Source organism: Cupressus sempervirens, chromosome 10 (genome assembly GCF_028749045.1).
Source record: "Cupressus sempervirens isolate cs-2001-9-10 chromosome 10, ASM2874904v1, whole genome shotgun sequence".
Lineage (NCBI taxonomy): Eukaryota > Viridiplantae > Streptophyta > Pinopsida > Cupressales > Cupressaceae > Cupressus > Cupressus sempervirens.
In genome coordinates this window covers 668001977-668146155 of record NC_143127.1, presented here as the reverse complement: position 1 = coordinate 668146155, position 144179 = coordinate 668001977, and positions in this window count along the sequence as shown.

Below are 144179 nucleotides of genomic sequence, written 5' to 3'. Positions count from 1 at the left end.
TAGCCATAAAACAAGATTTCTTACCTTTGTCCTTGTAACTTTTGAATTCCTTCTTTCCTTTGTATCTATTGTTTTTCTTCTCGTCCTTTTTTTCTTTGATTGGACACCTAGCAACAATGTGACCATCTTCTTCACAAGAAGAGTAGATTAGAGGAATATTTCCTTTGTACTTTCCTCTTCCTTCGAAGAATTTCTTTGCAAGTAGGGCTTCAACAATTTCAAGATCATTGTCAAAAATTTCTTTTGATTCTTCTTCACTTCCTAATTGATTCATCTTTTATTTCTTACTCTTTATCTTGAGTGAGAGTTTGGCTTCAAATGTAGACTAAAACCTTTGGAACTAGGAACATAGTTATCATAGTTATCCAATTCAAAAGATTTCAATATTCCAAATAGAGCATCCAATGTCATATTGCTATTTGGATCACATTTGATTTCTTGAATAGTAGACACTCTAATTGTATAAATAGGAAGAAGATTTCTGAATGCCTTTCTTACAATTGTTTTTTCATCAATTTCTCCTCCAGATGCTTTGATTGTGCTCAAACTTCCTTTGATTCTTTTCACATATTTTGTAAATTTTTCATCTTCTCTCATTTTCATCTGATCAAATTGACCTCTAAGAATTTCTACTTTGGATCTTCTTAGATTTTTAACTCCTCCATAGATGTCTTTCATTTTGGTCCACATTGCATGAGTTGTTTTGTAGTCTTTTACTTTATCAAATTCAACATAACTAAGAGCAGAGGCAATATCAATCATCATGATGTTATAATTCTTCTTTTCAACAATGTCTTCAACTGATATTTTTCTAGTAGGAGTCTTGCATTCAATGTCAAGATATTTACAACCTAAATCATTGATAATTGTCAGATGTAATCTCATAAATCCTTGCCATGCTGCAAAATTCTATATGTTCAACTTCAGAATCTCTCTTCTGTAAGACATCTCGATCTTTAGCTTAGGTCCTTGAAACCTTCTCTACAAGCACCAAAATCTCTAATACCAATTGTTGGAAATATAAGAGGAGTAACTAAGAGGGGAGGAGTGAATCAATTACTACAAAAATAAATCCTAGATCCCTTAGATGTTAGTACAAAATAATTCTATCAAAACTTAGTTCTATTGATGCTCATAAAATAAAGAAATATTTAACTCAATAAATATTGAATATTCTTAGTAAACATTTATCATGAAAATATTAAAATGTTGTCTATGATTATCATTACTTTAGCTTAGTTGCAAATATAAAATAAATAGCACGAACACATTTGACACCAAGATTTAATGTGGAAACCCAATTTGGGAAAAACCACCAATTCCATCTAGTTACTATTTTTCACTCTTCTAAAGTGAATTCTATTAGGATCCAACTTTGTTAAATGTTATAAAACAGACTGTTAGGTGTGACCCTATTAGAGGATTTAATCACCCTATTAGGAGAGACCTTGTTAGAGGACTTTAGACAATTCAATAGAACTGCCACCTTGTTAGAAGATTTACAAATAGTTGTTAAGCTAACTTTGTTAAGAGATTTAAATCACTACTGCAATGGTTAGATAGTAAAAATGACATGACATGATTTGGATGCAACTGAATTTCTCATTATAGATCTCAATTCTAGCTTGTATACTTGATCCTTCCTAATCGAATATATCTTTTCATCTTCTCAAGGATATTTTGCTTATCCTTCTAATTCACTTCCTTTCAACATCATTTGATCTTCAAAAATCTCCCATGCATTCACACATACTTCACCCTTTCTCATTCTCAACTTGACTTTTTATTTATATCTTTCATATAGTCAAGTCAACTTAAATAAAACTTGGAATAACTAATATTCATCTTCTTAGTCAACTAGAACCAACAGATAAATCAATTAAACTCAATATGCCAAAATAATAAAATCCTTCGTTAGTTGACCCTACTCGTAGACACTAACTTAGAAATGATCTTCCTATATTAACCAAGTGAACTTGGTTAACACTACATACTTACATAGATTCTTTGGTAATCGAGTGAGCTTGGTTAGCACTAGTTCCATCCAACATTTCTTTCATTAACCAAGTGAGCTCAATTAACACTCAACCTCTACAATCTTTTCTTTGATGGATGAGTGAACTCGGTAGACACTAGCTTAGTACCCACAGAAAATTGTCTTCAATGCCCAAGTAAGCTTGGCATGCATTGACTGATAATGATATGATATTTTGTGGAACATCAAAGATGATACATAATTAATTAATTATTCCAACATATATATATATATATATATATATATATACACACACACACACACACAATACTTATATCTATCTATACAAAATCCATGAATATATACAATAAAAATACCAAATATATATATATATATATATATATATATATATATATATATATATATTTAAAAACATTAGAAAGGGTCTAAAAAATGAATTTCATACCTAATTTGATTAAAAAATTTCCTTTATTTTAATTGAAAATCATCGGTCAAAATGAAAATTGATTGAAGTGGGGTTGGTGGTTTTCTTTTGAAACTTGACTTGCATTCTAATAGTTTTGATTGAAACAATCTTAATAGTTTTTATTGAAACTAGTGTCATTTCCTTCTTTTTATTGAAACTACTCACTCAAATAGTTTCAATAGAAACTATAAAATTTTATATCAAAATTTTTATTGTACTTTCTACCAAAAGTAAGAAAGACAAAAAATATTGGGTGTGCTTTTTTGAAGGAATTTCTTCCTCCAAAAAAGTGTAACCCATTATTGTGGGTTCACAAATGTTTCAAAACTCTTTTGTGCTCCATGTGTCCACTTGAAATACTTTTTATCCCCTCTCATAGTCTCAATCATAATATTACAAATATAACTAAAATTTCTAATGATCATCCTATAAAAGCTTTCCATTAATCCACAAAATGATCTTACCTCTCCAACGTTCTTAGGTGTAGGCCAATCAAGAATAGCTTTTCACCTTTCCAAGATCCATCATTAAACCATTAGTTGAAATGATGAAACAAAGATATACAATTTTTTATTTTATAAATGAACATTTCTTTAGGTTAATCAATAGTTTATCCTCCTTAAATCTTGCTTGTATACTTGATCCTTCTTGATCAAATATATCTTTTCATCTCCTTGAGGATTATCCTTTAGATTCACTTCCTCTTAGCATTATTAGATCTTCAATTATGTTCCACTATATTATATTTTCTAATTCTCAACTTGACCTTATATTTGTATCCTTCACATTTGTCAAGTTAGCTAGAATATAACATAGAATAATTAATATCCATCTCCTCAGTCATCTAGAATGAACAAATAATTCAATTGAACTCAATATTCCAAAACAATAAAATCCTTCGTTAGCTAACCCTACAAGGTAGACACTAACTCAAAGTGATTTTCTTGTGCATATTCACAAAGTTCGTTTGATAACTGAGTAATCTTAGTTAATAATAGTTCCACCCAACATTTTCTTCATTAACCGAGTGAGCTTAGTTAACACTCATCTTCCACAAACTTTCCTTTGTCTCTTGAGTGAACTTGGTAGACATTGTCTTCTTAACTAGGAAAACTCTAGAATGCTTGGTAGACATAGAAAATTGTCTTCAATGCCTAAGTGAGCTTGACATAGACCGATTGGCAATGATATGTCATTTTGTGTAACATTAGAGTCAATACACAATTAATCAATTGTTAACAACAATCTCCCTCTTTGGCATTGATGGAAAAACATGCCATAATGCAATGAATTTTTTAGAGAAAGAATAAAGTAAGGAACATATCCTTTGTTTCATTTTGATTCTTATCCATGAGAACTCCTTCTATCAATGCAAACTCTTTCTTTCTTCAGTTTCTCCCTCTGTCAGAAAGCTTCCATCTACAACAACTTCTTCCGAGTGCAAACTTTTTCTTTGATATCAAACCAAGTTCATTCTCCCATTTGACACCTCTTTATTTTTTTCTTTACAAAATTTCTATGACATTTGATAGCCAACTTCTCCCTCTTTGACATCTCATGCCAAAGAAAATATTTAGTGAATATCAATGTACAATACTACACCAACTAATTGATCTTCAACATGCTCTGGTTGATGCATCACTAAACTTCATTTAGTGAGCTTCAAATAGGGGAATGACCCCTAGCTTACCTCTTACATACAAAAATGCATCCTTAGGTAATGACCTGGTGAATATGTCTTCATTTTTTTCTTTTGTATTCACATATTCCAATCTTGCTTCTTTATCTTGTACCAATTCTCTCAAAAAATAATATTTTATAGCAGTGTGTTTTCTTTTGGTATGCATCACTGAATTCTTTGATATATTGATTACACTAGTGTTATCACAATATATAACCATTGGATCCTTGATCTCTATCTTCATACCTGCCAACATTTTTTTAAACCAAACAATATTAAAATAATTAACTTTTACTGCCACGTATTTTACCTTTGCACAGGATTAAGAAATACAATTTTGTTTCTTTCTTGTCCAAGACACTAGTCTTTTATCAAGAAAGAATGCTCCACCACCGGTGCTCTTTCTATCATCAATACTTACTTCCAAATCAACATCTATGAATAATTCTAATTTCAAATTTTCTCCTATTTTGTACCATAACTTCCATATTCTTTAGTAACTTTTAGATATCTCATGGTTCTTTTGATTTTCATCATGTGATTTTCTTTGGGATTTGTTGAGAATCTTGCCACCATAGTAGCTATTAATGCAATATAAAGCCTTGTATGCACTACATACTGCAATTTTCCAATCATTGATTTGTATGTGGTCTGATCTACCTCTTTGAAATCATCATTTTTGGAAAAATTATGTCCAGTAGACATAGGGGTTCCAACTAGTCTTGAGTCTTCCATTCCAAATTTCTTTTATATCTTCTTAATATATTTAGATTGAGTAAGGTAGATACCATCTTTCTTCTATTGGATCTACAATCCAACAAAGAATTTTATCTCCCCAAACATAGACTTCCCAAATTCTTTACTCATTTTTTTTGAAAATGCCTTGCACAAGTCTTCATTTCCTATGAATAAAGTGCTATCTACAAATATTTCTACCAACACAATCTTCTTGTCTGGTCCTTCTTTAATACACAGATTACTATTATTTTTATTTCTTTGAAACCCAATTTGTATCAAGTAGTTATGAAGTCTTTCATATCAAGCTTAGGAAGCTTTCTTGAGACCATCTAATGCTTTGTGTAATTCACAGACCATATCTCTTTTTGTAGGATCTACAAAACCTTTAGGTTGTTCTATGTAGACTTCCTCATTGAGAATTCCATTCATGAATGTAGATTTTACATCCATTTGATAAAATTTAAATCCTCTGTGAGCTGCATATGATAGTAAAGTTATAACACCTTCTAATATTGCAATGGGAGAAAAAATTTCACATAGTCAATACCTTCTTCTTGAGAGTAACTTTTAGATAGCAACCTTTCTTTGCTTCTGGAAATTTCTCCATCTTCATTTAGCTTATTTCTAAATACCCACTTTGTGCCAATTATATTTTAATCCTTGGGTCTAGTAAAAAGAGTCCAAGTTTTGTTCTTCTTTATATATTCTATTTCCTTATTCATTTCTTCAATCCAACTTTATTTATCCAAAGCATCTTTAATATTTCTAAGTTCAAATTTAATAAGTAAACAAGTACCTTTCATTTTGTTTCTTGTCATTGTTCTATTTAACTTGTCTCCAATGATTTGATAAGGTGCACAATTCCTTCTAAAATATCTTGCTAGCACATGTATTTTAAATTTGGATTTTGTTTCACTGATTTCTTCATGAACTTTAGTATTAAACTCAGGTCCTACTATCTTTGACTTGGGTCCATTAGACTTGGCTTTCTCTAATAGTAGCTCGTTAGCTTCTGACTATGACTCAGGTCCTTTAGACTGTGACTTGTGTTGCACTAATTATAAATCGATAGCTATTGGAGATTTTTAGGACTCAGGAGGTGAAGCCTCCTATCTTTTAAATAGATTTGGCAGGGTATCAGGTTCATAGTAAATAAATCTTTTTTAATCCTTAGGCTCTTTATTACTTTCTTCTTCACTCTTTTCTGCAAACTCGTCAATTCTCACATGTGCACTTTCTATGATTTTATGAGTAGAAAAATTCAAACATTTGTTTGTTTTACTACTATAGGAGTATCCAAGGAATATGTCATCATCACCTTTGACATCAAATTTACCTTTCCTAGATTCTTTCAATACATAACATGTGTTGCCAAATTCTTTCAAGTAACTTACATTAGGTTTGTGGCCATACCACAATTCATAAGGATTTTGATTTGAGTCTTTCTTTAGCTATACTTTGTTTAAGGTATGCATTATAGTACTGATTTCTTCCTTCGAGTATTTGATTGCAACACTCTTTTCTATAATTAAGGTTCTTGCACAATCCATGATGGATCTACTCCTCTTAGCTATACCACTCTGTTGAGGTGTACTCAAGGTTGATACCTGTCTATTAATTCCTTTTTCAATGTAGAATTATTTGGAAGTGAATTCACTACCTATGTCTAATCTCAAAAAAATTATCTTCTTTCTAGTTTCTTTTTCTACTCTTGCCAGATACCATCTAAAATTTTGAAAAGCTAAACGAATTTTTCTTTTAGATACATTACAATCATCATTCTAGAATAGTTATCAACAAAAAGAATTAAGAACTTATCTCCAATATAACTCTCTAAATATCCAATAGGTCCACATAAATCTGTATGAACAAGATCTAAGACTTCTCCAAAATGATAGGTCTAGCTTTTGAAACTAGTCTTTTGCATCTTACCAATTTGACAATTTTTGCATAGATCTATATCTGATGTCCTCAAGCTAGGAATACCTCTTAGTCTTTTATTTTTTATTATCTTAACCATGTTATCAAATTTCACATGACACGTTCTTTTGTTCCATAACCAGATTTCTTCTACTTGAGCATTAAAACATGTACTTTCACTAAGATCTAGATAGAATATATTACCTTTTGTTTGTTTGCCAGATCCAACCAAATTTCCTTTTCCATCTAGTAGTTGGCCTTCCCATTCATAAATTATACCTTGAATCTAATGTTATTCAACTATGCCACACTTAGTAGATTGTGCTTTAGTCCTTCAAACCAATAAGAATTATCACATATAAGTTCATTGGTTAATAAGATACATTCTTTTCCTTTTAAGCAACAAAGTTCATTGTTTCCAAATCTTACACTACCACCATCATAATATTCCATGTGCTCGACCTTTTTTTTGTCTCCAATCATATGATGTGAGTAGCCACTATCAATAATCCATGTATCATTTTTGCTAATATAAGAGAGAAGTGCCAATTTATCTCCTTCATCATTAGATTCATCTTTTACAACAATAAATACCATTTCATCTTCACCATTATTAGATTCATCTATAAAACAAGATTTCTTAACTTGGTCCTTGTAGTCCTTGTAGTTATTGAATTCCTTCTTTCCTTCGTACTTATTCCTTTTATTTTCATCCTTGTTTTCTTTGTTTGGGCACATTGCATTAATGTGACCAACTTCTTTACAGGACAAGTAGATTAGAGGAATCTTGCCTTTGTATTTTTCTCTACCTTTAGAATATTTTCTTGCAAGTAGGGCTTCAATAACTTCAAGATCAGTGCTATCTAAACTTTCTTCCTCTTCTTCACTTCTTAATTGATTGGCCTTTTATTTCTTACATCTTTTCTTGAGTAAAGGCTTGGGTTTAAATGTAGACTCAATCCCTTTGGAACTAGGAACATAGTTATCATAGTTATCCAAATCAAAAGTTATCAATCTTCCAACTAGAGCATCCATAGTTATATTGCTATTTGGATCACATCTCATCTCTTGAATAACAAACACTCTAATTGTATAGATAGGGAGAAGGGTTCTAAGTACCTTTCTTACAATTATTTTATCATTAATGTCTGCTCTAGATGCTTTGATTGCATTCATACTTGCTTTAATTCTCTCAATACTTTTTGCAATGTTTTCATCTTCTCTCATTTTCATTCGATCAAACTGTCCTCTAGGACTTTTGGGTTTGACTTTTCTTACATTTTCATCTCCTCCATAGATGGCTTTTAGTTTGATTCACATATCATAAGCTATACTAGAGCTTTTTACTTCATCAAATTTAACATAATTAAGAGTAGAAGAAATGTCAATCATCATGATGTTTTAGATTAAGGTAAAAATAGGTTTTGAAGGAACCCAGAACCATTAATAGAAAAATAAAAGATATTCAAATAAGCACAACCAATTTTTACAAGGACCTTAAACCTATAGTATGAAAGTAGCAAAACTAGGTTTTACAAGGGCCTAGAACCTAGCATTTAAACAAAAGGAAGAAAAACCAACTAAGAAACCCAAACCAAAGACCAGTTACCAGAATCACCACCAATAGCTATTGTCACTCCTTGATCATTTTCACCACCTCCTTGTCCACCTCCATAGTGTTGTGAATAATTTCAGCAGTACAGAACCCAGATCCCCCAGTTTCCTCAGCCGCCTTCTTCCTTGAACTCATTCTTGTTCTTTTGCTTGGCCCACCAGAAGACATGATTTCCTCATTATTTTTCTTACCCAAGTTGGCATCAGCCACACAAAGGCTTGAAGTGACCTATTCCATCTTGTTACCACTTTCTCTAATCAAAAGATGGAGCTCATGTTCATATTCCTTTAACTTTTTTTGGATATTGCCAATCTGAGCTTCTAGCTAAATGATCCTAGCCTAGTTAGTTTCCTAGTCCTACTACATCTTTCCCATTCTTTTCTTCAGAGTCATTAACTCATTGTACATCCAAGAATCACCTTGGAGGGAGGAGTATACCTTCAGCTTAGCAATGTGAAGGAAAGAAAGTGTAGCACCCTTACCAATTGGGTCATCCTTCTCCTTCCTTGTATCTTCCCCCAAATTTTCCTCCCTAGTTTTCTAGGGTTGCTCACTTTAGGTTTTATCCTCTTCTCCAATCTTTTCTCACCCTATATTTTTATCATAACTTTCCTCGGCCTCATCCTTTCTAGACTCACCTTTATTACCAGAGTAACCATCTAGGTTTGAACAAAACTCCCCCATATCCATATTCTCCTCATTTTCCATATTCATTTGATCATTTTTGTCTAAATTTTCACACAGTAATTTTCTTAGCATTTTTCTGAGGTTTTTCCTACTTTAGAATCTTCTTTTTCACACTTACCCCTTCATCTCCCTTACTCTTCCTTGAATGGGTCTCACTAATAGAACCTCTCTTTTTCTCAAAGGGTAGGGAAGATATAATGGCTTTACACTTATAGTAAGTTTCAGTTAAAAGGATTAGCCCTTCATGTAAGATTGGATGAGATTTTTTTTTCCTATGGATGTGAAGGCTTTGAAGTAAGGAGTACCTCAGTTAAAATAGAAAGGAGATCTTATCCTTGTACCAAAAATGATTCAGGAAAAAAAAAAAACAAATTTATGAACTTTTTTTGCCCTACCATCTAGAATGAAGTACTTAGAGATGCAAGAGAGGACATCCTGCCAAATAACTTTTATTTGATTCAACTCATAAAAGTCTCCAATTTTCTCCAATTTTTCTCCTTCTCTTCTGTGTTTGAAAATTTCTTGAATGTAGCATTAGAAATACTAGTTTCCTTGTTGAACTCTATGATGACTTTAGCGATGAAATCTTCAGTCAAGTGAACTGCAACACCATGCATGGAAACCTTGTCTTCAAACAAATTTTTAAAGAAGGCTTTTGTGATATGTGGTTTATAGCCATGGAGGTGCTCCAAGTAAGTAGTAACATTACCCTTCTCTAGAATCTGCCAAATAGGAGCCTTGGCCTTCCACACTTTACAGTTCTTTGGTTCCTTTTTTCTTGGTTCCCCACCCATATCCAAAAATTGGATTTCTCTATGAAATGCTAAAGTAGAGTAGACTAGGAGAAATAAATATTTGAGAAAAGTTGAGGTGCTCACAAAAAAAAATGAGGAGCTCATTAAAACACTTATATGCCAAGCACAGGTAATAATCACTTTTAGGTACTTCCTAGGGAATATAACACTATCCTTCGTAATCCCACCTCTATTTATCAGTAAATTACCGATCTTAGAAAATCTTACCTTCCATCACATGAGTTCTATCATAATTAATAAGTGCTTTCAAATCTAAACTCCTGCTTAGGTCCTCATGCCACCTCAGCTTACTTTCCCATTGGATAGCCTAGTTCATAATCTAGTCAGCTACAATGTTCCCTTCATAGTAGGAGTGAGAGAAAATGACTTTGTCAAATTTATCCATTAAGGTTTTAATTTTTGTTACACTAGCTTCAATAGACCATGTAATTGGGCTTTTACCATTTAGCATATTTATGATATTCAAGGAGTCTCCTTCCATCTAGAGGTATCAGTAACCAGTTTCCACTACTAGCCTCAATGTATAAAGAGCTACAGTAGCCTCAGCTTTATGACTAGTTAAGATACCAATAGGAATGGCAATAGCATCTATAATATTACTAGTATGATCCCTCAAAACCCCTCCATAGCCTACTTTGCCAAGATTTTCTTTAGCAGCACTGTCAAAATTTCCTTTGATCCATTCCATAGGAGGATCCTTCCATTTAATATTCAGTCTTTGATCTTCTTTCTTCATTTTAGAACCTATAGTTTGCAATGGATTTTCAATTTGTAAATCTTCATTGCACTTTCTCTAGGAATTAGAGTTTTCCTTTATAGCTCTGAAATTGTTTTGGCCAAGTACCCACTTAGGAATTTCTTTGTTTCTAAAGATTTTTTTGTTTCTTTCTTTCCATATTCCCCACCAGAGATGGGGAATAGTAATTTTCCATAGGAAACCAACATTACTATCCTTAGACAAGCAATTCTAGCTCTGAAAACAATGTTCAATGTTGTTATGATGAACCTAAGAAATATTGCAGAAGTTAAGGATAGTACTCCATACTTTTTGACTATAAGTACAATTTAAGAACAAGTGATATCTATCTTCATAACCTTCTTTACATAGGCTGCATTGATTAACCACATTGATGCCTTTCTTTTGTAGACTATCCTAAGTTAGAATTTTATTCTAAAGCAATATCCAGTAAAAGATATTTGGTTTTGGAATAAGACCTTTTATCCATGCTCTAGTCCACAAAAGGCAAGCACCTTTCTCCTCAGATTTGAACATAGATGAAACTTTGTAACAACCACTTGCATCAGCAGTCCATATCATTTTATCTTCCTTATGGGGATACAAACTAAAGGCATTCAACATAATCTAGATATTATGAAAATCCTAGTTAATATCAACAAGGCTAACCTAACATACAATTGCTTACATTTATCAATTTGGGTCGTATCCTCAAAATCCTCAATTAGTGGATGGTCCAACATCCAAGCATCTTCCTAGAATCTGACCTTCAACCCATTTCCAACTTTCTAGGAGCATCCTTTACTTAAGATGTTCTAGCTCCCTACACAGCCCCTTAGATGATTGAAGGGAAAAGAACATTAGGATATGAAAGAAAGTCAAATTATGAAGGAACATTAAAAAGGTATTTATGTTTCCATATTGTGCTCCACTCCTTATCATCATGATACACTCTCCATCCCTGCTTAGGAAGAAGAGCTTTATTCATACTTTGCACTAACCTAATTCCTAGACCACCATCCCTAATAGGCTTACAAATTTGATCTCAAGCTATTAGAGCCATTCTCCTCCTTTTCTCAGTGCCAGACCAAAGAAAATTCCTTTGGATTTTGTTAATAGTGTTTGCAAATTTTGTTGGAATTTTGAAGAGACTCAAAGCATAAGTAGGGATGCTTTGGAGGCAAGCTTTGAGGAGAGTGATTTTGCCAGCTTGGCTCAAAAAGTTACCCTTCCAGCTAGCAAGTTTCTTATCACACTTCTTAATGAGATCATCCCAAAAGCAATCTGGAGCATTAGGCCCCAAAGGGAGACCCAGATAAATACAAGGAAAAGAACCTATTGAGCACCCAAGAATTTTAGAAATTTTTTTCTATCTTAAAACTGGGGTGTTAACAAAAAATAAAGAGCTCTTATTCCAATTAATTAATTGACCTGAAGTAGAAGAGTAGAAGCTGAGGGTTTTTTTTAAGATTTCTAGCTTCCTTAACTTCATCTTTACCCATGAAAATAGTGTCATCAAAAAATTGTCCATGGGAGCAGATAAGAGGCTGAGAAGAAGGCTACAGTCCTTTAATTTCCCCTTGTAAAACCAATTTCCCAATATACCTCCAAAAGCAATCAGCCATAATAGTGAAGAGAATAGGGGATAAAGGGTCTCCCTATCTCAATCTCCTAGAGGGGCTAAAGAATTTAGAGGAGCATCCATTCACTAGAACAATAATCGAGGTTGTAGAAATCAACTATAGAATTACCCTCACTATACTATTACTAAAACCAAAGGCCACAATCATCATGATGTTATTATTTCTCTTTTCAGCAATATTGTCAATTGATAATGTTCTAGTGGGATTCTTGTATTTAGTGTCAAGATACTCACAACATGAATCACTGATAGTTCCTAGATGTAACCTCATAAGTCCTTATCATGCTGCAAATTTATCTCAGTTCAACTTGGGAACTCTCTTCTATAAGACATCTTCATCTTTAGCTTAGATCCTTAAAACCTTCTCTATAAGAACCAAAAGCTCTTATACCAATTGTTAGATATATAAGAGGAGTAACTAAGAGAGGAGAGGTGAATCGATAACCACTAAAATAATCCCAGATCCCTTAGATGTCATTACAAAACAACTCTATGAAAACTTAACTTTGTTGATGCTCGACAAACACATAGAAAAATATAGTAACTTGGTAAACACTAAAATAGCTCAAAAAATGATTCACATGAAAATATTAAGATGTTAACTATGATTAATATTACTTTAAGTTAGTTGCAAACACATAAGAGAAATGAACACATTTGACACCAAGATTTAACATGGAAACCCAATTTGGGGAAAAACACCAATTGCCACTAGTTACTGATTTTCACTCTTCTAAAGTGAGCCCTATTAGGAGCCAATCCTATTAAAGTCTATAAAACACCTATTAGGTGTGAACCTATTATAGGATTTAATCACCTTGTTAGGAGTGGCCTTGTTAGAGGTCTTTTGACAATTCAACAGAAATTCCACCTTGTTAGAGGATTTACAAATAGTTGTTAAGACAATTCTATTAAGAGATTTAGATCACTATTACAATGGTTAGAGAGTAACAATGAGATGACCTGATTTCTTATGCAACTAAATTTTTGATCATAGATCTCAATTCTAGCTTGTATACTTGATCCTTCTTGATCGAATATATCTTTTTTGCTCCTCAAGGATATTTTTCTTATCCTTCAAATTCACTTCCTCTTAGCATTATTAATCTTCAATTAGTTTCCACAATATTATCTTCTCTAATTATCAACTTGACATTATATTTAAATATCTTTCACATTTGTCAAGTTAGCTAGAATATAACTTAGAATAATTAATATTCATCTTCTCAGCCAGCTAGAACCAACAATTTTTTTTAATTAAACTCAATATGACAAAACAAGATAATCCTTCATTAGCCTACCTTGCTTAGTAGACACTAACTCAGAGTGATTCTCTTATGTTATCCAAGTGAACTCGACTATATATTCACAAAGTTCCTTTGGTAATTGAGTGAGCTCAATTAACACTATTTCTTGATCCAACATTTTCTTCATTAACTGAGTGAGCTCAATTAACACTCATCTTCTATAAACTTTCCTTTGTCTCCTAGGTGAACTCGATAGACATTATCTTTTGAACTAGGAAAACTCTAGAATGCTCAATAGACATAGGAAACTCTCTTCAATGCTTGAGTGAGCTCAACATACACTGATTGGAAATGATATGATATTTTGTGTAACATCAAAGATAATACATAATTAATCAATTGTTATCAACAATTTCATATCTCTAAAAAATTTGTTACCCTTAGCCAAAGATGCTTCTAACTGTAGTACAATAGTTATCCTCATGTTTCTTTTCCAAAAGAAAAAAAATTGTCTTTCCATCTACCCAAAAGAATATGCATACGAATAATATCACACAATACTTCATTGTGCTAATTCCTAGGTTTAAATTTAACAAGGCATTGTTCACTTACAAGTAATTTATGCTACTTCTAGATCTAAGAAACATGATAAGGGTTAGAATGTCTCAATATCTACACCTACAACTTGTTAACCAGCTCCTTGGATGCCAAATTATTATAATTTCAACTATCAATGATTACCTTGTAGCATTTTCTAGCTATCCTACATCAAGTTTTGAACAAACTTCTTCTCAAACTAGGTTCTCACCATTTTTAGGTTCATTAGGTGTTTCAACAACTTCCTCACAAGCCAAATTTCTTTGGCTATTACTTCAAATATTATTTATAGATTTAATACATTCAAAGGCTCTTTGTGCTTCTTCACCACATATGTAAAAAGTACCCTAAAACCAAGACCTATCCTCTCTTTTTCCACCATTATTATTCCTAGTGTAACCATTATGTCTAGTGTAATTATGTCTTTCACCAGTAGGTTTTTCCATTCATTCTGATTTTCATTTATCTTGTATTACATTATCAAATATGCTATACTTTATCCATATGTTTTGCCTCTACTTCTTTGAAATATGCCACCTCTTCCTTTTCATCTCTAATCATGTCTCTTTTCTAATCTTTCTCTAGCCTTCAAAGTGCACTAATATGCTTCTTCTACACTATCCATCTTAACATAGATGATATCATCTTGAATTGATGTCCTTAAACTATTTAGGTATCTAGCCACTTTCTCAACTTCATGATCAACATTTCTAGATCTAATATCCAAACTATAGAATTCCTTATACATTCCTTCACATTCATGTTCATTTGCCTCAAATTGCATATTTTCCTCAACTAAATAACTTGGTAATCTACAGGGAGAAATATCTTTTCATTATTCCAATCATCTTCATATATGTTAAGTGATCTTTTTCTTTCCCCTTTTTTGTGTCTCAGTTTGTAAATGATCTTGGAACAAAGTGAAGCATGTTGATTCAACTTTTTGACTTTTTTCCTAACCTTCTCTTTATCTAGAGTGTCTTCATACTCAAATTATTTATCCATCCCAGTGATCCAATATAATATAGTATTAGTCTCAAGTCTTCCATCATAGCAAGCAACTTCAAAAATAGGTCTTTCCTCTGTTGACATATCAGTCTTTCCTCTGTTGAAATATCAGTCAAGTTTGTTATTAGTGACACACACTCATTTAGATTGTATCTAGCTACTGAGCTCATTATATAGCTAATAGTATTTGCCAAGTATTTCAGTTGTTGTCAAGTTCTATAGTTGCTATCAATTCCTTTAAACAAATTGTAGTGGGTACCGAGCAGCTATAGTTACAATGAAGATCATCAGTGTAAATTGTTCATCTTAGTGTATGCTAAGTTTACGAATGACAACAAAATTGTGCAGTGTTCATTGAGTTGGTAGTGTATGTGATGTGAGTCTAGTGTTAACCAAGCTACTCAGTGTTAACCAAGTGACTCAGTTTATACCAAGCTTTAGGTGATAGCATTTATCGAGTCTTTCTAGTGGTAAACAAGTGATTCAATTTATATGATGAGTTTCACAATATCTACCAAGTCACTAGTGCAGGCCAAGTTCAAGAATACTTGTAAGTTGATCAGTATGGACCGAGCTTCTACATCTACCAAGTGCACGACAATGCTAAGCATTGACAATAGATGCCAAGCATCAGAACTTCACCGAGCCAGTCTTTAGAACTCAAGTGTCTTCATTTGAGATGACTTTGTAATTTGTATGTTTGGATTGGCATATATGTAATGATTTGTATCATATCCAAGTGTGCAAGGAATGAAAATCTGAATGCAATGTAAGTGAATATAATCAAAGAATAGTAAAAAGAGTGAATTACAAAGGCTACAATAGTATAAGGAGCAGCAAAGCCATATCTATCAAATCAAGGTGATTTCTACATAAAGGAATGTCATTCAGTAAGCCAAGTTGCAGATTAGAGATCATCTATTATTTCATCCTAATAGGTGGATCAATCAAATCCTTTCACAAGGTAGACCTAACAGTCTTTCATAAATCTCTTTACTAAGTGCATACTTCATTGTATGTTTGTAAATCCTTTCACAAGGTGGATCTAGCAGTCCTTATTGCTCCTAACAGGGATGATCATTAGAAGTGATCAATGTAAGCTTTAACAGGCTAACTTTATACTATAGTACTAAAGCTTGTGGGTATCATCCCCACCCCTATTTTACTTTCTATTTGGAAGGTTTTTGGGTCACCAATTCTTTGTGTCACAATGTTATTAATCCTTTCATATTTTTAGTTTCTTATGCATGCAATTATATCAGCTCTTATGTGATGGATTAAATGCTAATTGGATTGTTGGATTAAGATTTGAAATTGTAAAAGTCTTAGAAGTTACTGATTCACCCCTCCCCTCGCAATAACTTAGCATAGTCTTGAATATTTACAAAAATTGGTATCAGAGCATTGTGGTTCTTAGGAGAAAAGCTTAACAATTTGAGCAAAGATCAAGGCCATGGAGATATTCAAACTTGACATAGCTATTGATAATGAAAAGCTAGATTTGGAAATGGCCATTGCCCAACTCAAGAAATCAAAGGAGCAACTCTCTCAATCCATGAAAGTAATGAAAGAACTTGCAATTCAAATGAATGATCATCTCTACATTGAAGAAAGAATTAAAGACCTTTATTCAAGCAATTTAGATGAAACCGATGAAGCAATCAAAGAACTCCTAGAAAAGAATGGTTTCCTATAAGAAGAAGTCAAAAAACTAAGAAGAGAATAAGAGATTTAGTGAGTAAGGCTATGTGAAGTCATGGAACAAAAGAAAAAGATAAAAAAATAGATAGATGGAAGGAAAAATGAAATCCAGAATCAATCCCTTTGGTAAGCATACCTTATTTATTAGCTCTCCAATGCAAATGAGGAAATCATGAGCCTAAGATTTGAAAATGAAAGAATGGGAATGATGTAAATTCTAAAAGGAAAATCAATGAAAGATTGTGGAATGATCTAAACTCTAAGAGGAAAATTAATGAAAGAATGGTGAAAACACAAGTAGACATGAATCAATTGAATGAGCAATATCTCTATAGACAAAAGGGAAAAATAGGAATTGGATATACAAAAGAAGGAGAATCATCCAAGAAAGGGGCTAAAAAGAATCAAAGATGTACTTGCAATCACTATGGTAAGATAGGTCATACATCAAAAAAATGTTGGAGCAATGGAAAAGTAAAATTCAATGGAAAGTGCTACAATTGCAATCAACATGGTCATAAGGCCAATGAATGCAAAGAAAAACCAAGATTTGAAGGAAAATGTCACAAATGTAAGAAACATGGACACAAGTCATTAGAATGCAAAACCAAGATATTGAATCCAGTAGAGAAAATTGTGAAAGCAATATTTGGTTGGGACTACAACACTTGGTGCAATTGTCATTATTGTGGAGAATTCAGACACATTGGTATGAATTGTGTAAAGTATCATTTGAGGAAAAGAAATACTATTGAAAGATGTTTTATTTGTACAAAACTTGGTCATCTTTCCAAGAATTGCATGAATACTGGTAGAATTGAAGATGAGAAAAAGGCAAAAGTAGATAACATCTAAAAATAGATAAGGTAGCAATGGGTTCCAAAGTCTACCAGGGATACAAGTCCAAGCAACAGTGATCAAGTTACTGAAGAATTGGATGACTCAACCATTTCTACTTAACTTCTTAAAGGAGAAACTAAAACTATGTTATCAAAGAAGACATCCAAAACAATTATAGATTGAAAGAACAAAATGATCGAAATCAGTATTCAAGATATAAAGGGATCAGTGTCTACTAAGTTACCTTCTCTACCAAGTGAGGTTGGGTCACAGACTCTACCGAGCAAGGTCGGGAGCAATGACGATGCATATGGTTACCAATTCATGAAGACTTCACTGAGTGTTCAATGCAAAGTAGTGAATGACAATCTATCATCATGATGTCAATCAATCTACCTTTTGTACAAGGAATTTATGGAACATTTTTAACAAAAGGCAAGAAATCAAGGTCATTTTTAACTGTGAAATTATCAAGTGCTATTATGAATGTGCGATCTTTAGAGCATTCAAGTGATTTGAGCAAATTGATAGTGAAAGTTTTTGAGTTCTCTCAAACCCTACCAAGTGAAGATAGCATCCAATAGTAGTAAGGTTAAGTGAGGATTTGACATGTTGGTTCATGGAGTAGAATGGAAAGCACCATATTTGATGCTCACTCCTGCGATCACTAAAACCCTAGATTTGAGTGGAGCATAGTCACAAATCCCTCCAAAGGTTCTTTTGATCAATGAAATTTGCACTCATTTCAAATGTGTTATTCAAGAGATTGGTACATTGGAAATGGATGATACACTAGATAAAATATGTGTGAATGGAGTTTTGAAACTCAAGCACCAACACTTGGAAACCAAAGGATTAACACACATCCCTCACATGCCCTACAAATTTCAAGTTAAATGGATTGCGTTTATCCTCAGTCGGATGCATAATGGGAAATTGTGGTTGGAGCAACTAGTGTTGATCACAAAGAAGATGATTCATTGAATCACTGGTCTCCCAATGCTAGCCAAAGCCAAAATGACAAAAACCCTAGGTTAGGAAAAACACAAAAAGAAAACCCTAATAGAATGGGATGCCAAAGGAATGAAAATTAGCAGTGTTTTTGATATGGAGTTGAAATTTGGTATTCATATTATTGTGCATAAGATATACAACTCTAGCAGGTTGAACAGTGTGTCATGTGAAGCTATGGACTTGGCATACAAAGCAGTGAAGATCAATTTATCATTTGAACTTGCTGAGTTATTGTTGAGATAGTTCAACAAAATTATGGAAAGCATAAAAACATCAAAGAATAACCCATGTAAGTTTGGTTCCTTGTTAACTTGTCTATTCTTTTATGTTCTAAAATTCTTCCCTTCACAAGGCATTGTTGTTTGTAGAAAAGATGTCCTTGTGCTATATAAAATAAATGAGTTTATTGCTGAAATGGGTGAAAACAACAATAGTATTATGGACAATTATTTTGATGCATTCAAAGAGAAAATGAACAATAAATACTGGATCCCCAAGAAACTTCTTGAAGATTATAAGGATGATGTATGTTTCATGGTGGATAGTGACAAAGTGTACATTCAGGCAGTTAAGCCTAGGATAGCATGGGTAAAACCTCTTGGATATGAGGTTAATATTGAAGAAACCAAAGATATCATTGAAGCACTTGTTAATGAGCCAGTTGATCCTAAGGAAACATAGTTTGGCACATATGATGAAGCAAAAGCCAGGATTAAACTTGAAATAAAGCTCCCTTAGGCGGTAAAAAAAGGAAATAAGAGAATTGCATAATTGAAAACTAGCTATACCCTTTTGTTGACCAAGGGAAAAGGTGAGGATAAGGAAGTAGAGGATGAGGTCTAATTTGAGGAAGAAGAGACATTAAGGAAGAAGGGCAAGGTGATTATCACCAAGCCACAAAAGGCATCCACTACAGTTTTCACAAGAAGATCCTCAAGGAAGAAATTTGACAAAGAAGGAGGAGACATTTTATTCAAAAAACTTGCACCCACCTTCCAAGAAAGATTAAAATATCTAGAAGCAAGAGCTGGCATAACACATTTTAAGTCATTAAAGTATAAAATTAGGATAGCAGACAAGCAGAAGTAGATTGAAGATTAGGTGATGGACAAGATGAGAAAATGGAAATACTTAGTAGACCAGCTTACTTCTCAAATTCCTAATGATTTTTTGTAGAAAATAAGGCCAAGATGGGTTTTTTTCATACAAACTATCAAAGATATGTATGGGAAAACCTTGAGGTAGTTAATACCAAGCATATTAGATGCATAAGTAAAAGAGTCACTAAAGAAAAATGAAGAAAAAATGACTCTAAAATTCAACACTTGCCTGATTTTGATGAAAGATATTGAACATGTTGTAAGGAATGCAACAAACACTTGGAAGAATATCTATCTTCTACATAAACCAAGTGATTTTCTAGCTGATGTTAAACATGATGATGATGAAGAGAATATGGAGAAAGATAAAGAGGAAAATGTTGAAGAAGCAACTCATTTTGACAAAAAAGAAGATGAAGAGGAACAAGGACAAGAGTCTATTGAGGAAGGAAAGCAAGATGATGAGGAAACTGATCTAGTTAAGATAGTTGCAATAGTCATTGCCTCACTTCCCTACACTCCAAGCAAACCAGTAACAACATCAAGTGTGGAGACAATCCTAGCATGTTTGATTGTGACCACTAGTGCCAACCCAAACATCCAATCACTCTTTGCTCCAACTCAACTTAGCACATCATTGACAAAAATAACCTCCACTTCATCTATTGAGCTCCAGACTCTTCCTTCATCAATTGAGTTGGCTACTTTAGTATTGAGTACTTCATTTTTCAGCACATCAATTTTGGATTCTTTAGGTATTTCTATTAATTTTCCTTCAATAAGTATAGTATTAGATTTCATAGCAAGTCTGAGCAGGTCTACTATTATTTCTATTTCAGGTACACAAGTAATAAGTCTAAGGATAGTTGAGCCCAAGGCTCAACCAAGCACAAAATTCTTGGGTAAAGGAAAGGATATGGAGGAAGAAATAGATTTAGATGAAGAAATTGTAACCCCAAATTAGGACATTTCCATGCTTACTCTAGACCAAATGCAATGGTGAGCTCCTCCAGAAGAAGGCTAAATAACAAAGACTAAGAGAGGAGAGAGATAAGGAATTTAAAATAATTGAAGATGCAAAGAACATTTTGCTAGAGGCCATAGGCATTGAGATTGATTCTTCACAACCAATTTTGTATCAGTTGGCAGAGGCAGTACAAAAATTTAATGAAGATACTGATGGATAGGATAAGCTAGGACAGAAAGTAGAAAAGAAGGTTGATAATAAAGTGCTAGAGCACATTGCTCAGATAATATCTATATATCAAGTAGAACTTTCTACAATTTTGGTTAATTTAGAAGCATCTTGTAAAAATGTGTCATCACTTTTTTGGAAGCTATGTAATGTTTTTGAGCTTACTAAGGAAATAAAGGACAAATTGTCCAAAATAGATGAAGATTTGAAGTCAAGCACTCAACAGTTGCAACTTGGCCCTAGTTCAAGCTCTACACACTTCCAAAAGATAAATTTTTTGTTAGATATGCAAGCATAATTGCTTAGAGAAGGAAGGATAAGATCTACATTGGTGGATATTGAGAACATGATTCTTCCCAACATGGATGTATTGTAGAAACATATTACATATTCAAAAACTCTCATCCATGATAATAACTTCTGTAGAATTGTCAACAAAAGTACAAATTGCACTTCACACATGTAAGGTCCTACAAGACAATTGGGATAAAACTTTGGCAATCATTCTCAAGGTACATTCAGAACTTTTATCTCATTTTGGTGCTACTATGTAAATAAATAGAATAAATCTTTGGCATTAATGTCAAAAAGGGGGAGAAAGATAGATGTTATGAGGGAGAAAATGCAATAAGTTGTAAAAACAATGGGGGAGTAAGATATGTACAGAGAGACATGTTGTATACAACAAGAAGATGTATAGTATACTATATGAAAGAACTTTACCATATATAGATATATAGCTTACAAATTTTTTTTTTGAAAAATCTCAAAAATAGTATACTTTACCAAACTAGTATCACATGGTGATGGATAAAGGTATTCATGAAACTTTTTGAATTCAATTTTGCCTAATAAGTGTTTTTGTCACTAATGCCAAAGGGGAAGATTTTTGACATATCAGTCAAGTTTTCTATTAGTGATACACACTTATTCAGATTGTATATAGCTACGGAGCTTATTGTACAAATAACAGTGTTTGCCAAGTATTTTATTTGTTGCCAAGTTCTATATTTTCTATCGAGTCCTTTAGAAAAATTCCAATGGTTACCAAAAAATTGTAGTTATAGTGAAGATCAATAGTGTAAACCATGCATCTTAGTATATGTTGAGTTTACCAATGCAAATTGAGCTCTGCAATGTTCACCGAGGTCACAGTGTATGTGATGCAAGTCCAGTGTTAACTGAGCTACTCAGTGTTAACCAAGTGAATTAGTTTATACCAAGCTCAAGGTGATAATGTTTATCAAGTCTTTCTAGTGGTAAACAAGTGATTCAGTTTATATGACAAGTTTCACAGTATCTACTGAGTCACTAGTGCAAACCAAGTTCAAGACTACTTGGAAGTGATCAGTATGGACCGAGCTTCTATGTCTACCAAGTCCATGATGATGTTGAGCATTAATAGTGGATGTTGAGTATCAAAACCTCACCAAGTCAGTCTTCAGAACCCGAGTGTCTTCATTTGGGCTGACTTTGTAATATTTGTGTTAACTTGTATTGTGGCCAACTTTGTAAATTGTATATTTGGATTGGTATATATGTAATGATTTGTATCATATCCACGTGTGCAAGGAATGTGAATGTGAATGCAATATAAGAAAATATAATCAAAGAAGAGTAGAAAGAGTGAAATATAAAGGCTACAACAATATACGAAACATCAAAGCCATATCTATCATAGGAAGGTGATTTGTACATAAAGAAATCTCATTTAGCAAACCAAGTTGCAGATTAGAGATCATCTACTATTTCATCATAACAGGTGGATCAGTCAAATCCTTTTACAAGATAGACCTAACAGTCCTTCATAAATCTCTTTACCAAGTGCATACTTCATTGTATGTTTGTAAATCCTTCCACAAGGTTGATCTAGCAGTCCTTATTGCTCCTAATAGGGTAGATCATCAGATGTGATCAATGTAAGCTTTAATAGGCTAACTTTATAATGCAGTACTAAAGCTTGTGGGTATCATATCAAACCCTATTTTACTTTCAATTTGGAAGGTTTCTGGGTCACCAAATCTTTGTGTTAGAGTGTTATGAATGCTTTCATATTTTTAGTTTCTTATGCATGCAATTAGATCAAATTATATGTGATGGATTAAATGTTAATTGGATTGTTGGATTAAGAGTTTAAATTGTAAAATTCTTAGAAGTTACTGATTCACCCCTCTCCTCTCAATAACTTAGCATAATCTTGAATATTTCCAACATCCTCATCTTGTTCAATCACAATTTTGGAGTTAGGATTCGGTGTTGCCTCTTCCCCATCACTAACATCTTCAAGATGTACACCTCTTCTTTACACTATCTCCATAACTTCAAGTCTCATTTTAATCTACCTCAACATGTGCATAATAGCATTATCAACATTTCCTCTATCACAAACCATTTTGATAATAGTTCCTGTAAGATCATAGCCTTCTACAAGTTATAGGTCAGACTTTAGATCTTCCACCCTAAAACCAAATTTAACAAGGTTCTCAATGCTCTAAGCCTCAAGAAAGAACTCATTGTGATACCACCTAGCACATAGAAAAAATAGAATTCATGAAGTTAGATGAAAACATCTAAAATAAATTCAACTTAAACCTTCCAATGCCACCCTACTTAGAGATTCACATAGAAGCTACACATAGTTCAATGAATCCATAGAGAACACAAGGCTGGATGTAGCATATTTTTAGGTGTAATTATTTCACTTCACATAAAAATAAACCACAACATACCTTGTTGTGAGACTTTCTAGGTTGTAGCCTTATACAAATGAATTTACAACCTCAGAGCCTCAACTCACATCCTTTATCTTCTATCATTTAATCTTGTTCTATCTGATATTTGAAATTTAATCTCTAATGCTTTCCTATAACTAACCAATCTTCTTTTATATCTAGTTAGGGCACAAGCTGACTAGTCAAGCATTTAATTAAAATTTAGGTCCATACTTGGAAGAGTAAATTGAAATCCATGCAAAGGACAATATGAACCCATGCACACTTAAAGGTAGGTCAATATATGTGTTGGGATTTGGCTCCTAACTATGCAAGATGCCATGTGATCAATGAAAACATTCCAAATGGAGCAACACACTTCACTAGATTAAATAGGGATAGTGAAAAATTACACATAACTCAAAGAAGATGAAACATATGAATTTACGCACTTAGAACAAAAATCTAGGATAGGTCATTAAGATGATGACAATTACGCATAACATGGAAACAAAAGTAGCAACAAATTCTTTGTAAACAATAGACTAGAACATAAAAAAGAAATACATTTAGTTGATGCAAGATTGCTCAAAGACCTAAGACACTCCTGCATCACATATGGACATAGGGGGTCACACTAAGAGGATAATGAATTAATGATGCCTAATTTGTAGTAGAAATATCACTCATCTTTGTATTAAGAGATTTGTCCAAAAAGGAATCATTTTTAGCTTGTCATTCATCATAAGGTGTAGAATTAGAAGCTAGATCAATCAAATGTTCACCATTGACATCCTTCCACCAAGTGGCAACCCCTTTATGCCACAAGAAAGAAGAATTAATTTTAAGGTGACCACTAGTGAAATTTTGACAGCATTGAAAAGGAGACACTCATAATCTACTACTTGATCCCATTGTCTATCCCTTACCTATTAAAGATGATTATTTTTTAGTTAAATATATTTAATTATCTATACCATTTTAAGCCAAAACATTTTTTCTCTATATTTTGGTAACCCTAACATTTATATTTTACTTTAAGTTTAATTTATATTATAATCTCTTTATATCATATCTATCTAGAGTTTAGATCAACTATGAATCTTTCATGTGCTTTTCATGTCTTGAATTTGAATATAAATTTCATGGTATACATATGCCATATTTGTTCTAAACCACACACGATTAGATACACAATCAACAATGGATTCTCATAGATTATTTTTCTTGTTGTCTTCCTATATTTTTTTTTATAAGAACTCTTATGCAATTATGGCTCTCTAATATAGATAAGCATATGCTTTTAATATGCACGGTGTTCTATTATGTGCATGTTTTCACTCATTTACTTAGCGTTTATCTTTTCCTTTTGTACTCCCTTAGCCCACTCATCCTAGAGCTTCACATTCCAATCATGTTTATATATTATTTCAAATCACAGTGACAACTATCTTTTTAGTAAGGTTTTACCTTATGATATTACTAAATTAATGTGATGGATATGATTGATATCCTACTTTATTTAACTATTCATAGTATTGTTTCACTTCATGAAATGGATATGAATGATATTGTACTTTCTTTAATGAGTTGTATGTATTTGCATATATTTATATCATTTTAAAGTGTTAAAAAGTATTTAAAAAATAATTGTCTATGGTGTTGATCATTGTCTTACATCCCACAAGAGCATATAGATACTAGTATGATATCTTCAAGCCTAACCATGCCTATGCATTTCCCTCTCTACAAATTCCTTCCAATTTCATGTGCATTTTCTATGGCTTTTCAATAATGTTTATATTGTTATTATTTTTCCTTGATTAGAAATACTATTCCATCCACTATTATGATTGTTCATTGCACTCACATGCACAAGTGCTCACAATTAAATCAATATTAAAAGATTTTCCTCAAATATTTATTTCACCATTTGTATGGCTTTCCCAATTCGAATGATCAACTTCTAACCAAAGTTTCACCCATTTAATAGAAGTGGCCCACGCTTCTTTCCTTTCTCTTAAAGTTGGAACTTAATTTGAAAATTGTATTTGATTTACTTGATATTCTTACTCAAAACAGTACCGACTCACATATGGATATGCACATAAGACAAATAGAATGAAAAATATAAGATTATTCAAAACATGTTTCCGTTAAACTAGGATGAACACTTCAGTTATTATGTAAAACTTTGTATATAATTGTCTTTCCACAGACTCCTCTTCCTCACTATCTTCTAACATTATTATGAGATTTACATTATAATTAAATGTTTAAATATTCCCCCTCCCGGAAAATAAGATTGATATTAACCATATGACATAGTCTAGAAGAATCTCACAAAATAATTAGTGTGCCCAGATTGCATTTTCACATGAAAATAAATTTGATAACAAGTCATATTTCTTCATCAAGCTGTCTTTCTCTCCTTATCATTTTAAGAATGATTTGGTTAACATAAACTATTGAACAACCCTCTTAAATCTAAAAAGAAAATGATAATGCAACTTCAACAACTAGACAAAGACAAACATGTCTATCTCAAATCACTATCGTTGTTGAAATAGTTGAAAGAAGTTGCGTTTCTGCTATCAAAATAATAGACAAGATAGTTTTAATCTGCTTTACAGTATCATTTGATGTGGTCTAATATTCACAATCCGCAATGGGATTACAAAACGGTAATGACTGGTTCTCAGTGAAATTATAAGCATTCCAGTATTGAAGGGTTGATTTATGTTCCTATGTAATCAATGCAGGTCAACACAGTAGGCGCTTCAAATATTTCAGTGTCAATTGTAGGTTTTATTTTATGGCTCAGAAAGCTAAGAATGAGTCAATCTCTAACTAATGGCAGTATTTTATTGTTCTCAATATGTATCCCATTGACTTTCATTCTATAATGATTTTAATTTATTTTCTTGGTTTAAACTTTCTAAACAATTTGATGTTGACTCATTTTCGACTGACCTTAAAAATTGGAGAATGTTTTTTTTTCAAAATTTATATACTTAAAAATAATAATTAATTTTGTTAATGTCTTAATTAATTAAATTAAATTTCACAATTCTTAATAGTTAGAAATATTGGAACTTAGTAGCATACATCATAGCATTTAGATTTAGGAATGAAGGTAGTTTTTATTGGTATTAAATCTATATATTTGATTATGTGAATAACTGACGTAAAACATCATAATAATAACTAAAAGATTGTAATATAAAATGTAGTACAACTATCACTACAATTATCTGCATTTCAATATTTACTTATTACATCTTGAAAATATTTAATATTAAATAAACAACATCATTACAATAAATGTTACATGTTGACAAATATATATAATTAATTAATCAATAACCTTTCATTAAGTATATCTAACAAATCAATCAATAATCTTTCATTAAAAAACTAAGATCTGATATCATATATTGATTAGACCGAAGTGGTGTAGAAACCTCATTCTTTCTTTATTGTAGCTCTATAAATAATTGAAATATTAAACTAAGTAAAGGACATCATTAGTCAAGTCTATTATACACTGCAATAACAGGCTTAAAATTTAGACACATACTGCATCTCATTGACATTGGACTTTTTGAAACGGTAAAGTTTGGTAGGTATTGACTTGCACATGGATACCATGGAATAAGTATCCAGGACGATTTAAGATAATCTCCCTCACGGAGTTTATCGACTCTGAAATCTGATTTTCAATGCAAATATCTGATTTCCAATGTAATGTCGCTACAAATGCGGGAAGTGTATTTATTGTACATCTGACTACTTAAATGCCGTTGAGAATCAAGTTTTTATTGGGGAGAGCGCGTAAATTGTATTGGAGTATGGTCACAATACAGCTTTACTGCAGAATGGGTGGAGTGGGATGACATGAGAGTGTTAATGTTAACTTTTTTTTCTTTTAGGTTAAATTTGTTAATGCTGATAGGCATTCTACAATGGCAGAATGGGTCGAGTGGGATGGTGTGAGCATGTTAATGTTAACTTTTATTCTTTTAGGTTAAATTTGTTAATGCTGATAGACATTCCACAATGGCAGAATGGGTGGAATGGGATGGTGTGAGCGTGTTAATGTTAACTTTTATGTCATAAGGTTATCCTAGAACCTCAAGTACTACATCTACTACAATAATTCCTTATTACTAGCTTCCTTTTTGGCTTTATGTTTTCTTTCTACATTCTCTTGAAATGCAATTATGCTCCATTTTTCCCAAAATACAACACTATCCATCACTCTGATGCTGCTCAAGATGTTCTTTATGCTAAGATGAAGAAAATAGTGATAGTTTGGGTGCAATAACACATCTATATTGGTGCCAATATTGTTGCCTATGTTGGCACCAAAGTAAATGCCACTTGGATGACTAGGCACAAAATCAAGCACTGTGTTGAAGTATCCATTTATAGGTGTCAAATTAGGGACTACACTAAAATATCTATTTATAGGCATTGAATTAGGTGCCATGCTAAAATATCCATTTTAAAGGCACAAAATTTTCATTGTACCACCATGAGGTAGCTAACAAATTGGTATGGATACATGGCACAATTACATGAGGTAGAAACACTTGTTGAGGATCTTTGGCCTCACATTCTCACAAGAATAAATTTAAAGTTAAGAAAAATGGTTGTCAACTTATGATTGTATATGTTTCATAACTCATATTAATTAATGAATGAATAATACATCTTGTTAACATGAGGTGATAAGAGAAGATGAAACTGTGTCACCACGTTCCACATCACAATAAACTTGTATGCACAAAGAAATTACTAAAGGTAATACAATTAGACCAAAATAAGGTCCAAAGATCTATTGCATGTTGTGATGTTGGAAATGTGAATCAAGGATAAAAGGCCTAAGTTCATCATATAACCCCACATATATGTCACATATACATAATAAAGAGGGGAAAGTGAAGGAAAAGATTCCTTTCAATCCCAATTCTAAAGAAGTAGGTCTAGAGAGATTAATGCTAGCATAAAAAGGAGCACCAATGCAAACTAGATCTAGGAAGAATAGAGGAAAACATACCCAAGTCCTTGAAAACCCTAGATGAATGTGAGAAAGCTAGAACTAGATGTATGTGAATGTGTTGAAAGGACAATGAATGAAGAGAAAAAATGTTTGGAATCTATTTTAAAACTTTTTGTGCTGATTGGAATGAATGGAAAATGATGGATTTGGGCCTGAAATTGTGCAATAAACAAAACCCAAAAATCTTTTAGAGATATGTTAGAGGTGATCTATATCTTTAGGGATGCAATGGATCATTAGGGGTACATTGTGACCTTGATTGATTGTCTGTGATGATGTTTCTGATTTTGCGGTTTGAAGAAAGTCAAAAAGGGTACCTAGATATATGACATGTTTCTCTATTTAATATCTATAGCCTACAATAAAAAGGGTTTTTTGTTGGTGACAAAGGATTTTACTTGGTCAAACTCAATTTTAGGAATTAACCTAGAATTAAAATAATTGAAATAGGTTGAATGTAGAGTAAATTTATAGATTGAATCAAATGTAATGTGCTTACTCAACCAATTGATTTAAATCAAGAAGATGAAGATGAATAGATGTAGAAGATGCAACAAAGGATGTTGAATGGATTGAAGGAGATCTTGAGGATAAAATCCTTCAATTCCTTTAATGCTTGAATCCTTGATCTTCAATGGAGGATTGTTTGAATTAATGCTTGAAGACTTAAAGGCTTCGATGCTAGAGAACTTGAGAGCTTAAACTTGTGCATAGATTTACGTAATATATTATGGATAAGAAATGTAGAAAATGGAAGGTTTAATATAGAACTCAAAATTAACTAACTCTTATAGACTAACCTACCAAGAAATTAACACCCCAAAAGCACTCAAAGATAAGACCCAAAGCGGAAACCCAAAATTGGTTCCAATAAGGGGTGCAATGTAAAGGATTTGAGAAATACAAATCCACAAAGCCTAAAGAATACCTGCATGTAAAAACCTATCATAGAGAAGAAAAGGATTACAGAAGGCAAGGGTTTTCTCTAAACATATGCAAATTGTATTGTCAGAAATTAAAAAGATAATAGATAATTACAAAAGATCTATCCTTATAAAAGGAGATCAAAACCCAAAAAAGGGTGACCTAAAAGATAAAATCCATTTAATAATTACTAATTAATTATTAAATGTGAATGCATAAGTGCATAAAGTGAAATCTTAAGAAGGGAGTAATGGTAATTTAATAAATGAAATAAAATTAATGCTTTACTCTTACACCCCCCCTTAAGATGAGCAACAATGTAGAAAGAGCAAAGAAACTATAATGTAATGTGGAAAGAAAACTTGGGTCTCAGTAATAAGGCTTGATGAGGTACCCAATCACAATCAAATCTCTATGAAATGGAGAAATAGAGAAAACATAGTGGGAAAAAATCTACTCCAAAAAGAGATAGCAAGAAAAGAAGGAAGGACTCATCACTAAGACCTCCTAAGGACAACTTCCTTCACCCCAAGCATAGAACATAATTCAAGATACCATGGGGATGCAAAAGGTTTATTGAAGATGTCTAAAATGTTCTAAGCAATAGGAATGTACTCCAAGATCAAAGTGTCATCCTAAATTAGATGGCTGAAGAAGTGCATGTGAAACTCAATGTGATTTTTCCATTGATGCTCAACTAGGTTGTGGGAAATGTTTATAGCACTCTAATTGTCACACCACAAAATGGTGGGACTATTAGGAGAAAGTCCAAACTCTATCATCAGCTATCGAAACCAAAAACCTCCTGACTAGCCAATATAACAACCATGTGTTCTTCCTATACAGATGATAATGCATGAGCATGTTGTTTCTTGCAAGACCATGTGATAGGAAGAGAACCAAGATCGAAAACAAAACCAAAAGTAGATTTGCAATCATCAATATCCCTAGCCCAGTTTGAATCTGTGAAATCAACAATGTGAGGATCCCTTGATGTGTAGTGAATTCCATAACATGTTGTACACTTAATGTAGCTCAAGATATGTTTGGAAGCTTGAAAATGACTCTCATGTGGATCATGAGAGAATTGAGAGACAAGTCCAACCACAAAGGAAATATCAGGATGCACTGTAGGAGTAGAGAAAGTGGTAGGTAAAATAAAACATGACTGAAAAGGTGTGGTAGAATCTTGCACTCAAGTATGCCAAATCTTTGAAGCATATCAAGAGCATACTTCTACTAGAGTATGGTTATCCCATCTAAAGACTAAACAACCTGTAGGCCAAAAAAATAGTGCAAAAGTCCAAGGTTTGTCATCTCAAAATGCTCTCTTAATAATTTTTGAACACTCTATATCATGGAAAAATGCACTGTAGGAGTAGAGAAAGTGGTAGGTAAAATAAAACATGACTGAAAAGGTGTGGTAGAATCTTGCACTCAAGTATGCCAAATCTTTGAAGCATATCAAGAGCATACTTCTACTAGAGTATGGTTATCCCATCTAAAGACTAAACAACCTGTAGGCCAAAAAAATAGTGCAAAAGTCCAAGGTTTGTCATCTCAAAATGCTCTCTTAATAATTTTTGAACACTCTATATCATGGAAACAAAGCTACATATAATGATGAGGTCATCTACATAAAGAACAAATATCAGTAAGTCATCCCCATGACACTAAATGTAAATTGTACAATCATAATAACACCGAGTGAACTGTGAAGCAAGCAAGAAGGAATCCATCTTCTCATGCCAAGTCCTAGGGACCTATTTGAGACCATATAAAAATCTTTAAAGTGTGCATACTAATAAAGATTCCTACACAAAACCATGAGGCTACTCCATGTAGAAAAGAACTCTTCAAGTCCATCTGAAAAACTGTCCATCCATGTGAATCTACAAGAGACACTACAAAGTAAATATAAATCATCTTTGCATTAGGGGAAAAGGTCTCAGAGTAATCAATACCCTCAACCTATGAAAAACCCTTTGCAAAAAGACGTGCCTTATGCCTATCAATAGAACCATTTGCAACATACTTGGTATGGTACACCCATAGGCATCAAACCAACTTCCTTCATTTTGCAAGAGGAAAAAGATCCCATGTGTGGTTCTTCATCAAAGAAGAGTACTCCTCATCCATAGCCCTATCCCACTCCAAGTGTCATGTCGCCTATGAAAAAATCTATGGATCATCTGAAATGGCATGACTCAAGAGGTCACTACCTACAGTCTAAGCGCAAGTGTGACAAGCATTGCTAGGATCACCTACCAAAGGTCTAGCTACATCAATAGTATCACAAGCCCACTTGAGTACATGTAGAACATTTGGTGGAGGTGGTGTAGGGGGGTCAATATCTAGATCTTCCTCAGAAGATGAATAATCCTATAGAGGAGTACAGGAAGTACTAGGTAGTGAGGAAGAAGCTAGGGAAGGATGATCCCTCTGAGGGTAACATTCATCAAACTGAACATCTCACTGAAACAAGACATCTCTAGAATAAGGATCAAACAACCTGTACACCTTCACATCCTCACAATAGAAAACAAAAATGAGTGGTTAACTCTTCTTCTCCATGGCTTTCCACTGAGTATCTAGAATAAAAGTCCAAGCATCACTACCAAAAATGTGGAAAGTAGAAACATTAGGCTTGACATGAGTCCAAGCCTCCTTAGGAGTCAAGTGTCACAATGCCTTGTGAGGCATTCTATTTTGAATATAGTTGGCATAATTGATAGCTTTAGCATGGAATGAAGAACTCATAGCTCAAGATTGAATCATACAATTGGTCATCTTTAGTAATGTCCTATTCTTTCTCTCTGCAACCCCATTCTACTGAGGTATGTAGGGAACTGAGAATTGATGTTGTAAACCATGCTTAGTGCAAAAATATTTGAAAGATTGATTCTCATATTCCCCCCATTGCTAGTGTGTATACGCTTGATAGAAAGGCTAGATTGCTTATGTACAAATGTCTTAAAGATTCAAAAGGAGACATTAGCCTTGTACTTCAAAAAGTTCACCCATGTGCATCTAGAGAAGTCATCTATGAAGGTGAGTAGATATCGAGCACCTAAAAAAGGTGGATTAGGAAATGACATAAGATCACTGTGTATCAACTCCAATGGTGCCTTAGTATGTGTGGATCTTCCTACTAGAAAAGGATCTATGTGATGTTTTCGAAGTGCAAAACCTTGACACACACCATCAGTACAAGAGATTTGAGGTAACCCAATCACTAGATATAATGTACTCATCTACTATAGATATTTGTAGTTGAAATGGCCAAAATACTCATGCCAAATTTTTCTCATTGAGTCTACATGAGAAATGAGAGAAACACTTGTAGAATCAGAGCTCTCAAAGCCATCGAACTACTATAAGTGAGACTAAAGATCAACACTCCCTATAAAAATAACCAACTCAAGATCATGGAGGTCTCGAATAACCACATTGTATGGAAAGAACTCAACTGTCTTTCTAGAGCTTGAATGACAAATCTAAAATATAGACATGAGGTTCCTAGAAATGGTTGGAACCAAGGGAACATCATGTAGTGAAGCACCTTCTAAAGAGATAGTTCCTAAACTTGTGATTGAAAGCTAAGAAAAAACACCAACTATAATCTATGTAGTAACACTCTGAGAAAGTGAGGTAACCAAATCAGGTGAATGTTTCATATGATGTGAAGCTCTAGAATCAAGAATCCAAGAAGCTTTCATAGATAATGAGCATGCAGAAAGAGCATGTCCTTTCCTTGTAGGACGAGGTGGAGGCTTCGAAGAAGAAATACTGGTATGTTGCATGGCCTCCTCTAAATGTAACACCCCGCCAAGGGACCCAAAAGAAATGACCTAAATTTTTACTAAGTTTGCCAACATTTTTTTTTTGAAGTAAGAAAGAATAACATGCACATCAAACACATAGTAGCAGAAGCAATAACATACAATCAACTAAAAACATACATAAAAAGTTACATTTCTTAAGGATCCCTTGACATTGAATTACATATAAATTTAATCTAATACTAAGTCTAAAAGCTACCACATCACATGAAAGAATAATTAGAAAGCCCAATGTCCACAATATACATTTTTTCTAAATGCCTCTTGGAAAATTAATTTGGAATGCTCAATCATCCACTGTACATGTCACAGGGTATGAAAGGCTAAAAGAATATATATGTGTGTGTGTGTGTGTGTAGAAATAAAAATATAGATACATCATCCTCCACGAATCCATGATACAAAGTACAGTAAAATAAATGAAATCATCCACCATACATGATACATCCATCAATCATAAAAGATATAAACATCCAACATGAAATACAACTATCCATCATAAAACAGAACTAACTAAGTGTGCGGTTCCTCCCAACCATCAATAGCATCATTAGACCATTGTGGGCCCTAGCCATCCTCCGCGTGTAACATCCCAAGCAACCGATAAGATCGTTGGTACTATAGTAATAGGGATGTCACTCATAAACATACTACAACATAAGCATAAAGAAATATAACATGCTAATAATCAATATAAGTAAATGCATCAATAAATAACATCACCTAAACATGATAAACAAGCATCCTAAGAAGCTCCAGCCATGGTGACTACCGAAAGATCTCAATGGTAAAAGTGAAAAGCACTACCACCCGACCACATGGAACCTAAATGGCCCACTCCCACCATGCTGAAGAGATAGTCTCAAGTCCCAAACATGATATCAAACCACATATCAAAAGTACTCTCTAGGTCTAGGAGAGCTTAAAAGTATACTAACTCAAAGGTTCTAAGACAAATCAACATCTAATTCCTAGAGGCACACAAGACATGTAGGAAACCTACTCTATAAGCAGGCAAGTTTCATTGCATGAATCACATAGAAGTTACCCTGGAAATTAGCTTAGGACTCCAGGGTCCCTACTAATCCCTATTCGGCTACTAGTATCCTCTCATACTAACAAGGCATACTATGGAATGCAAGGTCGCAACCAAGCATTCTCTCTACTCCCATCCTAGTATGTACTAGCACTTGAGGCATGGGCGAGAACATACAATTATCTTATTAGGTTCGTTTTAATCCCCATTTAGTGTAATGTTTTCACTTATTGAAACAACTTACAACGAGTTACCCCCATGACCACTTAGGGTCCCTGGCCCCCATTGCAAGGCACTTCTTGACACTACAAGTAGATTACCTACCCTAGGTTCAAAAAAAAAAACACAAATCCAAAGAATCATAATATACCACCTCAGTCCTATACAAATGACTAGAAAGCATCAAAAGATAATCCACAATAATCACATCAGTTCTCCATAAGCAACTGAAAGGTATCAAATGATAAATCACAATATTCATCGGTTCTCAACAAGCAACTGGAAAGTATCCCAATAATACTAATCATAGACTCAAAGTGGTCAAGTCAAACATGTGACAACATGACATCACCAAGATCAAGCAAACACTTTAGTCCCATCAAGGTGACTAAAAAGAAACCCAAGTATAACTGATCGAGGACTTATAAATGGTTAAGTCAAGTAGGTCATACATTCACCTCAGTGCCACACAAGATCACTGGAAAGTAATAACAAACAGTAAATACAATCATATCATAGAGCATACCATCACATTACCATGGTTGGGTTTAGAAAGATCGAGAACAAATCACCATAACATCACATTCACAGGAACCCCCAAGCCTTTGGTAACAACCTAACTGGTCAACACTAGATCAACTCAAAAACTCCAAAGCATAGACAGTACATAGAAAACATCATAGTCTCACAGTTGGTTTGATTTGAAAGTATAAAGTTAAGTAGATTAATAATGCTTAACTTTCAATTTGCATTTCAATGTTCGTTTTAGGTGTACAAGATTCTTAGTTTATTCTTTGAAATAATCCCATTCATTTATAGAATTACCCCTATTAGTTAAAAATCAATGTTCTAAAATAACCTAAGGGTAATCTATTTAATTCATTAAAAGAATTCTTATTGATGGAATAATTTACAATTCTATTAAAGATTGTTAATAACAGTTAGTCAAAATTTACAATTCTATAAATTTACTTTCATTATCAATTAACTTAATTAAATATTATTTACTCAAATTAATTAAAAATTATTAATAAAATTATATGTACACCTTTATTAAATTATTTATTGATTTCCAGAAACCAATTGACCTTTTTTTTTGCTTCAAATACTCAATATTATTAATTAACCTTAATTAAACTAAATTTAATTAAGCTAATTACTATTTTAAAAAATATATATAAAACCATATTATTAATTATTAATAAGTATTAATAAAGTTTATTAACAATATTAATAATTAATAATTTAAGTTAATAATAATACAAATTTGATAACATTAATAATTAATTATTTAAATTAAATACCATTCAAATTTAATAAAACTAATATTTAATAAATTATATTAAATATAATTTAATTTTAATAAATTAATAATTAAAATTTTATAATAAAATTTTAAAACTTTTAAATAAATTATATTAAAATTTTATAAATTAAAAAAAAAAAAAGCAACTCTTACCTTAAAAAGCCGATGACCTTCTCTTAAAAAGGAGGCGCTACTTACGTGCTTGCTACCTCAGGCTTGCGGTCGCAGTGGCATGTGCCACTGTTGCCGCAGTCTGCAACAACAGTCACACGTCTATCATGGCAGACTGGGGTGGGGGTACGAGGTTATTCCCTCCCCACCCCAAATTATATTTTTTAATATATATATTTTTAAATTAAATTTTTTTATTAATATATTTTGCAAAAAGAAACATTTTTAAATGAATTTATGTATTTTATAAAATTTATAAATAAACTCTATTAAGCACCCCTTTTTTTTAATATACATATTTTTTTTAAAAAAATTGGTTTCAACACAAATCTAATAGGGAAAATACATTTAACCAATCAAATTTCTAATTAAAATTTTTCTTTTAAATCTCAAACCCTTCCCAGATTAACTACAATTTCTTCTTTACCTACGAATAGGGTTTCAAATTGGTTTATTTTCTTTCAATCTTTTATACAAATGAAATACAATGCACATATTGTAGATTTCGAACAAAAGAACAAAAGATTTATGCAAGAAAATTTAGAGAATCAATTTCAACAATCACAAAGAAGATAGGATTATCTAAATAACACAATTTTAACTAAGTGCATAAAATTCAAGAACCTACCTGATTCTAATGCTAAGATTGCAACAACCCAAAGAATATGCAAGAGAATACACTCCTATCCAAGATCTTCTCTCTAAAAATTTTCCAAAATTTCCCTTCCAGAATTTGCTCTCCAAATCCACTTCCAAAATTTGCATCCAAATTTGTCTCCAAAATTCCTATCTCTAAAAAATGAACCCTCTAATTGTGATAAAGAGTTCTCTCCTTAAATTGGGGCACTGATTGTGCATTCACCTGGGAGAATTCCTTGCTCACAACCCTTAACTCAATATTAACTCCTATTAATCTTTTTCATGCATGTTAAATTCAATTATTAAATAACTTTATTTAATTTCTACTTGACTTCTATTTTTTATTAATTTATTAAATTTAATCTCATGCACACACTTTATGCAATTAAAATATCCTTATTTAATTCCGTTATTTTATCTTTTTAATTAACTTCTTATATTTCATCTCATGCATAAATCATGCAAACTTAAAACTTTAATTAACATATTTTCACTTTTTAATTTATATTTGAAACTTAATTGATACAATATTTATTAACTTAAATAATAATAATATTTAGCATTTATTTAAAAATGAACTCTAAATATATTATTATTAAGTTAACTAAATATTATCACGTTCTAAAATATTACTATAACTTTTATCTTCAAATTTAATTCTTCTATTTAATTAATTTCTCAATTAATTAAATATATATATATATTTTTAAGATTGTAGGAATCGGTGCAACACGGCCCCCCTATAAACTGCAGTGCACATGATAAACTTTTTAACGTGACTGGTAGCACTGGCGCGACACACCGACCGATACCACAAGGATGGGGGAGACTAGAACCCGTGACCAACCCCCTGCAACAGAGAAGATTTAGCCAACCGAGTTCGGGCCCCCGCCCCTCAATTAATTAAATATTATTAAATATTAAAATATCATAACAATTTTCCATTAAATTAAACCATTAATTTAATCTTTTAATTTAGAGTTAATTAATAGAAAATTCACCAAAGACTCATAAATCAACATACAAAAACCCATCATAGAAAAACACACACAAAATCAAACTAAAGGGTTATAATCACAAATTAACATCATCTAACACATTTAGAGGGTACTCAACTTAGATACTTGTCAATTAGGACAAATGGCTTAAGGGTTTAGGATTTGGACTTGAGAATTTATCTCCCCTCTCTTACCATTGAGATAATGCAATAGGATACACTTATCCTAGCAATTCAGGGAAGTCGATACTCGGTAGCTACAACTTGCATAAAATCCATGCATGTAAAAATATAATATTCTAAGCTAAATAGGAAATGGTAGGAAATGGTGCATCATGCAGATCCTGACTAGCAGGTGACTACAAATCCCTTCCTTGATCGCATCAAAAATGCTATACATAAAGAAAACAAACACACACACCATACACATGCAAGTATGGGGTAAGTATACATAAGAAAACACATATAATAGTCCATCTAACTAATCATCATCAATAACTAAAAGTACTGTAATAATCATCATGCATGCATGAAATATAGAGTATCAAGTAATCCCATCATATAATCAACTGAATGTGAAACAATATTTGATAGTCTAAAAGTAATGCTACTAAACATCAAGCATAAACTAGCCTAAAAGAGTTTGGCATTGATAACAGAAATCCGAGCTAGGGGTAGGCACTACACTAAAGCCTCAAGACATTTCCAACACCTAGAAACTAAATGTCTTTCCTTGCCACAAAAACTGCAAGGATCACCTGTGTACTTCTTAGTCTTGGAGGATTTCTCACTAGACTTAGAAGAATTACCCTTCCGAGAGGGCTTTTCAGCATTTGACTTGGAAATAGGCTTGGAAGAACTCTCACTACCTCTTGAATCTATCTTATGCTTTGGTTTCTATTTTAGCTTCCCTGTAGATGTCTGAGCTACCAATGCCTTTGTCTTAGAACCAGTTATAGTATCCAATTGTGTAAGCTTCAACTTCTCTCTAGTCAAGTGATCAAAAAATACCTCAAAAGTAGGCATAAAAAATCTATGACATAGAATCTTTGGTGGAATAGAAGGTAGAAGAAAAAATCTTAAAATTCCCTTGAAGCTTAGAAAGAATCAGATAAATGCACTTAGTATCAATCTTCATCTTTCCACAACCCTACATTACAAATCTCTGTTGATTAAACTTCATCAAGAAGTCATCAATGTTTAGAAAGGAATCTAATACAAGAGAGGTAAGTTCTACCTCTATCTGAAGTGTCCTGAACTCATTCACAGTACCAAACAAGCCTTGAAGCTTGGTCCACATAGCTAGAGGGGTATTGCATCCATCAAAATAAAATTGTAGACTGTCGAATACCTATAAAGAAATCAATCTCATTTCCTCATCCATCTTGTTTCTATGCAATATGACCTCAAACGGCCTTTGTAAAGTCAGTTACACTACATCTAAACAAGACCACAACCCTTTTGATTGGAGAAGTCAAGTCATCAAGGTCTTTGAAGTGTGATAGTTATGAGGGGATAGAAGTTCTAGAAAAGAAGAGGTTTTGGCCATTGTTTTAGAAGGTGTTGAATGTAGTTCTAGTTTACATAAGTAAATAATTGAAACAATACAACAAAACACCCCCCACAATGCAAAAAAATGAACCCTAGCTACCATAAGGAATGTATAAATGAGAGAAGAGAAAAAAAGCTTCAGAAATTAATCACAGATACCTAGTACAAAATAATGGTAAAATGACAAAGAATCCAATAATTTCTTAAGAAGATCTTTCCAATGCATTTTTTGGATCAAAAAACATAGATATAACAAAGAATTTATGCCCTCGGAAGATACAAGTCATCAAAAAACTTCAAGCACAAAAATAGGTACCAAACTAGAAAAAAATCCCAAAATTACCTACTCCATTATCTCCATCTTGAAACCATCTTTACAAAACTTCTTTCAGATCAAAAAAAGACCCTTGCATGCTCAAGATATCTCAAAAAAGCTAATAGGGCCCCCAAAAACACATAATTTTTTTCCTAAAAAAATAATTTTAAAAAAAACACAAAAAAACCATTGGTGGCCAATGGAGCAGTGACCTAGCTAAGCGATAGCCTGCCCAAGCAGCATCATGGAAGAGGGTGGATAGGCATCGATGACTGTAGTAGTGTTCGGTAGCAGTGATGGAGACCAATGATGACGGTAAAGTCTGATGCTGGAAAATGGTGACGACCAAGAAAGATCATTGGGGACCAAGGAAGGTCCCTGTACCAGTGGAAAACACCTTTGTGGGCTGATTATATATATATTTTTTAATAAAATAAAATTAAAAATCACCTTGTAATGTTTTTAGGAGGTTGTATGACCTTGTTGGGCAAATTTTTTGGCCTACTAGACCAATGTTGTTCAAAATTGACAATTTTTTTATGAAAATGAGGGTTTTGATGCTTTTTGAATCCAACCATGAGATTTATTTGGTCTCAAAGTTCTCCAAAATTTAGAGACCTCCTATTTTCATAAAAAAAACCCCAAAAATACTAGATCTGATCTGTCAAACCCTTGTTCTTTTTTTTCTCCAAATACGAAACAAGCTACAATAGATTTGTCTCTAGTGCCGTGAAAGATTTGAGAAATACAAATATATAAAGCTTGAAGAATACTTGCATGTAAAAACTTGTCACAAAAAAGAAAAATACAAGAAGAGACAAGGTTTTTTTTTTGAAAATATACAAATTTTACTCTCAAATATGAAAAAGATAGAGATAATTACAAAAGATTTATCCTTATAGAAGGAGATCAAAACTTGAAAAAGGGTAACCTAAAAGGTAAAAGCCATTTAATAATTACTAATCAATTATTAAATGTGAATGTGTAAGTGCATAAAGTGAAATCTTAAGAAGGAAGTAAAGGTAATTTAATAAATGAAATGAAATTAATGTTTTACTCTAAGACAATGCACCCCTAACTATTCTATGAAGGGTGCATTGGCCCCCTAACAACTAGGGCCTAGGAAGCTTCAGGATCCCAAAATAGGTCTCGGATCTCCAGAATCAGCTGTAGAATCTGAGATATAATAATTACAGTATGAAGAGGAGATTCCAAGAGGGTATATGAAGTGAAGGGAGGACGTATCAGAATAGATCCTACCACATGCTTAATACCATGAAAGTAAGAGATTTAAAGAGAATCTATTAGTTTTTTTTATCATAATTCCACCTAGGAGTAAGGATAGAAAAGGAAAGAGTAATGAAAGGTGCAATTAGATTGAAGGTATCACATTAAAAAGGTGCTAAAACTTTATTAAATTGGAGTACATCAAATTTAAGATGATATATTTAGCCCCCACTTTAGCTATAGTATGGACTTAATCCAAAATTTTGGTAAAGTAGTAAGATACTCTCATTAAAAACAAGAAGCCAAACAATCCATCAATTCCCCAAGGGATTGAGATAGAGACTTCTCTAACTCCCAAATAATAATAAGAGAGAAATTATTGACTAAAAGGAACAAAGAGAGGAGTGATTATCTAACTTTGTAGAGTGCCCACCCTACTTAATGTATGAGCATCTAAGGTTGCTTTGTAATCCTACTCATTTTGTTCATTCTGTCAGTTACTATCAAGTTATAGTGAGTGCCAATTTCTAGTTAGTATCAAGTTCTAGTGAGATAACCAGTGTTGGCTAAATGTTCCTTCATATGTTGAGTGAACCTAATATTTGTTGATGCTAAGTTCCTTCTTTGACCAAATTTGTTTGTGATTGGTTCTTCATTTGAGCTAACTTGTGTATTTAATTTGGATCATAAAATTAATGTGAGGATCTTATCTTTGGATGCATGCAGACTATTTTAAGGTCACCCTTCTATTATGTAATGATCTAGAATCCTCTATAAGCCATTTTGGCAAGTAAAAATATGGGTATTTAGTGTTAGGACGAATTCATGAAGAGATGTCATAGAGAGTTGACAGAAGATTTTCCTTGAGGAGAAAATTTAGAGTTGGATCATGGATTTTGAAGTTGTATTTTGTATTTGGCCATAATCCAGAAGGCCTTATAGCTGGGAATGTACATTGATAATTTGATGAATTAGTAAAGTTTTGTTGTTTTTTCTCTCCTTGGTGTTGTTCTTCATGTGTTTTATTCCAATGTATTTACTCAATAAGGTGATTGGATAGTTAGTTGTGCCTCTGATCCTAGTTGTTCATCCCTCCTTATGTTAGGCAGTATTAGAATTTTAGGTTCATTCTTGAGGATATTGGATTGCGTAGAACCCTAAGTTGGATTTGGTTGTAGGGTGGAAGATTTGTGGATTTGACCTATAACTTGTAGACGGTTACGGTTTGTAGTGCCTCTCCCATTTGATTTATGTAAGTCATCTTGATGGATGCAACCTTGTTGATCTTTCTTTTTCAAGTGATCATGATTGAGACCATGAATAGTCTACACCCTTGATGGGATTAGATTTATGCTACTATATCATTTTCTTTGATTATGTTTATGGCCGATTATGAGATTATGAGATGTGTGTAGAGATTGCATTGTGTATTATTATCCTGCTACACTAGACTAGGTTCCTGTATAGTTGTTAGTCTTGTATTTGACCATGTTCACTTATTTTTTTTTAAATGCCCTTTTATGTTGTTTAGCCACCATTATTAAATGCTTAAATAATTAGAAATAAATGGTCCATGTTGGATTCATTGGTTATGTGCTATGGATATTTACCTTGTTCATTTCGATAATTTATGCAATATGAGTTGTTTAAATAGATGTTTTTAATGTGATTGAATAAATGGTTATTTAATTTGGTTTAATTCATTTATCACTTTGGCTATATTATTATATGAAATTGTACTTGATCATGTTGTTTAGTGTGCAGGATTATGTCCATAGTAGTGACACATGGAGTTAGTGATTCAACTATTCATATCTAGCCAATGTCATCCCTATATGGTCAACATATCCTATTTAATTATTTCAATTAAATCCTCCAATTTTTTAATAAATCAAGACTCATTTGAATTATGTGATTAGACCTGTGAGGGTGTCTATGCATTTAGAGGTTTGTAATTGTCATGAAAGTTATTAAGAAATTTTGTGATTTTGGTTTAAGGATTTTTTTGGGCTTTATATTAATTAATTTTAATTCCTTGTAGCTTTGTCATAGTTGAATTCTAATTACTTGGAATAACCTACTTTTGTTTGGGTTGAATTAGGTTTTAACTAGGTGACCTGATTATTTTCCCTTATCTATTATTCACTCAAAAAGTGAATAAGTATCCAAAATTCTTCACTTATCACTTTTGGAAAATAGAATTTGAGAGCAAATTTCAAATCCTCTTCAAAAGGAAATACTATTATGTTCATTGTGGGAGCTATAGGCATGGGATTGTTTTGAGATTGGTTTTGTTGGATCCAACATGGCAAGACCTTGGTTTGCCACAATTTTTGGCAACTTCTGTGAGATTTTTATTTTATTGTTCAGATTCCCATTTTGGCTATGAGGTAGGGTTCTCCCATTTTATTGTTTCAGCTGCATTTATGATTTCATTTTTGGTAGCCATTTGTTAGGAGGTTGAGAATTAGTGTTCCCCTCTTTTTTTGAATGCTAGCTCTACCCAGTTGGGCGTATATGCACATTTCCATATTTTTTGGGATGGGGGTTTGGGATTTTGCACCGTTATGCTCTCTTTTTTTCATACAGACTAAAAACCTAGATTTTATTTGATATTCACGAATTTTGTGCCCTAAGGCCAAATGGGTTTAGTTTCAAAGTTTTTGAGTTTTGAGTATTTTGTCTCAATTTGCATGCAACCCAATTTTCTTGGCTTTTCTTAGCATGGTGTTCATCATGGATTTAGATTATCTATAGGATGTCAACTCGACCATTGTTGCATCTTTATGTTTGCATTGGGATGTGCCCCACATCCATACTCCTAAATTTGTATTTGGATGAGTGATTTTATATATGGTGTTATTGGTTCTTGTCAAACCCTAGTTTTTATTTTATGGATGCTAGGATTTGTGTAGAATCCATACTCCAAAATTGAGGTCAGTTGAGTGAGCTCATGATGTATGGTTTTATTGTTTATTGTGATTTGTGTAGAATTTGTGCTCCCAAATATAGGCCGGTTGAGTGTTATTTTTATTGTCTTCTCATCTAGCCCTTGTTTTATGATCTTCATGATGTTGGCGTACCCACACGTGAGCACCTGCACATGCATTTGTCAAGTGCTTGCGAGGCCCGATCTCCTACTTGTTATCAGTGGAGTTATGTTCATTCGGGTTGGCTTGGGAATGTAGATTTCCTACAGGCACTCATCATGTGATGAGTATGGGTACAATAGGGTAGCACCATGTAGGGGATTCTCTTGCAACCTTGGTGACTATTTCCTTGGTTGGTGTGAAGAGGGTTCTAAATAAGTGATAACTAAATAAATTATCGGGTAATAAATCTAGATAATAAAAGGACATGTGGGCACCCAGTTTAGTCCAAGGAGACAATGTGTGTGCCTCCTCAGGGGAGTTAATGCCACATGATACTAGCTTGGACTACCTAATGCTAAAAGACTTACCCTACAATGAGTCCGTACATAGTTGACCCATAGAGTGTCTGACCAGGAGTTGTTGTACTTGCATTATCTCAAGATCTTGGTTTTAGTCATCTTTACTATCTAGTGTGAGTGTTAGCCATGGACTTTTTTTTGTGTGTTTGTGGTCAGATCATTATCTCCATTAGCACACTAGGAGTGGTCCTATGGGTTTTACATGGTTTGGAGGTGTAGCTTTACATATACCACTACTAGGGATTGGTGGACAAAGATAGTCTATTTCTAGTTAAGACTGATGCTTGATGTTTCACTTGGTATTTTAGATTTCCAGAGCTTTAATTATAATGCTTAGATATTGTGTTTAGATGATGTTAGTTTCATTGATGCATTCCTTTATTATGACATTTTAGCATATGGTTAGATAATGTGATTCACTAATAGTCAGAGTATCTATTCTTTGTTGGATTAGCATGTCAGATCTTCTTATTATATGATGTTATTACATTGTAGTAGTAACACCTTGGTAGTTTGGGATGTCATGTATGGGGGATGGCTAGGGTCTTTGAGGTCTCATGATGCTATTACAACTAGAAGGAACTAGTACAAGTTTTTGTTGTGTTGGTGCTTAGATATTTATGCTTTACTTCATATGATGTTTGGTTTATGAACCATGTATGTAAATCATGATGTTGCTTTCTACATGTTCTTTCATATGTTGTTATGGACTAAATGGATAGATGTTTCTTCCTTCCTATTGCATGGTGTCTTGCTTTTTCTTGCATTTGAGTGTCGTACCTCAATTTATATGGGCAAATTTTTTTCAGCATTGGGTGATATAAGAAAAGTATCACACCATAGTAGTGTGAAATATCATATGATACTAATGAAATATTGCCTATCCATACTAAGAATTATTGCCTGGCCATACCAAGAAGTATCATCTAGCTATAGTGAAAAGTATTGCTTGGGAAAAAAGTATTACCTAGATATGGTAAGAAATATCCCCTTGCTGTAGTAAAGTATCACCTAATTTCTTGCAAATACCTACTCGGGAAAATAACAGGTATCTCTAAACTTCTGAGCTAAGAGTCAAGAAGGGTGTTTTCGGTACCCTTTAGGGTTGCACACCTTCCTAGTATAGTAGTTTGTCTATGGGATTTAAAATATATCATTTAAGTATAAGTTGATGTAATTCCTTATACTTAAGATATATTTTAATATATGAGATGATTCATTTGAGATAGGTTCCAGACCTCTCCAAGTCAAGATAAAGATTCTAGGAAATTTTAGGGCTTCTTAAATTTAAACCTAACCAAATTTTAGGGTTTCAGGATTTTAGAAATAGCCAAATTTTAGGAGTCAACATTTAACTTTCAGCATGGTGTTTAGTAGATGAGTGGTGGTAACTTTGAGCCCTCGTCTTTTACATGACCATTTTTGGTCTATACTTGAGATTCATGATTATGATATGTTGAGTAGATATGGACTTGTATGTCTTACCATGTTAGGAGCTTCTACTTCGAGTTTGAAAGAGAATGTCCCCTTAGTATATATTCATGATTTGTGTGATCTTTAGTTTGTGAATTTTGGTTTAGAGCTTGGAGATCTTTGGAAGTAGTGGTAAGACTTCCAATATCATAGGTGATCATGTGAGTCTTGCCATGTTCACTATTATTATCACCTTGTTTGATGCTTCACTCTTGCACTTGGTTACTCTATTTTGTTGTTGTTAAATAAATCATCTTAAGAAAAAAATTATCCAGTGCATGTTTTATCCTTTTGTTCCAAGGTTCTCTAGGTGGGGAATTACACAAGCTTGTAGGAAATTGTTTGTCAAGATGGTTCGAGGTAGAGGAAATGTTGACAGTGCTATTATGGCCATGTGGAGAAGGTTATATAGGGAACATTCAAAGCTTGTTGTGGAAGTTTTTCTTTACGATGGAAAATTAGACACCAATGTTGTTTTGGATTGGATCTCTACATGATGGGAGCATTTCCAAACTAATAGGTAGAGAAGAGGAAAAGAGAAGATCAGAAATTGGTTGAAAATGGTAAACAAGGTGAAGAAGAAGTTGTATCATTCTAATTATTAGGTTATCTTGTTGAGGAAGATACAAAATTGGAGAAAAAAGGATATGACTATAAAGGAGTACACTAACAAATTCTATAGATTGGACATCAAATCTAGACATGTGGATGATGAGGTTGACAAACTTGCAAGGTATCTAAATGGATTGAGATGTCAAATTCAAGATGAAATAAGTTTTGTGAAATTGGAAAATGTGGAAGAAGCATATCAACATGCATTGAAAGTTGAGGAGATCTTGACAAATAAGTATGAACAAAGATAGAGAGGTAGAGGTGGTAGATTTTAGTGAGGTAGAGGTAGATCTAATGAAGAAAGTGGCAGATTTGAATATATGCAAGATAAGGGAAAATTTGAGTGGAAGAATGAAGATAAAGGAAAGACTGAGTGGAAAGGTGGTAGTTCTTATTGAGGAGCTACTAGATCTTACTGAGGAAGAGAAAATTCTTATCCTAAAGAAGGATTTTGAGGTAATTGTTTCAGATGTGGTAAAGAAGCACATAGATCCTTTGAATATAGATACACTAGTGAAAATGAAAGTAGTAGAGAGAAAGTTGTGACACAAGGTAAAGCTATGCACCCTCAGATTGATCCTAAGGTTGGAGAAAATTTGATGGTGAGAAGAACTCTGTGTAGTGAGAAAATTGAGGGTAAAGAACCTATCCATGGGAGAAGTCTTTTCAAGACCAAATGTAAGATAGCTAGAAAATCGTGCAAGGTAATCGTTGATAGTGAAAGTTCAACAAATTTGGCATCAAAATAGTTGGTTACAAAGTTGTAGCTGTAGAGGTTGAGGCATCCTAAACCCCATCATGTTTCATGGATTAGGGATGAGTAGAAGATATTGGAATGTGAACAATGTGTTGTGAAATTAAAGATTGGATATTACTCTGACAAAGTTTTGTGTCATATTATACCTATGGATTGTTTTCATATTCTATTTGGTAGACCTTGAAAATATGATAAACATGTTGTGTGTGATGGAAGATTTAATCAATATACTATTTGGAAAAATGGAGTGATGGATACATTGATGCCTTTGATTGAATCTCCTGATGAGATAAATTATACTACTATGATAATTTGAATGGTTAATAGAAAAAAATTTGAAAAAGAGATGAAAAAGAACTTAGTATTTTTTCTATAAATCCTAGAGGGCCGTGTTTTTCTAGTAATGGTCGAGCGATAGAGTGTAGTATTGACCAAGCGATAGGTAAAGGTCAACCAACAAAAGATAATATAGGTCAAGTGACAACAAAATTTGATAGTTATAGCTGAGTGCCAACAAAAATTGAAAACTTGTTGAATGAGTACAAGGAGATTATTGTAGAGGATATTCCTGATGGTTTACCAATAGTAGGAAGCATAAGTCATTGTATGGATGTGATTCCTAGAGCTAGTTTTTTGAATAAAGCACCATATAGATTAACATCTATGAGAATGAAAAACTTAAGAAACAATAACAAGAATTGTTGCAGAAAGGTTTAATTAGAGAAATTTTGAGTCCATGTGTTGTACTTGTTGTATTATCACCTAAGAAAAATGGATAATGGAGAATGTGTATTGATTCTAGAGCTATTAACAAGATAAAAGTAGAGCACAACTTTCACATGCTAATGATGGATGACATAATGGATTTTTTGAGTGGAGAAGAATAATTTAAAAAGATTTATTTGAAGAGTGGTTATCATCAGATAAGAACTAGAGAAGGTGATGAATAGAATGCTTCTTTCAAGAAAAAAGTTGGTTTGTATGACTAGTTGGTTATGCCTTTTTGTTTCACTAATGCACCTGTTACATTCATGAGGTTGATGAATGAAGTTCTCAAGAGATTTTTGGAAAAAATTTTGATTGTTTACTTGGATGATATTATAATATTCACTAAAACCAAGGAAAAAAATCTTGAGCATGTTAGAAAAGTATTCCATAGATTGAAAAAAGAGAAGTTATTGAATAATTTGAAGAAGTGTTGATTTATGCAAGAAGAGATTGTGTATTTGGGATTTGTGATTTTAGATGATAGTTTGAGAATGGATCCTAAGAAGGTTAAAGTAATTTCAGAATGGACTACACCTAAAAATGTGTGTGAGGTAAGATCATTTTATTATTTGGATAGTTTCTATAGAAAGCTTATAAAGAATTTTAGTTCTATTTGTAATGCTATGAATGAGACTATGAGAGGAGATAAAAAAAAATTTCAAGTGGACAGATGGAGCTGATAAGAGTTTTGAGACTTCGAAACAAAATATTTCTTTGCTTGATTTCAATAAGCTATTTCAAGTTGAATGTGATGCAAGTGGTAGTGCAATAGGAGTTGTGTTGAGTCAAGAAAGTAAACTTGTTGCTTTCTTTAGTGAGAATTTGATTCTTATCAAATCCTTTGCATCAATCATCTTGATATTACACTCTAGGGTATATGTAAGATCATGGAGTGAAAAAATTGGAGTTTAAAAACATCTAAAAGCATTTCAAAATCTAATTTGACTTTTTTCCACCCATCCTAATACCAAGGAAAAAAGGTTAGGTGAAACCTTAATGTATATTTGATCTATTATTGGGTATATGATATGAAATCAGATACCCAAAACCTATTACTTTGAATTTACAAAATAATCAGAGAACAATTAATGCATTTGCATTTGGGTTTTGTTTGTGCTGCCTCCATTTCAAGTATTGGATATAGGAATGGGTATTAGATATAGCTAAGCTTTTTTTTTGTATTTTTTTATATTTTGAATGCATTTTAATATAAATTAGGTATTTTAAATAGAAATAGTTGAAAATCAAGTTTTTTTTTTAATAGAAATAGTTGAAATGTTGTTTTGAAATTTAATAGGTATGGCTTACCCAAATGATGACACTAACTGAGGAAAAAATGTTCCTTGAAACCCTCCACCAAACAACCAGTATCCCCTCAAAACCTTCCACCAAATGATCCCCTACCCTCTCAATACCCTCCTCAAATTGAAGATTTGATAGAAGAAAGTCTCATTAAACTGAGGGTTTTGCAAACCACATATAACAATATGCCTGCATTGGCTCCCATGTTATCCATGTTAAACACCATAGTGGATAATATTCAACCACTTACTAGTGAAAAAATGCTACTCTTCACTAGCATGAGCAAATGCATGCCATGTTTGATGTTGGATTGGACTAAGATGACATTGTGGCCCTAAACATAACTAAAGATGATATAGTTAACCTTTTTGTAGACCCAAAAATTGGTAAAATAGTAGACTGTAAAAAACCCAATATATCTATTAAATGGTGCAAAAATGAGGCTATACGTGCAAACTTTTAGGATCTTTCATGGATGGTTTTTTACAAACCTCCACACAAAGATTTAGAGGTTCTATTATGTTTCATTAAAAAATTGTATACCGAATTTGTGTTGCATCTCAAGGTGAACTACTAGAACATGAGGCCCAACATGGGTGTAGGAGGAGGAGCTCCTTAGGATAGACCCTTTACCCAATGGAGGAAAGCTAAGACTTTTGTCCCCCCAACTGATGTCTCACCTTTTCCTCTAGTAAAAGATCCTAATATCATTACAAATTCTAGCTCTTAGACTATTAGATCCATCCATAGATTGAGTAACCTATTGATATCCCAGGCTAGGTCATTGTTGCCTCCTTATGTTGATGATTCTAGCATGAGTTCATCATTGGAAAGCTCATCGCATGTTTGTGTGCCTAATTCTTGCATAATGTGCAATCATATTTGTTTTGGTCCCATAAGTGATCTTTTTTAGCACTAGTTTGTATTTATGGAGGATGATTCACCAGACATGTGTATAAAGGCTACACAACGTGATGTGTGAGAGGAGGGGCATGTAGAGGCATGGAATCTTTTTGTGTTGGTATGTGTATACATTTTTTTATGATGACATATGTGATTTAAGTTTAATCTTTATAATAGAGTAATTTTAACCCATATTGACTAATACATATATGTGATCTTCATTCATGTTTAGTTGATGACTGAGGAGGAGCTCAGATAGGTTGATAATCTCATGCTCTCAACTATTTCATTTGGTCTTGTGACATATATGGTACAATATGTTATGTTCTCATTGTTTTTATATTTCATATTGGATCTTATATGGTTTCTAATCTTTATTTTCTCTTGCACGTACCACTTATCATTGCAGGGTGGAGTGCGAGGGTGAGGCAGAGCCCATTGACAAGGGAAACGTAATTAGGTTCTTTTAAAGTGATTAAATATCAATGTATTCTTGTAAAATATTTTTTCTAATGAAATTTAATTGCATTCTTTATTGTATAGGGCATGGCTATTGGTGATGAATCCAAGAAGATTTAGCATCACAGACCCTTTGGCATTTCCATTTATAGTGATAGCCCCATCATATATATAAGTATCATTTATTTGTTATTTTCCTTATTTTCATAAAAAAAAATCAAAATTTATTTCCATGATATCAACAACTAGGATTTTGTATCTCATAGGATACACCTAGCGTGTAGGAGGTTGGATGTCAAAGTTTTGTATCTTTGCTCACGCAACCATTATATCTAGAGGAGTTGACAGATGTAAGTTTTAGTTTGAATTCTTCATTATATGTTATAAATTTAGTATGATATGAATAATAATATTATATTTGAAGTTTTAGATCAATATGACAACCATACTTGAACATATTTAGGCCACAATCAATGAGCTTCAAGCATTGTCGAGGATATATGAGAGGACTCCTGACTGCCGTAGGAGGTTGATGAGAGAGATATTTATGATGAAAGTTTAATATTATAAATCTTCATTAAAAAAAGGATCATTATGCATTTAAGTAATTCAATGTTAGATACATAGAATCATATAAATTTAGTATTCTAACTTTGGGTTTTCATTTTTTGTTTATGTAGGAGGCATCCAATCCACCTAGTTCAGTGAAAAGGTTGCATTTTGATAATTTTCTAGTAGCATAGGATAGTATAGTTGTCATAGGATACATCATGAGACATTTTGAGATGGCTTATGCCATATAATATACATAAACATTGATACTATACACATTTCAATGGCCTGATTAGCCACATTTTATATATGGATTTATGTATTTTGATATATATTTGCATAATTTGTCTAGATACATGTACTTTGATATATATATATATATATATATATATATATATTCCATTTATGTACACAATGATATGCATATTAATTTACTATAGTATTGTTTAATTTTATTGTGGATCATGTGCATTGTTCATGTTTATGGAATATCATTCATTTTGATCATGTTTGTTATATTTGATTCAGATATAATATTTTGTTAAGAATATTATAAAAACCTTTATTATCAATTTTGATGCAATTTTTAATTTGAAATGATCTCTACAATCCCTTAATATGTCTACAATAAGCCAAATCCATGGCCAATTTGGTCTTAGGAGCCCATCTTTGGTGTTATGAGATGTTTTAGTATGTGCTAGTCGCAAACATTTTTGGGGCTCTATGATCAAAATAGGGGTGTCACTAGGTGCCACTAGGTTATTGTAGACCTTGACATGATCATCTTGTAGCATTCTACTTTTCACCAATAGTCCTCAATGAGCTTCAAGTTACGACCCTCAAAAGATCATCCTCCAAACACACTTAGAGCACCTCTTTAGTACTAGGTGGTCGTGAATGTTGGAGGCTCTCCATAGCCAGAATAAGGGTATCACTATGGTTTACTTATCCATCTAGAGCTAATGGTGTTGACAATTTGTTGCCAAGATCAACAGTTTCAAAGTTGTGTAGTGATGCACCAATGAACTGAGGCACACTACAAGTTTTGGCATCGAGTGAGATTGTTGTACCAAATCCAAATGGAATGTGATCACTTCAAAATGAGACAAGTTATTGTAGGCCTCATTATGACTATCCTATAGTATTTGAATTTTGACCCATAGCCTATTAGTTTGTGGTGACTGATCAGGAAAGTACTATACATACTTCATAAATTCTTTGAAGTTCAGGGCATCACCCAATTTTTTTTTTGGGGTAATGGTCGATGTTGTGGTTAACATATGGCCGACATGTTGTAACCCTAAAGTAGCATAAAATACTTGTATAAAAGGGTTTAGGGTTAGGTATTTTTTATTAAGTTGTGATGCAAAATTGGTTCTTGCAGTGGTATTAAGCTATAAGGGATTGCAAATTATGATTAGGTTGTAATCACTAGATTTTAATAAGATCAGACTTGCTATTTGGTGGGCATAGCCTAGGGATTGGGTGAACCATGTTAAATCTTGGTGCCTTGTGTTCTTTTTTTGTGTGATCTATTATTTTTTTATTATTGGTTATATTTGCATGTAATTGTTAATTTTTTTTGTGGTTTAATCCTAACAAATGGTATCAGAGCAAGGTTGTCTTTTAGTTATCCTCTGTAAGAAAGTCTCACAATTTAGTGGGAGTCTCATGGTTGAGTGTGAGTGATGAAAAACAAGGGTAAGATGAGGGTTGATAGGTTTAATGGGAAAAACTTTCAATTATGGAAGATGCAAATGAAAGAATATCTTTATCAGAAGGATTTATGGAAGCCATTAGAAGAAAAAGCCAAGAATCAGGGATCTATGTCAAATGATGAATGGGATCTTTTAGATATAAAGGAACTTGGAAGAATTTAGTTATGCCTGGCACCATTAGTGGCATTTAATATTATAAAAGTGAAGATGACAGAAGAGTTAATGAAAACCCTAGCGACACTATATGAGAAGCCCTTCGCTTCAAACAAGGTATTTATCATGAAGTGTTTATTTAATATAAAAATGGCAGAAGGTGGATCTATTGCATATCATTTAAATGAGTTTAATACTATTAATAGTCAATTATCTTCTATGGGTATAAATTTTGATGAAGAAATTAGGGCTCTCTTGATTTTGCGTTCTTTTCCTAAAAGCTGAAATGGCTTGGTAATGGTTGTGAGTAATTTTGTTCCTGGATCTAGTACCCTAAAATGTTAAGATATGATCGGTGTTTTTTTGAGTGAGGAAACTCATAGGAAATCATCAAGTGGATGTACATCAGGAAGTGCTTTGAATGAACAAAGTAAGGGTAGAACAATTGAGAGAGGAAGCAATTCTAAAAATTGTGGGAAATCAAGAGGAAAGTCAAAGGGGAAGAGGTCTCAATCGAGAGGACCGAAAAACTACTGGTACTATGGGAAACCAGGTCATAAAAAGAAAGATTGTTGGAATTGAAAGAAAAAAGAAGGAGATAAATCAAATGGAGACAAGGAGGCAAATGTGGTAAGTAACAAATCCGAAGAGGATGCTTTGCTTCTATCTTTAGAAAGTGTTGATGATTCATGGGTTTTATATTCTAGTGCTTCATTTTATGCTACACCTCATAGAGGTTATTTCATTGATTATGTCCAAGGGGATTTTTGGCTCATTTATTTGGGGGATAGTGAACCCTATCAAATTTTTGGAAAGGGAAAAATTAAGATTAAGTTGCAGAATGGGAATCATTGGCTACTACATGAGGTAAGATATGTTCCAAGGCTGAGTAGGAATTTTATTTCACTAGAAAAAGGTGTGAAAGTAGGCACCTTATATCTTTGTACAGGTCATATTGTTCCTTCTACTTTGATTGTTTTAGAGAAAAATGAATGTTTAGGAACAATTGCTATAGTTGAGCAGGGAGAACAAATAGCTGCCATAGATTCTGATATAGTGTTGCGGCACAACAGACTTGGGAACATGAGTGAGAAAGGTATGAAAGTACTTCATTCAAAGAAATTTTTACTAGGTCTAAATTGTGTTAATATGAATTTTTTTGAAAGTTACATGTATGGAAAACAAAAGAGTGAGTTTTTTAAAGACTAGGAAGGAAAACAAAAAGGAGAAATTAGAGCTTGCACATACTGATGTATGGGGACCAGCTCATGAATCTTCCCTTAGAGGATCTCATTATTATGTTACATTTATTGATGATGCAACTAGAAAAGTATGGATTTATTTCCTTAGACAAAAATCTGATGTATTTTAAACTTTTAAAAAATGGAAATGCTTGGTTGAAAATGAGACTGCTAAGAAATTAAAATGTCTCAGATCTAATAATGATGGTGAGTATTGCAGTCATGAATTTAAATATTATTGCTCCACTAATAATATTTGTAGATAGAAAACTATTCCAAGGACTCCACAGAAAAATGGAGTGGCTGAATGCATGAACAGGGTTATAATGGAATTTGTAAGGAGCATGAGTTTGCATGTTGGGTTACCCTTACACATGTGGGTGAAGGCATCAATACTGCTATATATTTGATTAATAGAGATCCCTCTACTCCTTTGGGCTATGGTATTCTAGAGGAAGCATGTATTGGTGATGCAGGAGCATCTTGCATGGAAAAATTATTGAAAAAAAAAAAAAAATTCTAGAGGAGAGAGAAAAGTGACAAAAATTAGAGGAGAAAAAATTAAAAAAAAAATAAATCGAAAAAAGGAGAAAAGAAAGAAAAAGAGAATTTCTATTTTTGAGGTGCATAGGTGGCATAATAGAAAAAATAAAAAATAAATGGTTGTCATTCCATTTATCGAGGTGTGTGGGTAGAATTCTAGAAAGTTTTGAATATTGTAGAAAGTTGTGGATATTGTAGAAGGTTATGGAAGTTGTAAAAGGTTGTGGATATTGTGTAGGAGGAATTCTAGAAGGTTGTGGATAAGCCATGCATGGGGTGGTAAGTGCCTATTTAAGCAAGGCATATGAGCATTTCTAATAAAGCTAAAGCAGTAGCTTGAGAGGTGGAAGCTCAAGGGGAAGCTTGAGGAGTAGAAGCTCAAGGAGAAGCTCAAGGAGGAGAAGCTCAAGAAGGAGAAACTTGAGAAGTGGAAGCTTTGGAAGGAAAAGCTTGAATATGTGAAAGTTGGAAGGTGTGAAAGAGAGGAGAAAGTGAAGAGTGAGTTCTCCTGAGTCTGTAGATAGAGCGCCGAATGTGAGGCAGTTTATAACAGGATTGTGATGGAGTTGTGAGTGTGTAGACAGAGCACCGAATGTGAGGCAGTTTACACTTGGATCTTGGATTAAGTTTGTGAAAAGAGCTAGTGACTGCAGTTTAGAAACAAGAAGGTTGCTTGGTGGCTTGCGAGCATAAGTTGAGATCTCAAAGGTTTCTACCAGAGTGTGGATTTGGACTAGAGTGTTGCATTCTTGGTTGTGAGTTGGTAAGGGTGGTGTAGCCCTTTGTGAGTGGTATCAGTGCGTACCTTCATCAAGTGGTATCAGAGTGTATCATCATCAAGTGGTATCAGAGTAGACCTTCATCAATGGTATCAGGGCAGGAGTTCCTGAATGTACAAGAAAATCACTGAAGTGTGAGGCAATTTGTACCAGGACCTTGGTTGGCTGAAGTTTATTAGAGCAAGAGTTCCTAAGTGTACAAGCAGATCGCCAAAGTGTGAGGCAGTTTGTACCAAGACCTTGGTTGGGTGAAGTTTATCAAAGCAAGAGTTCCTGAGTGTACAAGCAGATCGTTGAAGTGTGAGGTAGTTTGTACCAAGACCTTGGTTGGGTGAAGTTTATTAGAGTGGGAGTTCCTAAGCATGTAAAAAGATCGCCAAAGTTGAGGCAGTTTGCAACAAGACCTTGAGAGGACATACAGATTGATCGATGGATGTAGAGATGGAAGACTGGACTTATTCAGGCATGATCATAGAGAGCTGGTGGATTGCAAATTCATTGTCCTAGACTTGTGATGTGGTTTTTGATTGTTCGTGCGAGGTGGCAGGTTGTGATCTGACTTGCAAACAATTTGGTTGTCACAAGGAGCATGGGAAGGATTTGTTGCAGACGGTTTACGAAGATCTTGACAGATGGCTCCAAGAGGATTGGACCCTAAGATGATTGCAAAAATTCATGATATAGTGGAGAGAAATTTTTCTAAGATGTTTTCTCGATTGGATGCTAGATTGGTTGATCAAGCTAAGAAGATCAAGGTGGAAGAGGATGGTTTTGTTGATCAGATTGTAGAGTCTGATGCAGAATTTGCACAGCAACTAGAGGTTGTTGTTGAAGATATTCCTAATGTTGTTGATGTTGGGGTGGAGATTGGTTTTCATGATCAGTTGGTTGAGTCTAACATGGAGACTATAGAGCATTTGGTTGTGGATGATCTAGTTAATGTTGGTGGTAACTTGTATGTTGCAGAGCACTCGGTTGTGGGTGATCCAGTTGTTGGAGGTGAGTTATGTATTGCAGAGCATCTAGTTGTGAGCAATGAGGTTGCTAGTGTTGAGCATTTGGAATGTGTTGATGGAGATCTACATGTGGCTGTTGATGTGGGGTTTGTTGCTATGGGTGTGAATTCACTAGTTGCTAATGTGAAAGGGAGTTTGGTAATGAAGCATTATGTTCAGTTTGTTCCTAGGAATGAGCATGTTGATTGGATGTTTGAGATTCTGGTGTTTGATAGAGTGATGCAGATGTGGAATATTTGCATGGTGGTTTTATTGTCCCTATTGAGGTGGAAACCTTTAGTGAAGATGAAGATGGTTGTAGATCTTTCCTTTTGGCATTAAGGTGTGGGACACACTTTTCTATCTATTGGGGGAGTTTGATGCAGGAGCATCTTGCATGGAAAAATTATTGAAAAAAAAAAAAAATTAGAGGAGGGAGAAAAGTGACAAAAATTAGAGGAGAAATAATAAAAAATAAAATAAATGGAAAAAAGGAGAAAAGAAAGAAAAAGAGAATTTATATTTTCGAGGTGCATAGGTGGCATAATAGAAAAAATAAAAAATAAATGGTTGTCATTCCATTTATCGAGGTGTGTGGGTAGAATTCTAGAAAGTTATGAATATTGTAGAAAGTTGTGGATATTGTAGAAGGTTATGGAAGTTGTATAAGGTTGTGGATATTGTGTAGGAGGAATTCTAGAAGGTTGTGGATAAGCCATGCATGGGGTGGTAAGTGCCTATTTAAGCAAGGCATATGAGCATTTCTAATAAAGCTAAAGCAGTAGCTTGAGAGGTGGAAGCTCAAGGGGAAGCTTGAGGAGTAGAAGCTCAAGGAGAAGCTCAGGGAGGAGAAGCTCGAGAAGGAGAAACTTGAGAAGTGGAAGCTTTGGAAGGAAAATGTTGAATTTGTGAAAGTTGGAAGGTGTGAAAGAGAGGAGAAAGTGAAGAGTGAGTTTTCCTGAGTTTGTAGACAAAGCATCGAATGTGAGGAAGCTTACAACACGATTGTGATGGAGTTGTGAGTGTGTAGATAGAGCATCAAATGTGAGGTAGTTTACACTTGGATCTTGGATTAAGTTTTTGAGAAGAGCTAGTGACTTCAGTTTAGAAAAAAGGAGGTTGCTTGGTGGCTTGCGAGAATAAGTTAAGATCTCAGAGGTTTCTACTAGAGTGTTGCATTCTTGGTTGTGAGTTGGTAAGGGTGGTGTGGCCCTTCATCAGTGGTATCAGTGCATACCTTCATCAAGTGGTATCAGAGCATATCATCATCAAGTGGTATCAGAGAGGACCTTTATCAATTGGTAAGAAGGTGAGTTATTCTTTTCTCAAAATCTTCAGTTGTGAAGCATTTGCTCACATAGATTCTGAAAATAGAACCAAGCTGGAAGCTAAGTTTAAGAAATGTATATTTGTTGGATATGGCATTAATGAATTTGGTTATAGGCTTTGGGATTTTGAAAATCATAAAATTGTAAGAAGCAAGGATGTCATATTCAATGAGAAAGTGTTGTACAAAGATCTATTGTAGCAACATGAGAAGAAAGAAGATGATTATGTAGTACTGGATGATACTCCAAAAGATGATGTTCTAGCCATTCCTCATGATGTGCGAAAACCACAAAAACAAATACCACACACACTAGTGAATGTTGGATGATCAACAAGGAAAGTTAGACCTCCACAAAGATTTTCTCCCTCTTTGTATTCAATTTTACTTACTGATGTTGGTGATCCTTAATGTTATGATGAAGCTGTGTAGGTGGATACTAAGATTCAATGGGAGTCTGCAATGAAAGATGAAATGGACTCTTTGCTGAAGAATAAGACATGAGATTTATGCAAGTTGCCTATAGGTAAAAAGGCTTTACATAATAAGTGGGTTTATAGGTTAAAAGAAGAGGATGGAGGTAAGAAAATATTTAAAGCTAGGTTAGTTGTGAAAGGATTTGCATAGAAAAAGGGCATTGATTTTGATGAGATATTTTCTCCTATTGTTAAAATGACTTCTATCCATATTGTTTTAAGTCTTGTGGCTACTGAAGATTTGCATTTAGAATGGCTTGATGTTAAAATAGCCTTACTTCATGGTGATTTTGGTGAAGAGATATATATGGCTCAGCCATAGGGATTTGCAATCAAAGGTAAGGAGAACTTAGTGTGCAAATTGAAGAAAAGTTTATATGGCTTGAAGCAAGCACCTCAGCAATGGTATCTAAAATTTGATAGTTTTATGCATGAGCATGGATATAATAGGTGTCATTTAGATTATTGTGTTTTTTTAAAGTGTTTGGATGATGATAGCTACATTATTTTATGTTTATATGTTGATGATATTCTTGTAGCTATGTCTAACATGGATCATATTAAGGGGCTCAAATGTAAGTTAGCACATGCATTTTCTATGAAGGATTTTGGGGTAGCCAAAAAAATCCTTGGTATGAAAATTTGTAGAGATAGAAAGAATAGGAAATTGACACTATCTTAGGCTAATTATGTGGAGAAGGTGTTGCAATGTTTCTTTATGGAGAATGTTAAAGATGTCAGCACACCTTTATCTGATCATTTGAAGTTGACTAAGGAGATGTGTCCCAAGACACAAGAAGAGGAGGATAAGATGTCTAAGGTATCCTATGGTATGCACGAGGCTAGATATTGTACATGTAGTAGGAGTTGTTAGTAGGTATATGAGTCATCTAGGAATTGACTATTGGAATGCAGTAAAATGGATTCTCAAATATTTGAGAGGCACATCCATTAATTGTTTACATTTTGGGGGCTCTACTATTAATTTAAAGGGCTACGTTGACTTAGATTTGGCAGGGGATATTGATACTAGGTGAAGTATTGTAGGTTATGTCTTTACTATTGGTGGGGCAGCTGTGAGCTGGGTTTCTAGGTTACAAAAGATTAATGCTTTATCCACTATAGAGGTAGCCAAGGAAATGATATGGCTTCAATTCTTCTCAGAAGAATTGGGACATCCTTAGAAGGATAATTATTTGTTCACAGATAGTTAGAGTGTCATTCATCTTGTAAAGCATTCAACTCTACATTCAAAGACCAAACACATACAGTTGTAGTAACATTTCATTTGGTCAGTTTTGGAGGATGAACAGTTAAAGCTGGAGAAGATATATACCAATGATAATCTAGTAGATATGTTGACAAAGGTAGTAACAAGAGAGAAGTTGAACTCCTCTTTAGCTTCGGTTGGTCTTCTAGATTGAACATGAATAAAAGAATAACATACTCTAGGGTGGTTTGATCTAGTGGGAGCCCCATGTGGTAGTGGTATTGCTATAGGATCAGTCTCCAAGTGGGAGATTATTGTTTAGTGTGGAGCCTGATCAGTCCCCAAGTGGGAGATTGTTAGTTTGTGGTGATTGATTAGGAAAGTATTGTACATACTTCATACATTGTGGCTGACATATGGCTGACATGTTGTAACCCTAAAGAGGCATATAATACTTGTATAAAAGGGCTTAGGGTTAGGTATTTTTCATTAAGTTGTGATGCAAAATTGGTTCTTGCGGTTGTATTGAGCTATAAGGTATTATAGATTGTAATCAGGTTGTAATCACTGGATTGTAATGAGATTGGACTTGTTGTTTGGTGGACATAGCCCAGGAATTGGGTGAACCACATTAAATCTTGGTGCCTTGTGTTCTTTTTTTGTGTGATCTATTATTTTCTATTACTAGTTTTATTTGCATGTAATTTTTATTTCTATTTGTGATTTGATCCTAACATAGCCCCCACAAGCTCCAAGTTACAACCCTCAGAAGATCAACCTCCAAATGTACTTAGGGCACCTTGGAAACTCTCTAGTTAGGGTGGCTATGAATGTTGAAGGCTCTCTATAGCCAGAGAAAGGGTTTCACTAGTTTTCACACACCCATCTAGAGCTAATAGCACTGACAATTTGATGCCAAGATTAGTGGTTTCAAAGTTGTGTAGTGATGCACCAATGAATTGATACATACTGCAAGTTTTGGCATTTAGTGAGATTGTTGTGTTGAATCCATACTTATTATGATCACTATGAAATGAGATAAATTATTGTAGGCCTTGTAATGACCATCCTGTGATGCATTGAGCAAGATCATTGTGCCAAATCTAAATAAAATGTGATTTCTCCAAAATGAAATAGGTTATTATAGGTCTAAACATGACCATCCTATAGCATTTAACATTTCACTAATAGCCCCCACAAGCTCCAACTTATGACCCTCAAGAAGAGATTGATCTCCAAACACACTTAGAGCACCTTGGAGACTCTTCAATACGGGTGGGTGTGAAGGTCGTGGGATCTCTGTGGCTAAAAAAAAGGTGTCACTAGGGTTCACCTACCTATCTAGAGCTAATGGAACTGATGATTCAATGTCAAGATTAGTGGTTTTAAAGTTGCACAATGATACACCAATAAACTAAGGTACATTGCAAGTTTTGGCATCGAGCAAGATCACTGTGCGAAATCCAAACAAAATGTGATCTCTCCAAAATGAGATAGGTTATTATAGGCCTTAGCATGACCATCTTGTAGAATTTTATATTTCACTAATAGCCCCCATGAGCATCGAGTTATAACCCTCAAAGTATTGACCTCCAAATGCACTTAGAGCACCTTGGAGACTCTTCAGTATAGGGTGGTCACAAATGTTGGAGGCTCTCTATGGTTGGAACAAGGGTATCACTAGGGTTCACCCACCCATCTAGAGTTGATGATGTTGATGATTTGATGCCAATATCAACAATTTCAAAGCTTTGTAGTGATGCACTAATAAACTAAGGCACACTACAAGTTTTGACATCGAGCGAGATCATTGTGCCAAATACAAACAAAATTTAATCTCTTAGAAATGAGATCAAGGTTATTGTAGGCCACAACATGTCCATCCTATAGAATTTAATGTTGCACCAATATCCCCCATGAGCTCCAATTGATGACCCTCAGAATATCAACCTCCAAGCACACTTTGAGCACCTTGGAGACTCTTCAGTACAGGGTGGTTGTGAACATTGGAGGTTCTCCATGGCTAGAACAAGGGTGTCACTAGAGTTAGTATTGAGTAAAAATAATATTTTTTGGTTCCCTCAAGTTTTTGGCATTGATAATTGTGCAAGCTTGGTGTTATTATTAAGTAAAAAGTTAAAAAAATTATTTTTTAGCTCCCTCCACATAAATTACATTAAGTAAAAATATCTTTGTTTCTTACTTTAAATCAACAAGTTTACATTTACAATAGCTCAAGTGTTTCATTAGTATTACATCAATACACAATTACCAAAAATCATAGTGTCAAAAATTGTAGAGTCAAAAATTGGAGTGCCAAAAATTATAGTGTCAAAAATATAATAGAATTTTCTTCATGTTGCTCCTTATTTAGTTATTATCTTCATGCATGGATACTCTTCATAATGTACCTAGTGTCAAAAATTGTAGTGTCAAAAATTAGAATAGTTTTTTCTTCATTTTGCTCCTTATTTAGTTTATATCTTCATGCGTGGATACTCTTCATGATGTAGCTACATTCCAATATCATAAAAAATATTAGTAAATAATCATATTAAGAAAGATAATCATCAGTTCACAAAATCATTATGAAAATAAGAACATAAGAAGTAAATATATCTAGTTGAGTGTTCTTGTAGGGTCCTTTCTATATTTAGGGTCTCTAATAGGGCTTTCTAAAAAAAATTAGTAATAGTAAAAAATTATTTTATTTTTGGTCTTCCTTCATGGTTCAAAAACTTCACATTTTTTGCTATAATAAGATGCAAAAATATGAGAATTGTTTTGTGGTTCTGATAGTCTTTGAATGTAGGAATTTCATTCCTTCTAAGCATATATATTTGCAGCCATGTTCCAACAACAACAACTAAACCATTAGGATATGTGAATCCATCATCATCTGTGATTGATTACGAAAGCTTTTCTTTACCTTTTACACAACATGCTAACCAATAATCTAATTTCTCATCATTCCCCTATGCTGCAACCAATGCAAAGCCATGTCTTGCTTGAAGAAGATCTAATAGATGGTTATGCTCAACTAAACTTTCCATGTCATTATTTCTAATAGAGGGTATGATATAAAATGGAGTAAGATATTGTGGAGCCCATGCGTCCACCCATTTACTTGACTCACAATGATTCCAATCACACCTGAAAACAACTAAGACAAAAGCAAGCTAGTTGTCATATCCAATGGTTCCTATACTAGAATCAGAGCTCCAAAATGAATACATTTTTTATGAGTCTAATTGTAGCACAATCTAATCTATCACCTATGGAACCTTCCTTAACTAACCAAAATATTTTTCATACTGCTGAATCAAGATTCCCCCTCTATGATAATGTTGAACTGTACTAATCAACAATGCTATGAGCATCAAGTAGCTCTTTTCTCAATTTTTTCAATCTCTCCTTAACTAGAGCTCTCTTCACACATGCCCCTGCTCCATCAATTTCCCCTTTCCCATGGTTGGACCAAAAAAAAATCCAAATATGAGGCACCCCCCTCTGTAAATGTATCCTACACAACCAATAAAACATGTGAGAATTCTTGAATTGACTAGTGCAATTATCTGACCAAATGATATGTCTATCCATAGAAATTTCATTTTCCTAAAAGAAATTAGAATAATTCACAAAATAATGTTGCACAAACTCATGAGAGTGAGATTTATCACCACTAATGTAAAAATGGTACTCTCTAATAATCTTCTAATTATCTTCTACACTATTAGGGGCATGTCTATATGTTATGTAGACAAAAATAACAATCTAAATGAAGTTGTAATACTGAGATTGTGTCTCATTTTGGGGCTGCAATGTGTAGTTCTCTACAAATTCAGCAACTGATATAATAGTTCCAATGGGAAAAGTCTCCTTGAACATTCTAGATTGTTCATCCAAGCATTGAAACCTATGACTATGCCTTGCATACTTGTAGAAAAGATTTGTCTCTCTAATCTAAAATAAAACTAGCCACACTAATTTCTTTTACAACTAGTTCACATCTAGAACCCTCACCTCCACTCTTCAATGTGTATTTCACCATTCCATATACCATTTTTTTTTACTATTTTCATCCAAGCTCTTCTTCACACCACTCATGGAAACATGTATCAAACTTGGATAAGCTACCACATGTTGAACACTTCTCTTTTAACAAAGCATTTCTATAAAAGAATCAACCATCAAGTCTTGGTCATAAAAAATGATCTAGCAAGTTTCTTGATGATTTTGGAAGTGCACTAGCACCATAATTTTTCAACATTCATTTACTATGAAAGGTAAAATAGATGGAGCGTAATAGTTTATGGTGCTAGAAAACTTCACATGATATTTGAAAAAACATATATTTTGAATTTTAAGTGGCACAAAATAAAATGGCTTCAAGGATTCAAAAGCCTTTTGTGATATATGCAATCTTGGACGATTCTCTCTAAATTCTTTGAAAAAAATAGATTGACTTACCTCCAAATAATGTTAAGGATGTGGTGTACATTCTCTAATGCTAATTCTCAAATTCAACATGTCTTTAAAACTGGGTGATACTCTTGAGCTAGAGTGCCAAAACTATGTGATATGTTGCTTCACATCATTAGTTAGCTTCTTATCAAAACATGGAAGTCTCCCACCAAGAGCCCATGTATCATTTTGATGATGATAATCAATTATCTCTCATCTATGAAGTGCTCTTCTCAAACTAGTATGATTTAGGTTCAAGTCAATACAAGTTTTTCTCATATGTCTATGCTTTCTCAAATTATGACTTACCAAAGAGGTTGTAATAACCCTTCGAGCATCTCTCTTATTTGTCTCCCTACTATTTTCTCCAATGCTATTGAGAGCACTAAAAAAATTCTTCATAATAATGGTATTTCATTCCATTTTTTTATTGACATGAATATGTTAGAAATGCATTAGAATAAGTAAGAGGGGGGGTAAATCAATTATTCAAGGTCCAAATATCCTAATAAAACTTTTTCACTAAGTATAGTGAGCCCATTAAACTAACCATGCATCTAAGCTAAACATTCTTCTTACCAAGTTACATATAAATCAACATGCAAGAATAAGACATGAAAAATCAACACATGACATAGTGATTTATGTGGAAACCTAATTTGGAAAAAACCACCAATAACATGCTACTCCTTTCTCACTCTTATGAAGTGATGCCCTATAAAAGGAATACCCTATTAAAGGCTACAAACCACACTATTAAATGTGACTCAGTTAAGGGATTTCAACCACCCTATTAGAAGTGGGCCTAGTTCAAGGACTTTAGAACATTCACTTGGAATGTCACCCTGTTAAAAGATTTACAAAATGGTTGTTAAACCAACCTAAGTCCATAGGATTTTTCCCTAGTTGATACAATTTCTAGAGAGTAACAATAAGGGCTTTTTGATCTGATAAAACTCACAACATAACTTGCAGATTTTAGATCTCAATTTAGTTCACAAATTTTCTTGGCTTACAACCTCTGCAACTCTGATAGCTTTTCCCTCTTTCAAGTTTTTTCTTCTTGAGTCTCCATGCTTGTTGTACTAGTTAAATATCCCCTATAGCCACCTATCAAAGTAGAGTCTTTGTGCTCTGTTCTTCCCTCTCGATACCTTTTCCTTGACACCACAAACTCTCTCCAACCTCTCTTGCTTCTTGACCTATAACTCCTTAAACAAGAGTTTGGAGTACTTTTCCACTCTAATTTTATCGCTCTTATTTTGGGTTCAAATGGATTATGTAAGATACAATGAATCTTCCTATAATATTTTTTCTTTTAGAAACATCATGTGGAATCTACATGTATCCACCTAAAAGCAGTTTATGTAGAATTCTGTACCACTAGCTCATCATCCTTATCTTCCATCTGGTTCACAAAATTCAAGGTAAAAAACTTATCATCTTAGATCTAGTGAATCTTTGACTTTTAAAATAATGCACCAACTTGCCACTATTTACTTTTTGATCCTTAGCACATATTGTGTTACTTGGCATGCACTGTGGATTCACTCAGAGTCAACTAAGTTTTATTGATGCTTGACACCTATTACATTCTGTCTAGCTTGGCACCTGAACTTTCTTAACACCTTCTGTTTCACTCAACACACACTAGAATTTGCATTTCTTCAGCACTTACTGATAATCTACTTAGCATAAACTAACTTTCTCGGCACCCACTAATGAATTTAGTCAAGCTTTGCAGACAACTTTGTTACAACTTATTCTTCTAGAGTTTCTAAGTGTAGCCAACCTCTGTATCTTCAAGTGCATTATCAATACATCATTTTACTATTGTCTTAACTTATCCTTGTACTTCATTAAAAAATCATAACTCAACCTTTCCCTTAAGTGCTTTCGTTAGATCTTATTGATTAAATCATCTTCATCAATCAACTAAGTAATAGTACTTGGATCTTATAAGCAATTGTCATTCCAACAAATAGCAAGTTTGACATTAGTGACAAAACAATGATTGAAAAAAATCTTTATCAAAAATCTCCCTTCTTCTCAACAATCTCCCTTCTTCCATAGTGATCTTTTCAATAAGATTTCAACAATCTCCCTCTTTGGCATTAATGGCTAACCAAACTAATCAACCAAGTTATCAAAATGCTAACTAGGTTAAAATAGTAAGCCAAATGCCAAAAGGAAAAACTTTGTATCCAAAATTATCCTTTCGATCGACAACTATGAATTTCTTATGACTCCCTTTGAATTTTGAGTGACTTTTAATTTCTTCCTCTAAATTCTATAAGACTCCCTCTTTCAAAGTATTAGGAATATATCTTTTGTTGATACACTATCTTCTCTTTTGTTCTAATCCCTCTCTAATCTTGTCATTGTGATTGATTTCTATTTTTCTTTTTTTCATTCTCTTAGTTTCTATTTCCTTCTTCCTTTCTGCTATTTCTTCCTTTACACATTTGATCCTATAGATTTGATCATTTTCTACTATTTCTCCCTCTTTGAAAACAATTCCAAAGACATATTATGTCAACATCTTATCATGCAAGTGTAGCATTTGTAGGAAGTCCAATTTCTCCCTCTATCACCTTGCCTATGACTAATTTGGAATTTTAGTATTTTAATTACTTTAGGTAAAACTTAAAGTAAGTATCCTCTGCATTAATTTATATCATTTCAGCAATACTCTCATTTTATGCAAGGCAGTCTTGTTGTTAATTACATAACCTTGTATAGGGGTATCACCCCTAATTTACCTCTAAGATACTCAAATACATCTCTAGATAATGATTTTTTGAAGATGTCAGTGATTTGTTCCCTTGAGTTGACATATTCCATCTTCACTTGTTTTTCTTCCACCAATTCTCTTATATAGTGATACTTAATTGCAATGTGCTTTTTTTTAGCATACATCACAAGATTATTTGATATGTTGATGACACTTGTGTTATTACAATAGAGTATCACAAGTTCAATCATCTCTTCCTTTATACCTTTCAATAGGTGCTTAATCCATACAATATTGGTGCAGTTGATGGCAACAGTGACATACTCAGCTTTAACTATGGACTGTGAGGTACAACTTTTCTTTTTGCTAGTCAAAGTGACTAATATTTTACCTAAGAAGAGTGCTCCTCCACTAGTGCTTTTTCTATCATCTATATTACCTCCCCAATCTACATCAATGTAGGCATTCAACTCAAACTTTTCAGCCCTCTTATAGTATAAGCCAAAGTGATCTATTCCTTTTAGGTACCTCATTATTATTTTTACTACCATAAGATGATTTTCTCTTGGGTTTGTAGAAAATTTTGCCACTATTCCAATAGATAATGTAATGTTTAGTCTACTATGTACAACATACTGTAACTTTCCAATCATTGATCTATACATTGTCTGATTTACTTTAGCTAATTCATTATTCTTAGATAGCTTATGTCTTGTTACTATTGGTGTACTGACTAGTTTTGAATCCTATAAGCCAAATGTTTTGGGTATCTCCTTGATATATTTTGATTGAGTCACAAATATGCCATGTTTTAGTTGATGTACTTGCAATCCAATAGAGAATTTTATTTCCCACATCTCAAACTCATGTTTCATCTAATCAGCAAAATCTTTGCATAGTGCATCTTTTCCTCCAAATATTATATCGTCAACAAAGATTTTAAATATTAGAATGTCTTTACCTTTTTTTGTCTTGATATACAGGTTGTTATTGTCATTTGTACTATCAAATCCTATCTTCACAAGATATTTTTGAAGTCTCTCATACCACACTCTAGGCATTTGTTTTAGACAATAGAGGGCTTTATGCAGTTTTCAAACTATATCCTTGTTTTTATCATCAACAAATCCCTCTAGTTGTTCTATATAGACTTCCTCTTCCAGTATACCATTCAAAAAAATAGACTTTACATCCATTTGATAGACTTTAAAACCTTTGTAAGCAGCATATGCAAGTAAAGTTCTTACTCCTTCCATCCTTGTAATAGGGGCAATTGTTTCCCCATAGTCTAGTCCTTCTTCTTGTGCATAACCTTTACAAACTAGTCTGGCCTTATTTCTTGTGATCTCACCATTCTCATCTAGCTTGTTCCTAAATACCCACTTGGTACCAATCACATTCTTATCAGCCAATCTTGGAGCTAAGGTCCAAGTTATGTTCTTCTCTATCTGCTCAATCTCTATATCCATAGCTTTACACCAATTATCATCTTGTAGTGTATCATTCACTATTTTGGGTTCAATCTTGCTTAGCAGAAATGATTCATTTCTTAGTCTGTTTCTTGTCATTGGTCTAGCTTCCTCATCACCAATGATTTTATCAGTAGGGTGATGTCTTCTCACATACTTGGATAGCCTTGGTTCTTTTTTTATCTTTGATCTTTCAACTTCAGAGTCATTGTGCACATCTCTTTCAGGTAGCTCATCATCTCTTTCCTGTGTACTGATTTCAAAATCAGAATGTGCATATTCTTCATTCTGTAACTCATCTATTGAATGCAACTCAACATTCATTCATTGTGACTTGATACATACTAAAACTTGTTGCCAATTCCCAACTTGATTAATAGCTTCTTCTTCAGTAGGCATTTCTTTATAGAGTTATGCAAAGGATCTGTACCCTTCTAATTTCTTGGATTCATCAACTTGAACTTCTGTATGCTCATCAAAGTTTACATTTGCACTCTCCCCAATTTTTCTAGTGTTAGCATTTAAACACTTGTATGCTTTACTTCTAGTGGAGTATCCAAGGAATATACCTTCATCACTCTTTGCATCAAACTTTCCATTTCTAGAGTCTTTAAGAATTTAACACTTACAACCAAACACTTTGAAATGTTTTACATTGGGTGAGTGACCATACCATAATTCAAAAGGTGTTGCATTTGTACCTTTCTTGATTTGTACTCGATTTAGGGTGTAGACATTTGTACTTACATCTTCTCTCTAGTACTTTTAAGAAATATTCTTCTCCATCATTAATGTTCTAGCACAATCCATCACTGATCTATTCCTCCTCTCTACAATTCCATTCTTTGGGGTAGTTCTAGGTGTTGATGTTTGTCTCTTAATTCCTTTATCATTGCAAAATGTCTCAAATTCTTTTGATGTAAACTCTCCTCCTTTGTTTGATCTTAGGCACTTTAGACTCTTTCCTGTTTCCTTCTCAATCCTAGCCAAATACCACTTAAATATTTGAAATGCATCAAATTTTTTCTTTAAGAACATGACAGTCATCATCCTAGAGTAATCATAAAAAAAAAACATTATATATCTGTCTCCTTTGTAGGTTTTCACTTCTATTGGGCCACATAAATTAGTATGGATTAACTCTAGTACTTCTTTGGAAGTATGGGTTTTGCTTTTGAAGCTTGACTTGGTCATCTTTCCTAGCTGACACTGTTTGCACATTGTATTGTCAGGCTTCTTTAGTTTAGTGAAAGCTCTAACTTTTTTCATTTGGTTGATGCTAATCAGATTATCAAAGTTGACATGACATAGCCTTTTATGCCATAGCCACACATCATCAACTTTTACAATAAGACATGCAACATCTTCCATATCTAGGTAAAACAAATTACTCCTAGTTTAGTCTCCTTTTCCCATTAGATTTCCATTAGTGTCATAGATTTTGGTAGTTTTGTTTTCAAATTCTACTTTGCATCTGACATTGCCTAACTATGTCACACTCAGTAGATTGTAATTTAATCCTTCAACATAATATACATTATCATATGAAATTTTCTCTATAAGCTTAATGAAACCTTTTCCTCTGATTAGACATGGAGAATCTTTTCCAAATCTAACACTATTTCCATTATACTGAGTTAAGGTAACAAACTTACTTTTTTCTCCTATCATGTGATGTGAGCATCCACTATCTATGATCTACTTGTCATTCTTATTTACATAGGTTACCAATGTTGTTGCCTCATCTTCATTTGACTCATCCTTCATAGCTACATAGACTACCTCATCATCATTTTCATTAGAATTCTCTTCTTCAACAATGTAGCACTTTTTTCCTTTTTCTTTGTAATTCCTGCTACAATCTTCTCTTCTATTCTTGTGCTTGTTGCCTTCTTTGTAGTTATTTTTCTATGTATATCTTGTATTAATATTTCCTACTTCATTGCAATTAAAAAAATGATAGGAAACTTACCTTTGAATTTACCTTTGCCTCTGTGAAATCTTCTAGCCAACAATGCTTTCAATTGTTCCACATCTTCTTCATCTATGCCACTATCACTGGATGCATATTTTATCTTTCTTTTATTCTTCTTTGGTTTCACTTCTTTAGTTTCTTTCAATAATAGCTTGGCCTTGAAAGCAGATTCAAGATTCTTAGGTCTATAGTTATTAATGTTGGATAACTCAAATGTAGTAAATCTTCCCACTATTCCTTCAAGAGTTAGTTTATTTCCTAGTATGGATCTTAACTCTTGGATGGATGATACTCTAATATCATAGATGGGGAGCAAGGTTCTTAAGACTTTACTAATAACAGTTTCATCATCTAAATTGCTAGTAGCACTTCTTATTCCACTTACTACTTTCCTTATTCTAGAGACATATTGAGCAATGTTCTCACCTTCCTCCATTCTCATGTCATCAAACTTTCCTCTGAGGATTTCTCATTTTTCTCTTTGGAAATTGTAATCTCCTCCATAAATATCTATCAATTCTTTCCACATCTTCAATGCAAAGGTACATCTCTTAATGTCATCAAATTTAGCATAGCTAAGAGCAGAGGCAATTTCTAACATTTCCTGATTATACCCCTTTTTTTTCTTCATATCTTCTGTGGTAGGGAAACTTTTTGGATCAACATGTTCTACTTTAATTGAAGTTTTTGCATTATCACCTATTGATCCAAGGTGCAACTTCATTAAACTTTACGATGCAGTGAAGTTATCTTTGTTGAGCTTGGGAAATTCTCTCTTAGACATCTTGATCTTTCTACTTCTAGTATCTTTAAACCAAATCATCAGATGGCTCTGATACCAATTGTTAGAAATGCTTTAGAATAACTAAGAGGGGAGGTGAATTAGTTATTCAAGGTTTGAATGTCCTAATAATTTTCTTTTACTAAATATAGTGAGCCCATTAAACTAACCACACATCCAAGTTAAACATTCTTCTTAGCAAGTTATTGATAAATCAACATGCAAGAATAAGACATGAAAAATCAACACATGACACAATGATTTACCTGGAAACCCAATTTGGGAGAAATCACCAGTAGCATGCTACTCCTTTCTCGCTCTTTTGAAGTGATGCCCTGTGAAATGCCTGCACTATTAAAGGCTACAAAAAAAATTGTTAAATGTGACCCAATTAAGGGATTTCAACCACCCTATTAGAAGTGGACCTAGTTAAAGGACTTTAGAATATTCACTTGGAATGTCACCCTATTAAAGGATTTACAAAATGACTATTAAACCAACCTAAGTCCATAGGATATTTCCCCAATTGATACAATTGCTAGAGAGTGACAATAAGGGCTTTTTGATCTGATACAACTCACAAAATAACTTGTAGATTTTAGATCTCAATTTAGTTCACAAATTTTCTTGGCTTATAGTCTCTATAGCTCTGATAGCTTGTTCTTGTTTTAAGCTTTGTCTCCTTGAGTCTCCATGCTCATTGTGCTAGTGCAATCTCCTCTATGGCCACCTATCAAAGTAGAGTCTCTATGCTCAATTCTTCCTCTTGATACCTTTTCCTTGACACCACACACTCTTGAACCTCTCTTGCTTCTTGAAGTGTAGCTCCTTAAATAGAAGTTTGGAGTACTTTTTCACTCTAATTTTCCTACTCTTATTTTGGGATTGAATGGGTTAGGTAAGATACAATGAATCATCCCCTAATCTTGTTTCTTATAGAAACATCATGTGGAATCCACCTATATTCACCTAAAAGTGGTTTACTTGGAATTTTGTACCACTAGCTCATCATCCTTATCTTCCATCTTGTTCACAAAATTCAAGGTAACAAACTTATCATCTCAGATCTAGCAAATCTTTGACTTTTCAAATAATGTAGTAGCTCAGCACTATTGAATTTCTAATGCTTGATACATACTATGTTACTCAGCACCTATTGTAGATTCTCTCAACATCAACTAAGTTTTACTGATGGTCAGCACCTATTACATTCTATCTAGTTCAACACCTGAACTTGCTTGGCACCTTCTATTTCACTCAGCACACACTAGATTTTGTATTTGCTCGACACTTACTCATAATCTACTCGGCATGAACTAACTTCCCTCACACCCACTAATGAATTTAGTCAAGCTTTACAGATAGCTTTGTTACAACTTATTCTTCTAGAGTTTCTAAGTATAGCCAACCTTTGTATCTTCAAGTGTATTATCAATACATCATTTTACCATTGTCTTAACTGATCCTTGAACTTCACTACAAAACCATAACTCAATCTTTCCCTTAGGTGCTTTTGTTACATCTTATTGATTAAATCATCTTCATCAATCAACTAAGTGATAGTACTCAGATCTTATAAGAAATTTTCATTCCAGCGAATAGTAGGTTTGACATCAGTGACAAAATAATGACTGAAAAAATTCTTTCTCAACAATCTCCCTTCTTCAATAGTGATATTTTCAATCAAATTTCAATAGAATCTTCAATTTGGAAAGCATAGGTCTCATCTTTTGCATCTTTAATAAGTGCATAAAATTTTGACATTGCTCCACCACTTTCTTATTGCTGAAAAACATCTTATATAGTCTTGAAACCCATAATTGAATGGTTATTTGTTATTTTTTACCTTCCAAATTAATAATAATCATTTCATCAGTTTTAATTATCCATTTTCGTGGTCTAGGACCTTCATGTCGAGTATAATTATGAGATATGCAATGTTCTTGTGCATTTTCATTTTTGACATGGTCGTTCATGGCATTTACATTATGAACTAGTAAATTTTCATTCTCCAAATTTTCAATCCCGATATTATCATTATCAATTGGTACATTTTCATTCCCCAACTGAACATATTTATTTTCTGACTCTATGATTTCACCTTTGACCAATACATCATCAACTTGATTTACATTTAATATAGCTTATCTCTTTCTTTGGTGATTTATCTTGTTCCTTCCCCTACATGTTACAATGTCTTCATTTGATACCTTTTGAGTTTATCCTTTTGATGGCTATTGTTCCCCATTTAGATAACAATTCTAGATATGCAATCAAATCTTATAGCAACCTTTTTAGTCGAATAGGCCCCAAACATTCTTTTATCTCCCAACCCATAAAAATGGCCCCAAAAAAACATGATTGTTAGGTCTGCAATGATAGATAATATTTGGGGAAAAGTCTACTAGCAAAATAATTCATGTAACTGATCCCATAATGGGTATCTAATATTATCGGCTATCAAATTTAAGATTGGATACCTAATATGATATCGAGTACCCAATACTCAAAATGATCACCAAAATTTTGGAGGGAAATCAATTGGAAAAGCATAGGAAATCAACAACTATTGTATATTATTACATATTATTATATAATAGTATATATTATTATTTATTATTATTGTTAAATATAATATAGCAAAATATGATGATTATTATTATTATTTTATTTAATATAGTAATATATATAATTATTATTATATAATCTAGTTTAATATATTATTATTATATTTAATATATAGTCATTTATTATTACTGATTTTATACAATATAGTAAGGTATTATTATTATTAATAATATTATTATCATCATTATTATTAATATTATAAATATAGTAATGGAGTAGTAGGTTGGGGTAATTGATGCAATGGGTGTTGAATGGGGTCATCGGCTAGCCCATGACCCCATTCAATAAATTGCATCACAACATGTGTCCTTAGGTGTCCTACGACCCCTAGGAACCTATTTCATTTTTTTGAATGCATTGAGAGTGGTCATAGGTGTTGATTTCAAATTGGTTTTGACAAGTGAGTGTCAACACACTTAAGCCATTTACTAAATTCATTCTGAAGAAGTAATACATGTCAATTACAACATGTAAATATTAGACCATGTTGAGTTGCAATGAGTTTTGAGTCACTCAAGTGCCAAGCAGATAGACCATGCTAAGTGATTCGAGAGCTAAGAAAATAGTGAATGTCAAGCAATGTAGGTGCTAAGTCATAGATATAGATTAGTGCATGCCGAGCATCAGAGACTTCATATGTTGAGTGACACAATTTTGACACATTTGTTTATAATGGCACAAACAACTATGTAAAACATTTTTGAGTTGACTTAAGATTATATTTTGATATTTTGAGGATAAGGATGAATCTCTATTTGGATTCCCTATACAATTACATGCAATCAATTAGAAAATGGGAAGGATTAAGTGGCAAAATGGATGAATCTTAGTCATAGAATCATACCTAACCCTAAGCCACTTAAGTCTTCTTAAGAAGGATGAAGCCCCAAACTCTTTATAGAATACAATGGAATGGAATGTTTAAGGAATTGAAGGAGAGAACAAGACAGTTTGCATGTGGAGCGTTCAAGGTGACTTAGAATATATGAAGAAAGAATGAATTATAGAATTAGTTAGAGAAGAATAGAGGATAAAGAAAAGGATACAATATTGAGACATTTGATCATGAAGGATCAAGAAGACATTGTTTAGAGGTGGTCTATTATCAGACAAGAAAGTGCCAACCATAGGATCTATGCTGAGACATTTTTAGAGGTAATTTCAGTCAAATCTCTTAATAGAGTAGTCCTAACAGGCTATATAAAATCCTTTAATAGGGTGATTACTTAGTTGTAAGTTGAAGTCCTTGAACAAGGCACACTTATAATAGGGTGTTGAAATCCTCTAACAAGGTGAGACCTAAGAGATTTTGTAAGCCTTTAACAAGGAACACCTTTCATAGGGTAGATCATGTTTCATGGTCAAAATACTGTAACCTTCATTGGATATAGTTTATTACTATAGTAGTGAAGATTTGTGGGTGTCATCCCCACCCTAGTTTTACCTTTTCACTTGGAGGTTTTCTGGGTAATCATCGCTGGTGTTATTTGTGTGAATGCTTACATGGTTATATGATTTATATGTATATGATTTACATGTTATTTTAGTTTACTCATTGAATGCATGAGATGGATGTATGATGAAAGTTTTACAGGTCCACCCCTCCATAAATCTAACTTTCTTCTTGTAATTCCAAAAATTGGTATCAGAGCCAAGTTCTCTAAAAGAGAAGCTTTGTAGCTTTGAGGAAATATCTTGATATGAAAGTTTACAAGTTGGGAAATACTATTGAAAACTAGTAGATTGAAATAGATCTTATACTACATCAATTGAATTAAGAAAGAGAGGAACTAAAGAAATTCTTGAAGAGAAGGAAAAAGATTGCTATTGTGGAGAATGAAAAACTATACAAAGAGATAGACACTACTAAGCTATTTGTAGATGGTGACTCCAATAAAGTTAATGCAGTAGTTGCAGATCTACTAGAAAAGAATAGAATACAAGCTAAGGAAATCAAAAATATCAAGATAGAATAAGAATTACAAGCTATACTACTATGTGATGTGATTGAATAAATGAAGAAAGCTATGAAAGAAAAAACCATGATTGAAGAATACAAAAAATTCTGGCCAACAAATTGGAAAAGAAGCCAACAGAGAAAATTGAGATTTCCAACATGCAATTGGATACTCTAAGTCAAATGATGAATTCTAGCTATGAACTGAATGTCAAGGACATGGACATTGAGATAAATACATTGAAAGAATGAACAATTGCAAAGTGACCCAAAGAGAGAAAAAGAATTTATTGAAAGTTTCATCAAGCCAAATGAAGCCATCAAATACTTTGAGCAAGTATTGAGATCCCATAGATCCAACAATGATATATTAGGACTGGGCTACACAAGCACTAAAGAAGGAGAATCATCCAAATATGTAGCAGAAAGGAACAGCAATGGTAAGAGCTCCTAACGTACTTTCATAATTGTGGTAAGAAAGGACATACTACTAATGTGTGCAAGAGCAAGACTAAAACTCAGAATGTCAAGCCTCAAAACATGACTCATTAGGCACATGAATGTAGAACCAGGGCCATGCATACACAAAGATTTGAAGGATATTGCCACAATTGTTAGAAGAATGGAAATAGAGCTTTTGAATGTAGATCCAAATCCATGTCATCATCAAACAAGCCAACAAAGGTAAGAGACAATGGAAACTCTTATAATTGGGATTGTAATACAAGATGTAGCTGTCATTATTGTCAGGAATATGGACATGTTCTTGAGAATTGTATTAGGACACACTTTAGTGGAAATTACAAAAGATGGTTAAGTCAAAATACATGTTTTAGTTCTTTAAAGATGGCTCACATCAGTAAATATTGTCCAACAATGTCAAAGGCACCAAGTTGTAAATTTGATAAAGGTAAAGGAAAGGAAGATGTTGAATACATCAGAGATGAGATGAACAAGACATGGATCAAGAAATATATTTGTAGCACATCAAATGGAGAAGGAATCACTTCACCCAATGGGTCAGGTAATCACACCTCATCAAACTAGGAAAATAAGAGGTATGTGGGACTGATATTTGAAGGCTATATAATGCATCAATTCCAAAATTAGATAGAACTAAAAAGAATACATTAGCATGAATAAAGATGCAAGATGTTATTAGAAATTCAAGACAAATTTTTAAGTTTTTCATGTTGTTGTCAAGTATGAAAAGTTTCCTATATGTGCCAAGTGGAATGTTAGTTGATGTCAAGCTGTCAAACTAGGTAGTTGATGTCGAGCTCATAGTAGTTGCCAAGTGATGGAAATATCAATAGATGATGAGTGAACCTAAAATTGGTTATTATTGAGCTTATAGGTGTGTAAGAACTTAGCATTAAATGTAAGGTTTTCAAATGGTATATGATCAATTTGAGCTCATTTCTCATCATTTCAAAATTGAGAAAGAGAGAGAAGAGCTAGAAGTGACCTATAAATTCATCAGAATTGATCGCACAAGATTTGTACAGCAATTCATTGCTAGTTCATCAAATTTTCTAAGGTATTTATCAAGATTCAAGCTACGCAATTTAAATTTTCATAAACCTTGGCTTGAAAAAATGATATCAAGTTTGGAAAATGTTGAAGGAAAGAAAGTTTTAAACATTTAGCTAGTTAGTAATGAAGTTAAGTAGCCTGTATTTAAAGTCATTCCTGACATTGCTTATAAACAAGACCCTTTTGGCACATTGTCAATGATCTTGCCAAATGTGATAAAGGTGAAAGATGTGAGGAAATGATCCAATTGCAAGATAGGAAGCATTGCTAACATGGAAACAAGAGGTGCGTATAATAGGTTGTGTGAAAATGGTGTTTTGAAAGAAGAATTCAAAATTGTTGAGAAAAAGGGTTTAACGTGATCCCTAGATTTTCGTAATGTATTTAAAATAGAGTGGATATGAATTGTGCTAAGCCAAAATCATGATGGTTCCTTGTGGCTAGAAGGAGGACCAATACAAATAACTAAGAGAATAATTCATAGGGTTACTAGCTACCCAACCCTAGATCAGCCTAAGACACTCAGAAGTGATTCCGAGGAAATGATTAAGAAGAATAATAGAATAGTTTGGAATAAGAGAGGTGTGACTATAGATACAATCATAGATTCTCTTATAAATTTTTCTATAAGGGTAATCTCACATAAATTCTCTCAATCTAGTAGATTGAATAGTGTACCCTGCATAACTGTAGATGTTGGTTATAAAATTGTTAAGAAAGATCATACATATGATCTAGTAGAGCTTCAATTACAACAACTAATGGAGAACCTTGGAGCAATAAGGAAAGCCAAGAGTGCACAATGCAAGTTTGGTTCTATACTAGTTTGTATATTCTTTTATGTATAGAACACATTTCCCTCATTTGTAACAGTAGGATGGAAGACTAGCAAATTAGTTGTAGTATAGATTGGAGAGTACATCAAGTAGCTAGGAGAAAACTTTGAATCCTCAATGACTAATTACTTTGAAGAATTCAAGAAGTCAATGAAGCAAAGACTCAGAATACCAATTTCCTTAGTTGAGAAACATTATAATGATGTATGGTTTCTTGTTGATGCTGAGTACAAACTTGTGCAAGATGCCACATCTAGGGTAAGATGGTTGATACCCTTAGGGTATGAGGTAAATGATGATGAAGCCTCAGTAGCCATAACAACTCTACTTGCAAAAGAAGTAGATAAGACTAAAAAAGCTTTTGGAAACTATGAGATGATAAAATCTAATATTACCATGGAATTGAAGAATATCTCTGCCACAAAGAAAAAGGAAAAGATAATAAAGAAATTGAAAGTAAACTTTGGAGAGGGTGTTGAGGAGGAAGAGGAAGAAGAAGAAGATCATGAAGAGGAAGAACAAACTCAAGCTTAATAACCTCTAGTATTAACACAGGGCATGGGAGAAGATAAGGAAGAGGAGGAGACTGAAGGTGTTGAGGGAGAAGAAGTTGAGGAAGCACCTACTTGTGCTGAGCAAAAGAAAAGAAAGAAAAAGGTACAACTAGTGGAAAGGACAAAGAAACTTGTCAAATCAAGTCATCCAAAGCCCACTACACCTACAACTAGAGCCAACACACACACTACAATACAAAAGGTTAAAGAAAAGTTAAAGTAGATAGAGCAAGGAGGACATGAACAAAAAAGATAGAGAAGGAAGTATGTGAGTCAACCAAATTCAAATGAAGAAAAGAAAAAATCAAATGATAACAACCAATTCAATGTGGTGAGCCACAATCCTCCCTCAGATCTTGAGAATCTATGTGAAAATGTCAAAAAAAATGTAGATTTATCAAGTTTTAGTCATGTTGATTTTGATAAATTGGGTAAAGAAGAGAAAAGTCAAGTGGAAGAGGCATTATATGCCATGATGTGAAATTTTAAGGCAACACCACTAGAATTTACCAACTTAGTACCAAAAAGTCTATATGACATAGTTGAGAACAAATGGCATTATTCTTTGAATTTGGAAAGACAAACTAGGGAGACAACACCAATCAAAGTAATGCCTTAATTGAAAAAGGGAAAAATTGCGAAGGTAGTCACAAAATATGTAGTTAGGTTCACACCTAAATATAGAGCCTTTAGGTTTCTAAAAAATAATATTTAAGATGTTGTTAAGAAATTAACATAAATATGGAAACTCATTTATAGGTTAACCACTGTCAAGAAAGGAGAAGCTAACCCTTCAGAGGGTAAAGATGATGATAAAGATGATGATAAGGAAGATAATGACAAAGATAACATAGTTGAGGAGAGACAAAAAGGAAACAAGATGACAAGGAAACAACTAAGTAGCAACAATAAGAACAAAGTGTGCATGACACACAATTGCCAAGTGTCAGTCCTCTCCATGACACAACCAAAACTATTGAAACTATAACTATCAAGGACATCTTTGATCCATCAACTTTGAACATCAATCCTGTTATAGAAATTTTTTTTAAGAAGATCTTGGATCAATGCACATTGCAAGCCAAACTATGTGGCAATCTAGTTTTGGTTAGTGTAGAAGAACTACAAAAGGTAGTAACTAACGTCAAAAGGGAAAAGGTGAATCCACAAGAACCACCTTTAATCATCCCTTTAGTTACTAATGTATAACCTTTGATCCAAATGATAGTAGACACATCTACCAAGGTTGATACAATTGAGAATAAAATAATAGAAGAGAGAGACACCACTAGAGGACAATAGGAGGAAATGAGATGGATAGATTTATCTGTACCTATAGCACAAGAAAAAGGTGCAAGCCAATTCATAGTGATAGACTTGTGAAATTTTGAAGAGACAAAACTAAAGGTGAAGGAACAAATGGCCATCCAAGCACTAGTAGCTTTACTAGCATTTGGCACTCCTACACAAACTCTTCAGAAGCTAGGCACATATGCTACTCCATTATAGATCTCAATGCCAAGCCCAAGCTCATCAAAGGATGAAAAGATAATACATTATAGGGATGTAAGCCTTGATGAAGAAATTGTTATTCCAATGTATGATTATGATACTATGACATTGGAACAAATAGGCATTCTACAACAAGCCTTAGAAAGGAAAAAGCATCAAGAAATGTTTAAGATAGAACATAGGAAGAATAGAGCACTTCAAGATGTTAAGAACATCTTTCTAGATGTATTTAGTATGCCAACTCTTGAAGTGGTAGTAATGAAGACATTTATACAAATGGAAAAAAAATAGAATGGTTAGAAAAGAAGTTTCAAAGCAAGGTAAATGAGAAAATATCTAGTAAGATAGCATTATAACAAGTTGCATAGGAAACTAAGGTTGAGGATGTGAAGAAGGTACTTGAGCATATATTCTCATTGTACAAAAAACTATGCAATCCTACACTCTTCACCCAAGAGACCAGAAGTCACATTCTAAGCCTAGAAAGCCAAATATCTACATTAGGTGGAAGAATACCGACAAATCTAGCTTAGAGTGAAAAGCATTTTAGGACATTACTTCAGACATAGAGTCAATTAGCTATCTTAATAGTAGATGAGGCTAACATTAGAGACAAACTAATGAGAATATAAGCTACCCTCATCCCACACAAGGAGATATTGCACAAGGAGCTAGGCTATGCTAAAACTCTATTGAAGAAAGACCACAATCTTTCTACTTTAGATGTTCTAGTACACCTTTCTGCCAAGCTTGCAATCTAAATTAATTCATTGGATGTTGCATGTGATAATTAAGATGCAGCACTAAAGATCATAATGGATGTCCATAAATCCTTTTTGGACAAACACACCATAGGTGTATAGCCCATTTGACATAAGTGTCAAAAAGGGGGAGAGAAAAATACTATGGAAGAGAAATAAGAAAGGGGGAGCATAGAAATAGGGAGAATAAACCAAGGAGAATAAGAACAATGGGGGAGATATATCATTGGGAAAAAATATATTTTTCAGGGAGAAAGAGCAAACTAAAAGAGGGAGAAATATTAGCTAAGGGAGAGCATATCAGATGAAATAATATCAGTAACATAGTGCATTGAAGTCAAAATGTATTAGTAGAGACACATTTACTCAAAGGGAGAACACAATTTTGGTTACAATATAGACATATTAACTTAGGAGGAGTTATCAAATTTTGAGGTATACAAGTTATTGCAAAATTTTGAAGTTTTGAAGTTTTTGTATATAAGCCAAGTCATTTATATGTTATGCTCAAGAGATTAAGGATAATATTGTATATTCAAATGTTTTTGACACTTATGTCAAAGTGGGAGATTATTGATCTTAGATTGGTTTTGACAAGTGATTTTCAACACACTTAAGCCATTTACTTAGTTCATGCCAAACTAGTAATACATGCTGAGCACAACATGTAAATATTAGACCATGCCAAGTTGCAATAAGTGTTGAGTCACTCATGAGTAGAGTAGATAGACCATGCAAAATGATTCAAGAGCTGAGAAAATAGTGGATGCTAAGAAATACAAGTGTCGAGTCACAATATATAGATCAATGCATGTTGAGCATCAGAGACTTCATATGCCGAGTGACATAGTTTTGACATATTTGTTTATAATGGCACAAACAACTATGTAAACAATTTTTGAGCTGACTTAAGAATATATTTTGATATTTTGAAGACAAAGATGAATCTCTATTTGGATTCTCTATGCAATTACATGCAGCCAATAAAAAAATGGGAATGATTAAGCAGCAACATGGATGAATCTTAGCCATAGATTCATACCTAACCCTAAGCCACCTAAATATTCTTAAGGAAGATGAAGCCCTAAACTCTTTAGAGAATAGAATGGAATGGAATGTTTAAGGAATTGAAGGAGTAAACAAGATAGTTTACATATAGGGAATTCGAGGTGACTTAGAAGTTATGAAGAAAGAGTGAATTACAAAATCAGTTAGAGAAGAGTAGAGGATAGAGAAAAAGGATACACTATTGAGACATCTGATCCTGAAGGGTCATAATTTTTTTTTATAGAGGTGATCTGTTATGAAAAAAGAAAGTTCCAACCATAGGATCTATGCTGAGATATTTTAGCAGATGATTTCAGTCAAATCTCTTACAAAGTAGTCCTAACAGGCTGTATGAAATCCTTTAGCAAGGAGCTTACTTAGTTGTGAGTTGAAGTCCTCTAACAAAGAAAACTTCTAACAAGGTTTTGAAATCCTCTAACAAGGTGATACCTAAAAGTATATGTAAGCCTTTAATAGGGCAGACCTTTCACAGGGTAGATCATATTTCATGGCCAAAACACTATAACCTTCATTGGATACATTTTATTACTATAGTAGTGAAGATTTCTGGGTGTCATCCTCACCCCAATTTTACCTTCTCACTTGGAGGGTTTTTAGGTAATCATATCTGGTGTTATGCATGTGAATTCTTACATGGTTATATGATTTAGATGTATATGCTTTAAATTTATTTCAGTTTACTGATTGAATGCATGAGATAGATGCATGTTAAAAGTTTTATGGGTCCAAGTTTAAACTACTAATTCACCCCCCAAGAATTTTACCTTTCCTCTTGTAATTCCAACAATAGGATAACCTATGACCTCTTTCGATGCATTTCATGATAACATTTGTCTCTAGGTGTCCTAAGAAACCTAGAGACATATTTTATATGTTCAAATGGGTCGAAAGGGGAAATGGGTCATATGATAACCTATGACCCTTTTTGATGCATTTCATGACATAATATGTCCCCAGGGATCCTAGGACCCCTAAGGACCTATTTCATTTGTTCAAATGATTCAAAAGGGGTCATAGGATAACCTATGACTCCTTTCAATGCATTTCATGACAAAATATGTCCCTAGGGGTCCACCTATTTAATTTGTTTGAATGGGTTGAAAGAGGTCATTGGATAATCTATGATACCTTTCAACACATTTCATGAAAACATATGTCCCTAGGGGTCTTAGGACCTGTGGAGACCTATTTCATTTGTTTGAATGGGTTGAAACCTATGACCACTTTCAACACATTTCACGAGATTGTATATCCCTATGAGTCCTAGGACTCCTAGGGACCTATTTCATTCATTCAAATGGGTCGAAAGAGGTCATAGGATAACCTATTACCCCTTTTAATGCATTTCATGACAACATATGTTCCCCTATGGACCTATTTCATTTGTTTGAATGGGTCAAAAAGGGTCATAGGATAACCTATGACACATTTCGATGCATTTCATAAAAATATATGTTTGTAACGGTCTTACGACAGCTAGTGACCTATTTAATTTGTTCAAATGGGTTGAAAGGTGTCATAGGATAATCTATGACCCCTTTTGATGCATTTCATGACAACATAGGTCTCTAGGGGTAGGACCCTTAGGGACCAATTTTATTTGTTCAAAAGGGTTGAAAGGGGTCATAGGATATCCTATGACCATCCTATGATTCCTTTTGATGCATTTCATGATAACATATGTCCCTTCGGGTCCTACGACCCCTAGGAACCTATTTCATTTGTTTAAATGGGTCAAAACCTATGATCCCTTTTTGATGCATTTCATGACAATGTATGCCCCTAAGGTTCCTAGGACCCCTAGGGACCTATTTCATTTGTTTGAATGTGTCAAAAGAGGTTATAGGATAACCTAGTACCTCTTTTGACATATTTCATGACAACATATGTTCCTAGTGGTCCTAGGACCCCTAGGGACATATTTCATTTGTTTGAATGAGTGAAATGGGGTCATAGGATAGACTCTGACCCCTTTCAACACATTTTATGACAACATATGTTTGTAGGGGTCATAGGACCCCTAGGAAACTATTTCATTTGTTTGAATGGGTCGAAAGGTATCATAGGATAACCTATAACCCCTTTTGATGCATTTCATGACAACATATGTCTATAGGGGTCATAGGACCCCTACAGACCTATTTTATTTGTTAGAATGGGTTGAAAGGGTTCATAGGATAACCTATGACCCTTTTTGACATATTTAATGACAACATATATTCATAGGGGTCCTAGGATCCCTAGGGACCTATTTCATTTGTTTGAATGGGTTGAAAGAGGTCATAGGATAAGCTATGATCCCATTCAATGCATTTCATGACAACATATGTGCCTAGGGGTCCTAGGATCCCTAGGGACCTATTTCATTTGTTTGAATGGGTCGAAAGAGGTCATAGGATAACCTATGACCCCTTTCGACACATTTCATGACATGTCCCTAAGGGTCCTAGGGACCTATTTCGTCTGTTCAAATGGGCTAATTCAATAAACTATATAATACTTTGTGATAATTTCTAATACTATGTAATAATATATATTTAATATAATAATAATATAATAATAATATTTATAATATTATAGATAATATATAATAATATATAATAATAAATAGTAGTATGGTACTAATATACTATTTAATCATATTTTATATCATATATAATATTATAACAATATTTTCTATATATTAAAAAATAAAAAATAAAAAATAAAAATATTCAAATAAATAATTATACTTTAAATTGTAAAACATATTTAAATATGTTTGTTAACTTTTTGTTTATAATGTCCAGTTATTTCCCACCTTCTAAATTTTTGATTTTTTTTTTTTTTTTTGCCTCCATAATTTGAGTACCCTATTTTGGATTGGGTACCTGATTAGGTTGTATTTATTAAACCTCTTTGATCAACTCAAAAAATGTGTTTCAGACATGTTTCTATAACATTTAGACTTTGAGTAGCCATCTAACAATATTTTTTCATCTAAATTCAATAAAACAAATAGGGTTTTTTGATAACACTCTCTAGATTACATTGATATAATTGTTGTAAAATTATGAGTTTGATAAGTATTTATTAGTTAATTTTTAATGAATATTTCTATAAATTTTTGATTGACATACTAATTGAAAAATAGCTATAACTTTCAAATAACATAACATTTTTAAAATCCAAAAGTTTTGTCACATTCTATGTTTCACCTAGTGTTATATTTTTTTAAAAAAAATTGTAAAGTTTTCAATTAGTCAAGGTGTTCAAACATGAGAGTTTTTTTATTCTAAAATAGTTATAGAAGAAAATTCATATTTAATTATTTATCTAGAATAAAAATACCAAAAAATATGTTTCAGATCCAGGCATGACTCTACTTTTTATATCTATAATTATATTATAAAACATTATGATTTAACTTTGATTAAGGTGGTTAGACATACACCTACTTTTTATTTTTGCCCTAAAATTTTTGTAGTACTGCATGAAAATTCAAAATTTTGACAAATCAAATAATTGTTTTTGTAGATAAGGCCTAGTAGTATAGAAACTACATTCAATTTCCTAAAAATTCTTTTCTTACAAATTTTTGATATAAATCCTATAACCACTTAAAAATTTTGTGTCAAGTTAGCATAACCTTGATTTGATGGTTTTTCATTGCCACTTAAGGCCATGGTTTTGTTGACCATGATCCTGCATATACCCTGTACTTAGTTAAAAACTATCTCACCAATAAAGTTTGCAAGATCAATGACAACATAATTTTTTTTAGCATTGTAGTTCCAACAACTTATATGTCTCAAGTGTTAACATATATAAAGAGGTCAATTTAACTTTAACCCACCAATGTGTGATTAATTCCCTTGATGCATATAGGATGTTGTAGCAAGTTAAGTGTGCATTTAGCAAATTAGGCAAGGTTTCACTAGCATAATAGAAAAAATTTAATTGAAATCATCAAATTATTTACTTTTTTGTACCTGTGAGAAAATTAGGATGGAGAATTCAAAAATGGTGGCATTTGACTTTGATATAGTCATGATAAAGTGTGATACATTGCTACCTCCTAGACATAGATTCCAGCCTATTAATCTTTGGTCTGGCTATTGGGTAAAAGCACATATCAGTGTCACTGCTTAGGATACCAAAACCTATTTTACTTGAATATCATTTCTCTATCAAAACTCAATTTTTTTTCAAAAACTAAAAACACCCTTTTATAGATCTCAGATTCAATATCATCATTATATAAATTTTTGAGTGTTTTGATTAGTTATAATATGTTATAATGTCAAAATATTATAAGTTGATATTTCAACATTTTAGAAGATGCCCCCCCCCCAAAAAAAAGGAAGAAAAATAGTAAATCATATCTAAAAAATAATGATCATATTTATCTCTAGAGGAGATAACCGTCTTCATGAATATGTAATTTTTTTCAAGAAGGTATAGATTTGATAGGGAAGTTTTGACAAGAGGAAAAAACTATTGGATTATGATAAGGTTGAACTTTAGTACTTATAATAAAGAAAATATACATCAAAAATAACTATTTCCTTTTTTTTTTCCCCTAGCTAGACATGTCATCTATAAGATATTTCTAAATCAGAACAAAAAATGATCGTTTGCATATACTTGTTTGATGAGAACTACACCCTATATTTTTTACAGTTAAAGAAGGGACTTCGAAATAAAATAAAATATATAAATTCTTACTCAAATTAATTATAAAAATTGTAGGCATAAAATTTATCCAATTCTATAGATTTCATCAGTTTACATCATCTTCATATTCTAAACACAAATACCATTTTTTTGTCATTAATGTTGAACTATCACATTCTAATATCTCATTTCTTTATAAAAGATGACATAGATTTTTTATTTTACCCTACTCCACACATCTCACCCCTCAATAAAAAGTTAATGCAACATCTCCACAAAAATCACTCTTAGATTTTGTAGGAAGTTGTGTAGGCACTGGCTAATATAATATAACAAAAAATTGCAAAATCTATTTGTTTTCTTGTATTTTGATGAGTAGATTGGGGAGAGAAATCAAAAGTTGCAAGTGCCCTCTTTCATTCCTACTCAAGTCCATCCTTGAAATGTGGTAGGCCTTGGCAAATTAGGCACAAACAAAATGGTAAAGTAGGGTAAAAGCTCACCCTTTTACAAAGGAAAATGCTAATAAAAGTGTGGTTGTTCACATTCAATGACATAAAATTGGTATTATTATTTAGAATTTTATAATGAAGTAAACTAATGAAATGTGTAGAAATGGATGAATAAAAGGATTATAATTTTTAATAATTATTTGGAATAAGAAATTATATATTTTCCTATTTTTTAAAGATAAATTTTAGATGCTAAAAAACACTGGAAATTAGGGGTCTAGTTCCCACCACAAAACTATATGGAAATAAAGTTATTTCCCTTTGATCTTTGATTATGTTGTCAATAATACATGTAGCTAGAACAATCAAAAATAAAAATGGGCTTTAGACCTATATTTATAACAATTCAAATTTCAACTTATTCAAATCAATAGTTTTCATCTCCCACCACATTTTTCAAAATAAATTTATTCCAACCAAAAGAAAAAATATAGATTCTGGAAGAGGACTCTTTCCTCTAGAACATCATTTAAATTTTTAATTTTTTAATATTATTTAATATTTTTTCTTTCTCAAAATCAACATCTTCTCGAGTGTTAAAATTGTTAGAATCTGATAAGATTAATAACCCAGAAACTAGTGCAAAGAATAAATATCTAAACTATGAATGTAGATGATACAAAATCAAAATAGCATCATAGAGTTAGTCTCCAAGAGAGTAATGCAAATGCTGGAAGCAAAATAGCATTAAGAGGATGCAAAAATAAGAGATACAAATACAAGCAAGGTAGCATGCTTATATAGGCTAGGAAGAGGGAGGAAGTGACAAAACCAACCAATGAGAAGCAACCATCTATCAGACTAAAGATAGCAAAGTATCTTTCCAAGATAGCTAATGGATGCTCACATGTAAGAAGGTGACACCTCACAACCATTCACCTAATAAGACATGCTTTATTAACCTAAGCGAGATTATTAAAAGTGTAGGAAAAACCTAGCAAAATAGGAAAAATAAAAAAACTACACTAACACCCCCCCATAAGCGAAGCTTAGGTGGATGCTAACCTAGCAAAGCTATGAAAGTGGGAAAATGGGTCCCGACAACAAGGTCTGATCAGGTACCCAATACAAGAAAAAGAACTAGATGAAAGAAACTAAGCCTCCAATCTAGGAAATGTCCCAAAGAGAGGAACAAAAAAGAGCATCAAGCATCTCCGAAGCATGAAGCTGCAAACATTGTCAGAAGAAACTATTGGAACCCCCATTGAAATAGTGCATGATCAGGTAGAGAAGACAAAGTCTAAAGAGCTGATCAATCAAAGAGGTGACCTCCAAAGGTAGGAATGAATGAGTGTCTATATAGTAGATGAACTATCTCACTGAAATGCATAGGTGCCTAGCCACTACATCCGCTTAGTACATAGGAACAAAAATTGAATATGTAGATCACTCAACCAAACCAAAGAAGCAATAAAGCCAATAGGTGAACCCCCCCATAATGTTGAACAGGGAGAGGGGTGACAGGAACACTAAAATGCAATGCCAAAAACATCTGCAAGAAGAAGAATCAGGAACACCAATAGTGCAATAGAAGTACAAGCACAGGATAAAGGGCGATGTCACTGACACACTACATGGGCTAATGTCGTGGAAGAAAAATTCACTTGAAAAAGGTGGATGAGCACAAAATGGCAAAACATCATGACCCCCATGGCACTTTATAACTAAGTGCGAGTACAAACAAACACAAAGTGTACAAGATCTCAGATATGCAAAAGCAAGCACTTTATCTCAGTGCATTTACAGAAAAAGGAATGCAACAGAATAGAAGCATACAATGCTCAAAACTCAGAAAGAAGAGTGAGCCAAAAGAACAGAAGAAGAGATTCCAAGACCTGTAGAATCCAAGTAATTCACCAGAGTGTGAAAGTGCAAAACTTGAAGGAGAAAGAACTTGGAGCAGAATTTAGATAAAAGAACTCTACAACTGAATAACTCAAAGAACCAACTTTCCAACGATATCTGGTGAGCCTAGAAAAGAGTCCAAATGAGCGAGATATGGCTCCTGAAGGGCAAAATAGAACATCTAGATTTGACTACCAAAATAGGCAAACAGACTATAGCAAAAATAAAAAAAACTGTACCATCATCTCCATCTCAAAACCAACTTTTCGACGCATTTTTTGGATCAAAAAATAACGTCCGTATGCTCAAGTTACGGAAGAAAAATTGACAGGGCCTCTTCATGAAGAGCATATGCTAAAAGTAAAACTTGGGCACAATAATCAAGGAAACAAATAGAACCACTATGATCTACTCAAAAAATCATACACTTTCAAAAAAAGAATCGCCTCGATACAAGGTCGTATGAGAAAGTTATGATCCTCCAAAGTTTTCAAAACGAGAACTGTGCACAGTCATGGCTGAGAATCTACAATTTCTAAAGAATTCATGAATGAAAATCAAAAAATAACTCCACTAGTGGATAGAGCACAAAAAAATAGCCAAGTTAATAACAAGAATCATCAAAATCGGAGTCTGTATGAGCAAGAACAAGACATTTGAAAACTGCATTCAAATCTGCAATTGTCAATGGAGAGGGGTATGGCTGTAGCTTTGCATGCTCGATTCTACAAAATATACATCTTACATGCAAAATCTAAAAGATATCTAGATCATTTTTCGGGGCTGCGAACAAAACCCAGAAAGCATTTTTCTTTCTGATGTATAGAAGATGTTGTTGTAGTGTAAATTGGACGCCTTTAACAGTAAAAAATGGCTCCAAAAATTAAAAAATGACCCCAGCAACCAAAATATAACATGCAAATGATGGATTAGCTTCTTAAGTCCATCAATGGTATGCTAGAACCTGCAAAAATGATTGAAAACTCCAAATATGCAAGTTTGTTGTCAGATTTGAGATTGAAACCCTAGAGAAAAACTGTTTTTGTCAAAACTTTTCTGATTCTCAGGATCATCCAAAGATGCAAGAGAAGAGCATACTTCATTTTTCAAAAAACTACAATAAAGTTTATTTGCCCCCCCTCGAATCTCTCAAATAAGGAAACTAAAATCTACTCTTGCGCATAGAAAAGCTCTGATACCATGTTAGAATCTGATAAGATTAATAACCCAGAAAACTAGTGCAAATAATAAATATCTAAACTATGAATGCAGATGATACAAAATCAAAATAGCATCATAGAGTTAGTCTCCAAGAGAGTAATGCAAATGTTGGAAGAAAAATAGCATTAAGAGGATGCAAAAACAAGAGATACAAATACAAGCCATGTAGCATGCTTATATAGGCTAGGAAGAGGGAAGAGGTGACAACACCAACCAATGAAGAGCAACCATCTATTAGACTAAAGGTAGAAAAGTATCTTCCCAAGATAGCTAATGGATGCTCACATGTAGGAAGGTGACACCTCACAACCATTCACCTAATAAGACATGCTTTATTAATCTAAGCAAGATTATTAAAAGTGTAGGAAAAACCTAGCAAAATAGGAAAAATAAAAAAACTACACTAACAAAAATACATACTTGCAGAATGTTTTAATTACAATATACTATATCTAATTAAAATACTATGAACTCTATATGAGAATATTCTTGACATTGAGCTCTATAAAATGGTGTTTATATGTTATTAAAAAAATCACAATGGATAGTAAGAGTTAGTGAACTGTCAATTTTCTAAAATAATTTTATTTTTTTAGTAATTGGATGCTAACTAGTATAAAACATGCATTTAATAGAAATTTCCAATTGGAAAAGTGTGAGACCATATATAACTTAGCTAGAATAATCTTATCAAGATCATATATTTGAAAAATAATGTTTTTTGGATAGAAATACTCAAATTTAGTACTTTTGATAAGTCAGCCTAAAAGGTGACACGACTTTGTACTTTTACCTAGTAATCAATTGGTTTTTTTATGTTTATGAGAGTAGATTGGGACAAGAATGTATTTTCAAGTACAAAAAATGACCCTAAAATCATGGTTTAGTTTGTGTCCTCCAAACTATTGTGTAATGCTCCCAATCCAATCAACTATTCACCTAGTTAACATGCCTCCAACATGGCATTCACAATTCATTCAAATATTCTAATTACTACCCTAGATAATATGCATCTCTATGCCAATGATAAACAAAAAATACCCAATATAAACCATGCCCCTTTGTGTTCCTTTTCCCTTCAATCATACTTCATTTTTTCTATCTCAAACTAAGAATCCCTATGAAATGAAAACTATTATGAGATAATGTGTCTTATCTTTAATTTAGACACCTTCATCAGTTTAGAAGAGTCCCCTCCCCCCATTATTTCTTTTGGCAGGCACAACTCCAATGATAATTACTTCATATCTAGCACATAACTTCTGCCATGAATATTTTTAAGAGGTGGCACCAATTGTGAAACATTACATTCATATTGGGTCTATTGAAAAAAAAAACTCTCTCAATACCATATAAGAAGTCAACACAACATCTTCCTAGGATTGTAGAAACAATCCATTTGTTTTATTGTAATTTTTCGATGTAGAATGAGAGTAGAATTCAACATTGTAGGCTTGTAATATTTGATGCCACATCACACATAGAAAACATTTTTAAGGGACCTCCTCAAATATATATCACATTCCACTCAAATAATGATCACCTTCATAACTAACTATAGAGTAATTGATGCAAGATGGAGGCTATGTAAAACTCTAAACATAGAGTTAAAATATTATAGAATGATCTCCCATAAATAAACATGCCTTTTTTTTGTCATTTACTTGAAAAAATAACTTCTATTCTTCACCTTCACTTGAAACATCATTAATAATCTTATTATTTAAATCAAAATCATTTAAATAAATAAGATCTTTTGATCACTATGAAAAAAGAAAGACAATTGATGTTGTGAGTTGGGTCACCCAATGGCTGGACTAAAAACTAATTTGAACTTTGTCAATTGATATCTCTAATTGGGCTTATAAATTGGAAAAAATGAGAAACTAAGGTCCAACACTTTGAAAACATGTTCTCTTGCATATACACTTTCATTATGAAACAATTTGTCTCATGGCGGCCTTTGAACTAAAACTTATTAATTGTTGATGTTCCCCTTAAAAATGTATCATGCAAGTGATATGTCAAAAAACAATCAATTGCATTTGGATCTGGCTTCAAAAATATGTCAAATGGTCACATGGGAATTTTCAATTTGGCACATGGGTTCACTTTGATATGGAGAACATAAATCTATGACTTTGTAAAATGACAAATAATTGGACAAATTTGGCAAGCATGCAAAATTATCTTCCTAGATTTGTAGAATTGGGTACAATGATGAATTAGATATTTTTGTGTTGGAATACTCCTACAAAAGTTCAAAAATAGATTCATAAAGACTTTAAAACTAGCCCACTTGAATTATTTTTAGTGTAGAATATAGGGGTGTAATTTTTTTGACTTCACCCATCATAGATTTGGAGTTATAGCATTATAGAGAGGCCAATCAATTATTTTGTGAATCAGATCTTCATCAAAAGGTTATAAATTGAAAATGAAATCATGTTTGAAAATAGATAAAATGAATCTTTCATAATATTAAATTTTAAACTTTTAATTTCTATGACCCCTAGAATATAGTGGTGAAATACTAGGTCAAACTTATATTTAGTCAAATAGGGATTTTTAGATTTCTAGGCAAAGTGCAATATCATGAGAGAGATTGACAACCAACTTTGGGAAAATCATTTAACTCTATCAAAATGTGTCTAAATGACTTCAAATATTAAAAATAGGTTCTTTTATATATACAATAAATAATCCCAAAGTAGTGAGTCATGACACAAAAATGGGTGCAAGATATTCAAACATGAACTAGCCCTCTGAACAATATTTGATACTTAAGAAAATTTGCAAAGTTAACCAATGGCATCTGAAAAAATGATTCAAAACCTCAAACTAACAACCTAAGATAGATGTATATAAGGAATTAAATTCATGTAATAACTCAAACATATCATAGGCGTCAAAGTGATAGCCTACTACAAATTCACAAAAAGTATTTTTAGGGGTAATTTTTCTAAGTTTTCAAACATGGCACTCAAAATCGTTGAAGATTTTTGACCCCCAAAAGTGCTTCTATCTTGGGATGCATGCACCTTGTGAGCATGGTAAGAAATTAGCATCTCTTGGTAAAGTAGACCACACCAAGAACTTTACTCAACAACACTTTATTGAAAACAAGAAACTTGTACTTCTAATTGTACAAATCATGCCCTTGAGCCACAAAAATTTCAATAAAACTTCTTACCTCTATCATAAACCTATTTTTAATCCCTTTCTTCTTAAGGAAAGATGAAAGTGACATTCATATTATTACCAGATCAAAAAAATCAACACTTTTAGTTAGCTTATTAAACAAAAAGAAATCAACCTCTTCACTTTCATAGTGCATGAAGTGTTAGGAATAAGGTGTCTCAACCTTGGATAATTCCTATTCTTATTATTTGTTTTGTAAAATGTATTTCTTGCAAATAATATTGATGTGTTAGCATCTTGAATTGTGTATAAGGAGATCATCACTAAAATGGTTATGACGGATTCCTATGACACGTAAGAGCTATGTTAGGAAGATTCAAAGACAGGTGAAGACATGTGGGAACTCATAAATTTGAGTATTGTACACTCTACCCCAATAGTGGGGTTTGGGGTTTTGGGGTTCCTATTTTCTCGGAGAATGGTAAAACCCTAATACGGTTATCTTTGGGAGTGGCCCTAAAAGTGAAGCACATGATATAAGCATTTTTAGGGTTGTGAAGAGGAAGGATGCGAGAAAGTGTATTGTTGGTACTATGAGTTGCCACTAGTGTCTTATGTTGTCACTGTTGAACTTGCAGTGCAAGTGTATTGTAACCTTGTGTTGAAGATAATACATTGTGTTGGTTCTGGAGGGGTGGGGTTGTTTTACCAAAAGGTTTTTCCCCAACAAAAAATCTTTGTGTTATGTGTTTCTTTCTCTATCTATTTTCTTTGTGCTTGGTTGGCTGAAATATTGTTGTTTACATGATATTGAATCTGTAAATGTAAAAGATTTTAATAGGATTTTCACCATACTTCTCTTAAGAGATTAGTGTAGGAAGCTAATTTTGCACTTGAGTTTACTTGCAAGTGGTATCAGAGCCTGATCAATTTTTGATCCTAGTTGTTGGATAGGGTTTTTTGAGCTAATCTCAAGTTGAGTGGGAGTCTTGTGCAAAGCATCCTGAATCTTATTTGTAGATTGAGATGGTGAGTTTATCATATGGAAGAATGGAGGTGGAGAAATTTAATGGCACTAATTTCAAGTTTTGGAAACTCAAGATGGATGACATGTTGGAAGATTGTGACCTATGGGAAGTGACTTCAAATGCTATGAGACCAGAAACTATAGCTCGAGCAGATTGGGATATCAAAGACCGTAAAGCTAAGGGTATCATAAGACTCTGTTTAACCAATGTAGTGCTTTTTAATGTTCTAGATGAGAAAATTGCATATAGTTTGTGAGAAAGATTTGGGGCCATGTATCAGGCCAAATATTTGGTGAACAAGTTGTTCCTAAGGAAGAAGTTTTACTCTCTGCAAATGGAGGAAGGTGGATCCTTAACAAATCACTTAAATGCATTTAATCTATTGGCTGCACAGTTGACATCAACTTGTGTCAAGTTGGAGGAGGAGGATTGTTGCTACATACTTTTGTGTTCTTTACCAAATTCATGGGACCATCTTATGATGGCTCTCAAAAGCACGCTAGTCACTTTCAAAATGAATGATGTGGTGTCTTCATTGCTATCAAAGGAGATGCAAAGAAAGGCTTTCATTTCAAAAAAAGAAGCCCTTGCTGTTTGTGGGAGATCCACAGAAAGAGGGAAGAAAAATGAAAATAAGTCTAACAATAAGGGTAGATCCAAATCCTATAGGAGGTCAAAGACTTCCAATAAGTCCAAGGAAAAATGTTGGAACTATGATAAACTTGGGAACTTTCGTAAAGATTACAAAGAACCAAAGAAGAATAAGAAAGGTTTAGATTCAGCTTCAAAAAGATCTCAAGAAGATGGCGATGCATTCATCATAGCTTTGGCAGTCCATGCATCTGATGATGTGTGGTTGGTTGAATTGGGTGCATCTTTTCCCATGACCTCTCATCGAAACTAGTTCTCAAAATATGAAGAGTTTGATGGTGGAAAGGTGTACTTGGGTGATGATTCTCACCTAAAGATAGTTGGATGCAGAAGGGTCACTATCAAATTTACCAATGGACAAGTAAAGGGAATTAATGGAGTTATGCACATTCCAAGTTTGGCATGAAACCTATTATCTATAAGTATGTTGAATAATGTAGGTGTGCAAGTTTTTTTTTTGAAAGCAGGATGCAAGATGATGAGAGGATCGATAGTGCTTGCAAGGGGTACTAGGAGAGGTACCTTATTTCAGCTAGATGCATGTATTCCTCTATGTAATAGTTCTTCATCCTCACCATCTAAACTAGCAGTGAAGAATTCTATGGTTATTGGTTCTGATGGCAATGCAAACACTTTGGAAGGTAAGCTTCCTAAAGAAAAGACAATGTTGTGGCATATGAGATTTGGTCAAATTGGTGCAAAGGGTCTCAAAACCTTGAAAAATAAAAATCTCTTTGAGGGGTTAAATGATTGCAATCTCAAGTCCGACTTTTGTGAACACTATGTCTATGGTAAAAAAAATCATGTTCAGTTTTGCTCTAGTTCTCACAAATCTTCTGATGTTTTGGATCTCATTCATTCTGATGTATTTGGTCCTGTAAAAGTTCCTTCAATCTCCAAATCGGTATTTTTTGTATCTTTCATAGATGATTATAGTAGAAGGACATGGATTTATTTCCTTAAAAGTAAGACACAAGTCTTTAGTCGATTCAAGGAATTTAAAGCCCTTGTAGAGAATTAGACTAGTAAGAAGATTAAGTATGTGAGAACTAACAATGGTGGTGAGTTTTTCTCAGTAGAGTTTGAATAGTTCTATAAAGAACAAGGTATTGAGAGGCATAAGACAACTCCTTATACCCCATAGAAAAAAGGAGTTGCAAAGAGAATGAATAGGACATGGAGTTGCAAAGAGAATGAACAAGACACTGATGGAGAAGGCTAGGAGTATGCTTAGTAGAGCTAGTTTAGAACAAAGGTTTTGGGCCGAAGCTGTGGCCACTACTTGCTATCTAGTTAACAGATCTCCTACATCAGCCCTTTTTGGTAAGACACCCATGGAGGTGTGGTCTGGTAAGAAGCCTTCAATTAGACATCTTTGTTTTTTTGGTTGTGAAGCTTATGCACATGTTCCAAAGGAGAAATGACCTAAGTTGGAAAACAAAGCTGTTAAATGTATTTTCATCAAATATAGTGCTAGTGTGAAAGGATAAAAGCTTTGGGATCCTGTGACTAGTAAGGTGGTCTGTAGTAGAAATGTTATTTTTAGAGAGCTTACATCTTCTCCTATTGTGCTACAACTAGATGAAAAAGAAAAGGAAAAAGATGTTGTTCAGTTGCCTCCTACCCCTGAGAAGACTAAACAGAGAGATCATGTTGGGTCTAATGATGAGGAGAGCTCTAGCAGTTCTAATAGTTTAGAAGAAGAGGAAGAACAACCTCAACTGCAACCCTTGAGGAGATCCACAAGAGAAAGAAAGCAACTAGAAAGGTTTGGTTATTCTATGTTAGATTCTAGTTTTGTTTTTTCTTTGATTACTAACACTGATGAGCCTAGATCTGTGAAAGAGGCTTTGAGCATGGAAGATGCAGGTTCTTGGATTGAGGCTATGGATGATGAGATGGCTTCATTAGAGAAAAAAAAAAACTTGGGACCTTGTGCCTTTGCCTAAACGAAGAAAATTTGTTGGTTGTAAATAGGTAGATACTGTGAAGAATGTTGCAGATGCATTAACAAAACCAGTGGACACTAAGAAGTTCAGATGGTGTTCAAAGTCTATGGGCTTTTTGGCTAATAGCAGTTAGTTCTTGTTGCTCTTACAAGGTTTTCAAAAAGTGGGAAAATGTTAGGAATAAGGTGTCTCAACCTTGGATAATTCCTATTCTTATTATTTTTTTTGTAAAATGTATTTCTTGCAAATAATGTTGATGTGTTGACATCTTGAATTATGTTAAAGGAGATCATCACTAAAATGGTTATGACAGATTCCTATGACACATAAGAGCTATGTTAGGAAGATTCAAAGATAGGTGAAGACATGTGGCAACTGATAAATTTGAGTACTATACACTCTACCCCAATAGTGGGGTCCAGGGTTCTGGGGTTCCTATTTTCTCGAAGAATGGTAAAACCCTAATATGATTATCTTTGGGAGTAGCCCTAAAAGTGAAGCACATGATATAAGCATTTTTTAGGGTTGCAAAGAGGAAGGATGCGAGAAAGTGTATTGTTGGTACTACGAGTTTCCATTGGTGTGTTTTGTTGTCACTGTTGAACTTGCATTGCAAGTGTATTGTAACCTTGTGTTGAAGATAATACATTGTGCAAGTTCTAGAGGGGTGGGGTTGTTTTACCAAAAGGTTTTTCCCCACCAAAAAATCTTTGTGTTATATGTTTCTTTCTCTATCTATTTTCTTTATGCTTGGTTAGCTGAAATATTGTTGTTTACATGATATTGAATCTATAACTATAAAAGATTTTAATAGGATTTGCACCATACTTATCTTAAGAGATTAGTGTAGGAAGTTGTTTCTGCATCTGAGTTTTCTTACATGAAGAAACTAAAAATAGATTCAAAATCTTTCTTACTATGAAGGTATAGATCAACGTGGTCATGGATTTCAAAACCAAGCTGAAAATCATCTTTAATATATGCTTCTTGCATTCTATCAAGTGGAAACACAAATAATTCATATTCAACTTGATGAAGAACATCATATACACATCATTGGATTAAAACTCACCTTGTGCATCCGGTTATTGAGAAGATAGGAAATTTGAATCAACTCCATTATGAAAACCAATAATCTGCAAATCCTATTTGGAAAATGTTGAAACCTCTTCACATTCTTAAAACAAAGGACTAGTTACCAAGTGGAAAGAACAATTATTATTTATAGACCACACATATAGGGCTGATTCACTTCTATGTCCTTATCAAATAACTCATTTAAAAAACATGTGAATGCATCAAAAAATTTGTCATAAGATTCATTATCACAAGAAGAAGAATCAAAGTCTACAACATTATTATTCTTAGCATTCCCATCTTCATCACATGAGTAGATGTGATGAAAATACAACCAACTATTCATCAATGTTTAAATTACTAACCATAGAACAAGCTCCAATATAAGGTAAATTAGAACCAAAATGTATAGGAAACTTTATAATGAAATTAATAGTATCCAAATCTGATTCAAAATCATTTATGGTAGTATCTTGTAGACATGGATCAAAATAATATTCCTCATCTAAAATCTCATCTTTATATGGACTTTCCTATTCATCATGTATATGGTGAAATGAAAACTCAAGAGAATCAACATATACACCATACCTTGCACTTGTGCTCACACTTTGATTCTCATTGAAACTCATGGATCATGGTGTAAAACACACTAAGACATTCATAGATGCATATTTCTCAAATTCATTGGCCAATAGATGTTGAAATATCATCACTACTTAGCAATTCATCATCCTTAACCACTTACCGTTCTGCCTCATGGTTGCAAGCATGATTTGGCTCAAATAAAACATTCATAATAGTAATTCTATTAGTATAATAATTTGAAAAATCAAAGACACCATTGCAACATGCTTCTTCTTCTCTATATAAGACTCCAATACTTGATGTATCTTCATGCTCATACTGATCATAAAAAGAATTACCATCACTACTATTACTCTTAAATTTCTCTTCATACATGCTAGTATAAGAAAAACTATTAGTCACATAATCTTCTTCATAATCATGAGTATATTCCTCATATTTAAAAAGACTCTCAACACTTTCACTCTCACTAATACAAGAATCAATATGACTATCATGTTCAAGCATGTGTGCATCAATGCTTTGCATTGATTCTTTGAATATGGTTAATCTTTTAGTCTTAGTTCAACAGGTCAATTGATTAATTTAGACCTACATGTGCACAAAATATTTCATGATTTTTGATTTAAATTTCTTTAAAAATAGAATCTTATCTTAGTCCTTGGCATTTCCTACTCACATTCTTATGAAGGAAATAACCTGATTATGAAACTCTCTTTTCAACAGGGAAATTCCTTAACAAACACTTTCATAACTTGATGAACCACTTTCAAATGTAAGATCTAAATCTATTTTATTGTTACACCTCTTATTATTTGTGCTAAAATCACTAAATAGAGGCAATATTTTTGACAAAATAGAAGAAACATAAAATACTCTCTATCTTCTAGAAATTTAATGATCCATATCCAATTCTATAAAGTTTCAATGCTTACAATATTTAGCCACATGTCAAAAACCTAATATAATTTTTTTAATATTAGTTCTCCTCTTTCAACATTCTTCATAATTCAATCAGACATTTCAATAAATTGAAAATTAGAAGTACAATAACTTACTTGATGTGTTGCATTTACCTATGGCTCTCAAGATGAGAAACTTGCTTTCCCTTTTGAATTTTACAATGACTCATTACTTAAAGAAGATTGACAATTACTAACATATCTAAATTATGATGAAGCTCCAACATATGCTATGTGTCAATTTCTTCAAATCTTTACAACATGGAATGTTGCAATAACTTTTAGCATTGATTAATGACAAGAATCACCACCCAATATGAAATTAGGACTCTATTTTCAAAATGATCTTGCACAAGACAACAAGACTCAACTACATATGTGAAATAAAACAAAATGGCACCAATTTTCCTCAAAGACTTACAAGTCTTTCCTCTCAAGATGAAAGACTCAAATATCACTTTATGCACCTAAATGTTCAACTTATTAGGTTGTAATGTGAAAGAGATATGGATGAATTTTGCTCAAATTACCATGTGAAAATTTTCAGCACCACTAAACTGTTGGAATTATGGTATATTTGTCATTAGTGAAAACACTTATTCAATTTTGAATGCTTATCTAGCTCATCACTTAGTCTATAGTATATACCAAGAATTTAGTGGTTACCTTATAAGTTCAGCAAGGTAAATGAAGAACTCAGTGTTCACCAAGAAAAGCAAGGTAAATGAAGAACTCAGTGTTCACCGAGCAAAGCAAGGTAAATGAAGAACTCAGTGTTCACCAAGCAAAGCAAGGTAAATGAAGAACTCGGTGTTCATTGAGCAAAGCAAGGTAAGTGAAGAACTCAGTGTTCACTAAGAAAAGCAAGGTAAATGAAGAACTCAGTGTTCACTGAGCAAAGCAAAGTAAACAAAGAAGTTAGTTTCTACCAAGTGGCACTATATCTACTAAGTCACCAATGGTTACCGAGTTCCAAGTAGTGTTGTGTGACTAGTATGAACCAAGCCTCTACTTCTACCAAATGCATGACAATGCTGAGTAATGTAGTGGATGCCAAGTATCAAAAGGTCACTGAGTCAACTTAAGGAACCTGAGTTTTCTACTATCTGGTTGACTCAGTAATGTTTTGTTCACTTATGTTTTGGTCGACCTTGCAGTTGTAAATAATGAAATGGTATATATGTAATGTATGATATCATTTGTAGTATGAGATATATGAGGTGTGTGAAAAAGATATAAAGGAAGAGATTGATGTTCACATGTAAAGAGGATATTGAAGATTAGCACCAAAGTCAAAGGAATACAACACAAGTCAACATAGGAGCAGAAAAGTCGTATCTATCACATCAGGTGATCAATGCAAAAAGGGTCTTATCAGTAAACAGTTGTAAGCACATCCACTGCTTCATCCTAATAGGTGAATCAGTTTATAAATCCTTTAATAGGGTAGACTTAACAGTCTTTCTTTAAATCTCCTAACAAAGTGCATACTTTACTGTATGTTTGTAAATCCTCTAACAAGGTGGATCTAGCAGTCCTACTTGCTCTTAATAGGGCAGATCACCAAAACTGATCATTGTAAGCCTTAATAGGCCAACTTTATACTGCAATATTCAAGTTTTGTGGGCATCATCCCCAACCCAGTTTTACTTTCTATTTGGAAGGTTTCTGGGTCACCAAATCTCTGTGTACATGTGCAATTAATGTTTGTTACTTTAGTTATGCAGTAGATTAGATGAATGAATGGTGAATGGTTAAAATGTTGAATTGTTTGAAATTTTTATAAGTTACTAATTCACCCCTCCCCTCTTAGTATACTATCTTATCCTCAATATTTCCAAGAATTGGTATTAGAGCTTTGTGGTTCTCAGGGTAAAGTTTGATAGCTTGAGAAAAGATCAAGAACAATGGAGATATTCAGACTTGACAAATCTATTGAAAATGAAAAGCTAGATCTGGAAATGGCCATGGCTCAACTATAAGAAGCAAAGGAGCATCTTTCTCAATCTCTAAAAAGAAGGAAGCAACTTGCAAGACAAATGAATGATCATCAGTATGTTGAAGAAATGATTGAAGGCCTTTTACCATCAAGGAGTTCAAATGAAGCTAACGAAGCAATCAAGGAACTCCTAGCAAAGAATGGTTCTCTACAGGAAGAAGTAAGAAAGCTTAAAAGAGAACAAGAAATCTAATCAATCAAGCAATGTGAAGGTTTGGAATAGAGAAACAAAGCAAATCAAGACTTAGAGGTAAGAAATAATCAATTCCTTCAGCATGAAAATCTTGTAGGTCAAATATCTAATGCAAATGAAGAAATTTTGAATCTAAGATCTGAGAATGAAAGTTTGAGAAATGATTTAATCACTAAAAGACAAATCAATGCAAGCTTACAAAGTGATTTGAGATCTGAGAGACAAATCAATGAAAGTTTGGAAAATGACTTGATCATTGAAAGGCAAGTCAATGAAAGAATGATGAAATCTTAAATAGACATGAACCAATTGAATCAACAAAATGACCAGAATCTTCATAGACAAAAAGGTAAAACTGGTCTTGGATACAAGTAAGAAGGTGAATCCTCCAAACAAGGTGCCCAAGGGAATTAAAAACCCACTTGCAATCACTGTGGCAAGATAGGTCATACATCAAACAAATTTTGGAGTAATGGAAAAGGAAAATTCAATGGCAAATGCTTCAACTGCAATCAACATGGTCACAAAGCTAATGAATGCAAAGAAAAACCAAAATTTGAAGGCAAATGTCACAAATGCAAGAAACAAGGTCACAAGGCATCTGAATGTAAATAAAAAACATTCAATCCAGTAGAACAAATTATCAAAGAAATATTTGGTGGGGACTACAATACTTGGTGTAGGTGTCACTATTGTGGAGAATATGGAAACATTGGAATAAACTGTGCAAGACATCACCTAAGAAAGAATGATACAACTATAATATGTTACACATGTACTGAACTTGGTCATATAGCCAAGAATTGCATGAATACTAGAAGAATTGAATATAAAAGGAAAGCTAAAGCTAATAACATTCGAAAGCAGATGAGACAACAATGGATTCCTAAATCTACCAAGCAAGACAGTTCAAATGATGGTCATATCACTCAAGAAATGGGTGAATCCTCCATTTCTAATTAAATTTAAGAAGAATCAAGAACTACATCCTCTAGCCATATCTTAAGCAGTTTCAGTGTAAAAGAGTGCAAATGGTTAAAATTAGTATTTCAGATACAAGGACCAAAGAAAAGTTATCATTCACCATGTTTCATCTACCAAGCAAGGTTGGTTAAAGACCTTACTGAGCTAGGTCAGGAGTATCAAAGATTTTGTTTGGACATCGAGGTACAAAGTTTTACCGAGTAAATCAATGATAGACTGGCAAGCACTATGTCATCTCATCTACCTTTGTACCAAGTATTAATGATAGTATTTCCATCAAAAGGGAAAATTTTGATTTCATTTTTCACTGCGTCTTAAGAATACTCAGAGCTAAAAGATCTCCAATGAATCCAGAGAAAATTCCAGGAAATTTCAAGCAATTTTCAAGCGGAGAATTTGTTCAAGATTTTCTTATACTTACCAAGAAGCTATGGCATCTGCAAGCACCAGTAGCACCAAGGCAAAAAGAGGTTCAGAAATGTTGATAAAGGGTATAGAATGGAAAGTGCCCAACTTCAAGATTGTTCTAACCATTGCAGAATCACTCGACCCTACTAGAGCTCAATCACAAATACCACCTAAAGTACTTCTTATCAATGATATTCGTACTTATTTCAAATGTTCTATTCAAGAAATCAGAAACCTAGAGATGGATAGTGCCCTAGGTGAAATGAATATAGATGGCTCTCTAAAACCTGAGTTCAAGCATCTTGAAACCAAAGGCTTGACTCATATCTCACATATGCCTAGAAACTTCCAAACCAAATGGATTAGGTATATCTTGAGTTTAGTGCATAATGGACAATTATGGTTAGAGCAGCTAGTGCTAATCACAAAGAAGATGATTCATAAAATTATGGGTCTCCCTATGCTCAGTAAAGCAAAAGCCACCAAAACCCTAGGTCAGGAGGAGCTACAGAAGCAAACCCTAGCCAAGTGGGATAGTAGAGGTTTGAAGGTAAACACTGTATCTGATGTCGAACTAAGATTTGGCATTCATGTAATTGCATATAAATTATACAGTTCCAGTAGATTGAATAGTGTACCTTGTGAAGTTGTGGATTTGGCCCTCAAGATTGTAAAAAAAAACCTTGAATTTGATCTGTTTGAGGTATTGCTAAATCAATTGAATAAAAATATGGATAGTAGAAGGACTTCCAAGAATAACTCTTGTAAATTCAGTTCTTTGTTGATCTGTTTATTTTTCTACATTCAAAAATTCTTTCCATCTAAAGGAACTATCATATGGAGAAAAGACATTCCAATTTTGTATCAGATAAATGAGTTTGTAGCAGAGATGGGTGAAAATTTTGATAGCATTATGGAAAATTATTTTTAAGACTTCAAGGAGAGGATGAATAATAGGTTCAAGATTCCCCCTAAGCTTGTTAAGGATTATAGAGATGATGTATGCTTCATGGTTGACTGTGATAAGGTGTACATCTAGGCAGTTAGACCTCGAGTTGCATGGGTAAAACCTCTTCCATATGAGGTAAATATTGATGAAGCTAGAGACATCATAGAAGCACTAGTAAATGAGCCAATAGACCCAAGGAAGTGAATTTTTTGAACCTATGATGAAGCAAAGGTTAGAATTGAGCTTAAAATCAAGCTATCACAGGCCATAAGCAAAGGCAAGAGGAAGATAGCAAAATTGAAAACTGCATCCGGCCCTCTTATGCTAATAGAAGGAAATGGTGAGGATGAAAGAAATGATGAAGAAGGAGAAGAAGAAGAAAAAGAAGAACAAGAAACTGAAGAAGAACCTCCAAAGAAGAAAGGTAAGGTAATAATTACAAAACCTTAGAAGAAGCCTACTACAGTATTCACAAGAAGAACCAGAAAAGGTAAGCATGAACCTATACTAGTCAGGCCTACACCCATATTCAAGCAAAGGCTTAAAAAATTGGAAGAAGGAGCAGGCATCACAAATTTCAAGGCATTGAAATTTGAAACTAGAACAGATGTTGAGAAAATGTTGATAGAGGAACCAATACTTAGCAAGATGGGAAAATGGAAATACTCCCCAAACCATCTTGCTTCCCAAATCTCAAAAGAACTATTGGAGAGATTGCAACCAAGATGGGAATCAGCCACCCAAACAGTAAAATACATCTATGAGCAATCCCTGAAGAATCTTCAACCAAGTCTCACTGGAGCAGAAGTAAAAACTACAATGAAAAACCATGAAGGTAAGATGATGATAAGATTTCATACATGTTTAATTTTGATCAAAGACATTGAGCATGTTGTAAATGATGATACAAACATATGGAAAAACATCTATCATCTACATAAGCCCAGTGAAGACCCAGTGGAAAAAAAGGATGATGACAACAGTGACAATGATGATATTGATGGCACTCCATCCATCACAGTCTCGCCAGGAGAGCTGCATCCATTAATGGAAGAAGACAAGGAGGAAGAAGAAATGAAGGAAGAAGCTAAAGAGGAAGATAAGGAGGAAGATGATCTAGTCAAAATTGTAGCAGTAGTGATTGCATCCCTTCCTCACTCTCCACCGAAAACTGTTTCATCCACTAAGGAGATAGCTTCTACAAGTGAGATTGTGAGCACAATTGCCACATCAATTTCTCAATCTTCACCGGCCTCCTCCCAGCTCTAGGTATCTAAGATAGATGTACCAAGCACTTCATCTACTGAGCTAACTGTTACTTCTTTAGCTACCGAGCCAGTCTCCTCAACTCCATCATCACCAATCAGTGTAATAGTAAGTTCTACAATTTTGATTCTAGCTTGTTCTACAATTTTGTTAACATTATCTACATCTACTTCAAATCCAGTTAGTTTAGATACTGCATTACCAAGTGTCTCATCATTTTTGGGAAGTATTCCAATTTTTGATCCAATAAATACTCCTATTGGCACTCAATCCTCAAGTCCTATACAAGTTTTCACTACTAGTCCTACCATCTCCACTATTGTTTCTATTCCTAAGGTCAAACCAGTCATCACAAAAGTCAAACAAAAGCAACCATTAAGACTTCTTATCATTGGAAAGGAAATTCCTAAAGATATTGACTTAGACACAAAGACAGTGACTCCAAAAATTGACTATGAAAATGCTACCATTGAAGAGATGAGGTATGCTAGTCAACTAATAGAGATGAAGGCTACGTAGAAGCAGTTAAGGTCTGAAAGGGATAAGGAGTATAGAATAATTGAGAATGCTAGGAATATAATCACAGAAGCTATAGGTGTTGAAGTAGATTCTACTCAAAACATTTTGATTTAGTTAGAAGAGGCTATAAATAAATTTAATGAGGACATCTATGGTCAAGAAAAATTGATTGCAAATGCTAAAAGAAAATTTGATAATAACATGCTTGAGCACATTGCTCAGCACATTGCAATAAAATAGGTAGAATTGTCCACAATTTTGGTCAATCTTGAAATTTCTTTTAATAATGTAAATTTCACTTTTTGCCAAACTTTGTGATGTTACCAAGTATACCAAGGAGATCAAAGAAAAATTAAGTAAAATTGATGAGGATATGAAGGTCAGTGCCTAAATGCTGCAACTTGACCCCAATTCAAGTTCATCCCATCATCTCATAATCAAATTTTTTTAGAAAAGCAAGAAAAATTGTTAAGAGAGGAAGCAAGGATCAGATCTACCTTGATTGACATTCAAAATATGATCCTTCCTATCATGGACACAATGCAGAAACACATTGTATACTCCAAAACGTTGATCCATGACAACAATTTTTTAGTTGTAGATCATGTGATTAAACTTTTAGCTAAAGTTCAGATAGCACTCTCCACCTAGAAAATTTTGCAAGAAAATTGGGATAAAACTTTGGCTCTTATTCTCAAGGTACATTCTGAGTTTATCTCTCATTTTGGTGTTTCTGTGTAAATACATATTGTTTATTTTGGTATTATTGTCAAAAAGGGGGAGATAGAGTACCAAAGAAGAGATAGAGAAAAGAGATGGAGATATATGTAAATAAGGAAGCCTTGTGTAAAGATAGAAATATTTGTATATATTCTCTACATATTGTATGGGGGAGATATATGTAAATTAGTACAACAAATGTTCCACATAAGTTTTGGCTCATAAGTGTTTTTTCACCAATGCCAAAGGGGGAGATTTTTGGAATTATGGTATATTTTTCATTAGTGCAAACACTTATTCAATTTTGAATGCTTATCTAGCTCATCAATTAGTCTACAATGTATATCGAGCATTCAGTGGTTACCTTATCAGTTCAACAAGGTAAATGAAGAACTCAATGTTCACCGAGAAAAGAAAGGTAAACGAAGAACTCAATGTTCACTGAGCAAAGTAAGGTAAATGAAGGACTCAATGTTCACCGAGAAAAGCAAGGTAAATGAAGAACTCAGTGTTCACCGAGCAAAGCAAGGTAAATTAAGAACTCAGTGTTCACCGAGCAAAGCAAGGTAAATGAAGAACTCAGTGTTCACCAAGCAAAGCAAGGTAAATGAAGAACTTAGTGTTCACAAGAAAAGCAAGGTAAATGAAGAACTCAGTGTTCACTAAGAAAAGCAAGGTAAACGAAGAAGTTAGTTTCCACTGAGTGGCACTATATCTACCGAGTCACCAATGGTTACCGAGTTCCAAGTAGTGTTGTGTGACTAGTATGAACTGAGCCTCTACTTCTACCAAATGCATGATGATGCTGAGTAATGTAGTGGATGTTGAGTATCAAAAGGTCACTGAGTCAACTTAAGGAATGCAAGTTTTCTATTATCTGGCCAACTCAGTAATGTTTTGTTCACTTATGTTTTGGTCGACCTTGCAGTTGTAAATAAAGAAATGGTATATATGTAATGTATGATATCATTTTTAGTATGAGATATATGAGGTGTGTGAAAAATATATAAAGGGAGAGATTGATGTTCACATGTAAAGAGGATATTGAAGATCAGAAGCAAAGTAAAAGGAATACAAAAAAGTCAACATAGGAGCAGAAAAGTCATATCTATCACATCAGGTGATCAATGCAAAAATAATCTTATTAGCAAATAGTTGTAAGCAGATCCACTGCTTCATCCTAATAGGTGAATTAGTTTATAAATCCTTTAATAGGGTAGACTTAACAGTCTTTCTATAAATCTCCTAATAGAGTGCATACTTTACTGTATGTTTGTAAATCCTCTAACAATGTGGATCTAGTAGTCCTACTTGCTCCTAATAGGGAAAATCACTAGAAGTGATCATTGTAAGCCTTAATAGGCCAAATTTATACTGCAGTATTCAAGTTTTGTGGGCATCATCCCCAGCCCAGTTTTACTTTCTATTTGGAAGGTTTCTGGGTCAGCAAATCTCTGTGTACATGTGCAATGAATGTTTATTATTTCAGTTATGCAGTAGATTAGATGAATGAATGGTGAATGGTTAAAATGCTAAATTGTTTGAAAGTTTTATAAGTTATTGATTCACCCCTCCCCTCTCAGTAACCTATCTTATCCTGAATATTTCCAACACTAAACATGATTTTTCTTTCTGTTGTATTGAAACTCTTTTAGATTCTCATGGTTTGTCTACTACATTACAATCCTGAGTAGATTTTCCATTTTTTTGCCTCCCAAATTAACAATTCTTAAATAACCAAGAAGATTAAACAAAATTCATCTAAGGACTAGCTAATTCCTATGATTGAGGCACTTGAATAAAATGTGGGCCAACTAACAAGGAAACAATTCCTTCTACTCTTTAGTCTCTATAAAAGCTAGGTAGGTAGACCTTGGATGCACAAAAATATAACAAGTGTTGAATCATACTTTAGAATCCTAACAAAGTAGATAATACCCTTATTCTTCTATACTCATGCAATACAATAGGTATTTAGTATCTAGCTATTATAAAACCTATGAATTCACAAGCTAAGTGAGGACCTACTTCCAACTCTTAAACATAAGTAAAAATAGATATTTGATAAAATTTATAACAAGATCCATGAGTGAAATAACAATGAAGGCACAGAATCATGTTGAGATTGGTACCTTATCAAGGAGGGCATGGAGTCATGGGAAACTAGATTATTGCATATACACATATGAAGTAGATTTAGATTTGTGAGATGATTCCTTACAACACTTCACACCAATCATTCTCATTCAACCTACTTATCAAATCCATTCATAACACACAAAAAAAAAAACCATCATTATCGAGCAAATGAATTAATCCATTAGATTGAAGCATGAAAGAAGAAAGTACATCTCACAACAAGATACTAAAAAGAAATGGAATTTCTTTTTCATTTCTTTCAAAACCCTACTGGATTGCAATACTAGCAAGAATTAAATTGGAATATATTCTCATTAAAATATTTATATTCCTCATTTACAAAAATAATATGACTCAAGTACTCAAAACCCATGAAGAATCAACACTATGTTCATCATATTTCTCACAAAATATATACAATATGTTGCTTATACACAAGAAAATGTTGAAAATGGTAGAGACACAACCATGTAAACTTTCCTAACAACCTGGAACCAACACTACAAAATGAGAAGAAATAAATATGTTGAAGAAGCAAGGGGGTCATATTTGATTTGATGATGCATGTTTCTTCCTTATTCTTCATCATTTACTAAAGAAAACCCCTTTAGAATAATTTTAGATCTATTCCTAAAAACCCTCATAGAAATCTCACTAAAGTATCACAATAGAAAAATAATGGTGCTAGCACTTTCCTATCCAAATTTGGAGATAGCATAGATGGTATTTGTAATCATGATAAAGATGCCATGAAAATGTTAAGATAATGTAGTTGAGAAAAAGACACTTTTGAATAAACTTCAAAATATCTCCTTCATGGTTGGACCTATATTACATTCTACTAGGGAAATTGGAAATTTCATCTACTCCCCTTTCCAATGGTATTTGACACTCATATATTTGGAAAATATTTGCAATGGAAAACCCTCTTTGAAAGACAAGCAGTGAAGAAAAGTTACAAGCCCTTTCTCATTAAAAATTTAGCATTTACATAGTTTGGACTATACAAATCAACAATTCACCTTATTATTTAAAATAAACTAATGTAGATCCAACTTTATCTTTTCCTTTATTTATTCCTCTTCACATTTTAGTATATGCACTCACATTCTTATGGGAATGAACTTACCATTTTTCCTCCACAATTTGATATACAACCAAACCAGTCAACCTACAGATGACATGTGGAAACCTCTTATTGGTCTGCATGTCCTTGTCATTTTTCCAGCTATCCTTCTTGAAAGTATCCCACAACATCATTTATAGGCATCACTCAACTATTATTCCTCCAATCTACCTCACCTTTGTAAGGGATTGATCCTGCTTGGCTACTCCTACCATGTCACAGCATCTCATATTTTTGTGAGATGCTATCAGGCTCTCCCAAAAAAGTGAGATCATGCCACCTCTCACTTTGTTGATGTGATCACCTCATGGGTTCCCATCCATTTCACTCTATCATTCATTCACATGATGTATAGGATTATCACCTCACTAGTTTGTTGGGACCATCATCACCACATGGCATCATCATATTTATTTAGGTAAATATAGATATATTCATACATTTATATATATTTAATTAGTTTTTTGACTAATCATTTCTAATTATTTTTTAAGTGGTTCAATTTTTCTTGTTTAATTAATTTATTATTATGTTGGAGTCTTTTCTTGTCATGGTTGCACCTTTCTTCTCTCTCCCCAAACCAACCCACCTCCATTCCCCCTTCCCCCCCTTCTTTATATGGTTTGCTAGATCTATAATCTATCATATTTTTTCCTTCTTGTTCTCTTGCATCTGATAATGGATCATGTAGTATCATTCAAAATTTTGATGAGAAAAATCTCTACACAATCAAATCTAGAAAGTAAAATCTCATTTTACATGGATTATGGAAATCTAATAGATCTAAGATATATTTTTACTAAATTTTCCAACCTATGGCTTCCCTAGAGAATGGAAGAAATCAAACCAAAGTTGAAAGAGAAATCAAAATGACACAACATCTTACTAACTATGGTCAAGTGAGAAAAATTATTATGCCCAACTTTATCCTATCCTATATCAAGCCATGGTAAATTTACCCTTGAATTTATTCCCAAAGGGACCTACTCTGATAAGGATCCATTCATGAGAATGCATGACCTCATCATTAATTAGAAATATGATATCAACCTTTAGGGTGACCATACTTCTTTTTTTAGCCTTCTATCTAATTCATGGTTTAGGATCCTCTATTAAGGGCATTCTGAGTTGGAATGTGAGCCCTATAAAATATTTTCTTTTCTAATTTCATCTTAGGAATCTTCCAAAAGGAGAAACGAGAAGAAATACTTACCCTAGAAAGCCTTCAAAATTTATATTTGAAGTGCTAACCATTAAGGGACTCATTACAGTGTGACCTCCAAAGGTAACTCCCACTCTTGTATCTTCCATATTCGAGGATAGGTTAGAATCTCCTCCACCATAATTATTACCCTTTCCCCCACTCCTTGAGCCTTCACTTGTAGAAACTAGCCTCTAGAATTTAAAATTTGATGGATCATAGGACAAGGATGGATTAGGTGCAGGGGCAAAATTGAATGACCCAAGAAGGAGATTTTTCCTCACCTCTTACTAGCTACAATTTGAATGAATAAACAACATAGCTGAGTATGAAGCTTTGGTTTTGGGTCTTCTTTTTTTCTGATGTAAGCGAGACACCCAACTAGGGGAACTCAAAGTTTCATAACTTATTTTCAAATAGGTATGAAGCCAATAAACATGCCATAAAAAATTATTAATGTTTTATCAAAATTGATTTTGGGACTTAATCAAGGACTTTGATGCTTTTGATATTGAAGTCATGTCATGGAAGCATAACTATGTCTCTAATGCCATTGTTGTACTATAAGAACTCTAGATCCAATGGGCCTATCTCACCTTCAATTAATTTTCATTAAAATGGTAGCAACCCCATTGATCTTTGATAATATCAAGCTCCTTCAAGTTTTAGAAAATGATTAACATACTTCTTCTTTTTTTGCCAATAGTGGTGTATTCAATAACCAAATTTTGGAAGAAGAAACACACAATGACATGGGATAGGAAAATAATCTTGGAGGGATACTTGATCTTCCTACCAACACTATCCCAAAAGGGATGATAACACTTAACCATATATTTGACTTAGACCCATGGGTCAAAGATAGGTACCCTCCCTCCTCTAAGGGAGGGAAGTGTGCAAAGGTCAACCTAAGAATATAGACTAAGGAGAAACATGTGTTTATTGGAACCCCTTCTTGCCTCAAGTAAAAGGGAAAAATTCTTATGGTTCTCCAAGAATACATTGACATTATTTCATGGAGATATGTAAAGATATGAAAACCTATGACACATCTATGATGACACATACTATACCCCTTAAACCAAGTGCCATTCTCATTGAGTAAAAGGCCTTGGGACCCTCTAATTTAACCATTGATTTATCACAAATTTGAAAAGATATTATCTCAAAGTATAATATTCCCCATCCAACATACGACATGGGTAGCTAATATGGTTCCCATCTTAAAGAAATGTAGAGAGATTAGATTAAGTGTATACTTTCAGAACCTAAATAGAGAATTAATGAAAGGATACCATTATTTCCCTTTTTTGTGTGAATTCCTATAGATTTTAAATAATTCTCAAATGATTTCCTTCTTAGACAGATACTTTGGTTGTAACCAAACTATAGTTAGTCACAAAAATTGGCTTAAGAGAGTGTTTACAACCAAGTGTGGAATGTTTTCCTAGAGACAAATCCCTTAGGGTAAATTAATATCAAGGCCACATTCCAAAAGGTGATGGATATAGCCCTTAGGGGATTAGTTAACAAGTGCATAATCATCTACATGGATGATTTAACAATATTCTCCAAAGACAGGCATAGTCACCCTACTCATTTTATCAAAAAATTTGAGAGATATTGTCAATCTATTATCTCATTAATCCCCAACATATGAATATTGGGGGTAACCAAAGGAAAGTTATTTGGACATATTTTCTTTGAGAAATATATTCCTATTACCCCTAAGAGAGTAGAGGCTATGTTGAATTTCTAGATGCCTAGTAGTAAGAAATAAATGAAATATTTCTTTAGGACAATAAATTTTGTCAGATGTCTTATCACTATTTTTAAAAAAATTTTCAAACCCTTGAATGAAATGATGAAAAAGGACATTAAAATTGAGTGGATTATCGAGGCAAATAAGGCCTTCATAGATGAAAGATGCATTAATAGAAGCTTGAGCCTTGGGTAGTTTTAATTATGAGCTTCTATTCTAGATTTATTCCTTTGCATCTATGAACACTATTACTATCATACTAGCTCAAAAGTCAATGGAGAGGAGAAACCCATTTTTTTTACGAACTCCCCCTCAATAATGTCAAAACATGCTATTCTACCCTTGAAAAATAATCATTTTCCCTTGTCAAGGAAGTTAAGAAATTCAGGCATTATATGCTCTAAAGTAAGGTGCACATAATCATTATGGAGTAAGAGGTCAAATTAATAGTCATGTATGGTGAACCTGATGAAAGACATGGGAAGTAGGCGACCATCCTCCATTATTATGATTTATAAATGTAGCCCATGAAGCTAGTTTATAGGTAATGAATATCAAAGGTCATGGATTCAACTAACCCCAAATACAATGCCACACTTACACCATGGAGACTCTAACCCAAGACTCATGGTACAATAATTTGGTATACCTCTTGCTATACAAAAAGTGTCCTTGGGGGCTTTTGGCCCACAAATGTCATGCCCTTCAATTGAAGGGCACACATTTCATGATCAAGGGTGAGACTTGATAGCCCTTATTTTCACTATGTCAAAATTTTGAAAATTTACGATGAAAATATCTTGAAAGCTTTGTATAGTTAGGGATTGTTATTAAATGGTTATCAAATTTCTAATAGAAACCCTATCCTGGTAGATTTTTCCATACCCATATTTGAAAAAAATTCTTTAACATATTGTAGAACCAGAATCAGTGTGCAAAGAACATTAACAAATAAAGTAAACATTCACAAATCAAAAACTAAATTCACATATATGCTTAGACAAAGAAAGCAAACAAGAAGTGCAAACCTCACAAGAGAAAACAATCCATACTTTCTTGATTCTGTAGATGTGTCCTTTTGCTGTGGATGTATGCTCAAGATGCTCAAAAGTTGCTTCAATGGAGATGGGTAATGGCAAATTGGTAGCTTTGTGAGCTCTCAATTTGGCATTATAAGGGTAATATTGATGGCTTTGGTTCTCAAAATAGCATGGTAACTTTAGCTCAAAGATTGTTGATGAAATGGCTTGGGATGGGATTCAATTTATAGGCTAAGGGGTAGAGGGATGGAGGGCTTAGATGCAAGGATGGATGAAGGCTTAAGGAGGGCTGAGATGCACTCAAAGGGGAGCACATGGATTGTTCTTGTTTAGCACCAATGGGAAGGTGACACTTGTCACAAGGAGGATGAGTGTGAGAGGGTAGGGTAAAGGGTTGGTTAAAGTCATGATGAGTGGGGTTGAGTATGTAAGAGGGATGTAAGAGGAATGAGTGTGGAAGAGGGAAGAGTGTGGAAGATGGGTGTAAGAGTCATGAGTGGGCTTGTAAGAGTCTTTATGTTTTGTAAGAGCACTCATGACTTAGTGATTGGGTTTTTTTGAGGGGAGACTTTGGTTTGGATTAGGAAAGTCTTAAACTTGTTTAAGGAATGTGACAACATTAGGGGGTGGATTAGGCTTGGGTTTAGGATTAGATTAGAGATGTTAGAGATGTGCAAGTGGATGGCATTAATGAGGGTGGGTGAGTTAGTGGCTAAGCTAGGTTAGTATGGGTGGATGGGGTGGATTAGGCTAAATGGAGGATTAGGGATAAGTTAGGGGTTTTTGAATTTGAGGATTTCATTTATCAAATAGATTTATTTAATAAATGGGGATTTTTGGGATTAGATAGAAGAATAGGATTTAATTGATAAATAATAGATTATTTGATTTATCAATTAGGACTATAGATGATTAATTAAATTAATCAACTAGGGGATGACAAAGGATTAATTAAATAAGAATTTAATTAATGATGCCTTTAGAGATGGCTAAATTAGATTACCAAAGCAGTGTAATCAAATTTAGGTGTCTACATTTTGCCCCTCTTTGACATAGTGTTGAGACAACACTATTTCAAAGAAGTTTGAATGAAGACAACATGAGGAAGATGTTTTAGCAACAATGTTGCCCCAGTCTCTGATAAGAAGAGGAGAGACTAGACTTAGATGATGCCCCCTCAAGAAGGCAGCGGGGAGAGAAATGAGGCTTGATGACTTCTTGAAAAGTACAAGAAATTGAGATGAGCTGAGACACTGGTTGGTGAAGAGAAGGGGCTGAATTAGCTCAAACTCTCACTACGGGAGAATGATAAAGGGAAATAAAAGGCACAATAGTAAAGCAAGCTTAAGACTTTCCAGGATTGGGGGGGGAGATGGAGGAGCGGAGTGCTATAAAAGGAATCCATGGTAGGGAGATGGATGATAGAATGATAAAGCTGATGCAACAAGATTTCAAAGAGTCAGATTGGCGGAAGATGGGTTTCGGGGATCCCTAGGACTAGGATTGTGGATCTCGAAAGATGAGGCTTGGTGGATTGATTTGATTGGTGGATCCCTAAAGCTAAGCATGAGGAGTGATTCAAAGAGATACTGATGCATAAGCTGGGGTAGGAGCGAAAGATGTAGGATATGGATGGGGGGATAATGGAGATGAAGGGAATCCATTGAAGCTTTTTGAGCGGGGGGGGTACTTCAAAGAGAAGTACCACCATGTAGTTGAGCACTAGATTTTCTATAAGACTGTTGGTTAATTTCCAGGGTTACCAAGAACATCAAGGCCTTTTTACCAACCGTCCAGAGGACTGACGAACTGACTCAAAAAAAACACACAAGGATTGCCCCAGTATCACACATGAATCCCAGAGGAAGCAGCATGGAAACGACACTAGGTAACCCACAAGCAGAAAAAGAAAACAAGCAAAAGACCTGATCAAGACCTTACGCTCTAATTGCCCCATTCGCAGCATACCATGATATGGAAGATCATGGCAACCTTGAGGAGGGAATAAGGAGATTTCTTGGAAAAGATATTTCAAGACCCAAAAGGGAAGATCCCAAATCAAAAGAAAGTGAAAATCCAAAAGAGAACTGTTTGCCAATGAGATGGGTAGGACGAGGTACTAACGGACCAAGATTAGACATGAGGAAAGCTATATCCTGCAAGGACCTTTCGGAGAGCACCTAAGCTGATGGATCGGGATGAGTGATGCGTTTGGCAAGCTGAACTAAGAAGGATAACACTTTGGTGACAAGAGATCTAGCTAAAGGATGCATTGGAATATCTAACCAATGTGTGCGATGTGTGCAAGATGTTGACCAAGGATGAACTAACACGAAAGCCGGATAGATACAATGATACTAAGCTAAAGAGGATGTACAAGCTGAAAGACCAAGATATGTTACAAATGTACAAGTTTGTTCATGTTTTGGTTTTTTGTGAGATGGAAATGTTTGTGAAGGATGGGGTGTCTATAATAGTTGATAGGTGGATAGGTAGATGGTTTGTGAAAAGCTTAAGGAAAATGGGATTCTGTGTGTGCATGTGATAGGATACAAGCTAGGATACAAAATTATTTACAAGATGGAATATGGTACAAGCTTTGGACAAGATTTGAATATATACAAGGTATGGTACAAGATTTACAAGGTATAATACAAGCTTTGGTACAAGATTTACAAGTTGTACAAGAGGTATTGACAAGCTCCATCAGATTTTGGATATTTGATTGGAACACCAAGGGAACAAGCAGGTGTTTTATGGGATGGTGGGTGGATGGATGAGGGATAGGATAGTGATAGATAATGGATTAGTCTTTAGCACACAAGGCGCTTGAATTACCAGGTTTTCACCAAGGTACCTATCCAAGGCACTTGAATTGCCAAGTTTTCACCATTGGACGCTTATTTCTCTTTACTATTTTTTTTATTTTTATTTTTTTAAAAGCTGGGTATACCAAGGATCTTCAAGCATAGAACTTCTTGAGATGAATGATGTTAGTGGGATCATTCAAGAGTTCTCCTTCTGGTGTAGATAATTGATAGGCTTCAAAGCCAAAGGAGGCAGTAACCACATAGGGACCAAGCCATGTAGGTTCAAACTTCCCTTTCTTTTTTCGATCTGCTTGGACTTTCATATTTTCTTTGAGGACCATGTCACCTGGCTGAAAGTGTCATGGGAGCACCTTCTTGTTGAAATTCCTTTTGAGATGAGTTTGATAGACTGTGAGATGGTCATAGGCTTGTTGTCTCTTCTCGTCTAAGAGATCTAGCTGGGTGAGTCGAGCTACTCTGTATTCTTCATCTGAGATTTGCCCTCACAAAGATATGCATAGTGAGGGAAGTTCAACTTCTATAGGTAATACTGCTTCGGCACCATAGACTAGGGAGTATGGAGTTGTGCCCATGGATGTACGGAAGGAAGTTCGATAGGCCCATAGAGCTAGATTTATTTGAAGGTGCCAATCACGGCCGAAATCATTGACAACTTTCTTTAGGATTTTGAGGAGGGTTTTATTAGTTGCCTCTGCCTGGCCATTACCTTGTGGGAAATATGGGCTAGAAAAGTGGTGATGGATGCGGAGGTAAGTGCATAATTCTTCCATGTTGAGATTTTCAAAGTTACCTCCGTGGTCAGTGAAGATGGTGGATGGGATGCCGAAGCGGCAAACAATGTGGTACAAGATGAAATTGGAGACTTGAACTCTTGTAGCTGAGACTAGGGGGACTGCTTCCACCCACTTAGTGAAATAGTCTGTAGCTGTTATTATCCATTTATGTCCATCAGATGAGAGAGGGGTGATAGTTCCAACTAGATCAATGCCCCAACAAGTGAAAGGCCAAGGTGGTGCAATAGGCTGTAGATCCTGTGCTGGAGCGTGCACAAGATTTGCATGCTGCTGACATGGGAGACACTTTCTGACAAAGTCACAAGCATCTTCTTCAATGGTAGGCCAATAATAGCCTGCTCTAAGGATTTGTCATGCTAGGACAATACCACTCGTGTGGGCACCGCAAAGTCTGGAATGTACTTCTTTTAATGCCATCGTGGCCTCATTTTCATCTAAACATCGAGAGAGAGTATTGTGATAACCCCAATGATATAGGGTATTGGCTATGATAACATAGCGGGATGATTTTCGGATGAGGTTCTGGCATTGGGTACGTGTGAGGTGAGGGGATATGATACCATCATTAAGGTAAGTGTGAATTTCATGGTACCAAGGGGATTGGGGACCAACCAAGATACAAACACGGTTTGAATCCTCATTCGCATAGGCAGGTGTGAGGAGTTGCTCAACTAAAAACTCATACTGTGTAGCTTCTTGGGGAATTTCCAAGAGCGAGCCGATAGTGGCCATGGCATTTGCTGCCTTGTTCTGCATTTGACGCACTTGTGTAAACTGAAGCTTTGTAAAATGCTGGGTCAGCTGATCAACTAGCTCTTTGTAGGGTAATAGCTTTTCATCTTTGGTTTGATATTCATTTAAGACTTGTTTGATAATGAGTTGGGAATCACCAAAGACTTGTAACTCAGTGATATTCCATTCTACAACTATCTTTAATCCTGCTACAAGAGCTTCATATTTTGCTATATTGTTGGTGCTAGGGAATTGTAGCTTGAAGGCTTTTGGAATGTAATCTCCCTGAGGTGTAACTAATAATATTCCTGCCCCTGATCCATGAGAGGTGTATGAGCCATCAAAATAAAGCTTCCATGGGGGTTGTTCTTCAATTAGGCAGATATGCTCATCTAGAAATTCTGTGAGCAAAGGATATGCATCTACTAGAGGTGCATCAGCTAGGTGATCTGCTATAGCTTTCCCTTTGATTGCCTTTCTGTCCACATACTGGATGTCAAACTCACTTAGTAGCATAACCCATTTGGCCAAATGGCCTGTAAGTGCTGTTCTGGAGAGCATATACTTGAGAGAGTCAATATTGGAGACTAGTTGGATGGTATGACTTAGCATGTAGTGGTGAAGCTTTTGAGTTGAGAAAACAACTACCAAACAAGCTTTTTCCATAGGAGTGTAATTGAGTTCATAACCAACTAGGGTTCTACTGATATAGTAGATGACTCTCTCTCTGCTATAATCATCATGTTGTGCTAGAAGTGCCCCTAGAGCAGTAGGTGTTGCTGATATATACAAGATCAAGGGATGACCAGGAACTGGTGGAACCAAGATAGGGGGATTGGTGAGATACTGCTTGAGCTGATCAAAGCTGCGCTGACATAAAAGATCCCACTTGAAGTTCTCATTCTTCTTTAGCAAGTGTGAAAATGGTGTACACTTATCTGCAAGTTGGGAGATGAAGTGCCAGACAGATTGAAATTTTCCCTAAAGAGAGAGAAGCTGTCGCAGTGTCTGGGGAGGAGGCATGTCTAAGATAGCCTTGACCTTTTTGGGGTCGATATCTATACCCCGTTTAGAAACTATGAAGCCTAGAAGCTTGCCAGATGTGACCCCAAAGACACACTTCTTGGGATTTAGCATGAGATGATATTGGGCCAACCTATCAAAGACTTTTTCCAGGTTAGCAAGATGATCCATGAAGGTGTGAGATTTGACTAGGATATCGTCCACATAATCTTCCAAAATGCTATGGATAAGATCATGGAAAATGGTTGTCATAGCTCTTTGATAGGTAGCCCCAACATTCTTTAGGCCAAAAGGCATCATGGTGTAGCAAAAGATTCCCCAACGGGTAGTGAATGCTATCTTATGCTGGTCCTCTTCTGCAATCTTGATCTGATTATACCCGAAAAATCCATCCATAAGGGACAGAATTTCATGTCCAGCTGTGAGATCTACAATCATATCTATGTTAGGCAAGGGAAAATCATCCTTTGGAAAAGCTTTGTTAAGATCTCTAAAATCAGTGCAGATTCTGATGTCATCGGAAGGCTTAGTGACAGGGACCATGTTGGAGATCCATTCTGAGTAGTTGATAGGTCGAATAACCTCAACAGCTAACATTCTTTCTAGTTCAGTTTTGACTAGTAATGCCACCTTGGGGTGCATTTTCCTAAGCTTTTGTCTGATGGGCTTGATCTTTGGATCGACTGCAAGATGATGAACTATAAGCTTTGGATCAAGTCCTGGCATGTCCTGATATGACCATGCAAATTGGCCAATGTTCTCTCATAAAACCTCAAAGAGGAGGTCAGCTTGGTCTTGTGATAGGGATGCAACAATGTGAACAATTCTTGGGATCTCTGAAGAACCAATGTTGACTTCTCTAGTATCCTCTATTAGAATAGAAGACACCTCTGGTCGATTATCTTGAGGAGGCAATACTAAATCCTCATGTTCTGCTTGTGGCTCTAGATTTTCTTGCTGAGGGGTTCTCTTCACTGCCTTAGCTAGTCCTAGATTTACCTTAGTTCCAGTTTTGGGTGTATCAAAAATAGGTTGGGGATTTTCTCCAAAATACCCCTTGGGATCTAGCTTGTAGATGTAGGTAGAATCTAGCTTTGTCTTCTTATGATGAGTTTCATCTCCCATGAATCTTAGAAGCACTTCCTCTGATGTGAACTCATCAATATGTATGACACTTGGTTGGTCCCAATCTATGAGTTGTGGATGAGCAAGTGGTAGGTCAATGAGATGGATGGATAGTTCTCGGAGAACAGAGACTCCTAGGAAGATTTGGTCTGGGATATCATCGTAGGCTCTCTTTTCAACTTCCTCAGGAATTGTCTTTGATTTTGACAAGGTCACGGTGGATGTTCGAAAAAGCATGGCCATTCTCATTGGTGCCCCCAGTTGTGGGTATGCCAAAGCCAAGACCTGACTTTATTTCCCAATCATGTGCTTCGATGGGACATTGCATGCCCCTTTCTTCTGGTCCTAGTCCACCTCCTTGATAGTTCCATTTTTTAGTGACGAGCTTATGTTGTTGGGGATACTTCTGGCTGAAGTGATCAAGGCATGCTTGATTTCTTGGAGGTGCATCCTTATGTAGCCAATTGTTGATATCTGGAGTGAGCTCCTCATGAAGAGGGGTTTTTAAGGACACAAAGGTGGTTGGGCTAAAATGTTTGTATCAAGGAGGTGGAATCTCCTTAGCTTTGTGATATGTTGGCCGTCCATGGGTATGTGGATCAAGTGGGATTGCTCCGACAGTAAATGCATCTGATAGACTATATTCTCCACATCCTTTGTTGTTGATCTTTACAGTAGATAGGGTGGAGGCAAGGATGGTTTCTACATCATTACAAGTGTGGGATGAGCTGGTGATGGCTGTGCCGATGTCTATTCCAGGGCAATGGTTTGTATATGAAGCTTCAACCGCATTGCAGTAAGCAAAGGGTTCTGGATTGGCATGGATGGTTACCTCAGTGCCTTGATGTGGAAATTTGATGCACTGATGGTAGGTGGATGGAATGGCCTTCATAGCATGAATCCATGGGCGACCGAGGAGGATGTTAAATGGTAGGTTTAGATCAACAACATAACAAACTGTCTCTTGAATGACTGGCCCAACCTTGATTGGTAGCAAAATAGTCCCTTCTGTGGTCCTTTCCAAGTTGTCATAAGCTTTGATGGTGATAACCTCACTGATCATATCTGCCTCAGTATACCCAACTTGTTTTATGAATTTTAGGGTGCAAATGTTCAAGGCTGATCCATTATCTATCATTACTCTTTTCACAGAAAAATTGGATACCATGATGGCTATGCGAAGCGGAAGGGTGTGATCTGGCTCAACCGCGGGTATGTCGGTGGGTTTGAAAGATAGGGCACATGAGGATGAAAGGTGTCCAACAAGATTACAAAAATCAATAGCATTGATATCAGAAGGGACACGGGATTCTATGAGAGCACTATCAAGGATTTTTTGTACACAGGACTAGTGCAGAGAAGGTCTAAAATGAATATTTGGGCTGGCATGTTCCCAAGGTGTTCCAAGATATTGTACTGGCTTTTTGATGGAGTTGATGGTGTTGATGAAACTGGTGGGCTTGCGATGTTAAATTGCGCTCTTCGAGTGGTGACCGCACACTCATTGTCTAGTCCTCGGATATTGATAACATTGACAGAAGGCTCTTTCTCAGATATACAACCTATAAGGCTACCATAGTCTATATAGGATGAAGTGTGGTCATTATTCTTCCCATGCTGTTGGTTTGGCTGGTGGTTGTTGGTATTGTTTTGGATAGGTGCTTTTTCAGGATTTTGGTTGTTGTGTGGAGGAAAAGCATTTTGATAAATCTGTAAGCCTGCATTGGGAGAGGTTTGGGCACCAACAGTGATTTCCTTCCGATCAATGAGGTCTTGCACATAGTCTTTCAGTTTCATGCATCTGAGGGTGGTGTGACCGTTTACCCTATGGAACTTGCAATACTCATTGTCCTTGTACCATGCAGCTTTGGATTGGCTTGGATAAATTTGCTGGGTAGGAGGAAATTTGATGAGGTTTTCCTTAGCCAATTTCTCAAAAATAACATCCAATGGCTCACCAAGGGGTGTATAGTTTCTAGGTGCAGGTTGGAATCTGGGCTTTTGCCCTGCAGCTACATTGATGGCATTAGCTTGATTGTTAGACCCTTGAAAGTTGGGTCTTGTATTGTGGTTTTGATAGCTTTGGTTATTTCATTGTTGGTAATTGGTAGCTTGTTGGTTGTTTGTTTGATATGGTGGGTTAGACTAGTTTTGAGAAGGACCAACGATATTCACATGTCTGGTGTCAGTAACCCCATCTGTTGCAACATGCTTGTTTTTGTTCCAATACTTAGACTTGTCATTGGAATGTGATTGATTTTGGTTGGCCTCTTTGTAAATCTTTACCACACCATCTTTGATGAGTCCTTGCTCAAGGATCATTCCTTTCTCTTTGATATCCTTATAGGTCTGCAAATAGTTCATGGTCATGTGGTGAGCCAAGCTGGGATGTGCATTATCAATAAACATTTTCACCACATGGCGTTCTAGCAAGGTGCAGGATATGCGGGTGGTAAGGGTTTGCCATCTTTGCAGGTATTTGGCAAGGCTTTCTCCACCTTTTTGTTTGGTGTGGACAAGATCAACTATTGATAGCTCTGTTTCAACAAGATGGGCATATTGGGCTACAAATGCCTCAGATAATTCAGCAAAGTTTTTAATTGTGCCATAGGGGATTCTATAAAATCATTCAAGAGCTGGTCCAGCCAAGCTTTTGGGAAAAAGGCGCAAGAGGAAGACATCATTGTATGCCACCTCCTGGAAATGCATGTAAAATTCTTTGATATGTGTGACAGGGTCTCCTTTTCCTCTGAATTTGTCAAATTTAGGTACCTCAAAGTGTTTGAGAAATGGTGTCGTGGTAATGGCTCTGTCAAATGGGTAAGGACACACATTCTCAAACTTGAATGTCTTTGGATCATTCCCTTCTTGGATGGCTTTTAGAGCTGTCTTTATTTGCTCCCACTCTGAATTGATAGGTGATGGTTGGGGTGCCCCCAATGTAGGAGTGCCTTGAGGTAGGTATGTGCTGGATGGGGCCATTGAATATGGATGGTTATGAGGGATTTGCTGATAGGGATTGTACATTGTTTGGGCAGCTTCATGGTGGATGACGGGTTGTTGAGGGGGAGGTGGCGCATATTCCTGCATGTGCTGTGAGGCTTGCTGTTGATATGGGATTTGAAGTTGGGATTGAGGAACATAAGCTGGCTGTGGGGTAAATGGATTGCTTTGTGGAGGTAAGGTATAAGATGGTTGTGAGGCTTGGGGAAAGGATCAGAGGGCTTGTGGGGTTTGACCAATATATGTGGGTTGTGCCCTCATTTGGGATGGCATCTGCAAATAATTGGTGGTTGGCTAGGGTGGTGGATTACCTCCTAGAAGTGGCATTGAAAAGTAGTTGGTAATAGGAGGTAATGGATTAGTTGGTGGTGGAGGTGGTGGGAATTGAAAGCTTGGAAATGGAATTGATGGGGTTTGATAGCTTGGTGGCTGGATTTGGAAGCTTGGTAGAGTGGTGGTGGGAGCTGGGGTTACTTGGGAACTTGGTATAAGATTGGCAGTAGCTTGTGGGTTTTGATAGCTTTGTGGAGTGAAGGTAGTAGCTTGTGGATTTGTGGCTGGTGGTATTGAGCTCCCAAGACTTAATGGAAATGATGGGATTGTACTTTTGGGTTGTGGTGAACAAGCTAGGGGTGATGAAAGGTTGATTACTTGGCCCCATTGGTGGCAGCCTTGTTGTATATTGCTGAGGTTGGCCAAATATGCTAGCACTGATTTGGGAGATGGGTGGATTTGGAAGGCTGGGTTGGGGAGTAGCAACAATAGTGAAGGGGGTGAACAGTGAGGTGTTTTGAGTAAAGCGGGTTTGGAGCAGAGAGGGATGAACCAAGGATGGAGTGGTGGTGGCTGGGTTGGCTTGCGGCATGGAGATTTCAACTTGGGTGGATGATGGTATGTTTGGGTCTGTTGGGTCATATGGATTGGCTAGAGGCTCTTCTTTTGGAATATATTGAGGATAATTTGGATCATAAGAGCCTATGGGTGGTGGCAGCTGCCCAAACAATGGGTGAGATGGATCTGATAATGGAGGGGGTCTTCCAAAGTCAAAGGTTCCTACATTGTCCCTTCGAAAATTAGCCATGATTGTCTCTTTATTTTTGTCTATAATGGCGTTTATCGATACTGCATTTCCTGGTTGGTTCATGAAAGCTTCAATGTTAGTAGGTGATGGCATAGCTTGCTCTAGGCTGAAGGGTGGCTGAGTGCTCAAGGGGGGTGAGGCTATTCGATCCAAATGATAGGGCTCCATTGTTTCTTTCTTCTTGGCTAAGCGAGTGACGAGTGGCATGAAAAATGCTCCTAGGGATGAGATGCAATAATGTTGATGGATGCAAAAGGGGGAAGGATTTTCTATGCAAATGATTTCCTAGGTTGAGGCAAAGCTATATGACAAAACCTAAGGAGGATTGGGTTGGGGATTCTAACTTCAAAGATATGTTGTCAAAGCACAAAAGGTCTGCTTTCCTATGTGCAAGCTTGGTGGTGATTGTGTCAACTTAAGGATAGACTGATGATCCTTTAGGAAGAACACAAGATTGACCACTTGTGGATCCCAACCTTTAGCTCAAGGTGATGAGGGATAACAAGTGACAAAGCTAGATTACCCTAGACAAAGCTCTGTCAAAGGGATAACCTTGGTGAGATTGTTGGATTTGGAAGATTTTAGGAATGGAAAACTTTTAGCAAGGTGACAACAATTTTGAAAGCTTTTCTGAATGATATGATTCTAAATGAGATGGATGAGCTAATAATGCTTAAGGGGATAACCTAAGATGGCTGGCTTTTCTACAAAGATGACTCTAGAGTGAAGCTTATCCAAGAAGATGTGGAGAAACAAGGGTGTCTAATCATAGAAATCATGCCTAGTTGGTAAGGCACAAGCAGGATTAACTCTTGGATGTTGGCTAAATTTGATGGTGCACTCTAACCAGGCCTCTTGAAGTGCTTCGTCGGTAGCTTTGTCCTCTGCTTTGTGGAGTTTGGAAATTCGTGGGCTTGGTGTTATTTCTTTTCTCTTGGCTAAAAGTTCTTGGTATGCTAGAGATGGCTTGAGTTTGACCTTGTGAAACTTCTGTTTGGGTTTGGGTTGTTCCGACATAAATTCTTGAATTTGCTTGGCTTTGGGAAAAATCTCAGTTGTTTTGCTTCAACTTGTTCAACTTCCAAAATAGGCAGTGACTACGCTAAGTGTGCCCTAAGCTAGGATTGACAAAGTTTGGCAAACATTCATTCAACAAGTAAAATAAAAACAAGCAATAGATAGGAACACCCAGATAGAAGTTTGTGGTTCTTAGAATGTGATACTTGTGCCAAGGAGTGTGTATGTTCTACAAATGTTTCGATCAGTCACTCCAAACACATTAACATCCTAGATGGTTTTTTGCAAGGCTGACAATTGATTTAGCTAGGGAGTTCCTCGATATATGCAAGGTACGTGAGGCCCAAATCCGTAGATGAGACCAAAAGGATGTCACACAGCCGAGAGGAGTGGTAACCCACTTCTCCTCTTTCACTTCTCAAGGGTATAAAGTTCCTTGAGGCTTAGCCCGAATGACAAAATCTTGATCCCAAGGGAGGTGTCTTTCGATTCACCTCCCGATTCTTATACTCCGCCGGAGCACTGGAGTTGAGGTCATCCAAGGGGTGATGAAATCCCCAAGAAGGCCTCCTAAAAAGAAACAAGGTTTTGGATCCTAATCTTATGCACCCAAGATGGCCTCGAAAGACGACAAGGGGAGAGAAGACTCAGATGACCTTGGGCTAAAAAACACGCTTGTTCTTTTACCAACTGACTCTTATGTGTGCTAATCTAGACTTTGCAAGCACTCATGTTTAAGAGACAATATTCAATTCCAACTTGAAGCACCAACAAAAGTAAATCAATCGAAGAATGCAAACAATAAGAAGAGTTAGGGTCAACAAAAGCAAACTCACGCGCCCGGAGGCCCTCCACGTCAAGTATCAATTAATTTTCTTTAAGGCATTCAAGATTGAGTGTGAGTTTGTTTTAAGCCCAAAACAAAAGTGTGTGAGATTCGATTTCAAGTGCGCGCCCGGAGGCTCTCCACGTTAGTTGTTGTTCAATTTTAGTGCCCAAACTTGAAGTGTGATCGATTTAATTTAGAGTTTTGGCCATTTAAGAATTTTGATAAAGTTAAAGCAAACATTCAAAGACCAAGTGAGTGAGTTAGATTGTGGAACATTTAACACCTTTTTCAAGTAGACCCATCCCCATAAATGGCGCTGAGATTGCAACCAATGGTTAATATTTGATGGGTGATTAGAAAAGAGGTGAGTCCAAGGAACTACTCAAATTGATTTTTGTAAATTTGTATTTTAACTTAACAAAGTTTCTTAAATGTCCAAAAATCAAACTTTACCTAGATTGCATGTGAAAAAGAGATTTGTAATGGTTAATTGATCCTTGGCATTCAAGATTGGATTTTTTGTTTTAAGCATGCATTCCAAAGAAAGTTGATTTTAATCCATGACATTCAAGAGTGTGTTTTTGAGCAACATTCATTCAATGAAAAATGTGTTTAACCATTCAAGTTCATTTTTTTTTTAGCAACATGCATTCAAAGACAAATGGTTAAACATTCAAGTTCATTTTTTAGCAGCATGAAAACTTGCAAGAAACATGGTTAGTGGTTCCATATGTGCTCCAACCTGCAATGAGACAAAAAAAAGCAATTTAGTTAGTTAGCCAAAATCTTCAAAAATAAGAGCTTAACTATGGGAAATTTTTTTTTAACTTTTTTTGTTGTTTTTTCTACATGTAAAAATGCTTAAAATAGAACATAAGCAAGTAGAGAAGATAGTCTGTCAAAATGCGAAGAGGATAAAATAGATTTGCAGCATAGAACACGGGTGACAAGAAGAGACGCCGATTTGCACAGATGCAGATTTTCGCAGATGACGATTTTTGCAGACGCAGATTTTCACAGATGTCGATTTTTGCAAACGTGGATTTTTGCATATGTCGATTTGCGCAGACGCAGATTTTCGCAGACGTCAATTTTCGCAGGCTCGGATTTTCGCAGACGTTGATTTTTGCAGACAGAACAGGTTGCAGACGCCAAAACTGTGCCAAAAAAAAGCTGAAAAATGCAAATTTTTTTTTTTTAGATGGTATTTCTTCTTTCTAAGTGCATTCTTTAACCTGCAAAAACAAGCAAAACACCCTCACAAAACACTCAAACAACAACAAATATTAGATGGTTAGAAAAATGACATATAGATGAAAATAGATGATTAAATGACCCATAGTGGGGTCCCACTGGGCATGCCAAAATGTAGAACCAGAATCAGTGTGCAAAGAACATTAACAAATAAAGTAAACATTCACAAACCAAAAACTAAATTCACATATATGCTTAGACAAAGAAAGCAAACAAGAAGTGCAAACCTCACAAGAGAAAACAATCCATGCTTTCTTGATTCTGTAGATGTGTCCTTTTGCTGTGGATGTATGCTCAAGATGCTCAAAAGTTGCTTCAATGGAGATGGGTAATGGCAAATTGGTAGCTTTGTGAGCTCTCAATTTGGCATTATAAGGGTAATATTGATGGCTTTGGTTCTCAAAATAGCATGGTAACTTTAGCTCAAAGATTGTTGATGAAATGGCTTGGGATGGGATTCAATTTATAGGCTAAGGGGTAGAGGGATGGAGGGCTTAGATGCAAGGATGGATGAAGGCTTAAGCAGGGCTGAGATGCACTCAAAGGGGAGCACATGGATTGTTCTTGTTTAGCACCAATGGGAAGGTGACACTTGTCACAAGGAGGATGAGTGTGAGAGGGTAGGGTAAAGGGTTGGTTAAAGTCATGATGAGTGGGGTTGAGTATGTAAGAGGGATGTAAGAGGAATGAGTGTGGAAGAGGGAAGAGTGTGGAAGATGGGTGTAAGAGTCATGAGTGGGCTTGTAAGAGTCTTTATGTTTTGTAAGAGCACTCATGACTTAGTGGTTGGGGTTTTTTGAGGGGAGACTTTGGTTTGGATTAGGAAAGTCTTAAACTTGTTTAAGGAATGTGACAACATTAGGGGGTGGATTAGGCTTGGGTTTAGGATTAGATTAGAGATGTTAGAGATGTGCAAGTGGATGGCATTAATGAGGGTGGGTGAGTTAGTGGCTAAGCTAGGTTAGTATGGGTGGATGGAGTGGATTAGGCTAAATGGAGGATTAGGGATAAGTTAGGGGTTTTTGAATTTGAGGATTTCATTTATCAAATAGATTTATTTAATAAATGGGGATTTTTGGGATTAGATAGAAGAATAGGATTTAATTGATAAATAATAGATTATTTGATTTATCAATTAGGACTATAGATGATTAATTAAATTAATCAGCTAGGGGATGACAAAGGATTAATTAAATAAGAATTTAATTAATGATGCCTTTAGAGATGGCTAAATTAGATTACCAAAGCAGTGTAATCAAATTTAGGTGTCTACACATATGATCTTGTAACATGTTCTAGGATCATGTCTTTTACCCTATCATTGAGAAATTTCCTTAATCAAATTTGACCTTTACCCTATGTTTTATGTTCAAGTGGGAGATCACATGCGATTTTCATTTTTTCTATCTTTTGTTACAATCTTACTATCGAGTCTTCAATGGCTAGTCGTAAGTCTAAGTTTTCTTTCTCCCAATGTTATGAAACAAAGGTTTTCTCATGCTTGTAAATGTAAATGTTTGGTTTCCCAAGTTATAATATCCAATGTAATCATAGCATCATGAAAGTGTATTATGAGGGTTTTTATCTTGCACTCATCCTAATTGTGTATAATTGTAAGTATATTATAGTGAAGTAGCAATGATATGATCTTATGATAAATGGAGAAGCATATAAGTTTAAGGTGTTTAAATAGGCCTTTGTCCATATGAAAGAAAAGAAATTGTAAGATTGTGAGACATAAAGTGCTAAGGTTGTGAAGTGTTCTGATCTATGAAGTGGGGCCAAGCACATAGGCATAAAGAAATTGAATAAAAGCCAAAAAAGTCTTCTAAAGATAAGAAGGATAGAGGATTGTAAGATCACAAGAGAAAGCCATGAGGCTATGAAGCAAGGGTGATTGTATGGTCACAAGGGTTGATACAAAGTTAATGTTAGAGTTTTTGAAGCAATGATGAAAAAAGGTCATAGTTCTAGTGTATGATCAAAGGTATAGGCCTATACTAGGAAAATTATGATGCAACACATCCCAATGGACCTCAAAAAGGTTGGCAATTATCCAAAGAAAGTAGATAAGATGATGCCCCTAGAAAAATTCAAGATTTTTTTTGTTAAGACTATGTATGGTGTACATAATGTGGTGGGTAAAGATTGGTTTGATATGGTGTATGGGTTAGTATACATTATGGCCAGAGATGTATAAGATGGATAGCATGGTGCAAAGTATAATTATGTAGCCTACATCTTAGAGATGATGAAAGAAAATATTGAGCTAGCGCAGATAGGAGAACTGAGGAATTTCAAATTCCACCATTATGAATTGTTGATACACTTGGTTTTATACAAGAATGTGGGGTATATTAGCCCATATTTCATTGATCAAACATTTGATGCCAATTGAGAGCTTCTAGTTCAATTGTGGACATGGGTATGGGATAGATTCTATCACTATTTTGACTCTATTTCATTTTTAAATAATTTTAGCTCTGTAATCATGAAGATGTTAAACCCTAGCTTCTTTAGGGCTCTTGAGGTATTAAAAAGTCTTTTGAGACCATCCCTCTTACTTGAAAATAAGAGATTAGACCATAATTAGGGTGATATTTTCTTATACCCAACCTTTTCCCTCACGAGAGTCTATGGTTGACCCTAGCCACCCCATATCCTTCCATACTATATACCTACTAGACTAGCCATCATTGAATTCATGTGGCAATTTTCAATAGTAAATAGGGAATACCTAGGGCCTAAAGTGCATAAGGGAAAAATTTTGTGTATGTGTTTGACATAGGCAAGGAAAAGAAACACTAGAGCCAAAGGCTCACCCAACTAACCAAACCACCCTATAAGAGTTAACACAATGGAAGCAAACACAAGAAACAACACCAAGAAGAGAGAGAACAAGAATATCTTTATTGATTCATCAAATATTCAGCATACATGCCCAACTATATATAAGGCCTTTTGGGTTACGATCAATTACAAATAGATTCAAATCTAGACAACCAACTACAAGTTCACATCTTCTACTCTATCATCTTAGTTCTTCCCCAACTTACTTCCAAACTCAAACCTAGACCTCTTTAAATACTTACCAAAATGGCTTATAGAATATTTTAGAGCACAGAAAGCCACAAGTTGGCTTAAAATAGATATAAACTACCTATACCAAAATTAAATTCAAAGTTGGCCCAAACTGGAACTAGACACAGACAACTTGGCAAATGAAGACTCCTAGAAAACTAGCACTTGGCACCCACATGAGCTCAACATCCAGAAGAATCACTTAGTAGTAACTATGAACTTGTCATCCTCCAATGCTTGACAACCAAAGAAAATCACTTGGTAACCAAAGGCACTTAGCAATCAAAGAATTCACTTGGTAATGAAAGGAACTTGGCAGCAACTCAGAATGACCCAGCATCCAAAGAGTTCACTTGGAAACCACAAGAACTCAATAATCAAAGGAATGACTCAGCATAAACTAAACACTCAACATCCACTAAGAGTTCAACAGCAATAGGTAGAAAGAAAAAAGTGCAGGATTACAAGGAAACCCAGGATGCTCCTACATTAGACAACTAGGGTTGGAGAAAATGATTCTCCTAAATCATGCAAGTGTCACAACCTGAGCTGGATCCAACTTAGATTAAAAAATCCATGTAGCATCTTCAATTGGTCTATTCTTCCATTTCACCAAATACTCATACTAATCTTTTCCTCTTGTACTCTTGCCAACTCTCTAATCCAATATCTATTCAACTTCTTTAAACTGCTTCTTAGGATAATCATCAGGTACAACCATTTCATCATCTAACTCATGATACTTATATAAATCAAAAACATGGAATATAGGAGATATATCCATGTCATTAGGTAACTCAACTTCATATGCATTAACACTATAAAATTTCTTCAAGATCTTACAAGGTTCAAATTTCTTCATCTTTAGCTTACTGTATGTTCTAATAGGAAATATTCCTTTCTTCAAATGAACCATTACCTAGTCACCAACTTGAAAATCATGGTGTCTTCTAGATTCATCAACATTCTCCTTAAACTTTTGATTACTTTGTTCCAACCTCAACTTCACTTCCTTATGCAAAGACTCCATAAAATCAGCAAACTCTTCTCCTACAACACTTCTCTTTTCTTCACCAATAATATCTCTCAAATCTAATGCTCCTCTAGGATGCATTCCAGTAACAATCTTAAAAGGTGTCTTCCCTATACTCCTATTCATAGAATTATTATATTTAAATTCAGCTTGTGTCAATACCATCTCCCAATTACTTGGCTTATTCCCAACTAAATATCTCAACAAATTACCTAAGTTTCTATTCACAACCTCGGTCTATCCATCTATCTGTAGATGGAATGTAGAGCTAAACTCCAGCTTAGTACCCATCTTCTTCCATAAAGTCTTCCAAAAGTAGCCAACAAACTTACTGTCTCTATCAAAAATAATGCTTCTTGGTAATCCATGCAATCTCATAAACTCTTTAAAGAAAAGTTTAGCCACATGCTCAACATCTAATGTCTTCTTACATGGTATGAAATGAGCCATTTTAGAAAAAATTTCCACTACAACAAATATGGAATCATACCCTTTCACTATCTTAGCCAATCCAAGAACAAAATCCATACTGATGTCAGTCCAAGGTTTCTCAAGAAAAGAAATAGGTTATACAAACTAGTATTTTGACTCACTTCTTTTGTAACTTGACAAACTCCACAATTCTTTACAAATTTTTTAGCATCGTTATATATTTGTGGCCAATAATACTTCTCTTTCAGAAAACTTTATGTCTTATCAATCCCAAAATGTCCAACCAATCCACCACTATGCTTTTCCTTAATCAGATTCAACCTCATAGAACTTCTAAAAATACAAAATTGAATACTTTGAAAAATATACCTTCTTGAATGAAATATTCATCATACTTACTTATGTGTTCTATCAGATTCGGTGCTCTGCATTCTCTCCACATCTTAGAAAAATTAGGATCAACATCATACAACTCTTTCATTTTATCAAAACCAAGAACTTCAACCTTCATTTCAGTCAACAAAGAATGTCTTCTACTCAATGCATTAGCAAATCTATTAGTAACTCCACTGTTATGCTTGATCAAAAATGTAAAACTCTACAAGTACTCAACCCACTTCATATGGCTTTGATTCAATTTATGTTGACTTCCCAAGTATTATAAAGCTTTATGAATAGTATATAGCACAAACTCCTTAGGAATCAAATAATGTCTCTACTTTTTCAATGCTTGAACAATGCCATAAAATTCTTGATCATACACATAATACTTCCTTTTAGCATCATTCAAATTTTCACTAAAGAAAGAAACATGCTTATCTTCTTGACTTAATATAGCTCCTGTTGCACTACCACTAGCATCACATTCAACTTGAAATACTTTGTTGGAATTAGGAAAAGCCAATATAGGTAATTTAGCAACCTTTTTTTTCAAACTCTCAAAACTGTTATCAACTCCATGTGCCACTTGAATTCATTTTTGTCTCATCTCATTGTCTCAGTCATAGCATTACAAACAACACTGAAATTCCTTATAAACTTTCTATAAAAACTAGCCAAACCATGAAATGATCTTACCTCACCCACATTCTTAGATGTAGGCCATTCCAAAATTGCTTTAACCTTCTCAAGATCCATCTTCAAACCGTTAGCTAAAATCACAAATCTCAAATACACAATCCCCTCTTGCATAAAAGAACACTTTTTCAGATTAATCAGCAGCTTTTCCTCTTTCAACCTCTACAATACTTGTCTAATATGGTCAAGATGTTCTTCCTTAGTATTATTGAATATTAGAATAACATCCAAATAAAAAATCACAAACTTACCCAAAAATCTTTTCATAACTTCATTCATCAACCTCATGAAAGTACTAGGTGGATTAGTTAAACCAAAAGACATAACCAACCATTCATACAAACCATATTTTGTCTTGAAAGCAGTCTTCCATTCATCACCTTCTTTGATTCTGATCTAATGATAGCCACTCTTCAAATCAATCTTGGTAAAATACTTTGCTCCACTCAAACAATCCATTATGTCATCCATCCTTGGCATAGGAAACCTATATTTCACTATGATTTTGTTAATAGCTCTGGAATTAGTACACATTCTCCATTTTCCATTCTTTTTAAGTGCTAATATAGTAGGTACAACACATGGACTCAAGCTTTCTTTGATCAAACCTTTCTACAAAAACTCATGCACTTGTCTGTTAAGTTCGTCATTCTCTATAGGTGTCAATCTATATGGTGCTTTATTTATCAAACTAGCTCTAGGAATTAGATCCATACAATGACTTATACTTACTAGAGGTAAACCATCAGGAATATCTTCAAAAAAAAGTCTTTATATTCATTTAGGAAATTCTCAATTTCTTCTAGTTCTCAGCTTCCATTAGTTTTTGTTGTCACTATGTCACCACTGGCTAGTACTCAATTAACATTATTTGCTAGCACACCACTCAGTCCTCTAGGAATTATAGAAAAACAAACTTGATTCTTCTTTACTTCCTTTTCAAATTGTTTTCCATTAACCATGCAAACTTTTATAGCAATACAACTGACCTCATTTGGACTTTTAATCAAGGGCAACAATATTTTTTTCTTCCCATTTTTCCAAAGAGTATATTTATTCAATGTTCCATCATGTATAGCATATCTATCATATTTTCAAGATCTACCCAACAAAATATGACAACAATCCATGGGCATAATATCACACAAAATTGTATCAAAGTAATTTCCAATTTTGAACTTCACAAGCCATTGCTCACTTACCAATATCTTATGCTCATCTTTGATCCATGAAACATGGTAGGGTTTAGGATGCTTCAACCTCTACAACTACAATTTGGTAACCATCTCTTCTAATGCCAAATTTGGAGAACTTCCACTGTCAATGATCACTTTGTAGTATTTTTCAGCCATCTTACATCTTGTCTTGAAAAGACTTCTCCTTAAAATAGGTTCCTCATCACTTCCCTTATTACATAATGTTCTTCTCACCATCAAATTTTCTCCAGCCTCAAGTCCACTTGGTGAACCCTCGTCATCTCCTTGAATTACAACATTCCTATTACCATGTCCACTTTCAAAGGATCTACATTCAAAAGATATATGTCCCTCTTTACCACATCTGAAACAATTTCCATGAAATCCACCCCTAGAATAAGAATTACCTCTTCCTTGGTAAGAACTAGTACCTCCTCGGTAAGAATTACCACTTTTCCATTCAATCTTTCCTTTATCATCATTATTCCATTTATATTTTCTCTTACCTTGCACAAAATTGTTAGATCTACCACCTTCTCCATAGGATCTACCTCTGCCTCTCTGGAATCTACCACCTCTACCTCTTTGTCTTTGTTCATGCTTCTTTGTCAAGACCTTCTCAACTTTCAAGGCATATTGATATGATTCTTCTACACTTTCCAACTTCACAAAAATTATTTCATGTTGAATTTTAGATCTCAATTCATTAATGTACCTTGAAATTTTCTCAACGTCATCATCTACATGTCCAGATCTGATGTCCAATCTATAGAATTCCTTAGTATATTCTTTCACTCATGTCTCTTTGTCTCAAATGTTGTATCTTTATCAACAAGATAACTTGGTAATCAATAGGAAGAAATTTTTTCTTTACCTTGTTCACCATCTTTAGCCAAGTTTTGATCTTATCCTTTCCTCTGTTTTGTCTATCCATTTGCAAGTGCTCCCACCATAGTGATGCATGACCTTTCAACTTAGTAACTGTAATCTTCACCTTTCTATTATTGAGAGAATTTTCATACTAAAAAAATTCTCCATATCAAAGATCCAATCCAACACAGCATTGGTATCCAATTTTCCATCATAAGGAACAACTTCCACAACAAGCTTTGAATTCGCTCTAGACAATTCTCTCAACAATCTAGCTTCATCTTGGTCTTCTTTAGGTTCTTGATTAGGATTTGCTACTACTGCTTCATCATCACTTAAATCATCAAGATGTGCTCCTCTCCTCTAGGCTATCTCCATAGCATCTAATCTAGCTACATTTTTTCTGAATGTATCCAATATTGCATTATCAGCATTATTTCCTCTACCACAAACCATCTTTAAAAGATAGGTTCCAACAAGTTCATAACCCTCTACAAGTTATAGGTCAAATCCATAGATCTACCACCCTACAACCGAATCAAATCAAGGTTCTACACAATCCAATCTTCACAAGGATGAACTTCAACCTTTGATACCACCTAATATAGGAAAGGAAAGGAAACACTAGGGCCAAAAGCTAACCCAACTAACCAAACCACCCTGTGAGAGTAAGACAATGGAAGAAAACACAAGGAACAACACCAAGGAGAGAGAGAACACGAATATCTTTATTGATTCATCAAATATTTAGCATACATGCCCAACTGTAAGGCCTTCTAGGTTACAACCAATTACAAATAGATTCAAATCTAGACAACCAACCTCAAGTTCACATCTTTTACTCTATCCTCTAAGTTTTCCCCCAACTTACTTCCAAACTCAAAGCTAAACCTCTTTAAATACTTGCCAAAATGGCTTACAGAATATTCTAGAATATAGAAAGCCACAAGTTGGCTAAAAATAGATATAAACTACCTATACCAAAATTAAATACAAGCCAAGTTAGCCCAAATTGGAACTAGACATAAAAAACTTAGCAAATGAAAACTCCTAGAAACCTGGCACTCGACACCCACATGAGCTTGGAATCCAAAGGAATCACTTGGTAGCAACTATGAACTTGGTATCCTACAACACTCGGCAACCAAAGAAAATCACTCAATAAAAAAAGGCACTCGGCAACCAAAGAATTCACTCAACAACCAAAGGAACTTGGTAGCAACTCAAAATGACTTGGCATCCAAAGAGTTCACTTGGCAACCATAGGAACTTAGCAATCAAAGGAATGACTCAACATCAACTAAACACTCAACATCCACTAAGATCTCGGCACCAATAGGTAGAAAGAAAAAAAGTGTAGGATCACAAGGAAACCTAAGATGCTTCTGCATCAGTATTTTAGAATAGGATACTTTTCAATTGGAAAAGAATCTTTAGACTAAATCTTTGCTTACCTCCACCATAATAAGTTGTCTACTACTCCTTATAGGATGTATGACCCATAGGGCTATATTCAGAACACGTTAAAAGAAATTAGGGGTTATTTGTTTCCAAACACCAAGGAGTCACCCCAATAAGACTTGATTACAAATATTGTAGTTGAGGGGGATGCTACAAACAAATGAGCTAAGTTTGATGATGTCCTGAGGGTTGAGAATGAGCTAAAAAGAATAGATCCTAGCTTTAAAGGCTTCTACCTAGATTTTCCCTATCCACTCAAGCTTAGAAAGATGGTGGATAATTATACAAAGACCATAGAACAAATTCCTACAAGATCAATAGGAGAAGAGGAAAGGGTAAGCTCTAACTCTACTAAACCAAATCTCACACTGGAAATAGAAGAAGAAGAACCTAATAAGGCATTAGGGGTTACCAAGGGTAAAAAAGGTAGAAGGTGATCCGGATACTTGAAAAGGTCAAACAAAGGACACTTCAACTAATGCCTAGAAGAAATCAATACTTGTTGATTTCAAATAAAGTTCTATACAAGAAAAGATGAATGTAGCATAAAATTATTTGACTAACCTTCAACTAGTAGTAGCTAGACTAGATGAAAAAACCATCCAAAAAAAACAATTAATGGAAGATGATGACTTCCTCAAGTTTGGTGAGTTTAATTTTTTTTCTATAAAGTGAAGCAAAGTGAACTAGTTTTGAAGCTTAAACAAGTAACATCTGAAGAGAAAATATAAGAATTCATAGAGAAAATTCATGCCTATGACCCAAAGAGTGAGGTAATGACTCTTATAGAGGCAAGGGATTTAGTCCAAAGAAGTGTCATGATCTTAGTAGTAGGGTGGGATTTAGAACAAGCTTTTATGCTTAACTAGATAAGGAATTAGGAGAACTCCATTTGTTATGAAGAATTTTTTGTTGGTGGATTTCAGATGGGATCAGACTCCAATATTAATTCAAAATCCTTTGTAGTGTGGAGCATGGCTTCATAAACTAATAAGCCTAAACTAATGGATGTCCAAAACACTACAAAAGGCAACATGATAGTTTGGACTTTGGATATCACATCTAGTGAAGAAATATCCAAGGCCATGAAGCATTTCTCATTCATGAATAAGGCCAAGGTAGAGGAGATGGAAATAAAGATGGCCAAGACATTACATGATTACATAGCAATCAGGAAGCACTATGAAGAAGAGCTGAGAAAAAGACATGTCTAAAAGCATAAGGTAGAGGAACTGGAAGAAAAATGCTCAAGGACTAGAGGTCAAAGTTGCATCCTTAAAGGAGCAAGTGAAGAATGCAAAGTATAACAAGGCACATGATAACAATGAACAACTAGCAAGGGTTACACTAGAAGTATCTACTCAAACTATAGTGATAGAACAAGAGGAGACATAACCAAGAAGATTGAGCATTGATGCTCAATCACCACAATAGGGTGGTGAGGTAAGGAGAAGTATCCTAAAAGGCGTGATAGGCCATAAAGTGGATACTCTAAAGAAAATTTCCCCATAGGCTCATAGCCTTTAAATATCTTTACAAGATGCTAAGCATGTTTTCAATGAAGTAGTCTCATGTCTATCACCCATCATCAATCAATTGGGGCCATATGTACAATTCCTAGAAAGATTATTCATGCTAATGGAAAAAAAGCTAGATTTACTAGACAAGATCATCACAATGAAGGAAGACCTAAAGATAGTAAAAGAATTAATGAGCTTCTTTACTAGAAAATTTAAAATTATACAAGGTAAAATGAAGATCTTGTCAGAGGAGATTGAACCTTGTATCCACCAATTTTAGACATTGACAAAAAAATGAAGGATTGACAAGAATGGTCAAATTATTTTAATTTAATACTAAAACAAGAAGGAACAACATCAATTCTTGATGATGAAAATGATATTCACTTTAATGATTTAATTGATTCATTATTTAAGGTTGAAATAGATTTGAAATTTGTTTTAGGAGAATCAAAAAATATAATAGATGCAAGGTGGAAAAAGATAGTAAAAGACTTATGTGAACTCAAATGCACTGAATAGCCCACCAAAAGGGAGATTTATGTATGGGAATCAATTGGAGAGATCAAGGCTCTACCAATAGGAAGAAGATAAATAGATACAAAGAAGTTATAGAAGAGACAAAGTGAAGAAAAAGCAAGTTAAGTGATAGGTTGTTGGAGTACAAATAGTTTCATGCTGAAGAAACCTGAGGAAAGTGCCATGTACCAGTTTCATTTAACAATGTAAAATATCTTTCTATTTGGTTTCAAGTAAAATTTTGACATTTGTCCTCCAATCTAAAGCTTGTTACAATCCTTGTCTATAAAATAATTTCCAAGATGTGGAGTGAGGGTTTGAGTATGGTATAGTTTTAGTGATATCTTATTGTAGTCGGTCTAGTTTTATGTGATCTTAGATGTCTCAATTTTGTACTCTAAGAATACAATAAATATTGAATGATAGGTTTTTTTCATTTTATGAGTCATATCAGGAGTTTCACATCAGTATTGTGTTACTTTCAAGGAAAATTAATACAAAGAGGAAGTTCTAAATATATGTGTCTCTGATTTCTATCTCCATTTTTCATGTGCTTGTTATTTTGGGATTAAATGAACAAATTTCATAAAATTTAATGTAGCTAGTATAGGTTGTATATCAGTTTATTGTTTCTTTTATTCAATGAAATAAGTAAATACTTCCATAAATTGATACGGTTTCTTATCATATGAGATGGATATCATAATAATGGAATTTAGGGTTAATAGTTGACAAATTTAATTGCAAGCCAATTAAAATAAGTCAAGGGTTATTGATTTAACTTTGAGCAATAATGGATAAGAAACTAGCCATTAATTTAGATGCAAATTGATACTCTCATTTGGTTGCATAATATACATTTAAAATCAAATTTTTTTTCTATTTTATATAATATTTTTGGTCATTTCCTTGTTGTAATAGTGCTCATGGAGTCTATAGTTAGTTATTGTAAGCCAAATAGTCAATTAGAATTTCAAGAAGATTGCTGACCAATTTCTTTTATAAGGGATAAAATCTATGAAAGGATATCAGTGAAGAAGCTAATTAGTCCCTAGGTGCACCCACCTTGGCTGTAAAGAGCCTAAATACTAGAGAGTCCATGTGCTCTATCATGTTGGTCCAAATCTAAGATAATTTTTGTTGAATATGGGAACTAGCTAATCCTTAGGCTTTTATTGATATTGTGTATCCTGGTAGTATTTTTGGAAGCTATAGTTTTAAAACAACAAAAACATGGTAATAATACTGGGGAACCTATAAAAAGAAATTATATTTGAAGTGTTTGAATCTTTGATGCAAGCCATACATTTTCAGTTATATGTTCTTTGGTTTTTTTCCTCATGTTTGGTATTGGCCCCTTCTGAGTGATAAACCTTAAAAATTTACAAAAAACCCAATACCATAGGAGTAATATGACATGTGATGTGCTTACTTAGTGCCTTATTACCAAATACAGTTTTCATTTTCCAAGATATATAATATAAAAGTCTTTATGGGTTGGTCCCTTTGTGTTACATCTATTTCTAGAAGTATTTTCTCATGAAGTTTTCTTGTCTTCTAGTCACTGGTGAAGTTCTTTTTCCCATTAGTGGGTGGTGACTCAGTCAAGGTTTTTTTAACTAGTGCTAATATTATAAGTGATGAATGGTTGATAAAAGAAGATTCACAAGAGCACATGTAAGAGAAAATCTAGATATTTCTTTGTATGAAAAATTACCAAAGGGTGGTAAGAAGATTTGGCCTAAAAAGAAGGGAGAGTCTAGTCATACATGGAAACCTAGAGACAATATCCAATACCAACCTATAGTTGAGAAGGAAGTTCTATCCCATAGTTCTAAATCTTAGAGTACTAGGCTTCTGGGTGATCTTTTCACTATACCTTTTCATGAATATCAACTTTACCAAGAAAAAATGGTATCATCTATGGGAGATAAACTAACATCAAACTAGGTGGTTTAAGAAACATAAACCAACATCTTAGACTTAGAAGTATTCAATCTAGTAGACCAAATCCTACCTTAGTTCCATATATGGAGAGAAATCTAATAGACCTAGAGGACCTTGTAAATTTAGAGACTACTTCTACAGATCCTGATGAAATATTATTAGAGATTGAAATACTTAGAAGAAATTATGTAGAAGATGATTCCAAACAAATTCTTTTGGAGGAAGAAAAGAAGTTATTACAATAAATTCTCTCATAGAGAGATATGCCTTTCTTAGAAGGATAGATACTTTGAAGGAGCAAAATAAAAAGTTAGAAGAGAAATCTTCTAAATGACATTCAAATGTTTTAGGGGATGTTGAAGATTTGAGATTCCTCCTAAAAGAGCAGGGACCTATCAGATCCAAAATCTAGCCTAATAAACCTATTGAAGTAGAGGTCATAGACCTAACTACAAAAAATCCTAATAAAGGAAAGTAGAAAGTGATAGGGATAAAAATAAATGAGCCCCACATCCCCCCTAAGTATCTTTTCATGTCTAAAATTGACTTGGAATTAGAAAAGGAAAATGAGAGATCTAGCCAAAGAACTTGAGAAAGTTGAAAATGAGGCCCAAGCCATAGAGATGAGAAAAAAAATACATTTTATCAAATCTACTTCTTCCCTAGCATCATGGCCAAACTAGTGTTCATAAGCTATGTCTTCTACTCCTCTTTGTGTACCATTAGTGACTAATCAAAACACATCTTGGACAACACCTCTTTTCTCTTCAGTAATTACTACTAGCCAAATATTTATTGTTCAACAACTTGAAATCCCTATACAGACCCAAGGGTTTGGACCAATGAAATGTCCCTTTCTCTGATTTTATATGATATTTCAAGCCTCAAATCAGATCCTTAAAATCAAACAATCAATATTTCAAAGATCCAACAATTTCTCAATAAACCCCAGATCGGGTATGTCTGAAATAGTGCCAAAAACTTCACAACTTCACATATTATTAATTAATATGAAAATGAAAATTTTTACAGAAATTTCAGCAGCATAACAGCTTACAAAATTACATTCCTAGATCTGTATAGCATCTACACAATAGCTCACAAACATAGGACAAAAACTATGCTCATCGGGCTCCCGAAATAACACAAAAATGCTCGGAAACACCAAAAAACCACTAATAAACTATCTCAAAAGTTGAACCAAATCCCAATAAATATAGTCAGATCTATTTCAAAATCTTAAATTATGAAATATGGCATCAACCCAAACTGATATGAAATACTCAACCGAAAACACCAAACTCTTACAAAAAACACACTCGAAAACCCACAAATCTGCATTGTTCAGCACAAAGGCATACTCTGTATGAGAATGTACATGGAATGGCTTCAAAATCCCATCCTTAGCCTTCCTAGAAACCTAAAAACTCCCATTCTTGGGTCTCCTTCTCCACAGGTTTGGCAGCCTCTGAAGAACAATAAAGAAATGAGTGAAAATCAAGTTCTGGAATGAGCCCAAAATGCCTCCAAACCCTTAAAAGAGGGCATAACCATAACTCAAGTCCAAGAGGGGTTAATAAAACATATTTTAATAATAATTTTTATATATTAGTCTAACGGTTTCCAAAGATTAACCCCCCCTTTTTCCAAAACTTCACCTTCTTGGGCCTGCCTGCCTTGGCAAAAATTATTATTTTTAATTATTTGAAAAGGGGCATGACAACCAAGCACTTCAAATATTGTAGGTTTCCAAAGAAGACCTATATATATGTAAAAATTTAAGAAAATTTCCTTTGTATGAATTCATTTTTTTCCTCATCCCATTTCAAATGATTTAAGAGACAAAGTCATCAAGTTTTTATGCAACAGTGCTATGACTAGTGAAGAACATCTTAGAAAATTCATTGGTATTCTCAATAACTATAAGGTAGAGCATCAGGATGTAGTGACGAATTTGTTTTTTCATTCTCTTTTGAAGATGCTAGGGACTGGTTTAGAAGAGTATGTGACAACAATATCGGCTCATGAATTTTTTTGGAAAATCTTTTCAAGGAATAGTATGGTGACAACACCAATGCAAGTTTCATGTTGAATGAATTTAATAATATATAGAAACACCCAAATGAATCAACATTTAATTTCAATGTGAGATTTTAGAAGGGGATGTGCAAATTGTTTCAAGTGATGAGCTTAGGGGAAGGTGTTTTCTTTACAATTTATTTCAATTCTTTTGATAGTTAATGACTTATACTCTAAGGGACAAGGATCCCAGAACATTGTGGGATCCCTACAAAATGGTTGTTAATATTGAAAACAATAAAAAAACATATGGTAAGTTAGGGAGAAGGGATGATCCAAATCTATTCAATCCAAGATGTAATAGGAAGGAAGGTGATAATTTTTTTGTAACTAAGAAATCTGAGGATGATACAATGGTTCAAGTCTTAAATCTTCTTAAGAATTTGAATCCACCAGCATACCATGCTAATAAGCCGAATACTACTGAGAAGATCCAATTCAATAATAACTAAAACAAGTAGACTAGGATGAAAAATTATCCTTACACCACACAAATGGAAGGATGAATCCTATTTCCAATCCTACCCAAAATACAAAGAATAAAGGTGCACCAAATCCACTATAGAGAAGTTCTATAAACATGATGGAAGATATGCCTTGGCACATTGTATGCCAGTCTCCTCATTCTCCTAACTATTGTGTTGTTGCCCAATAATTCTCTACAAATCAACAAGCAGAACCTAAATAAGAAGATGAGGAAGAAAGAAAAGGTCAAGAAGATGTGGCATGTAACGTGATAAACTTATGCGATAATGGCAAGGAGTCTGATTTAGAACACACTAAGATTGATGTTAATATGAAAGAAATATCTATAAATTGCATCATTAGCAATTATTTTTAGATAATGAAGATCAAGATGAAGATAGGATGTACAATATGATATCAGATGTAGAGAACACAAATTTAAGAAAACCATCAAATGAAGAAATTGATAGGATAACTATAGAGATGGTAGCTCAGGTGCATAGTACTTACAATCTTAGAAATAGAACACTAAATAATACTGATGGTAAGTCATCTAGTATTTTCATCAAGGATACTCACAAAATGGATGACAAAAATAAAAAATACAATCCAATGCTTGTAAAGATCAAAGATATTAAGATAAAGAAGTGGGAACCAAAAAGGAGAGTGCAGTTTCAAGGTGCAAAAATAGTCAAAATTAGTGTACAAGAAAATAAGTTAAACCCTAATGTGACCAAGAAAATGGAAGAGCCTACTATTCAAGCACAAAAAACTAGAGGTAATCCTTTTAAGATAATTATATATGATTCTATTGATACAAATTCCATGTTCTCACAAATCACCATTAAAGTTCCCTTATCTAAGATGTTTACAATAGA